The sequence below is a fragment of the Atractosteus spatula genome, chromosome 22 (assembly GCF_055471065.1).
Source record: "Atractosteus spatula isolate fAtrSpa1 chromosome 22, fAtrSpa1.hap1, whole genome shotgun sequence".
NCBI lineage: Eukaryota > Metazoa > Chordata > Actinopteri > Semionotiformes > Lepisosteidae > Atractosteus > Atractosteus spatula.
The window spans coordinates 17231355-17353250 of NC_142727.1; the positions used below are offsets into that span (position 1 = coordinate 17231355).

General features: G+C 49.3%; 4 protein-coding genes and 1 long non-coding RNA gene across 5 annotated transcripts; 1 reads left to right on the plus strand and 4 right to left on the minus strand.

Moving 5' to 3' along the window:
• Positions 1 to 49253: 49253 nt before the first annotated feature.
• Positions 49254 to 54461, minus strand: LOC148816905 (uncharacterized). Its single transcript, XR_016094728.1, has 3 exons — positions 54257 to 54461; positions 49564 to 50120; positions 49254 to 49444 (listed from the first exon to the last, which is right to left on the minus strand). It is a non-coding gene; the product is annotated as an uncharacterized LOC148816905 (long non-coding RNA).
• A 5292-nt stretch (positions 54462 to 59753) lies between these two features.
• On the plus strand, positions 59754 to 66078 carry tmem45b (transmembrane protein 45B). The gene is made up of 6 exons (XM_088940070.1): positions 59754 to 59941; positions 61160 to 61376; positions 63440 to 63652; positions 64424 to 64608; positions 65235 to 65380; positions 65659 to 66078. The coding sequence occupies exons 2-6, from the start codon at positions 61181 to 61183 to the stop codon at positions 65774 to 65776; spliced, it is 858 nt and encodes a 285-aa protein (XP_088796196.1). The 5' UTR covers positions 59754 to 59941; positions 61160 to 61180; the 3' UTR covers positions 65777 to 66078.
• A 2617-nt stretch (positions 66079 to 68695) lies between these two features.
• On the minus strand, positions 68696 to 90560 carry nfrkb (nuclear factor related to kappaB binding protein). Its single transcript, XM_088940114.1, has 26 exons — positions 90494 to 90560; positions 89287 to 89440; positions 88304 to 88505; positions 87244 to 87371; positions 86596 to 86773; positions 86394 to 86498; positions 86095 to 86168; positions 85885 to 85969; positions 85322 to 85523; positions 84753 to 84864; positions 84418 to 84544; positions 83550 to 83627; positions 83335 to 83414; positions 82758 to 82804; positions 82593 to 82653; positions 82270 to 82444; positions 81909 to 82015; positions 81499 to 81622; positions 75831 to 75910; positions 74769 to 74989; positions 74236 to 74509; positions 72281 to 72496; positions 71335 to 72108; positions 70943 to 71043; positions 70248 to 70383; positions 68696 to 69882 (listed from the first exon to the last, which is right to left on the minus strand). Exons 2-26 carry the CDS (start codon positions 89410 to 89412, stop codon positions 69757 to 69759), a joined length of 3939 nt encoding a protein of 1312 aa, XP_088796240.1. The 5' UTR covers positions 89413 to 89440; positions 90494 to 90560; the 3' UTR covers positions 68696 to 69756.
• Positions 90561 to 91934: 1374 nt separating this feature from the next.
• Positions 91935 to 99767, minus strand: LOC148816908 (lipase member H-like). Its single transcript, XM_088939349.1, has 10 exons — positions 99649 to 99767; positions 97824 to 98179; positions 97354 to 97462; positions 95897 to 95998; positions 95098 to 95205; positions 94672 to 94839; positions 94228 to 94320; positions 93315 to 93426; positions 92661 to 92843; positions 91935 to 92330 (listed from the first exon to the last, which is right to left on the minus strand). Exons 1-10 carry the CDS (start codon positions 99695 to 99697, stop codon positions 92219 to 92221), a joined length of 1392 nt encoding a protein of 463 aa, XP_088795475.1. The 5' UTR covers positions 99698 to 99767; the 3' UTR covers positions 91935 to 92218.
• Positions 99768 to 100179: 412 nt separating this feature from the next.
• Positions 100180 to 121618, minus strand: LOC148816909 (suppressor of tumorigenicity 14 protein homolog). The gene is made up of 19 exons (XM_088939351.1): positions 121082 to 121618; positions 112013 to 112172; positions 111734 to 111864; positions 111115 to 111185; positions 110405 to 110577; positions 109896 to 109931; positions 109576 to 109810; positions 108796 to 108938; positions 108606 to 108703; positions 108134 to 108246; positions 107506 to 107639; positions 106842 to 106946; positions 106136 to 106243; positions 105589 to 105702; positions 105387 to 105509; positions 104844 to 105027; positions 103571 to 103842; positions 102582 to 102718; positions 100180 to 102381 (listed from the first exon to the last, which is right to left on the minus strand). The coding sequence occupies exons 1-19, from the start codon at positions 121124 to 121126 to the stop codon at positions 102220 to 102222; spliced, it is 2544 nt and encodes an 847-aa protein (XP_088795477.1). The 5' UTR covers positions 121127 to 121618; the 3' UTR covers positions 100180 to 102219.
• Positions 121619 to 121896: the final 278 nt, after the last annotated feature.

The window sequence follows — 121896 nt, forward strand, 5'->3', positions numbered from 1 at the left end:
CTCCTGCAGATTGGGAATGGGTAAGGCAATTCGACACGAGCCCATTCCTCTTCCCACTGCCTACACTCCTATAACAAATAGTTTCAGGGTGTTCAAGTACAGGATAAAGAGATTACAGGTGTTCCCAATTGGCTGATGATACAACTCTCTCTCTGAGAAAGCGCACAGAGGTGGACAAAGCAATTAAGTGCGTTTACAAGTCATTTCCTCTGTATCTGGTCTTTCTTTACATATCAGAAAAGTGAATTGGTGGCTGTTGGAAAGTGTCTGCTCCCTATGTAATATCCATGTAAAAGATGTGATTAAATTTCTTGGTATTAAGATTTTCAAAAATCCAAAAAATGATGTGATTTGATGTTCTCTACCTTAGTAAAATACAAAAAATTTATTCATGGTTATTTGTCAAATACATGCAGAAGGAGGCCTAAATGCTTCAGGTTGCAGAGCATCTAATACTATTTTTAAGATATAACTGAAATAGAATTATTTACAAAAGTAAGCAAAGTATGTGGAGTATATTTTCCCTAATTTAATCTTTAAGGAAGTAGGGGGTATAGAGTTTTTACTTGAATGTAATTTGGATGCTGGGAACCCCCCCCCCCCCCAAACTTGCCAGCTTCCATGAAGAAGTTCTCCTCACGTGGTCTCTTATAGATAAACATACCTCCCATAGATACATCATCTAGAATACAGAGAAAAAATAAACCCGTGCTTTGAAAACTGGGTTTAAAATAAGTATAATCTGGGTGAACAAATTAACTGATTTGGATGATGGAATGTAGAATTAAGCAGATTTTGTGAATAGATATAATGTTTGTGTTAAGTCTGATAACAATACATCGTAACCAAGGCTACCCCTAGAGAGGTATCGATGCTTTTAAGAAACTGTAACAGTAGTCCATCAGAAACTATGGAAGAATTTACAACCTTTATTAGACTACAAGGAAACAGATTTAGTTACACTTGTACTAATAAATACTTAAGATCCCTCTTGCAATCTCACAATATCTTGTCAAACTATTTTGGAGCACCTCTTTGGGGAAACTAAATAACTGGGAAAAAAACATGACTATTGTCAAACAAATATTGTATGAAGGTTAAGGTTAAGGTGGCGTCATTACACAATTGTACATTGAATTGACCCGGTAAAGATACATAGTGTGCATAGATTTAAAAGTAATATAGATGATAACTGTCTTTTTCGAAGCAGCCCAGAAACCTTATGTTTGTTTTTGTTTTGTCCTGTTGTTAAAACACTCTGAACTGATCGGCACAATTGTGTAAAGAAGGTTTCTAATTCTGACATTTCCTGTAGACAAATTCATGTTATTTTACTGCTTAATACTGCTGAAACGAATATAAAATATCATTTATCATTGACTTAATCATTATACTTGCTCGTTATTATATGTATAAATAGCCTAAAGATAAGAAATAATAGAAAATAAAATAATTATACAGTATGTCGTAGTAGCAGATTGTACTTCTCGCCTAATTTATGTGGTCGACCAACACCACAATCACCATACAATCCGTCCGTTCTCATGCTCTGACTTTCAGGTTCGGCAGTGGAATGGATTCCAGGGCAAACTCGTTCTTGTTTGATTATCCTTGTGAAATCTCGCCCAATATAACAAGTAAGCTCATGCACTGAAATTATGCGCTTCCAAATTGAAGCGACTCGCATTTGAATAATTCAAAATACACACGAGGGAACGTCTCCAAACCATGTCTAAATATCACAACATGAAAGCTGTGCGTCCCTTATCTTTATTTGCCTGTATAATGTACTCCGGTGATCAGTAATGTAGTCTTGCGTGCATCGTAAAGGATTTCTATTATTGCACGATAAAGAAAGAAAGAAGAAAACACAATGAGGTCGAATTTATCAGCAGCGTGAGCCGACTCGCCGGTAAATACACTCTCCAGCGGTGTCTGGAGTTCACTAATAACGCAGTGCTTGACGAGCAGAGAGCGGAACCACACCGAGCTCAGCGACAGACCGGTACTTGTATTTGTATTGTATTCTTTGTTCTTGTTAATGCTTACTTTAAAAAATGTAAAAAAAACAATTCAAAAGTGACGCGTTGTTCTGACTTCCGGCGGCTTCCGCGTAGATCCGGCGTCCCACATTGACCCCAGCGCCGTGATCTTTTCATAAAACGTTTTCATAAACTTTTTTTCATAATTTCTCCTTAAGCTTCTGGAGAAGAGTATAGACTGTCGGCAGCAGAAAACCAGTGGATCGGCCTTCCACTGGATCCGGACTGACGGCAGCAGAAAACCCGGTGTGGATCAGCCTTCCACTGGATCCGGACTGACGGCAGCAGAAAACCCGGAGTGGATCAGCCTTCCACTGGATCCGGACTGTCGGCATAGGAAAATCCGGAGTGGATCAGCCTTCCACTGGATCCGGACTGACGGCAGCAGAAAACCCGGTGTGGATCAGCCTTGCACTGGATCCGGACTGACGGCAGCAGAAAACCCGGTGTGGATCAGCCTTCCACTGGATCCGGACTGACGGCAGCGGAAAACCCGGAGTGGATCAACCTTGCACTGGATCCGGACTGACGGCAGCAGAAAACCCGGAGTGGATCAGCCTTCCACTGGATCCGGACTGACGGCGGCAGAAAACCCGGAGTGGATCAACCTTCCACTGGATCCGGACTGTCGGCAGCAGAAAACCCGGAGTGGATCAGCCTTCCACTGACGGCAGTCATGCTCTGACTTTCAGGTTCGGCAGTGGAACCGTGTGAAATCTCGCCCAATATAACAGGTAGCTCATGCACTGAAATGATCGTTACTATCTCTTCATTACGATCTCATTTTCGAAGCCTTTTCTTTCCTTGGTAGAAGTAAGGCGCTTCCAAATGGAAAGAAGTCACATCTGAAACACATGAGGGCACGTCTCCAAACTATTTCTAAATGTCCCAACATGAAAGCTGTGCGTACCTTATCTTTATTTGCCTGTATAACGTACCCCGGTGATCTGTAATGTACTCTTGTGTGCACTGAACAGCATTTTTACTATTGCAATATAAATGTTAAAGAAGAGAAAACACAATAAGGTCGAATTAATCAACAACGTGAGGTGACTCGCGGGTAAAGTAACTCTCCAGCGACGTCTGGAGTTCAATAACTCTCTGCCCTGCAATGCGGTTTTCCAGGAGTCCGCAGTGCTTGACGAGCATAGAGCGGAACCACAGCATCCTGGGCCGCGGCTCCAGACCGATCTCAGCGACGGACCGGCTGTCGCGCAAATCACGCATCAGATCCGGATCCGTCGCAGTTAAGAGACGTCATAAGAGTGACGCACGGCGTGTCCAATCACCGCCGTTGGCTGGAAAGAGGCGGGACTTCCTCTTACTTTGGTTGAGTGACACCGCTCCTAGCCAGTCACCGCGGACTTCCGTGTTCTTCCACGGAAATACCGCCCTCGCCTTGAGTGACTCGGCTCTGAACCATTCAGCGCCGAGATTTCGGCAGGAGGCGGGACGGATACGGCTCTCGTCCAATCACAATTTCAATTCCGGGATTTTACTGAATTACGGCGGGCGGTGACACTTCCGAGAAATGTCCACTGGGTGGCGACAGAGATACACGAGTCCACGGAGGTGAGTCTCAAAGCGCTATCGGAAAGACCTGTTCTGCGGGAAAAGGAATCTTTGGTGCATTTATTTGTTAGGTGTAGGTTTGTGAAGCTGTTTTGGACGGATTTACAGAGTTTGATTTGCAGGCAGTTAAAGGTGTTTGTTAGATTGAAGGATTTTGACATTTTATTGTACTGTTTAGTAGAAAATTTGGAAAAAGAGCATTTATTTATAGTCAATTTATTAATCATTCTTGGTAATTTTCACATCCATAAATCCAAATGGTCTAATAATACTCCCCTTTTTAGTTCTTTTGAGGTGGAGCTGAAACACTATTTAAATTCTATTAAAAATGGGAGAAATAATAAAGCACGGAAAACATATGATATATGTAAAAAATACAATTTAATCATATAACTTACTTATTACCTCTGGCGGTTAACTGTTTATTTTTCTGTTTGTGTTTGTTCTCTTGTACCTAATTTGATCCTCTGATTGTATTTGTATTTGTAAATTCTTTACACATTTAATACAAAATTCTTTAAAAAAATACAAAAGACGCGAGTCGATGACGTCAAAATGTTGTCGCCCACAGGGCTTGTGGGTAATGTAGTCTCTGTAGTTCACCGGGCTGCCCTGCCCACGTGTTTCGCTGATTTCATTGAACGTTAGAATTAATTATATTCATACAATTTCAGCGTATTTATCGTGTCTTGTATTTCTATGTCTCTCTTATGTGTTCCCTTGTGTGTATGTTTTCTTTTATTTCATGTGTCTGCAGCGCTGGTTTATCGACCCGGCACGTAAAGCAAACCCACTGTCCTCGTGTTTCTTAGCTCCCCGTCTTGTTTGCAAACTAAAATGTAACTTTGACATTGGAAAAATCCCCTTGAAACTTGCCAGTTTTCATAAACAAGTACTTCTGACGTGGTCACTTATGTATAAACATAACTTTTCCCCACATAGATTTACTATCTGGAACAACAAATATATAAAAATTAGAAATAAAACCTTATTTTTTGAAAACTGGGTCAAGAATGATATAATTTGGATTAAACAATTAATCAAGGCTGATGATGAAATATATAGTTACACCGAGTTTGTTAATAGATACAATATTTCTATTACTTTGGATCAGTATTTTGCTGTAATTAATGCGATTCCTGGGGAAATATTAACTCTTTTAAGGAGTTGTAATAGTAGTCCTTTAGAAACATTGGAAGAATTTACAGCTCATATTAAACTACAAGGAAAGGATATTGTGAGTTGTGGATGTAATAACCAGTTTTTGAGATCCTTGTTAAAAAATGATAATTTACTTGCGACTACAATATATTGGAATTCCGCATTTGGAAAGCGCATTGATTGGAGAAAGATTTGGATGATGCCCAATAAATATTGTATAACCAATAAAATTAAGGAGGTTTCATATAAAATAATTCATCGAATTTACCCAGTTAAACCTCTTGTTACCCAACAATTTAAAATTAATATAGATGACAAATGTGTTTTTTGTGACAATAGCCCTGAAACTATTCAGCATTTGTTTTGGTTATGTCCCAGGGTAAAAATGTTCTGGACTAAGTTGCAGAATTATATAAAAGAAGAGACGAATATTGATATTTGTTTTGTTGAAAAAGATATTATGTTAAGTTTCAGCCTCAGTGAAAACAATATAAAAAATTATTTTGTAATAAATTTAATTATTATATTGGCTCGTTATCACATTCATAAAATGAAGTGGTCTGGGAAGTACTCTGTGTTTGAGTATTTTAAAATGGATGTAAGGGGGTATTTGCAGACTATTTCGAAATGCAAAAATATGAAAGCGGTGCGGACATTATTTTTATTTAATTTGTTTAATCTTTTTTCATAACTTGAATTGATGTAGTAGTATGTACCCTGACGATATTTTTGTTTGGAATTGTTATATGTACTCTTGTTTGTATTGTAATGTTTGTTCTTTTGTTAAGCATAAATAAAAAATTTAAAAAAAAGTCTTGTTTGCAAACTTTTCTCCTGTGTTTATTTTAATTTGGCAATAAAACGTGGTTGCCGTGGCAACGGGGCTGTAAAAGTTGTTGCGATCTGACCTCCAGGGGGTAAACAGCCGGCTTTTATAATCTAATCGGCGAGTCTCCGGTCGCGTCATGATCTGCATGTGGAGGTGAAAAGGTGAGAGACCGCGGCGCAGTGGGTGGCAGCGCTGGGACCCTGGGCCTGTTTCTCTCTGTGCGTGACAGCTCCTCAGCTGCAGCAGGAGTCCAAGTGTGCACAGATTTCTTGTTGGGTTTTGTTGTTTGAAGTTTCTGTTTGTATGGAGGAAGCAGTTGTGCCATCGCGTGGTCCGAGTTATAGCACGGGACGAGAGCTTCCGAGGAGCGCCTGCCTCCTGCCCGATTCGACGTCTAAAATCATCGCAGAACCAGAGGAGCCGAACAGGAATGCACGTCTCTTCCGGTGAGGAGCCTCTGACACAGCCCCAAGTACTGGGTGTGCAGAAAGAATCCTATTCTACAGTTTCGGTGTGAAATGGCCTCCAGTTCTTGTAACATGATGGGTTTCTCTGGACTGCAGTCCCAGTGCACTCCGCTTTGGATATGCGGTGGTGTTTTCTACAATGGAAAACCCTTTGTTTGTACAGAATGGAGATGGCAGTCTGCATGTTTTAATAATCTAATGTGATCATGTACTACAGCTTAAACACTGAGCCAGGTGACGTTTGATTCTAAAAGATTTCTATATCATTTCAGCGGCAGCCCGGCAGCTCCTCCTCCCCTCCAGCTGAGACTCTTCCCTCTCCAGAGGTGGGTTAGTGTTCTCAGCTCATCTTCTCTCACACAGCTGCGGGGCAGAAGCACTACTTCCACTGGGCAGAGAGCAGACGGGCAGTGGGAAGGGCAGCCCTGTGTTTGGGGATCAGGGCTGTCCCTGCTGAGGGATGCTTTCCGAGCCAAAGCAACTGGCTGGGTTATGAACTTTATGGTGTGATCCAAATAAGACATAAAAAGACAGAGAATGAGAAAGAAATAGTATTGCATGCATCTAATCAAAATAGTCTTTCAGACCAAAAAAATATTGAACAAAAACTTAGTTGCAACTCACACTGCACTACACTTTCTTCGAGGCTGACATTACCGATAGTTTGTGCCGTCTTCCTTTCAGTCTGCAGGGTGTGCATCTTTTTCCTCAGCTTCCTGCACGAGGAATCGGTTTCTCCTGCCCTGGTTTCACTCCTTTATATCTCACAATCTTCTGCAGCTCCCGGAGGCTGACATTTTTGCTGTTTCTGAAAAATTGCTGACTGGCTCATCAGCACAATTGCTGATTCAAAATCCTTTACTCACATGTTGCTTTAGCCTCTGTATCACAGAGATGTGTGCTTTTCTGGGTTGGATAGATCGATGGTGCTCAATGCGTGGTCTTTTAACTCCGGCTGGGTACGAGCACCTCACTCTCCACACGGCTTTCCGAGGCTCTGTCATCATGTGTGAGGATATTGTGTAGCTCGTGAAACAGTTCCCCCATTTGAGCCCTGGATTTACGGGGTACTTGAATACCTGAATCTTGCCGTCAGTCCTGATCACCTTGTTTTTGTTCTGCAAGGACAAGGCACCTCCCCAGCACTGAACACAAACCGATACTGGCGGGTTGATTGTGTTGTGGAAAAATGGGCTGTGGTGTGAGTTTGTGTCTGTGTGCCCTGTGGGGGTGAGGTATCCCCTGCAGCGCGAACAAACACGCAGACTCCACACAGACAGCATCCCCGGAATCAAACCCAGGGCCCCGGTGCTATGAGGCAGCGATGCTAACCACTGTGCCGCGGTGTTGCCCCCTTTGAAGATGTCTGACTTCTGTTTAATTTGAGGTCACAAGCTTATAAATGGTCTCACAACGTTTGTCTCATCTCAGGTTTCTCTGACCAGTCCCAAGGACCTGTAGTCACTGACAGCTTCTGCACTCTGACGGTTCATTTCAGTAGGCTGGAGGGATGGCGCAAGTATCCTCAAATCAGTGAGTATTGTTTTGCTCTTGTAACATGAACCATCAAAGAGAAGTCAACAGACCATTCCGTGAAACTGTTCAGAATGGCCCGTGGTGATTTTCTGGGTCCTTTAGTAAGCTGACCAGGACTGTGTCATCGACACACTTTGTGAGAAGTCAGTCTATGTGTTTGCTCTTGTAATCATTCGTGAACAAAGTGTGTAAGAGAGGGAGAAGATTCAGCCCTGGGGTGATCCAGTTTTCTATTTAACAACCTCAAACTGCAGGAGAGAAATGCTTCATTTCTAAGATGGAAATATAATCGGAAAGCATAATTAGCCATTTGTGTATATCATGTCAAAAATATATGTTTTCTATATAAAAAGAATTTAGTAGAGACATTTGCTTAATAAGGCAGTAGAATAAATGTTGGTGTGATGGTGCTCTCCAAAAAACTGATACAAATGGACAGAGAGACAAAGTGAGAAAGAAAATGTATAAATAACAGACTTATATGCAGAATACAATACAGTGCTATAAAGTACAGTACCCTAGAGTGAAGATGGAAATCATTCATTCTAGTGCAGAAGAAGTGAATCTGCTCTCAATGGTTTTCCTGTACAAATGGAAAACGTTGTGAATTCTACACAATTCACAGGAAACAAAATAAACAACTCATTCACTCACCTGCTGTCCGTGGGCGTCTCTGCTCAAATTTGATTTTTTTTCAAGAGCACCATGACCCAGAGCTCAGTAATCATTTCGCTACTGAAGATCATTCAGCTTTTAATGCTTTTCATTTTAACATCCTACTTGTTAATATTTCCTCTTAGATGAGAATATTCTCTTCGGCGTGTCTTTATTACTCTTCTCTTATTGCTCCTCTTGTCAGTAATCCGGTGTGAAAGCTCTCTCTGTCGGAATCAATGTCTTACCTCTCCGTCTTGTGTTTCAGGTCTCCTCTGGCTGCTGACCCTGCCGTCAGGATAGAACACATCCCGCACTGACCAGACTGCTGGGTTTACTGTACGTGACAATAAAGAGCTTGAGCAACACGTCTAATGTGATCTCTGTACGCTTCCCGGGGAGCAGAGATGATAAGGTCTGTGTCCGTTCCCGAGTCTTTGCTAGAGGCCTGTTTAGTCCGTCACTGAAATGATTTTAGATGCCTGTGAGTCGTGCCCCCTGAAAAATGAAATAGTGCAGCACAATGAGACTTCAAGCAAAGATCTCATTAGCCCCTTCTGTGAATCGGTGTCTCGCAAGAGATCTTCCATCTCTTTGAAAGTTTCACAGCTTCGACCTCTAGATTAGAAATGACACCAATTGCACATGGGTCCAGCAACGTTCTATATAGTGCACATCACCATCGGGATGAAAAGCAAAAATCCCCAGTGGGAGTCCAGTCTTTCCCTGCTACGCAAACTGCTTTTCGTTAGGTGAGGTCGCAAGTTCTGAAATTAGATTTTTTTTCAGGAGCACTGTGACCCAGAGCTCAATAATCATTTAGCTACTGAAGATCATTCAGTTTTTAATGCATTTCATTTTAACATCCTACTTGTTAGTATTTCCTCTTAGATGAGAATACTCTGGTACTTTTCCAACATGGGTCTTAATTGAGTGAGCTTTATTACAATAATTGAACAATACTATCACCTCCACATAACACTCATAGATTTTTCAAGGGGAGCTACGTTTCTTACATGTATCCTTTTGTAAGTTGATTCACAAAGCTTTCACCGCCTCCACTCCAATGAATCACTTTGTTTAGCAAGTGATCACGTGTAACAGTTTAATTTCTTCCTGCAAATAATGCCTTTTCCTTTTTCATCCCATTCAAGTCTCCGTCCTAGTTAAAGTCATTTTGATGTAGAACGACAGTGGTCCCGTTGAAAGGTTCAAGGTTTCACTGCGTTTGAGAGTGCAGATAAAGAAGATAATAGGAGAGGAAACTGGAAAAGCCGTGACTCTGTCATTCAATTCAATTCAATTTATTTTCATATAGCGCCTTTCACAACAAGGTTGCCCCAAGGCGCTTAACAATGCAAGTAAATATACATTTTGTGAATACAGAACTGAAGACAATGGAGGAAAGGAACCAAAGACTCCTCAGTAAGGAGAATAAAATCCTCTAGGGGTCCAAGGTCAACTGGCTGCCCAACCCCTTTGGGCATGCTAACATAAGATCATTAAAAAAACAAGAATAAATGAATGCGGGTATTAATCCATCCATCCATCACGTCGTCTGTATGTCAGTACCCCATGCAGGTCTCTGCAGACCAGCAGAATCCTCCTAAACGATAGCTGTATCCACGATGCCCCTCTGGGATCCATGGCACTGATGCAGCATTCAAGTCACATGGTGCCCAGCCCATGACAGACAGGCCTCTGAAACCATGCTGTGTACAGTATTTCTCCTCTGCAGCATCCCTGCGAGGCAGGACAGGTGCCTGACCTCTGAGAGCCTTGTAAGTAAGTAGAAGGATTTTGAAGTCCGCCCTGTACCTGATAGGAAGCCAATGAAGAGAGATAAGTATGGGGGTTATGTGGTCATACTTTCTGCTCCAAGTAACAATTCTAGCTGCTGCATTCTGTAACTATTCAAACTCTTTGCTGTGACAAATCTAACATAGTTTAGGCAGACAAAATGACCTTAAAAAGCCACGTGATTTTTGAGTAGTCTGTCTGTGTGTAGTAACAGTGGTTCACATTATTTCAGAACGTATACTCCCGTCTCTGTAACTTTCCTCAGTCAGCTAGTGAACATTCTGTATTTACACCACGAATGCGCTACCTTGTCTTGCGCGCGGTCACGCTGGCCGACCACAAGCACGGGCAGGAGCAGGGAAGACGAGGCCGCTCTGTAGTGCCCCTGTGGCTCCCCAGCAGAGGGGAGCACTTTGCTCAACAGCCCTGAGCCGAAGGACCCGGTAATAAAGCTGAAAATCTGGCCAGTCCCCCAGTCTCCCTGGGGCGCTGAAGAGTATTTCATCTGATGCTGAGGTTCCTGTAACTCAACACAAAATTGAACACGGCGAGTTATGAGTTTGTGAAGAAGTGACAGCGGTACAATGTCAACCAGGAGGTTAACCTGCAGGAAAGAATGAATTGAATCTCTGATATTCAAGCACGCAGTGTGACGTCCACTGTCTATTCAAATCTACTCTGCAAGTCTTACAATACTTTTTCATATACCGTCTCCCGGTTATTGTTTTGTGAGGGCTTGAACTGTTTCTCAGTAGAAATAAGCCCGATAACTCACTGCCTCAGGATGCACACTATCGTCGATGAAACCTGTGGTGTAAGCAAGCGAAAAGAGACAGATCCTTCTAAAACACAGAGGCCATCAGGAGGGCAGAAACGCTCTGCAACAGGTAGGAGCGGTGGAGCCGTGATTCCCCCGAGCCAGAGCCCTCGTCCTCCCTCGACAGCGAACTGAGCTCCAGCGACTGGAGCAGCTACCTGCCGTCGTGGGACCTCCTGCAGATTGGGAATGGGTAAGGCAATTCGACACGAGCCCATTCCTCTTCCCACTGCCTACACTCCTATAACAAATAGTTTCAGGGTGTTCAAGTACAGGATAAAGAGATTACAGGTGTTCCCAATTGGCTGATGATACAACTCTCTCTCTCTGAGAAAGCGCACAGAGGTGGACAAAGCAATTAAGTGCGTTTACAAGTCATTTCCTCTGTATCTGGTCTTTCTTTACATATCAGAAAAGTGAATTGGTGGCTGTTGGAAAGTGTCTGCTCCATATGTAATATCCATGTAAAAGATGTGATTAAATTTCTTGGTATTAAGATTTTCAAAAATCCAAAAAATGATGTGATTTGATGTTCTCTACCTTAGTAAAATACAAAAACTTTATTCATGGTTATTTGTCAAATACAGGCAGAAGGAGGCCTAAATGCTTCAGGTTGCAGAGCATCTAATACTATTTTTAAGATATAACTGATATAGAATTATTTACAAAAGTAAGCAAAGTATGTGGAGTATATTTTCCCTAATTTAATCTTTAAGGAAGTAGGGGGTATAGAGTTTTTACTTGAATGTAATTTGGATGCTGGGAACCCCCCCCCAAACTTGCCAGCTTCCATGAAGAAGTTCTCCTCACGTGGTCTCTTATAGAATAGATACATCATCTAGAATACAGAGAAAAAATAAACCCGTGCTTTGAAAACTGGGTTTAAAATAAGTATAATCTGGGTGAACAAATTAACTGATTTGGATGATGGAATGTAGAATTAAGCAGATTTTGTGAATAGATATAATGTTTGTGTTAAGTCTGATAACAATACATCGTAACCAAGGCTACCCCTAGAGAGGTATCGATGCTTTTAAGAAACTGTAACAGTAGTCCATCAGAAACTATGGAAGAATTTACAACCTTTATTAGACTACAAGGAAACAGATTTAGTTACACTTGTACTAATAAATACTTAAGATCCCTCTTGCAATCTCACAATATCTTGTCAAATTATTTTGGAGCACCTCTTTGGGGAAACTAAATAACTGGGAAAAAAACATGACTATTGTCAAACAAATATTGTATGAAGGTTAAGGTTAAGGTGGCATCATTACACAATTGTACATTGAATTGACCCGGTAAAGATACATAGTGTGCATAGATTTAAAAGTAATATAGATGATAACTGTCTTTTTCGAAGCAGCCCAGAAACCTTATGTTTGTTTTTGTTTTGTCCTGTTGTTAAAACACTCTGAACTGATCGGCACAATTGTGTAAAGAAGGTTTCTAATTCTGACATTTCCTGTAGACAAATTCATGTTATTTTACTGCTTAATACTGCTGAAACGAATATAAAATATCATTTATCATTGACTTAATCATTATACTTGCTCGTTATTATATGTATAAATAGCCTAAAGATAAGAAATAATAGAAAATAAAATAATTATACAGTATGTCGTAGTAGCAGATTGTACTTCTCGCCTAATTTATGTGGTCGACCAACACCACAATCACCATACAATCCGTCCGTTCTCATGCTCTGACTTTCAGGTTCGGCAGTGGAATGGATTCCAGGGCAAACTCGTTCTTGTTTGATTATCCGTGTGAAATCTCGCCCAATATAACAGATAAGCTCATGCACTGAAATTATGCGCTTCGAAATTGAAGCGACTCGTATTTGAATAATTCAAAATACACACGAGGGAACGTCTCCAAACCATGTCTAAATATCACAACATGAAAGCTGTGCGTACCTTATCTTTATTTGCCTGTATAATGTACTCCGGTGATCAGTAATGTAGTCTTGCGTGCATCGTAAAGGATTTCTATTATTGCACGATAAAGAAAGAAAGAAGAAAATACAATGAGGTCGAATTTATCAGCAGCGTGAGCCGACTGGCCGGTAAATACACTCTCCAGCGGTGTCTGGAGTTCACTAATAACGCAGTGCTTGACGAGCAGAGAGCGGAACCACACCGAGCTCAGCGACAGACCGGTACTTGTATTTGTATTGTATTCTTTGTTCTTGTTAATGCTTACTTTAAAAAATGTAAAAAAAACAATTCAAAAGTGACGCGTTGTTCTGACTTCCGGCTGCTTCCGCGTAGATCCGGTGTCCCACATTGACCCCAGCGCCGTGATCTTTTCATAAAACGTTTTCATAAACTTTTTTTCATAATTTCTCCTTAAGCTTCTGGAGAAGAGTATAGACTGTCGGCAGCAGAAAACCCGGAGTGGATCAGCCATCCACTGGATCCGGACTGACGGCAGCAGAAAACCCGGAGTGGATCAGCCTTCCACTGGATCCGGACTGACGGCAGCAGAAAACCCGGTGTGGATCAGCCTTCCACTGGATCCGGACTGACGGCAGCAGAAAACCCGGAGTGGATCAACCTTGCACTGGATCCGGACTGACGGCAGCAGAAAACCCGGAGTGGATCAGCCTTCCACTGGATCCGGACTGACGGCAGCAGAAAACCCGGAGTGGATCAACCTTGCACTGGATCCGGACTGTCGGTATGGGAAAACCCGGAGTGGATCAGCCTTCCACTGGATCCGGACTGACGGCAGCAGAAAACCCGGAGTGGATCAACCTTGCACTGGATCCGGACTGTCGGCAGCAGAAAACCCGGAGTGGATCAGCCTTCCACTGACGGCAGTCATGCTCTGACTTTCAGGTTCGGCAGTGGAACGGATTCCAGGGCAAACTCGTTCTTGTTTGATTATCCGTGTGAAATCTCGCCTAATATAACAGGTAAGCTCACGCACTGAAATGATCGTTACTATCTCTTCATTACGATCTCATTTTCGAAGCCTTTTCTTTCCTTGGTAGAAGTAAGGCGCTTCCAAATGGAAAGAAGTCACATCTGAAACACATGAGGGCACGTCTCCAAACTATTTCTAAATGTCCCAACATGAAAGCTGTGCGTACCTTATCTTTATCGGCCTGTATAATGTACCCCGGTGATCTGTAATGTACTCTTGTGTGCACTGAATAGCATTTTTACTCTTGCAATATAAATGTTAAAGAAGAGAAAACACAATAAGGTCGAATTAATCAACAACGTGAGGTGACTCGCCAGTAAAGTAACTCTCCAGCGACGTCTGGAGTTCAATAACTCTCTGCCCTGCAATGCGGTTTTCCAGGAGTCCGCAGTGCTTGACGAGCATAGAGCGGAACCACAGCATCCTGGGCCGCGGCTCCAGACCGATCTCAGCGACGGACCGGCTGTCGCGCAAATCACGCATCAGATCCGGATCCGTCGCAGTTAAGGGACGTCATAAGAGTGACGCACGGCGTGTCCAATCACCGCCGTTGGCTGGAAAGAGGCGGGACTTCCTCTTACTTTGGTTGAGTGACACCGCTCCTAGCCAGTCACCGCGGACTTCCGTGTTCTTCCACGGAAATACCGCCCTCGCCTTGAGTGACTCGGCTCTGAACCATTCAGCGCCGAGATTTCGGCAGGAGGCGGGACGGATACGGCTCTCGTCCAATCACAATTTCAATTCCGGGATTTTACTGAATTACGGCGGGCGGTGACACTTCCGAGAAATGTCCACTGGGTGGCGACAGAGATACACGAGTCCACGGAGGTGAGTCTCAAAGCGCTATCGGAAAGACCTGTTCTGCGGGAAAAGGAATCTTTGGTGCATTTATTTGTTAGGTGTAGGTTTGTGAAGCTGTTTTGGACGGATTTACAGAGTTTGATTTGCAGGCAGTTAAAGGTGTTTGTTAGATTGAAGGATTTTGACATTTTATTTAGTAGAAAATTGTTTAGTAGAAAATTAATTACTGTTTAAAAATTTAAAATTTACAGAAAATTTTTTACTGTTTAGTAGAAAATTTGGAAAAAGAGCATTTATTTATAGTCAATTTATTAATCATTCTTGGTAATTTTCACATCCATAAATCCAAATGGTCTAATAATACTCCCCTTTTTAGTTCTTTTGAGGTGGAGCTGAAACACTATTTAAATTCTATTAAAAATGGGAGAAATAATAAAGCACGGAAAACATATGATATATGTAAAAAATACAATTTAATCATATAACTTACTTATTACCTCTGGCGGTTAACTGTTTATTTTTCTGTTTGTGTTTGTTCTCTTGTACCTAATTTGATCCTCTGATTGTATTTGTATTTGTAAATTCTTTACACATTTAATACAAAATTCTTTAAAAAAATACAAAAGACGCGAGTCGATGACGTCAAAATGTTGTCGCCCACAGGGCTTGTGGGTAATGTAGTCTCTGTAGTTCACCGGGCTGCCCTGCCCACGTGTTTCGCTGATTTCATTGAACGTTAGAATTAATTATATTCATACAATTTCAGCGTATTTATCGTGTCTTGTATTTCTATGTCTCTCTTATGTGTTCCCTTGTGTGTATGTTTTCTTTTATTTCATGTGTCTGCAGCGCTGGTTTATCGACCCGGCACGTAAAGCAAACCCACTGTCCTCGTGTTTCTTAGCTCCCCGTCTTGTTTGCAAACTAAAATGTAACTTTGACATTGGAAAAATCCCCTTGAAACTTGCCAGTTTTCATAAACAAGTACTTCTGACGTGGTCACTTATGTATAAACATAACTTTTCCCCACATAGATTTACTATCTGGAACAACAAATATATAAAAATTAGAAATAAAACCTTATTTTTTGAAAACTGGGTCAAGAATGATATAATTTGGATTAAACAATTAATCAAGGCTGATGATGAAATATATAGTTACACCGAGTTTGTTAATAGATACAATATTTCTATTACTTTGGATCAGTATTTTGCTGTAATTAATGCGATTCCTGGGGAAATATTAACTCTTTTAAGGAGTTGTAATAGTAGTCCTTTAGAAACATTGGAAGAATTTACAGCTCATATTAAACTACAAGGAAAGGATATTGTGAGTTGTGGATGTAATAACCAGTTTTTGAGATCCTTGTTAAAAAATGATAATTTACTTGCGACTACAATATATTGGAATTCCGCATTTGGAAAGCGCATTGATTGGAGAAAGATTTGGATGATGCCCAATAAATATTGTATAACCAATAAAATTAAGGAGGTTTCATATAAAATAATTCATGGAATTTACCCAGTTAAAACTCTTGTTACCCAACAATTTAAAATTAATATAGATGACAAATGTGTTTTTTGTGACAATAGCCCTGAAACTATTCAGCATTTGTTTTGGTTATGTCCCAGGGTAAAAATGTTCTGGACTAAGTTGCAGAATTATATAAAAGAAGAGACGAATATTGATATTTGTTTTGTTGAAAAAGATATTATGTTAAGTTTCAGCCTCAGTGAAAACAATATAAAAAATTATTTTGTAATAAATTTAATTATTATATTGGCTCGTTATCACATTCATAAAATGAAGTGGTCTGGGAAGTACTCTGTGTTTGAGTATTTTAAAATGGATGTAAGGGGGTATTTGCAGACTATTTCGAAATGCAAAAATATGAAAGCGGTGCGGACATTATTTTTATTTAATTTGTTTAATCTTTTTTCATAACTTGAATTGATGTAGTAGTATGTACCCTGACGATATTTTTGTTTGGAATTGTTATATGTACTCTTGTTTGTATTGTAATGTTTGTTCTTTTGTTAAGCATAAATAAAAAATTTAAAAAAAAGTCTTGTTTGCAAACTTTTCTCCTGTGTTTATTTTAATTTGGCAATAAAACGTGGTTGCCGTGGCAACGGGGCTGTAAAAGTTGTTGCGATCTGACCTCCAGGGGGTAAACAGCCGGCTTTTATAATCTAATCGGCGAGTCTCCGGTCGCGTCATGATCTGCATGTGGAGGTGAAAAGGTGAGAGACCGCGGCGCAGTGGGTGGCAGCGCTGGGACCCTGGGCCTGTTTCTCTCTGTGCGTGACAGCTCCTCAGCTGCAGCAGGAGTCCAGGGGTGCACAGATTTCTTGTTGGGTTTCGTTGTTTGAAGTTTCTGTTTGTATGGAGGAAGCAGTTGTGCCATCGCGTGGTCCGAGTTATAGCACGGGACGAGAGCTTCCGAGGAGCGCCTGCCTCCTGCCCGATTCGACGTCTAAAATCATCGCAGAACCAGAGGAGCCGAACAGGAATGCACGTCTCTTCCGGTGAGGAGCCTCTGACACAGCCCCAAGTACTGGGTGTGCAGAAAGAATCCTATTCTACAGTTTCGGTGTGAAATGGCCTCCAGTTCTTGTAACATGATGGGTTTCTCTGGACTGCAGTCCCAGTGCACTCCGCTTTGGATATGCGGTGGTGTTTTCTACAATGGAAAACCCTTTGTTTGTACAGAATGGAGATGGCAGTCTGCATGTTTTAATAATCTAATGTGATCATGTACTACAGCTTAAACACTGAGCCAGGTGACGTTTGATTCTAAAAGATTTCTATATCATTTCAGCGGCAGCCCGGCAGCTCCTCCTCCCCTCCAGCTGAGACTCTTCCCTCTCCAGAGGTGGGTTAGTGTTCTCAGCTCATCTTCTCTCACACAGCTGCGGGGCAGAAGCACTACTTCCACTGGGCAGAGAGCAGACGGGCAGTGGGAAGGGCAGCCCTGTGTTTGGGGATCAGGGCTGTCCCTGCTGAGGGATGCTTTCCGAGCCAAAGCAACTGGCTGGGTTATGAACTTTATGGTGTGATCCAAATAAGACATAAAAAGACAGAGAATGAGAAAGAAATAGTATTGCATGCATCTAATCAAAATAGTCTTTCAGACCAAAAAAATATTGAACAAAAACTTAGTTGCAACTCACACTGCACTACACTTTCTTCGAGGCTGACATTACCGATAGTTTGTGCCGTCTTCCTTTCAGTCTGCAGGGTGTGCATCTTTTTCCTCAGCTTCCTGCACGAGGAATCGGTTTCTCCTGCCCTGGTTTCACTCCTTTATATCTCACAATCTTCTGCAGCTCCCGGAGGCTGACGTTTTTGCTGTTTCTGAAAAATTGCTGACTGGCTCATCAGCACAATTGCTGATTCAACTCACATGTTGCTTTAGCCTCTGTATCACAGAGATGTGTGCTTTTCTGGGTTGGATAGATCGATAGTGCTCAATGCGTGGTCTTTTAACTCCGGCTGGGTACGAGCACCTCACTCTCCACACGGCTTTCCGAGGCTCTGTCATCATGTGTGAGGATATTGTGTAGCTCGTGAAACAGTTCCCCCATTTGAGCCCTGGATTTACGGGGTACTTGAATACCTGAATCTTGCCGTCAGTCCTGATCACCTTGTTTTTGTTCTGCAAGGACAAGGCACCTCCCCAGCACTGAACACAAACCGATACTGGCGGGTTGATTGTGTTGTGGAAAAACGGGCTGTGGTGTGAGTTTGTGTCTGTGTGCCCTGTGGGGGTGAGGTATCCCCTGCAGCGCGAACAAACACGCAGACTCCACGCAGACAGCACCCCCGGAATCAAACCCAGGGCCCCGGTGCTATGAGGCAGCGATGGTAACCACTGTGCCGCGGTGTTGCCCCCTTTGAAGATGTCTGACTTCTGTTTAATTTGAGGTCACAAGCTTATAAATGGTCTCACAACGTTTGTCTCATCTCAGGTTTCTCTGACCAGTCCCAAGGACCTGTAGTCACTGACAGCTTCTGCACTCTGACGGTTCATTTCAGTAGGCTGGAGGGATGGCGCAAGTATCCTCAAATCAGTGAGTATTGTTTTGCTCTTGTAACATGAACCATCAAAGAGAAGTCAACAGACCATTCCGTGAAACTGTTCAGAATGGCCCGTGGTGATTTTCTGGGTCCTTTAGTAAGCTGACCAGGACTGTGTCATCGACACACTTTGTGAGAAGTCAGTCTATGTGTTTGCTCTTGTAATCATTCGTGAACAAAGTGTGTAAGAGAGGGAGAAGATTCAGCCCTGGGGTGATCCAGTTTTCTATTTAACAACCTCAAACTGCAGGAGAGAAATGCTTCATTTCTAAGATGGAAATATAATCGGAAAGCATAATTAGCCATTTGTGTATATCATGTCAAAAATATATGTTTTCTATATAAAAAGAATTTAGTAGAGACATTTGCTTAATAAGGCAGTAGAATAAATGTTGTTGTGATGCTGGTGTGATGGTGCTCTCCAAAAAACTGATACAAATGGACAGAGAGACAAAGTGAGAAAGAAAATGTATAAATAACAGACATATATGCAGAATACAATATAGTGCTATAAAGTACAGTACCCTAGAGTGAAGATGGAAATCATTCATTCTAGTGCAGAAGAAGTGAATCTGTTCTCAGTGGTTTTCCTGTACAAATGGAAAACATTGTGAATTCTACATAATTCACAGGAAACAAAATAAACAACTCATTCACTCACCTGCTGTCCGTGGGCGTCTCTGCTCAAATTTGATTTTTTTTCAAGAGCACCGTGACCCAGAGCTCAGTAATCATTTCGCTACTGAAGATCATTCAGTTTTTAATGCTTTTCATTTTAACATCCTACTTGTTAATATTTCCTCTTAGATGAGAATATTCTCTTCGGCGTGTCTTTATAACTCTTCTCTTATTGCTCCTCTTGTCAGTAATCCGGTGTGAAAGCTCTCTCTGTCGGAATCAATGTCTTACCTCTCCGTCTTGTGTTTCAGGTCTCCTCTGGCTGCTGACCCTGCCGTTAGGACAGAACACATCCCGCACTGACCAGACTGCTGGGCTTACTGTACGTGACAATAAAGAGCTTGAGCAACACGTCTAATGTGATCTCTGTACGCTTCCCGGGGAGCAGAGATGATAAGGTCTGTGTCCGTTCCCGAGTCTTTGCTAGAGGCCTGTTTAGTCCGTCACTGAAATGATTTTAGATGCCTGTGAGTCGTGCCCCCTGAAAAATGAAATAGTGCAGCACAATGAGACTTCAAGCAAAGATCTCATTAGCCCCTTCTGTGAATCGGTGTCTCGCAAGAGATCTTCCATCTCTTTGAAAGTTTCACAGCTTCGACCTCTAGATTAGAAATGACACCAATTGCACATGGGTCCAGCAACGTTCTATATAGTGCACATCACCATCGGGATGAAAAGCAAAAATCCCCAGTGGGAGTCCAGTCTTTCCCTGCTACGCAAACTGCTTTTCGTTAGGTGAGGTCGCAAGTTCTGAAATTAGATTTTTTTTCAGGAGCACTGTGACCCAGAGCTCAATAATCATTTAGCTACTGAAGATCATTCAGTTTTTAATGCATTTCATTTTAACATCCTACTTGTTAGTATTTCCTCTTAGATGAGAATACTCTGGTACTTTTCCAACATGGGTCTTAATTGAGTGAGCTTTATTACAATAATTGAACAATACTATCACCTCCACATAACACTCATAGATTTTTCAAGGGGAGCTACGTTTCTTACATGTATCCTTTTGTAAGTTGATTCACAAAGCTTTCACCGCCTCCACTCCAATGAATCACTTTGTTTAGCAAGTGATCACGTGTAACAGTTTAATTTCTTCCTGCAAATAATGCCTTTTCCTTTTTCATCCCATTCAAGTCTCCGTCCTAGTTAAAGTCATTTTGATGTAGAACGACAGTGGTCCCGTTGAAAGGTTCAAGGTTTCACTGCGTTTGAGAGTGCAGATAAAGAAGATAATAGGAGAGGAAACTGGAAAAGCCGTGACTCTGTCATTCAATTCAATTCAATTTATTTTCATATAGCGCCTTTCACAACAAGGTTGCCCCAAGGCGCTTAACAATGCAAGTAAATATACATTTTGTGAATACAGAACTGAAGACAATGGAGGAAAGGAACCAAAGACTCCTCAGTAAGGAGAATAAAATCCTCTAGGGGTCCAAGGTCAACTGGCTGCCCAACCCCTTTGGGCATGCTAACATAAGATCATTAAAAAAACAAGAATAAATGAATGCGGGTATTAATCCATCCATCCATCACGTCGTCTGTATGTCAGTACCCCATGCAGGTCTCTGCAGACCAGCAGAATCCTCCTAAACGATAGCTGTATCCACGATGCCCCTCTGGGATCCATGGCACTGATGCAGCATTCAAGTCACATGGTGCCCAGCCCATGACAGACAGGCCTCTGAAACCATGCTGTGTACAGTATTTCTCCTCTGCAGCATCCCTGCGAGGCAGGACAGGTGCCTGACCTCTGAGAGCCTTGTAAGTAAGTAGAAGGATTTTGAAGTCCGCCCTGTACCTGATAGGAAGCCAATGAAGAGAGATAAGTATGGGGGTTATGTGGTCATACTTTCTGCTCCAAGTAACAATTCTAGCTGCTGCATTCTGTAACTATTCAAACTCTTTGCTGTGACAAATCTAACATAGTTTAGGCAGACAAAATGACCTTAAAAAGCCACGTGATTTTTGAGTAGTCTGTCTGTGTGTAGTAACAGTGGTTCACATTATTTCAGAACGTATACTCCCGTCTCTGTAACTTTCCTCAGTCAGCTAGTGAACATTCTGTATTTACACCACGAATGCGCTACCTTGTCTTGCGCGCGGTCACGCTGGCCGACCACAAGCACGGGCAGGAGCAGGGAAGACGAGGCCGCTCTGTAGTGCCCCTGTGGCTCCCCAGCAGAGGGGAGCACTTTGCTCAACAGCCCTGAGCCGAAGGACCCGGTAATAAAGCTGAAAATCTGGCCAGTCCCCCAGTCTCCCTGGGGCGCTGAAGAGTATTTCATCTGATGCTGAGGTTCCTGTAACTCAACACAAAATTGAACACGGCGAGTTATGAGTTTGTGAAGAAGTGACAGCGGTACAATGTCAACCAGGAGGTTAACCTGCAGGAAAGAATGAATTGAATCTCTGATATTCAAGCACGCAGTGTGACGTCCACTGTCTATTCAAATCTACTCTGCAAGTCTTACAATACTTTTTCATATACCGTCTCCCGGTTATTGTTTTGTGAGGGCTTGAACTGTTTCTCAGTAGAAATAAGCCCGATAACTCACTGCCTCAGGATGCACACTATCGTCGATGAAACCTGTGGTGTAAGCAAGCGAAAAGAGACAGATCCTTCTAAAACACAGAGGCCATCAGGAGGGCAGAAACGCTCTGCAACAGGTAGGAGCGGTGGAGCCGTGATTCCCCCGAGCCAGAGCCCTCGTCCTCCCTCGACAGCGAACTGAGCTCCAGCGACTGGAGCAGCTACCTGCCGTCGTGGGACCTCCTGCAGATTGGGAATGGGTAAGGCAATTCGACACGAGCCCATTCCTCTTCCCACTGCCTACACTCCTATAACAAATAGTTTCAGGGTGTTCAAGTACAGGATAAAGAGATTACAGGTGTTCCCAATTGGCTGATGATACAACTCTCTCTCTCTGAGAAAGCGCACAGAGGTGGACAAAGCAATTAAGTGCGTTTACAAGTCATTTCCTCTGTATCTGGTCTTTCTTTACATATCAGAAAAGTGAATTGGTGGCTGTTGGAAAGTGTCTGCTCCATATGTAATATCCATGTAAAAGATGTGATTAAATTTCTTGGTATTAAGATTTTCAAAAATCCAAAAAATGATGTGATTTGATGTTCTCTACCTTAGTAAAATACAAAAACTTTATTCATGGTTATTTGTCAAATACAGGCAGAAGGAGGCCTAAATGCTTCAGGTTGCAGAGCATCTAATACTATTTTTAAGATATAACTGATATAGAATTATTTACAAAAGTAAGCAAAGTATGTGGAGTATATTTTCCCTAATTTAATCTTTAAGGAAGTAGGGGGTATAGAGTTTTTACTTGAATGTAATTTGGATGCTGGGAACCCCCCCCCAAACTTGCCAGCTTCCATGAAGAAGTTCTCCTCACGTGGTCTCTTATAGAATAGATACATCATCTAGAATACAGAGAAAAAATAAACCCGTGCTTTGAAAACTGGGTTTAAAATAAGTATAATCTGGGTGAACAAATTAACTGATTTGGATGATGGAATGTAGAATTAAGCAGATTTTGTGAATAGATATAATGTTTGTGTTAAGTCTGATAACAATACATCGTAACCAAGGCTACCCCTAGAGAGGTATCGATGCTTTTAAGAAACTGTAACAGTAGTCCATCAGAAACTATGGAAGAATTTACAACCTTTATTAGACTACAAGGAAACAGATTTAGTTACACTTGTACTAATAAATACTTAAGATCCCTCTTGCAATCTCACAATATCTTGTCAAATTATTTTGGAGCACCTCTTTGGGGAAACTAAATAACTGGGAAAAAAACATGACTATTGTCAAACAAATATTGTATGAAGGTTAAGGTTAAGGTGGCATCATTACACAATTGTACATTGAATTGACCCGGTAAAGATACATAGTGTGCATAGATTTAAAAGTAATATAGATGATAACTGTCTTTTTCGAAGCAGCCCAGAAACCTTATGTTTGTTTTTGTTTTGTCCTGTTGTTAAAACACTCTGAACTGATCGGCACAATTGTGTAAAGAAGGTTTCTAATTCTGACATTTCCTGTAAACAAATTCATGTTATTTTACTGCTTAATACTGCTGAAACGAATATAAAATATCATTTATCATTGACTTAATCATTATACTTGCTCGTTATTATATGTATAAATAGCCTAAAGATAAGAAATAATAGAAAATAAAATAATTATACAGTATGTCGTAGTAGCGGATTGTACTTCTCGCCTAATTTATGTGGTCGACCAACACCACAATCGCCATACAATCCGTCCGTTCTCATGCTCTGACTTTCAGGTTCGGCAGTGGAATGGAGTCCAGGGCAAACTCGTTCTTGTTTGATTATCCGTGTGAAATCTCGCCCAATATAACAAGTAAGCTCATGCACTGAAATTATGCGCTTCCAAATTGAAGCGACTCGCATTTGAATAATTCAAAATACACACGAGGGAACGTCTCCAAACCATGTCTAAATATCACAACATGAAAGCTGTGCGTCCCTTATCTTTATTTGCCTGTATAATGTACTCCGGTGATCAGTAATGTAGTCTTGCGTGCATCGTAAAGGATTTCTATTATTGCACGATAAAGAAAGAAGAAAACACAATGAGGTCGAATTTATCAGCAGCGTGAGCCGACTCGCCGGTAAATACACTCTCCAGCGGTGTCTGGAGTTCACTAATAACGCAGTGCTTGACGAGCAGAGAGCGGAACCACACCGAGCTCAGCGACAGACCGGTACTTGTATTTGTATTGTATTCTTTGTTCTTGTTAATGCTTACTTTAAAAAATGTAAAAAAAACAATTCAAAAGTGACGCGTTGTTCTGACTTCCGGCTGCTTCCGCGTAGATCCGGCGTCCCACATTGACCCCAGCGCCGTGATCTTTTCATAAAACGTTTTCATAAACTTTTTTTCATAATTTCTCCTTAAGCTTCTGGAGAAGAGTATAGACTGTCGGCAGCAGAAAACCCGGAGTGGATCGGCCTTCCACTGGATCCGGACTGACGGCAGCAGAAAACCCGGTGTGGATCAGCCTTCCACTGGATCCGGACTGACGGCAGCAGAAAACCCGGAGTGGATCAGCCTTCCACTGGATCCGGACTGTCGGCATAGGAAAATCCGGAGTGGATCAGCCTTCCACTGGATCCGGACTGACGGCAGCAGAAAACCCGGTGTGGATCAGCCTTGCACTGGATCCGGACTGACGGCAGCAGAAAACCCGGTGTGGATCAGCCTTCCACTGGATCCGGACTGACGGCAGCGGAAAACCCGGAGTGGATCAACCTTGCACTGGATCCGGACTGACGGCAGCAGAAAACCCGGAGTGGATCAGCCTTCCACTGGATCCGGACTGACGGCAGCAGAAAACCCGGAGTGGATCAACCTTCCACTGGATCCGGACTGTCGGCAGCAGAAAACCCGGAGTGGATCAGCCTTCCACTGACGGCAGTCATGCTCTGACTTTCAGGTTCGGCAGTGGAACGGATTCCAGGGCAAACTCGTTCTTGTTTGATTATCCGTGTGAAATCTCGCCCAATATAACAGGTAGCTCATGCACTGAAATGATCGTTACTATCTCTTCATTACGATCTCATTTTCGAAGCCTTTTCTTTCCTTGGTAGAAGTAAGGCGCTTCCAAATGGAAAGAAGTCACATCTGAAACACATGAGGGCACGTCTCCAAACTATTTCTAAATGTCCCAACATGAAAGCTGTGCGTACCTTATCTTTATTTGCCTGTATAACGTACCCCGGTGATCTGTAATGTACTCTTGTGTGCACTGAATAGCATTTTTACTCTTGCAATATAAATGTTAAAGAAGAGAAAACACAATAAGGTCGAATTAATCAACAACGTGAGGTGACTCGCCAGTAAAGTAACTCTCCAGCGACGTCTGGAGTTCAATAACTCTCTGCCCTGCAATGCGGTTTTCCAGGAGTCCGCAGTGCTTGACGAGCATAGAGCGGAACCACAGCATCCTGGGCCGCGGCTCCAGACCGATCTCAGCGACGGACCGGCTGTCGCGCAAATCACGCATCAGATCCGGATCCGTCGCAGTTAAGAGACGTCATAAGAGTGACGCACGGCGTGTCCAATCACCGCCGTTGGCTGGAAAGAGGCGGGACTTCCTCTTACTTTGGTTGAGTGACACCACTCCTAGCCAGTCACCGCGGAGTTCCGTGTTCTTCCACGGAAATACCGCCCTCACCTTGAGTGACTCGGCTCTGAACCATTCAGCGCCGAGATTTCGGCAGGAGGCGGGACGGATACGGCTCTCGTCCAATCACAATTTCAATTCCTGGACTTTACTGAATTACGGCGGGCGGTGACACTTCCGAGAAATGCCCACTGGGCGGCGACAGAGATACACGAGTCTATGGAGGTGAGTCTTAAAGCGCTCATTAATCTGAAACCTGATTACACAAACCTCTTATTTTATCTCACTCTTAACGTCACGTACGTGGCCTTCATCGTGTTCTCTGTCTTTCGTTGCTCTGTTAATTCATTCGATGTAGTTTTTGTTTTGTTGTACTGCAGTGTCTCTACGTGCACGTCCCCTTAACCGGTGTATTTGAGTCTTTGACTTGTAATCAAACTTAAAGAAACGAGCCGCAGGTGTTTCAGGACTCAGAGCCCCTTCCTGGGCTCTATGGACGGGTCATGTGTCGCTCACAGCTCTGCAGTCACCGTGTCGTGACGTGTTACAGCACCTTACTGTGCACCGGAGACGCGTTAAAGGGAGAAGGCGACGCGCTGCAGTGAAATTGATCCTTATTATTAATAACAGATGCTGCAGGTGTTGATTCTTAGTGACACCAGTCGGACCGAGGGGCTGGCGGAAAAGAGTGACGTCACCCCTGACTGGCGGCCGGCAGACTCGTGCTGATGACGTCTGAAGGACGTCGCCCATGGCCTTATGGGAAATGTAGTTATTCGTTAGCTATTCTGCTTGTATATTGTTGTAGTAGTAGTAGCAGTAGTAATAATAAGTTAAAAACGTGTTATCTATATTACGAACTTTCAAAATATTCCATAATGTTACATTTCAATCCCATTGTAAATAATAAAAAATAAAGTTTGTAATTGACTTAATTACTATACTGCCGCGTTCTTATATACACGAAGTGAAATGGTCTGGGAAGAATCCTACTTTTAAGCATTTTAAAATAGATGTAAAGGCATATTTGCAGGTTTCGAAATGTAGAAATATGAAAGCGTTGCGGTCTTTGTCTTTATTTACTCTGTACTTTTTTCATAATGTCTACTAAAGCTTTTGGAGCAAAGAGTGTCAGCAGAGTAAAACCCGGACTGGATCAGACTCTTGTTATACGGAGATTGAAAATCAATATAGATGATAACTGTGACCTTTCTGAAAGCAGCTCTGAAACCTAACAACATTTATTTTGGTTAAGTTGTGGAATACATCCCAGCAAGCAACAAGGCAGCAGGCGGGGTACATACTCGCACCAGGGGCCCTTTTCTCCTACACATTTCTCATAAAAATCAGAATGAAAAATAAAAATCGGTATTCCTTAATCTCCAATAAGGAGTATTTTAAACTGCACAGTGAGCATGCCATCCTTTCCATTTAAGCGTATTGCTTTACATTAGGCGAAGCTGTAGGGCGAGTGGGACATTTTGTTGATCGATCAGTGGAAAACTCTTTGAAACTGCAATTTGAACACTTATGTGCTACTGGCGCCACCTGGTGGACACATAGCAAAATGACACCTTTTCAGAGATCGGTCTTTTAATTTAGAGGATCTTTTCAGTTCAGTTCAATCTGTGTAGCGCTTTTTACAATGGGCATTGTCGCAAAGCAGATTCACAGATTCCCGGGCCTGAACCCCCAGTGAGCAAGCCTGAGGCGACAGCGGCGAGGAAAAACTCCCCCCACCGGGTCGAATTAGAATGAGCACATGTGAGAGTCGTCTGTGTTCTACTACATGGTGGGAAAAGCACAGTCATGCGTGGTGATCTCCAACCGTGTCCCGAACGTTCAGCTGGTTTCCTTCAGTTGAGATTTCTCTGGAGGGGGCTTTGTGGAGGACTCTGGATTCTGGACCTGGGCTCCCAAACCGTCCAGCTCAGGATGGGTGGGTAGAGAAGAGATCAAGTGTTAGCGAATGGCAATGAAAACAGAAATTGGTACTTTGCATGTCCTGTATTTATCTGAAAGCTTGAAAACTATTCATCTTTAATAGTTAATTTGCCTAATACATTCATCTCCAAATAATACCCCTAGATTAGATGTATCCTTGTATTCAGACAAGTGATCTTTCCAAGCCCGATAATGTACATTGAGGCGAGAAAGACGCCACCTGTGTTCCAGAAAGAGAGAGTGCGAGTTTTTAGAGAAGGTGTCGAAGGTAGATAAGAGAGAGCTTTTAAACAAATGCAGAGGAACCCAGAGGACCAGAGGTGGAGAAACAAGATAAGGAGGATAGAACAGAACTCGTGAAGCTGATCTGATCAACTGAGCGCCAGTTGTGAAAACTGACATTAAATCTCATGACTTAAGAGAACAGCTAAATAGACAGAGAGGCCTAGTTCAAGGCAAGAGAAGTGAGAGACAAGCGAGTCAGTAATTAAATCTAGGGTGTGTCCTTTGTAATGCGTTGGGCTAAGAACAAACTGGGTTAGATCAAAGCATCCCAGCAGAGCTAGAAAATCCTTGTTAAATTGGAAGACTGTGAGTCAATATGTCAATTATAGTGACCAAAAATAAGGATCCTCTTAACTCTGAGACATAAAAAGTGAAAACTCACCTAGAAGAGCTTCTTGAGGCTTGGGGGTTCTATAAAAAACAGCAATGATGTTACAGTAGGGGACAGAGACATTTAAAACAAAACCCTGAAAAGAAAAGGGCAGAGGTGCAGTAACAGGACTTAAGCTGTACAGGAGATTATAAACAACAGTAACGCTCCCACCTCAGCCTGTGAGACGAGGGAGGTCAAACTAGCCATTACCCTGGGAGGGACTAATGACTGAAGGTGCCTGAACACTTGTCTCTTGCTCTCCAATCTTCCTGAACATGACTTTTCATCCCGCTGACAAGTTCACAGGAGTGTGCTGACTGAAATCATGTTTAAATCGCAAATGTTTTACTCTAATTGCAGTTTGTTGATTTGTGTGAGGGTGTCCTTTAGTTTGAGTTGCATGAGACTCTCCAGCAGGTCACTGATCGCTCTGATCTAGAGCTGTGTGTCCAGGAGGCTCCTGTATCCACTGCCCCTCCCACAAGCTCCTCCATCAGCTCCTCTCTGTCAGGCTGCCCTGAGAGAGGACTGGCCACAGTGTGGCGCCTCTGCAGGCTTCCAGAACAGGACCTGCGGACACTGACTGTCTGATGAGCTGTTTAGCCTGGGGGGGTCTTCACATGGGATTGAGTTGTATAAAAGGGTGTGTCAGAGCCTCAAGAAGGAGTAGTAGTAGGTTACTGTTTGGTGACTGTTTAGCTCATTAGATTATTCTCTTTGGTTAAAGCCTTTTGGTTTCATGTTTCATGTTTCTTTTGTTAAAGCTTGTAAACTTATCTCTTCTTGTGCTTTTGTTCAAAGGTTTCAGCATTTCCAGAGCCAGGCTCTTCCCTGACTGATAGCAGCAGTGGGACAGTGCCTGTAGTGGTCATGTGAAGTACTGTTCTGGAGAGGCTGCAGCCTGGAGCCCTGCGACTGGACAGCTGACCCACAGGGCTCAGGAGAGGGAGCCGGGCCTGAAGCAGAGAGCCAGCAGTGCCTGTGTCTGAGAGGTAGCAGACAGGAGCCCAGCAGGTGAGTGTGGGGCTGTGGCCCAGTCACCCTGGTGCTGGTGTGACTGGTGTGGGGGTCTTTCTAAGCCAGGACCCAGCTGGTGTAGAGCTCCTGGTGCTGGTGCTCTAGACAGGACTGGTTCTAGCCACTATAGAGAAGATCTGCTGCCCGCGTCTCTAGAGGGAGGGAGAGCTGCTGACCTTCCCGCTGCCTCGACTCTGATCCCTGTCTGCAGCCGTCTCACGACCAACACTTGTGTAATTCCTGTGCAGCTCCTACAGCCTGCTCTCCGATCACCTGGGCTCTTCAGCTGCTGTTCTTCATCAGACTGCTGCTTCTTTCACCCATTTCCTCAAGAAACCGTCTGGGCAGAAATGTGAGTATGTCAGAATTAACATCACTGGTTAATTCTGAGCTTCTTGAAGTGTGTGAAGAGAAAGACATTGGAAAGCAAGGTGATATCTGACACTTTGACAGGACAGGATTGATTGACAGGGTCAAATTATTGTGGAAAAATAAAATTTGCTTCATAATTGTGATTTGTATAAGGTATAGTAAATGTGTTTGAAGTCTTTCCACTCCCTTTTCCAAGAGAAAGATAGGTATGTGTTTGTGGCAGGGGGTTGGCATTTAGACTCCTTGACCTTCACAACCTCTAGCTCAGACTTTGTGGAAACCAACTGGTTATTTTACTGCAGTTTGTAGTTGGAGATGCACAGATTAAAATTTCAGATCATCTCTTCTTCAGGCAGGTGTGGAGAAGGACATCAGAAAGCAAGATGATTCCTGACTTGCTAGTGCAGAGCTCAGATCGGTCTGAACAAAACTGTTTGCTGATTGCAACAACAATAAATACTGTATATATACAAGAGTACGTACTGTATAACATCATCAGGGGTCCATAATACAGTTGCATTTTACAATAAAGGGTTAAATAAGGGAAATAAAGAATGCACAGCTTTCATGTTCTTACACTTAGGAATAGTCTGGAGGTATGTCCTTATGTCTGTTTTAAATTGTTCAAATGTGGGTCTCCTTGCAAGCCATTTTTCAATGGGATGAAAAAGTAACATTACAATTATGTCTCTGAAAGAAAAGTTAATATTAGAATCCTTCCTTATATACTTTTGCACATCCACCCAGAATGCTTCTATAACTGTACATAACCAATACAAATGTGGTAAAGTTCCTGAGTTGCTTTTGCAAAAGACATAGCTTTTATCATCTATATTCATTTAAAGCTATGCATAACAAGTGTCATTAAGGTGAATTTGAAATACAATTCTTTATGACCTCCTCAACCTTGTACAACATTTGCTTGGCATCATCCGTATTTTATTCCAGTCAATTAGTTTCCCAAACGATGTTTTCGAAACTAGTTTAATTGACAAGATATTGTCAACTTGCAAAAGGGATTTTAAATATTTATTGCAACTATAACTCTATACATCGTGTCCTTGTAGTCTAATACAGGCTGTAAATTCTTCCAAAGTTTCTGATGGACTATTATCACAATTTCTTGAAACATAGTGAAAATATTTCCTCATAAACATCCATTGTTTTACCCATTGCAATTTTTAACCCAGTTTTAAAAGCACAATGTTTTATTTCAAAACTCTATATCTCTATTATTCCAGATGGTATACCTGAGGGGAATGATTATATATAAGAGTCCATATATAAGGAGTATTTGTTTATGGAAGCAGCAATGTTTCAGGGGGATCTTTCCAGCATCAAAATTACATTGAAGTAAAAACTCTGTATCACTTACTTCTTGAGAAATGTAATTAGATCATATATATCACAGATCTACAAAATAGTATAAGTTGTTCTAAAGTCTAAAACCTTAAAGCCTCCTTCTGCCTGTGTTTGACAGATCATTATCTTTTCTAAGGTAATGGGTTTATTCCTCCAAATCAACTTTAAAACTTTAGAGTCAGCCTTCCTACTAATTGAAAGTCAATACTTCATGTTCAGTACAGACCCTATTAACCAATTTAATAAGCATATTATTCCATCCTTTATAAACCATGAAGCAGAAAAAAACATTTTCCTGGCAAGAACTACTGTCATAATTATCCGTCTCCTTAAATGATTAATTTTACTGCTTATAGTTTTAGCGCTGAAATACGGCCTTAAAATTGCAATCTCTGCAGTATGATGAGAACCGAGCATCACTTCCCCATCGATTATCCCAGAAGCTAAAATCAGAAGAATGTGCATGTGTCTCTTTTAAAACAGTCAAATCTGCACTTGATGACTTGCAATATAAAAAAAACTTTGCTTTTGTCAAATGACTAATTCCCCCAACATTTATCCAAGAAGTGATATAGACATCTGAATCAAACTCTCCCTGTTCCTGCAGGGTGGGGTCTCCGTGATGTCATCACCACCCAGTCTCACCTGCGCCAGGAGCTGAGTCCCATACCTGCGCAGTGGAGACGCCCTCAGACAGCAGGTGAGCTCATTATCGCTGGAATTGTTAACTTTATTTAGTAGTTATCTGTGGAATTCTGTACAATCCACGCTTGTCTTCCTTTCTTACCAATTTTTGTTTTCCTTTGAGTGACAAATTCAATACAGATAAGGTTATTATTTTTTATGGTAGAATTGCACAATGATCAACTTCTTATGAGTGACTTCTAGTGATCTGCACAAGTATTCACATCCACACATTTTTTCACGCGTTTGTCTGCGTTTGTGGTCATGACACGTTCAGATAAAGCCTTATTTTTAGACTCAATTGCACATTGCGCTGTGCAAATCTGGTAGACCTGTTCACTCAGGCTGATCACAGTAACTGCTGCCAAATGTTGATCCTCCAAGGTCTGACTTGTGTACTGAGTCCATTTCAATTTGAGTGCAAAGATGGAACTCCTCCCTTGATATACATTGGAGTTCAGTTTGATTATTGCAACAATATATAAAAGTTTTCATTTCAAAAGAGAACAGTGTTCTTAGTGGAGCGTTGACTCTTCATGTGCCCCAGAGAAAGTGTTAAACCAGCATCACACCTTCCTCCAGCTCTCCATAAACTACTTGAGAAAGAAATCTGTCCGTTTACAGATTCGTACCTCCCACACTCTCCCCAGAATTCACCGCCACAACAACACTAAACTTTTGTACTTCTTTAAATTGACTTTGAAATTGAATTGTTGAACTGTTGCCTTTTATTCTCTGCTGTATAGCAATCTGTAACTGTATGTGGTGGGAAATTCTTCACAGGACAGAGCAGGAGACAGTATTTACAGATTCAGCCTATATTGAACCCAATACACACAGTACCACAGCACAGGACAGACAAGCTGACAAGAGTTTTATACAGTAGACTCATGTGTCTTTTGTGACAGATCAGTTCATTTCAAACTCAGGTTTACTTCCTGTTGTTTGAAATTGATCCCACTTTCTCTTGGTATCTTTGTTAGGATAGATCAGTTGCTGTTTTTACAAAATCTGTTCTTACCATACTTTAACAGACCTTGAGGTAGTTTTGTGCCCAATACAGTGCTGTATAATCTTCCAGGAACTATTCCATACTATATACTGTATTCTGTATTAAGTACAAATACTGTAGCCTTGGGAATGTGTTGATATGTGTCCACTTCACTGACCAGCTGAAACACAGGGCTGTACTTGGTCTGATCAGTGGCAGCTGCTGTGCACAGCTGGTCAGACAAGACTGAAGGAATCCAAGAGAAATAAAATGAAAAACAGAAATGTAAAGTAATTAAAACAATTGCTAGCGCCATTAATTATTCTTGGTTTTATCTGCACTAATTTATCACAATGTCGAAATAATCAATCAGCCTCTTCAGGCTCCTGTTCAGTCTCAAGATGTCCATGGTTATGCTATAAACACTTTATTATCTATAACAGGGTACTTTTCAGTAAAAGAAAACTCAAAACATTTTTTTTTCAATACTAGTGAAAGCATTCCAGACTCTGCACAGTGTTGTACACAGAGACCTGACTGCAGTACCTGATGCCACTGCTGTCCCTCACCTTCAGAACCAGCTGTGAGTTTACGAGCACATAGTGTGTGACTTGACTGCAGATACAGTGTTATTCTCACAGGAGCAAGTGGACAAGATCACCTGCTGTTTTCTTGCTCTATTCATGCTAAAAGTTTAGAACGAGCTGCTGCTTTTCAATTAAATAACCATCTCATTGCACATAACCAAATCAGAGCCTTTTAGTGAGGCTTCAGACAATCACACAGCACAGAAACTGCCCTGTTAAAGGATAAGAATTGCTTTTTATTTACTATATAACACATTGGGAGGCTGCTTTCAAAGGCGTAATATAAAAATGTTTTCTTTTTACTACAGACTGAGAAATGCAGTAACTCCCAGACTCATCCTGAGCACTAATACTAAAACACCTAGAAGTCATCATGAACGCAGCTGAACCCCGAACCAGATTTCAATCATTCAGCAGTGTTCTGCACGGTGACAGTGCAGTCTCCCACAGGTTCAGTGTGCTCTTCTGCAGAGGCTTGTACTGAGCTCAAAACAAGCGATTCAGATCACTGGTGCACATGGAAGGGCTCAGCTTGAGCATCCAAATACAGATTCTAAATATTCCCATGAGAAAGTGTTCTCCCAACCTGTGGAACTGAGTGGGACAGGACACTGGAAGAGAGTGATTACTCTTGCCGGCGCTGTGTGCACAAACGCTAAGAGTCTCTGGTGGAAGAACAGGGGCCCTGGCTCTGTGGGCTGGAAAGATTCAAGACTCCTATATTTGCCATATACAACAAGTGTCGTGGAGTGCTTACTCGTTCAGCTGTACCCAGTAACATCAGAGAACAAAAATAGGCACAATGGACAATAAATTTAGACAATAGACATTATAATAGAGCCAAGACAGGACATAGTGCAGACAGTGCTCATATGTGCAGGTGCTAATTTGACTTGTTTAAGATGCGGACTGCTTAGGGGACAAAACTGTTTATGAATCTATTTGTCAGTGTTCTGACACTGTGATACCTCCTACCAAAACCCAGGGCTGAAAACAGGGTGAATTGGGTCCCGAAGTATAGCCAGAGCCCGGTTGTGGCAGCGGTCAAGATATATCTGGTCGACGGAGTGTAGCTCAGTCCCAGTGATTTTCTGCGCGGACCTCACAACCCTCTGTTCTGCTTTTCTGTCCTGTACTGTGGCTCCACCATACCACACCGTAATACCACCGGTCAGGACACTCTCAATGGTATTATGGTAAAAATTGGTGAGTGTTGTCTTTCTCATCCCCCACTTCCTTAACTGTCTCAGGAAGTGAAGGCGCTGGTGGGTTTCAGTGAGGATGGCAGCAGTGTTCTCTGGCCAGCTCAGCCTCTCAGTGATCTGGAGGCCAAGGAACCTGAAGGCGCTGAGAGTTTTGACTGGAGCCCCGTGAATGATGATGGGTGTTTTACATCCTCCATGCCTCCTGAAGTCCACTATAATCTCTGTTAAGTGTGAGGCTGTTGTTGTGGAATCACTCCACCAGCTCTGTTATCTGGCTCCTGTAGTTGGTTTCATCATTGTTGCCGATAAGACCGATTACTGTGGTGTCATCAGCAAACTTGGTGATGCGGTTGCATTAAATCTAGCCACACAGTCATGTGTAAACAGAGAATGCAGCCATGGGCTCAGGCAGCAGCAGCCCTGGGAGGCCCCTGTGTTGAGGATCAGAGGGGATGAGTCCAGAGGGAGAAGAGCTTCCTACTAAACCACCACCTCTAGCACTGTGCTCCCCAAAAATACCCAAAGAACCATGATTAATAGAAAACAGACTTTAATGACATCCTAGGAAGTTGTGACATCAGTTCCATTCACTTATACAGACTGAAGTGATTGACTAGCCTCCATTAGTAACTGATAGGGAGAATGAAAGCTATTTGTACATCAATCAGAAGCGTTCAGTAAAAACAACCAAAAACAAACTTTCTAGTGAAGAACAAGATTAAGTGAAATCAAAGCTCATTCAATTAACTTCCTTAGATAAAGACTTTACTACTAACTATAAAGAAACATTCAGATGGCTCAAGTTGGCAATTCTACCCCAAGAAGCAGCTGTACACAGTTATATCTAGTTCATACACACAGATAATATCTCAACGCTGCTGGAGAAGGACAGGGGCTTATGGTGAGGGAATCAGGAGTACATGAAAGGAGAATCCTTTATTTTGCACAGCACTCGACATCTTACACAGTGTTTGAGTAAAAGTATACAAAGCAACAGGGAGACAGGAAGAAACTAAAACAGATTGAACTCGTACACACTTTCTCACAACTCCTGTGGCTGCTGTTGTGGACAGTTCACTGCGTTGGTGGTCTTGACTGTAAAGGGCTGATGGAAATTAACTCTGTGGGAATAAGTGAGATTTAAGGAGACAGGAGAGGAGAAAAAGAATGGAAACAGATGGAGTTCAGGGGTTTCAGTTTGTAGTCACTTGGAAGATCAAGTAGAGACTGACAAGCAGTGTACCTGCAGCCTGCAGCAGTATATCTTTCATCTTCAGGAGGGCTTGAAGAAGGACACACAGATAAAGGAAATGACACTGGATCCAGAACAGTGAAAAAAATGGAAACAAAACATAAAACCTTTAAATATGTAGATGTTGGAGTGGGGAGCTGTATCGGTGTGTGTTGGCTGCAAAGGAACCAGGTGAATTTCACTGAAAAATAGACGGGATCACCTGAAAAAGACTCTACAGCAAAAATGTTTCTCCTTCATCTTTCAGCTTGAAATCCAGATTTACTTGTTTGAACAAGGAGGTAGAAGAGTCAGAGTGGGGACAAACCTGGAGTCCTGGATGCTGAGACTCAGGAGGAGGTTCGATCACGTCAATCCAGCCTCATCAGAGCAGGAGGAGACGAACTGTGTCAGAGGCAGCGCAGACAACAGGTACGGACCCGGGGTCACAGGCAGGGCGATGGGCTGAACAGTGAGAGAGAGACGGGGCAATTGGACAGAGGGAACGAGTGAGATTGATGGAGGAAGGGTCAGGAGACAGAGGCAGCTTCCAAGATGCCCCATCACAATCCTCCACGAGATCAGTGCTCTGAAAGTTACAGAGAGGGGAACAGGTGGAGCACAAGCAGTCTTGGGGACTTGGAAATTTAATATTTCTAAAGTCTCTAAAGCTCTCTAATATTTTGTGTTGATTCATTTTCAAACAAGTTTCAAGTATTCTGCCACAACGGGGCAGCAGTCTGAGCTCTGATTTAGTGATGGACAGCTCTTCCTCTGAGCTGAGATGTTGATCACATGTAGAAGAGTGAGGACTGGGGTAGTAGTGGGGTTAGGGAGTGGACATGCCATCAACATCTGAACCCAGAGGGAGTGCTTAAGACATGCGATACTCCTGTGGTTGTCAGAGTTCACTGTGAATCTTCGGCTTTTATTTGAAGAGATCTGGAACATTAGCGACAGAGGAAGAAGCATAGAAAGGTAAAATAATACATTGAGATAGAGGGAGAGGGACAAGACAGTTTGAAAGAGAACGTTTCAGGTTTAAAATCAATTGCTAGGCAGCAAAAAACATCCTTCAGTATTACTGAGACCACGAGTCCTTGTCGTGCTCCAGAGTGAGAGAGCTGGAGAGAAAATACCGAAACGTACCTCTCAGCTCGTACATGGTTCCGCTAGACTGCCCGGAGATGTGGTTTTGTGCGCGATATAGAGAGAAAGGAGTGAGGTCTGTTAGTCAGAGTTGAAGAGCAGGGTTTGCAGGACATGAGAGGGGCGGATATCTACAGGATTCGCCCATCAGTTTGAAGCACAGCCCGGTGAAATAAGAATAAGAAATACACAGACAGAAAATTCTCACAAAACAGTTCCAAACTATCGCGGGCACAATAATGTCATACAGGTGTCAATGCACGAAGCAGTCAAGCTTAAAACGCGTTTGCACACGATACTTACTGCCCTCTCTCGTGTCCGGCCCTCGCGCGTAAGGAGGAGAAACGGACGGGCCAGAATTTATAGGCCGTGGAGCCACAATGACCAATAAACAGGCGAGACGACATCAGTCGTGGCCCCTCCCACCCAATACCCTTTATTAATATTCAATATTTAGCGGCGATTTTACAATGAAACAAATGTGTAGTTCGTCCTCCCAACGCATGAGGGCGGTCCAACCCCACCCTCTGCGTCGAGGAGGCGGGACTGGGCGGCGTGACGTCAAGACTCCTGATTGGCTGAGGCTGCTCGTATTTAAATTAGCCCCGCCCCCGTGACGGCTTTTCCGGAAGTTCTGCCAAAATTAGGAGCAGAGCGTTTTGAATGGCGTTTTCTCGATTTGTATTGCTTTTTGGCTTACTTTTTTAGTGAGATCGTTATAACACCGTGCGGAATTGCTGCGGCGATATATCGGACCCCCTTGACTTTCAGCTCGTGAGTAAAAAGCGATTATTTTGTTGTTTGCGTTGGATCAGCAAGATGGCGACGGGAGCTAATTTGCATTTATTAAAATTAGAGGCCGATCGCTTGTATTTTAATGAACTAATTTGCATTTGTGTTGTTAATGTAATGTGGTTTTCGCTAGAATTGTGAATTGAGAATTTATTGTATATGCTAAACCAAAACGTTCACTTTACATACGTGAGTACAAAGTGATTTTTGTTGTTTGTGTTTTATTAGTAAGACGTCGGTGTTGACACCGTCATTTGCATTTAAATCTGCATATTATATGTTTATATTATAATCAGGCATCAGCTGCTTGTATAATAATGAGTTAATTATATGTATGTTGTTAAATTGAACTAATTTTAAAAGCAATTGTATTGGATGGTGTTTTTTCCAGATATATTTCGTGTTTACTTGTACCGAACAAATACCTAAAACTGCCTAAAACCGTTATACTGTTTATTTTTTGTTAGTAAGACGTCGGCGTTAAAACTCTTATTTGCATTTAAATTTGTATTAAAATTGTTCACAATTTTTTTCGATATGAACTGTATGTATTTGTTTTACTTTTTCAACCGGCAAAAAACGATTTAAAGTTTGATTTTGTAGGTTCTAAAATGTATGTTTACATTATACTGAATAAAAATCAAGTTCAAATTTCTTTTAATTCTTGATTATTTGTCTTTCTTGGATAAGTTGTTTTTAAAGAAACTATTTTGATGCCTTTTGCATCGCATTAATCTAAAATATTTAAATGTTTCAGAAATTTAAAACATTTAAGGGGTTGCTGATTAACTTTTTATTCTGTAGTTTACATTTCAAATTATGCTAAGTAATTATAATGAGTACATTGTTTATGTATGAGTTCATTAAAGGTCTTTAGCATTAAACAAAGCACTCCCAGGGCAGGGCTTGGAGACGGATATTTGTGATTGGACTTAATGTCTTGTCAATCTTAAAAACACACCCTTTTAGAACAGCGTCATAGTTGGGGGTGTGGTGTTTTGATTGACATGTCTTTCAACCAATCAGAATCGTGGAGTAAGACTTTAAAATCATAGTCCTAAGTCCTTCCCAATCAGATTGATTGTGGGGCGGGACATGGGCGTGGTTGTGGAATTTGACCAATCATTAGAGAGTAAAAATTGTGGGGTGGGCTTTAAGCCAAACATTTTGATTGGTCGGCATAACGTTGCATAAGTGACGCCCCTCATTAGTAATGCGCCACACCCCCTCATTAATAATGCGACATGCCCCTTGATAACCACGCCCCCTCATTAATATTCATGCGGTCGGTTCGTGTGCCTCCTTTTCTTCGGTTTTATGTTTGTGTTAAAATAATGTTACCAAGAAAACAAGACAGAACTCTGAATTCTTTATTAAGTGTTGCAGCATACAAATCAAAGACTGTTGGTTACAATGAGTTACAGCAAATACAGAGCGAGTTACAGAATCACAAGTAACCGCGTCCGTGGTGGCGATTTCCTTTCCAGCCGCAGCAGTCTGGTCGGTGTGGGATGGGTTCTGTGCGGGCGGCAGGGACAACAGCCAGGGGAGACCTGAAACACAAGAAAAACAGGTAAGTGACAGCGACAGCAGGCAGATGCAGTGAGGAGAGATAGGCAGAGGAGCACAGGGAGTCACTGGGCAGTACAGCGGACCTCGCTTTGCGGGACACGGGCTTGTCCTGCTGTCGGGAAAAGTGAAACTAAGGCTGTGTGCTTCTGACCTTCAAACTGTCTCCTTCATGTGACGGGTGATGCTTACGCTCTATTTGTGATGCAGGGGTAGAAGCCACACGACTTACGTTTTATTAATTTTAACATTCAGTCACCTCTAAGGGGTCAGTGAGTCTCTACAAGACGCCGTTTGTTCACATCGCGCTACAGCCACGCGGTTTGTTTGCGTGACCTGGGTTGTGGTTCTTATGATACAGATTTTAAAATATTTAGTTCTACGCGCACCAGCATTCTGCTGCCGGTTTTCAAGTTGGAAACTTTTGCTTCGTTTCAGGTCTGTCTCGGCTTTCTAAAACTAATGTTGCGCTTTAAGCAATGTGTATGAACCGGGGTCACACAAAGCGAGGTGTGGCTGCAGTGTACCGACATCACATCTGTCCCTGGACAGTGCGGGGCTACTGAGCACTGGCTCATACATGGGATCTAGGCTGGTGGAGAGGATTGGTTTTATAATAACCGAGCTCCAGCGAGCTACAGGGAAGGGGCTGTTCCTACTAATCAAGTGCTCCCGAGGACCAGATCTGGTTCTCAGTTTGCTCAAAGGCACAGAGACCTCAGCTACACAACAAATCACGTCAGCCCCCTGCATTGGTATATACGGCAGGACTCGCGCTGTCTACACACACTACCCCCCCACCCCAATGAGCCACAACTTTACAGTCAAGCAATTTTTAATTTGTGAGAAGGAGATGAATGCAGCCAGTAGAATACAGTTCTGGAATTGAATGCACACACTTGATCATATGCAAGTACAAACAGTTCAACTCTGCGCTTCAAACAGGAAAGACTGGGACACATGTGGTTGTAGATCCCTCTGAGGCAATAGCTGCCTGCAGTCTGGACACAATGAGCTCACTGTTCTCTGTGATCTGAGCCACTTTGCAGCTGCAGAGGTGTCTATTCCTGAGAGTTTAGGGCTTTGGTGTTCTTCACTATGTACACTGCTGCTGATTGTGATGTGGAGTGACTTCCTGGCTGAGGTGTTCCTGCTGAAGACAGGGAGGTGTTACAAAGCCCCAGACTTCAGCTCTCACCTTCAATAATCCAGAACATTGATACCGGAAAACATGCCTAAAATGGAGTTGCAGTCACACAATGTCAGATTAATTGTGCATGTCAGAATTCAGGATTAGTGCCAATTAATAAAAGTTCCCTTGGTGTAGTGAGAGAGTGCCTGTATAATATCTTGGTGTGGGGATTCACTACGGCTCACCCTAGAGATCAGTCAGATTCTGCGCACCTTGGCAATCTATAATCTCAGTCCCCTGTGAGCAATGAACAGTAGGAGTGGTGGCAAGTTTAACCTCATCCTCTGTTCTAACCTATTGGCACACCTTCACTCTACACACATTTCAGAGCACGAGTCAGTCAATGAGCACCTGTACTCCCGGTCTTCCCCAGAGATGAGGAATTACCGTTCTTGAGGTGCTCTTGCTTGAATAAGTACTTCAGCAAGTAACGATGCTCAACTGGATTGAAATCTGCAGACAGACTTGGACAGTTTCTATTTTCTCCTGCAGACCTCATTGGTTGCATTGATTAGCTATTTGGAGTTATTGTCATGCTGCATGGTGAATCACTCTCCAGCAAGTATGGAGGCATCTTCCTCTACATTTGAGACTGGTTCTGTCAACTACAGAAAGCATTCTGCTGCTGCCATCATGAGCAGCATTAATACAGATGAGTGAACCAGTTGGAGACACTCATGCATCCCCAGGCCATGACATTACCTCCACCAGGCTTCAGAATGTGCTCCGAGTACAGAGATGAAAGGTTCAAGTGTGCAGATAGAAAGGAGCTGCAGATGCTCCACAGAACAGCACCTCATCTGTGAGTCATGGCCTGGCCTGGGGAGATCATGAGGAGATTTCTGCACCTTTACGCCTCCATCAGCACTAATGTACTGGGTGTTGTGGATTCGGAGCCAAGATACTTCAGCAACACCTCAATGTCTTCTGCACTCCCCCCTGAGCTCAGATGTTGATCACATGTACAGGGTGAGGATTAGGATCAGAGGTGGTGTTAGTCAGACACCATACATGTCATCTACATCTCAACTTGGAGGATGCACATCAAATATTCAGGTGTTGTGGCATTCTGTCATAATTCATAATGCAACCAAGGAGGTCATCAGGAGCAGAACTGTGAAAAACCTTACAACGATCAAGTTAGCTTTCAGCTTTCAATCCAGTGGAGCAGAAAGAAATAACTGAAGTATGATCACCTGAAGATCAAAGTACTCAGTGGCAGCAGGTGTTTCTAGGTTGATTACTGAGGGAACTCAATGGGTCACAGACATTATTTACTTCAATATGCAGGACTGAAGACAGGATGTTTTTACTGGAATATGATCAAATGTGTGCACAGAACCCAAAAGTAAAATAATCCCTCAAATTACCATTGTGTTCAGTACATATTGCTTGACTGTAAAGCCTAAATTGACATCGCAATATTCATGCAGATGCGGGACACCTTTGAAATGAAACCCAGCATGATCTAGTGTTCCATTGTATCAATACACCTTGACAGGAGGGGTCTCAGTGAGGGGCAGTGGGATGAATTAATGTGATCTGTTCGCATGTTGTGCTGTTAGAATTAATGCTCTAGACCATGAAAAAGATTTGACTTTCTTTGGGTGTGAGGGCAGCTGAAGCTCTTAGTGAAATGCTTGTTCAGGCTGCAGTAAAAGCCTGCTTGTTTCAATGTGCTCAGTGTGGGAGAATTCCCCACTGAAAGGGACATTTATTCTGGCTGTGGAGTTCTCAACTGAAGAAGTCAGCTACAATTATCCTTAGCACTGTCACTACTGAGTCCTGGTGTCTGAATAATGTTCAGGCACTAACCACAGCATTCACTCGGTCCACATCTCCAGAAAACGGCTCCTTCCCCTGCGACAGTCGAGTTCACCCCAACACAAGCGCAGGAGAGCTGCTGTGTGGTTTGCATGCTTTCAGAAAGCAGGTGAGGGGCAGGAACCATTAACAGATCATCAAGAAAATTATAAACTGAAAATATTGAGCCTGGTTTAAGAAGTGCTGAGAATTAGCATCTTTACCTCAACACACCTTGACCTTGGTTAATGAGAACCTATTGCTTTCAGTCTCCGAGCCTCTTCAGACTCCTGTTCGGTCTCAAGGTGACTCCACAGCCAGAACCTTTTTCTCATCTCCTTCCCCAGTGTGGGATTGACTCTTGCTTGTTGCTGATCTCTATTTCCTGTGAGCAGCATTGCCTTGAGGTGGATAAAGAGCATGAGTGGGCAGTGTAGTGTCAGTGTGGGAGCCCATCCTGTCTCAGGGTATTGCACTGTGAAGGTGGGACCTTGATCTAGCTGTGCAGCCTCTCCAGTCCACTGCATTCCAGTTACTGAACACAAATCTGTTGAATTCATGATTTTAATAAATTTAGGACTGGGGAGCTGGTTGTGTTATATTACTGCAGTACAGTGCACTGGAAGGGCTGCAAATTGTGTAGCTCCACCTAAAAGCTTTTTACCAAGTAAGGTTTATCCTTGTACTTTCTGCACTCGGGCTGTTTGAAAACTCGCTGGTTAACAGCCGAGACGAGCAGCTCCGGGATCCGCCGCCCCTATTGGCCGAGTCTGAATGAGAAGGCAGGTGCGGTCAGTCTGCAATTAGACTTCAATCCGCGGCTCTTTAGCGGTTCCGACAGCCGGGTCGCCTCTTCTCCTTTAAATAGCGAGTTTGTAAACAAAGAAAGTTTCGAAAATTTACCGTTTCTCTGGACGGACACTTTCGGGCGCTTTTTTATCACGACGGTTCAAGAACACGGGGCTTTAAATGCGAATTATTTTGAAACTTACTTTGATGCAGCTGTTGGACGGGCGGACTCGTGGCTTCGAGTCTGCGGAGAGAAAATTGGTGTTAAAATTGAACCTACAGCTTTCATATTGATGTTTTTTACTCTTTTTTCGTTTTACCTGTATAATACGCTTTTTTCTCGTTTGTATTCTAGGCTTGTGCAGTATCCTGGCGAGGCTCTGGGCTGTAAACGGCGGCTGTCGGGTCCTTCTCGGCGTGGAGACCTGAGCGCAGACCCACCCGTGTACCGAGTGACCGGAGCTCCGCGGCGGATTCACAGGCGGGTCCGAGTCTCTTCTTCCTAGAGGCCGAGAGACCCGGTCAGGAAAGCGTAGCTTCAAGACCCGTTTAGGACTGAAAACCACTTTCACAGGGGCTTCGTCGCTTACCGGTATCGCCCACTCCCGGTCCCGGCGAGTCCAACGGTAGCGGGTCCTTGCGGTTCCGGTCGACGTGCAGCTGCGGGTCCGGCTGGGTTTTCATCCTCCGGAGCCGGTTTGCATGAAGACGCGCCGACCGCTCTGTACAGCCTCTAACTGGGGAAGCTCGTAGCTTGACTTACCGGTACCTGCCCGCAGGACCCTGGAGCCCAGCCGTGTGAGACCCGGTGTGAAGACTGAACCCCCCGGTGTGAGAGGAGAGAGAAACCGCTTACCTTGCTCTCGACACGCCGGCTGCTCCCGTCCTGCTGTAAAGGTTAAAGCGAGAGAGGTAAAACTTGCTATGAATGAATTTCTCCTTGAACAGCGTTGCTTATTCTGGCGAAACCTGCAAAAAAGGTTTAGTGCATGTATGAGAATTTCAAACGCTTTTTGTTTTTTCTTTTCCAGCAGCCGAGCAAAGCGCCTGTACCGGGAGAGCAGCGAGGTACCAGTCGCGGTCTCCCGGCCGGCCGGCAGCCAGACTCCCCCCCCACCGCGGCCGCGGCCCCCACCTCCCCTCCCTGGACCGGGACCCCAACCTGCAGGAGCTGGAGGACAGACCCGCCCCTATTTATAACGTGAACCCCCTGATGAGCGCGAAAAGGACGAAAAAGGTAGCTAATTAAGAGACACCTGGGACCGAGATGGGACTGCGGATACCGGTATACTCACACTGCTGTGTATTGTAATTGTTTCATTGCTTTATATCTTTATTTGCTGTAATAAACGGTTTAATTGTTAATTGGTTTGATTATTCTGACAGGGTTTGGGTGTGGGGGGCGGGGTACAGGGGTGTAGAGAGCCGTGAATCGGGTCCCCCTGTGAACAGCCACACCAAGCGGCTCGCAGCGCTCCAGCCTCCGGGCACTGTCGCTGTCGGGGAGCGGGGAGGCGCTGGCCTGCGGCCTAGACTGCAGCCTCCATCCCCGCCCTCGAGTAGAGAGCCGTGCCGGCCCGAGGACACTCGCAGCCCGGTAGGTGAAGGATGACGCTCCGAGCTACTGAGGGAACGCGTCCCGTCACCATGGTGACTGAAGGTAGGGGGTGTGGCTGTGCTGCAGGGCGGAGCTCAGTGTTAATAGTATCCAATCAGCGTGTGGAAGAGGTGGGGGTAACAACAGCCAATCGGAAGAACTCAAGTTCAGTTAGTGAGAAAAATATCAGCGGAGCCAGGCGGGTCTCGAACCCGGGGCTCTGGGGTGGAGATGGGGAAGAGTGGGGGTTTAAGCTGAGCGAGCTATACTTCCTGCCAAATCTGGAGTAACTCTGAGGTCATACTTATCTGGCAAAAATTCGCGAAACGAAAAAAAAAAAATAAAAAAATAAAAAAGTATCCCTCCTCCTCTTGCAATTCTAAAAGTAGTATCTCTGCTCATCTACTTTGTTGCGGGATTTTATAAAATGCTCGGGGATGTGCAGAGACACGCGGATTTGAACCCAGACTCTCACCTCCCATAGCCCAGCGCCCTTCAGGACGAGCTACAGTGCCGAGACACAACAACCCCCCCTCCAAACAGAAAAGCTTTAAAACTGCGATTCACTCCTCCTGCACTCAACAGGCCCCCTTCTGTAATAAAGACAACTCTGCTGGCTGAAAAGTATTTAATATTCATGATGTTCTTGCATAGTACAGGTACTTGGAGCCGCACTGAGTCCTGCTGTGATCCTGCACACTGTTCAGGGTGGGTGTCAGTCCTGCCTACTGCACAGGACTCTGCTTCACTGTGAACTGTGGTTCAGTGAGTCGCTGTGGCTCCCCCTCGTCTGCCTGTAGGTATATCTGACTCTGCTGTGTAGAACACAGTTAGACTTGTATTGCATGCGGATAATTAAGCTCTACTCTTCCAGTGTTCCCCATGAGATCCCCGTCCGTCAACAGGCACAGAGCTCATGTCAGAAGTTCCCCCGAAACTCTTCGATTTCAGCCACAGACACTGGAAAGAAAGCCTGAGTGTACAACAATAAAAAACAAGAGACTAAATGTTTGATTGGTAGTGTTTTATTACGTGGATCAACAGTACAGTATTTAAATGAAGTATCGGAATGAAGGAGCGAAGGAACAGCCGGCTGATATCGGTGTCCATTCCTGAGGCTGGTACAGATTCTCCAGAGGCCGGCCCTGAGAAAATACCCACAGCAGCGTAGGAGCAGCTCAGACAGAGGGATCAAAGAGCACAACACAGTTCACTACACCTGAGATCATCTACTGTCCAGCACAACACCTCCCACCACCATCACATGTCGAGTTAGCAATCGTAAGAATAAACAGAGAAAGAGACAACACAAACATAACATACAGCAAACTGAAGAGATCTAGAAGAGACTGAGTGTAAGATCTGTACAGGCATAATATACATAAACACCAAGTCAAAATCTATATTGTTTGTAAGTCCATTCAAGGACTAAGAAAATAAACATTAACGGTTTAACAACTAAATAATCAACACACAAGTCAACATGATATTTCTGTCTGCCTTCTAGACCTCTCATGTACACAGGACAGCATTAGAGAGAGACTTGAGCAAATCCAGCTGGTTACTGGTTAAACTAGACCAAACAAACACCTTTCCCCACCTCTTCAGCTGTCGATATAAAAACACCTGGATCATCTGCAGACACACTGACCCCTCCAGGACCTGGACTGGACAGCCCTCTCTTGCTCCTTCTTTTAAAGACGAGCTCTTCATCACCATCGTCTTCTGCAGGAAGGTTCACGATCACTGAAGCACAACGTGTCTGAAACAGAAATAAACTTCCCACAGCAACTCGTGCAACGTAGCGCCCTGAACACATTCCGATGAACAAGATACGAGGCAAACAAGTTCGCAGCGACGGCAGAAAAGGCCGCCCCAGACTTAAATAAAGACTGGCGGAACCGATTAAACATTTCTTTTTGCTAAAACACCATCCTTGGTTTTTAAACGAGCTGAAGCACAACAAGCTTAAAGTTCCCGCCCCCCTGACGGATCTTGCAGTTTATTGGGCAAACTGGGGCGAGTCAGCGCTGGGCTCGTTCCAGTGATCTGATTGGCTGTGGATCTCCCACTCATTAACATACGGCTTAGACCCCCGTCACATGATCCGGGTGTTCAATACCTCAGCAACCCTCACTCCAACACTGTGAAACCGCCTGTACTGTACGGTGTTCAAAAGGCGCAATTAAATCTTACTTAATTTCCATTCCTCTACTACACGAGTCTGCGGAGGGCGGTTTCACACTGTCGGAGTGAGGGTTGCTGAGGTATTGAACACCCGGATCATGTGACGGGGGTCTAAGCCGTATGTTAATGAGTGGGAGATCCACAGCCAATCAGATCACTGGAACGAGCCCAGCGCTGACTCGCCCCAGTTTGCCCAATAAACTGCAAGATCCGTCAGGGGGGCGGGAACTTTAAGCTTGTTGTGCTTCAGCTCGTTTAAAAACCAAGGATGGTGTTTTAGCAAAAAGAAAAGTTTAATCGGTTCCGCCAGTCTTTATTTAAGTCTGGGGCGGCCTTTTCTGCCGTCGCTGCGAACTTGTTTGCCTCGTATCTTGTTCATCGGAATGTGTTCAGGGCGCTACGTTGCACGAGTTGCTGTGGGAAGTTTATTTCTGTTTCAGACACGTTGTGCTTCAGTGATCGTGAACCTTCCTGCAGAAGACGATGGTGATGAAGAGCTCGTCTTTAAAAGAAGGAGCAAGAGAGGGCTGTCCAGTCCAGGTCCTGGAGGGGTCAGTGTGTCTGCAGATGATCCAGGTGTTTTTATATCGACAGCTGAAGAGGTGGGGAAAGGTGTTTGTTTGGTCTAGTTTAACCAGTAACCAGCTGGATTTGCTCCAGTCTCTCTCTAATGCTGTCCTGTGTACGTGAGAGGTCTAGAAGGCAGACAGAAATATCATGTTGACTTGTGTGTTGATTATTTAGTTGTTAAACCGTTAATAGTTATTTTCTTAGTCCTAGAATGGACTTACAAACAATATAGATTTTGACTTGGTGTTTATGTATATTATACCTGTACAGATCTTACACTCAGTCTCTTCTAGATCTCTTCAGTTTGCTGTATGTTATGTTTGTGTTGTCTCTTTCTCTGTTTATTCTTACGATTGCTAACTCGATATGTGATGGTGGTGGGAGGTGTTGTGCTGGACAGTAGATGATCTCAGGTGTAGTGAACTGTGTTGTGCTCTTTGATCCCTCTGTCTGAGCTGCTCCTACGCTGCTGTGGGTATTTTCTCAGGGCCAGCCTCTGGAGAATCTGTACCAGCCTCAGGAATGGACACCGATATCAGCCGGCTGTTCCTTCGCTCCTTCATTCCGATACTTCATTTAAATACTGTACTGTTGATCCACGTAATAAAACACTACCAATCAAACATTTAGTCTCTTGTTTTTTATTGTTGTACACTCAGGCTTTCTTTCCAGTGTCTGTGGCTGAAATCGAAGAGTTTCGGGGGAACTTCTGACATGAGCTCTGTGCCTGTTGACGGACGGGGATCTCATGGGGAACACTGGAAGAGTAGAGCTTAATTATCCGCATGCAATACAAGTCTAACTGTGTTCTACACAGCAGAGTCAGATATACCTACAGGCAGACGAGGGGGAGCCACAGCGACTCACTGAACCACAGTTCACAGTGAAGCAGAGTCCTGTGCAGTAGGCAGGACTGACACCCACCCTGAACAGTGTGCAGGATCACAGCAGTACCCAGTGCGGCTCCAAGTACCTGTACTATGCAAGAACATCATGAATATCAAATACTTTTCAGCCAGCAGAGTTGTCTTTATTACAGAAGGGGGCCTGTTGAGTGCAGGAGGAGTGAATCGCAGTTTTAAAGCTTTTTTTGTTTGGAGGGGGCGTTATTGAGTCTCGGCACTATGGCTCATCCTGTAGGATGCTGGGCTATGGGAGGTGAGAGTCTGGGTTCAAATCCGCGCGTCTCCGCACATCTCAAAACGTTTTATAAAATCCCGCAACAAAGTAGATGAGCAGAGATACTACTTTTAGAATTGCAAGAGGAGGAGGGATACTTTTTTATTTTTTTATTTTTTTTTTTCGTTTCGCGAATTTTTGCCAGATAAGTATGACCGCAGAGTTACTCCAGATTTGGCAGGAAGTATAGCTCGCTCAGCTAAACCCCGACTCTTCCCCATCTCCACCCCAAAGCCCCGGGTTCGAGACCCGCCTGGCTCCGCTGATATTTTTCTCACTAACTGAACTTGAGTTCTTCCGATTGGCTGTTGTTACCCCCACCTCTTCCACACGCTGATTGGATACTATTAACACTGAGCTCCGCCCTGCAGCACAGCCACACCCCCTACCTTCAGTCACCATGGTGACGGGACGCGTTCCCTCAGCCGCTCGGAGCGTCATCCTTCACCTACCGGGCTGCGAGTGTCCTCGGGCCGGCACGGCTCTCTACTCGAGGGCGGGGATGGAGGCTGCAGTCTAGGCCGCAGGCCAGCGCCTCCCGGCTCCCCGACAGTGACAGTGCCCGGAGGCTGGAGCGCTGCGAGCCGCTTGGTGTGGCTGTTTACAGGGGGACCCGATTGACGGCTCTCTACACCCCTGTACCCCGCCCCCCCCGCACCCAAACCCTGTCAGAATAATCAAACCAATTAACAATTAAACCGTTTATTACAGCAAATAAAGATATAAAGCAATGAAACAATTACAATACACAGCAGTGTGAGTATACCGGTATCCGCAGTCCCATCTCGGTCCCAGGTGTCTCTTAATTAGCTACCTTTTTCGTCCTTTTCGCGCTCATCAGGGGGTTCACGTTATAAATAGGGGCGGGTCTGTCCTCCAGCTCCTGCAGGTTGGGGTCCCGGTCCAGGGAGGGGAGGTGGGGGCCGCGGCCGCGGTGGGGGGGAGTCTGGCTGCCGGCCGGCCGGGAGACCGCGACTGGTACCTCGCTGCTCTCCCGGTACAGGCGCTTTGCTCGGCTGCTGGAAAAGAAAAAACAAAAAGCGTTTGAAATTCTCATACATGCACTAAACCTTTTTTGCAGGTTTCGCCAGAATAAGCAACGCTGTTCAAGGAGAAATTCATTCATAGCAAGTTTTACCTCTCTCGCTTTAACCTTTACAGCAGGACGGGAGCAGCCGGCGTGTCGAGAGCAAGGTAAGCGGTTTCTCTCTCCTCTCACACCGGGGGGTTCAGTCTTCACACCGGGTCTCACACGGCTGGGCTCCAGGGTCCTGCGGGCAGGTACCGGTAAGTCAAGCTACGAGCTTCCCCAGTTAGAGGCTGTACAGAGCGGTCGGCGCGTCTTCATGCAAACCGGCTCCGGAGGATGAAAACCCAGCCGGACCCGCAGCTGCACGTCGACCGGAACCACAAGGACCCGCTACCGTTGGACTCGCCGGGACCGGGAGTGGGCGATACCGGTAAGCGACGAAGCCCCTGTGAAAGTGGTTTTCAGTCCTAAACGGGTCTTGAAGCTGCGCTTTCCTGACCGGGTCTCTCGGCCTCTAGGAAGAAGAGACTCGGACCCGCCTGTGAATCCGCCGCGGAGCTCCGGTCACTCGGTATACGGGTGGGTCTGCGCTCAGGTCTCCACGCCGAGAAGGACCCGACAGCCGCCGTTTACAGCCCAGAGCCTCGCCAGGATACTGCACAAGCCTAGAATACAAACGAGAAAAAAGCGTATTATACAGGTAAAACGAAAAAAGAGTAAAAAACATCAATATGAAAGCTGTAGGTTCAATTTTAACACCAATTTTCTCTCCGCAGACTCGAAGCCACGAGTCCGCCCGTCCAACAGCTGCATCAAAGTAAGTTTCAAAATAATTCGCATTTAAAGCCCCGTGTTCTTGAACCGTCGTGATAAAAAAGCGCCCCGAAAGTGTCCGAGAGAAACGGTAAATTTTCGAAACTTTCTTTGTTTGCAAACTCGCTATTTAAAGGCGAAGAAGCGACCCGGCTGTCGGAACCGCTAAAGAGCCGCGGATTGAAGTCTAATTGCAGACTGACCGCACCTGCCTTCTCATTCAGACTCGGCCAATAGGGGCGGCGGATCCCGGAGCTGCTCGTCTCGGCTGTTAACCAGCGAGTTTTCAAACAGCCCGAGTGCAGAAAGTACAAGGATAAACCTTACTTGGTAAAAAGCTTTTAGGTGGAGCTACACAATTTGCAGCCCTTCCAGTGCACTGTACTGCAGTAATATAACACAACCAGCTCCCCAGTCCTAAATGTTATTAAAATCATGAATTCAACAGATTTGTGTTCAGTAACTGGAATGCAGTGGACTGGAGAGGCTGCACAGCTAGATCAAGGTCCCACCTTCACAGTGCAATACCCTGAGACAGGATAGGCTCCCACACTGACACTACACTGCCCACTCATGCTCTTTATCCACCTCAAGGCAATGCTGCTCACAGGAAATAGAGATCAGCAACAAGCAAGAGTCAATCCCACACTGGGGAAGGAGATGAGAAAAAGGTTCTGGCTGTGGAGTCACCTTGAGACCGAACAGGAGTCTGAAGAGGCTCGGAGACTGAAAACAATAGGTTCTCATTAACCAAGGTCAAGGTGTGTTGAGGTAAAGATTCTAATTCTCAGCACTTCTTAAACCAGGCTCAATATTTTCAGTTTATAATTTTCTTGATGATCTGTTAATGGTTCCTGCCCCTCACCTGCTTTCTGAAAGCATGCAAACCACACAGCAGCTCTCCTGCGGTTGTGTTGGGGTGAACTCGACTGTCGCAGGGGAAGGAGCCGTTTTCTGGAGATGTGGACCGAGTGAATGCTGTGGTTAGTGCGTGAACATTATTCAGACACCAGGACTCAGTAGTGACAGTGCTAAGGATAATTGTAGCTGACTTCTTCAGTTGAGAACTCCACAGCCAGAATAAATGTCCCTTTCAGTGGGGAATTCTCCCACACTGAGCACATTGAAACAAGCAGGCTTTTACTGCAGCCTGAACAAGCATTTCACTAAGAGCTTCAGCTGCCCTCACACCCAAAGAAAGTCAAATCTTTTTCATGGTCTAGAGCATTAATTCTAACAGCACAACATGCGAACAGATCACATTAATTCATCCCACTGCTCGTCACTGAGACCCCTCCTGTCAAGGTGTATTGATACAATGGAACACTAGATCATGCTGGGTTTCATTTCAAAGGTGTCCCGCATCTGCATGAATATTGCAATGTCAATTTAGGCTTTACAGTCAAGCAATATGTACTGAACACAATGGTAATTTGAGGGATTATTTTACTTTTGGATTCTGTGCACACATTTGATCATATTCCAGTAAAAACATCCTGTCTTCAGTCCTGCATATTGAAGTAAATAATGTCTGTGACCCATTGAGTTCACTCGGTAATCAACCTAGAAACTCCTGCTGCCACTGAGTACTTTGATCTTCAGGTGATCATACTTTAGTTATTTCTTTCTGTTCCACTGGATTGAAAGCTGAAAGCTAACTTGATCGTTGTAAGGTTTTTCACAGTTCTGCTCCTGATGACCTCCTTGGTTGCATTATGAATTATGACAGAATGCCACAACACCTGAATATTTGATGTGCATCCTCCAAGTTGAGATGTAGATGACATGTATGGTGTCTGACTAACACCACCTCTGATCCTAATCCTCACCCTGTACATGTGATCAACATCTGAGCTCAGGGGGGAGTGCAGAAGACATTGAGGTGTTGCTGAAGTATCTTGGCTCCGAATCCACAACACCCAGTACATTAGTGCTGATGGAGGTGTAAAGGTGCAGAAATCTCCTCATGATCTCCCCAGGCCAGGCCATGACTCACAGATGAGGTGCTGTTCTGTGGAGCATCTGCAGCTCCTTTCTGTCTGCACACTTGAACCTTTCATCTCTGTACTCGGAGCACATTCTGAAGCCTGGTGGAGGTAATGTCATGGCCTGGGGATGCATGAGTGTCTCCAACTGGTTCACTCATCTGTATTAATGCTGCTCATGATGGCAGCAGCAGAATGCTTTCTGTAGTTGACAGAACCACAGTCTCAAATGTAGGGGAAGATGCCTCCATACTTGCTGGAGAGTGATTCACCATGCAGCATGACAATAACTCCAAACAGCTAATCAATGCAACCAATGAGGTCTGCAGGAGAAAATAGAAACTGTCCAAGTCTGTCTGCAGATTTCAATCAAGTTGAGCATCGTTACTTGCTGAAGTACTTATTCAAGCAAGAGCACCTCAAGAACGGTAATTCCTCATCTCTGGGGAAGACCGGGAGTACAGGTGCTCATTGACTGACTCGTGCTCTGAAATGTGTGTAGAGTGAAGGTGTGCCAATAGGTTAGAACAGAGGATGAGGTTAAACTTGCCACCACTCCTACTGTTCATTGCTCACAGGGGACTGAGATTATAGATTGCCAAGGTGCGCAGAATCTGACTGATCTCTAGGGTGAGCTGTAGTGAATCCCCACACCAAGATATTATACAGGCACTCTCTCACTACACCAAGGGAACTTTTATTAATTGGCACTAATCCTGAATTCTGACATACACAATTAATCTGACATTGTGTGACTGCAACTCCATTTTAGGCATGTTTTCCGGTATCAATGTTCTGGATTATTGAAGGTGAGAGCTGAAGTCTGGGGCTTTGTAACACCTCCCTGTCTTCAGCAGGAACACCTCAGCCAGGAAGTCACTCCACATCACAATCAGCAGCAGTGTACATAGTGAAGAACACCAAAGCCCTAAACTCTCAGGAATAGACACCTCTGCAGCTGCAAAGTGGCTCAGATCACAGAGAACAGTGAGCTCATTGTGTCCAGACTGCAGGCAGCTATTGCCTCAGAGGGATCTACAACCACATGTGTCCCAGTCTTTCCTGTTTGAAGCGCAGGAGTTGAACTGTTTGTACTTGCATATGATCAAGTGTGTGCATTCAATTCCAGAACTGTATTCTACTGGCTACATTCATCTCCTTCTCACAAATAAAAATTGCTTGACTGTAAAGTTGTGGCTCATTGGGGTGGGGGGGTAGTGTGTGTAGACAGCGCGAGTCCTGCCGTATATACCAATGCAGGGGGCTGACGTGATTTGTTGTGTAGCTGAGGTCTCTGCGCCTTTGAGCAAACTGAGAACCAGATCTGGTCCTCGGGAGCACTTGATTAGTAGGAACAGCCCCTTCCCTGTAGCTCGCTGGAGCTCGGTTATTATAAAACCAATCCTCTCCACCAGCCTAGATCCCATGTATGAGCCAGTGCTCAGTAGCCCCGCACTGTCCCGGGACAGATGTGATGTCGGTACACTGCAGCCACACCTCGCTTTGTGTGACCCCGGTTCATACACATTGCTTAAAGCGCAACATTAGTTTTAGAAAGCCAAGACAGACCTGAAACGAAGCAAAAGTTTCCAACTTGAAAACCGGCAGCAGAATGCTGGTGTGCGTAGAACTAAATATTTTAAAATCTATATCATAAGAACCACAACCCAGGTCACGCAAACAAACCATGTCTCTGTAGCGCGATGTGAACAAACGGCGTCTTGTAGAGACTCACTGACCCCTTAGAGGTGACTGAATGTTAAAATTAATAAAACGTAAGTCGTGTGGCTTCTACCCCTGCATCACAAATAGAGCGTAAGCATCACCCGTCACATGAAGGAGACAGTTTGAAGGTCAGAAGCACACAGCCTTAGTTTCACTTTTCCCGACAGCAGGACGAGCCCGTGTCCCGCAAAGCGAGGTGTGCTGTACTGCCCAGTGACTCCCTGTGCTCCTCTGCCTGTCTCTCCTCACTGCATCTGCCTGCTGTCGCTGTCACTTACCTGTTTTTCTTGTGTTTCAGGTCTCCCCTGGCTGCTGTCCCTGCCGCCCGCACAGAACCCATCCCGCACCGACCAGACTGCTGTGGCTGGAAAGGAAATCACCACCACGGACGCGGTTACTTGTGATTCTGTAACTCGCTCTGTATTTGCTGTAACTCATTGTAACCAACAGTCTTTGATTTGTATGCTGCAACACTTAATAAAGAATTCAGAGTTCTGTCTTGTTTTCTTGGTAACATTATTTTAACACAAACATAAAACCGAAGAAAAGGAGGCACACGAACCGACCGCATGAATACTAATGAGGGGGCGTGGTTGTCAAGGGGCGTGTCGCATTATTAATGAGGGGGTGTGGTGCATTATTAATGAGGGGCGTCACTTATGCAACGTTATGCCGACCAATCAAAATGTTTGGCTTAAAGCCCACCCCCACAATTTTTACTCTCTAATGATTGGTCAAATTCCACAACCACGCCCATGTCCCGCCCCACAATCAATCTGATTGGGAAGGACTTAGGACTATGATTTTAAAGTCTTACTCCACGATTCTGATTGGTTGAAAGACATGTCAATCAAAACACCACACCCCCAACTATGACGCTGTTCTAAAAGGGTGTGTTTTTAAGATTGACAAGACATTAAGTCCAATCACAAATATCCGTCTCCAAGCCCTGCCCTGGGAGTGCTTTGTTTAATGCTAAAGACCTTTAATGAACTCATAAATAAACAATGTACTCATTATAATTACTTAGTATAATTTGAAATGTAAACTACAGAATAAAAAGTTAATCAGCAACCCCTTAAATGTTTTAAATTTCTGAAACATTTAAACATTTTAGATTAATGCGATGCAAAAGGCATCAAAATAGTTTCTTTAAAAACAACTTATCCAAGAAAGACAAATAATCAAGAATTAAAAGAAATTTGAACTTGATTTTTATTCAGTATAATGTAAACATACATTTTAGAACCTACAAAATCAAACTTTAAATCATTTTTTGCCGGTTGAAAAAGTAAAACAAATACATACAGTTCATATCGAAAAAAATTGTGAACAATTTTAATACAAATTAAAATGCAAATAAGAGTTTTAACGCCGACGTCTTACTAACAAAAAATAAACAGTATAACAGTTTTAGGCAGTTTTAGGTATTTGTTCGGTACAAGTAAACACGAAATATATCTGGAAAAAACACCATCCAATACAATTGCTTTTAAAATTAGTTCAATTTAACAACATACATATAATTAACTCATTATTATACAAGTAGCTGATGCCTGATTATAATATAAACATATAATATGCAGATTTAAATGCAAATGACGGTGTCAACACCGACGTTTTACTAATAAAACACAACAAAAATCACTTTGTACTCACGTATGTAAAGTGAACGTTTTGGTTTAGCATATACAATAAATTCTCAATTCACAATTCTAGCGAAAACCACATTACATTAACAACACAAATGCAAATTAGCTCATTAAAATACAAGCGATCGGCCTCTAATTTTAATAAATGCAAATTAGCTCCCGTCGCCATCTTGCTGATCCAACGCAAACAACAAAATAATCGCTTTTTACTCACGAGCTGAAAGTCAAGGGGGTCCGATATATCGCCGCAGCAATTCCGCACGGTGTTATAACGATCCCACTAAAAAAGTAAGCCAAAAAGCAATACAAACCGAGAAAACGCCATTCAAAACGCTCTGCTCCTAATTTTGGCAGAACTTCCGGAAAAGCCGTCACGGGGGCGGGGCTAATTTAAATACGAGCAGCCTCAGCCAATCAGGAGTCTTGACGTCACGCCGCCCAGTCCCGCCTCCTCGACGCAGAGGGTGGGGTTGGACCGCCCTCATGCGTTGGGAGGACGAACTACACATTTGTTTCATTGTAAAATCGCCGCTAAATATTGAATATTAATAAAGGGTATTGGGTGGGAGGGGCCACGACTGATGTCGTCTCGCCTGTTTATTGGTCATTGTGGCTCCACGGCCTATAAATTCTGGCCCGTCCGTTTCTCCTCCTTACGCGCGAGGGCCGGACACGAGAGAGGGCAGTAAGTATCGTGTGCAAACGCGTTTTAAGCTTGACTGCTTCGTGCATTGACACCTGTATGACATTATTGTGCCCGCGATAGTCTGGAACTGTTTTGTGAGAATGTTCTCTGTCTGTGTATTTCTTATTCTTATTTCACCGGGCTGTGCTTCAAACTGATGGGCGAATCCTGTAGATATTCGCCCCTCTCATGTCCTGCAAACCCTGCTCTTCAACTCTGACTAACAGACCTCACTCCTTTCTCTCTATATCGCGCACAAAACCACATCTCCGGGCAGTCTAGCGGAACCATGTACGAGCTGAGAGGTACGTTTCGGTATTTTCTCTCCAGCTCTCTCACTCTGGAGCACGACAAGGACTCGTGGTCTCAGTAATACTGAAGGATGTTTTTTGCTGCCTAGCAATTGATTTTAAACCTGAAACGTTCTCTTTCAAACTGTCTTGTCCCTCTCCCTCTATCTCAATGTATTATTTTACCTTTCTATGCTTCTTCCTCTGTCGCTAATGTTCCAGATCTCTTCAAATAAAAGCTGAAGATTCACAGTGAACTCTGACAACCACAGGAGTATCGCGTGTCTTAAGCACTCCCTCTGGGTTCAGATGTTGATGGCATGTCCACTCCCTAACCCCACTACTACCCCAGTCCTCACTCTTCTACATGTGATCAACATCTCAGCTCAGAGGAAGAGCTGTCCATCACTAAATCAGAGCTCAGACTGCTGCCCCGTTGTGGCAGAATACTTGAAACTTGTTTGAAAATGAATCAACACAAAATATTAGAGAGCTTTAGAGACTTTAGAAATATTAAATTTCCAAGTCCCCAAGACTGCTTGTGCTCCACCTGTTCCCCTCTCTGTAACTTTCAGGGCACTGATCTCGTGGAGGATTGTGATGAGGCATCTTGGAAGCTGCCTCTGTCTCCTGACCCTTCCTCCATCAATCTCACTCGTTCCCTCTGTCCGATTGCCCCCGTCTCTCTCTCACTGTTCAGCCGATCGCCCTGCCTGTGACCCCGGGTCCGTACCTGTTGTCTGCGCTGCCTCTGACACAGTTCGTCTCCTCCTGCTCTGATGAGGCTGGATTGACGTGATCGAACCTCCTCCTGAGTCTCAGCATCCAGGACTCCAGGTTTGTCCCCACTCTGACTCTTCTACCTCCTTGTTCAAACAAGTAAATCTGGATTTCAAGCTGAAAGATGAAGGAGAAACATTTTTGCTGTAGAGTCTTTTTCAGGTGATCCTGTCTATTTTTCAGTGAAATTCACCTGGTTCCTTTGCAGCCAACACACACCGATACAGCTCCCCACTCCAACATCTACATATTTAAAGGTTTTATGTTTTATGTTTTATGTTTCCATTTTTTTCACTGTTCTGGATCCAGTGTCATTTCCTTTATCTGTGTGTCCTTCTTCAAGCCCTCCTGAAGATGAAAGATATACTGCTGCAGGCTGCAGGTACACTGCTTGTCAGTCTCTACTTGATCTTCCAAATGACTACAAACTGAAACCCCTGAACTCCATCTGTTTCCATTCTTTTTCTCCTCTCCTGTCTCCTTAAATCTCACTTATTCCCACAGAGTTAATTTCCATCAGCCCTTTACAGTCAAGACCACCAACGCAGTGAACTGTCCACAACAGCAGCCACAGGAGTTGTGAGAAAGTGTGTACGAGTTCAATCTGTTTTAGTTTCTTCCTGTCTCCCTGTTGCTTTGTATACTTTTACTCAAACACTGTGTAAGATGTCGAGTGCTGTGCAAAATAAAGGATTCTCCTTTCATATACTCCTGATTCCCACACCATGAGCCCCTGTCCTTCTCCAGCAGCGTTGAGATATTATCTGTGTGTATGAACTAGATATAACTGTGTACAGCTGCTTCTTGGGGTAGAATTGTCAACTTGATACATTTTGAGTGTTTCTTTATAGTTAGTAGTAAAGTCTTTATCTAAGGAAGTTAATTGAATGAGCTTTGATTTCACTTAATTTTGTTCTTCACTAGAAAGTTTGTTTTTGGTTGTTTTTACTGAACGCTTCTGATTGATGTACAAATAGCTTTCATTCTCCCTATCAGTTACTAATGGAGGCTAGTCAATCACTTCAGTCTGTATAAGTGAATGGAACTGATGTCACAACTTCCTAAGATGTCATTAAAGTCTGTTTTCTATTAATCACGATTCTGCTGTGAGTTTTTCAAAGGTTCTGATCTTTTGGGTATTTTTTAACAGATTTCTAGATCTCATCCTGGCTTTCAGTGTCATATCTGAGTAATGTTTAATTCTGACTTGAAATTAATTCTCAGTTAATGGTAGCTGATGAATTTATACTCTCATTTTGAGAACTATTGTCCTTGATTATTGTGAATGTCTGTTTATGCGCTTGTATTCCACCTTCCACCAGAGACTCTTAGTGTTTGTGCACACAGCGCCGGCAAGAGTAATCACTCTCTTCCAGTGTCCTGCCCCACTCAGTTCCACAGGCTGGGAGAACACTTTCTCATGGGAATATTTGGAATCTGTATTTGGATGCTCAAGCTGAGCCCTTCCATGTGCACCAGTGATCTGAATCGCTTGTTTTGAGCTCAGTACAAGCCTCTGCAGAAGAGCACACTGAACCTGTGGGAGACTGCACTGTCACCGTGCAGCATCACTGCTGAATGATTGAAATCTGGTTCGGGGTTCAGCTGCGTTCATGACGAGTTCTCGGTGTTTTAGTATTAGTGCTCAGGATGAGGAGGGGAGTAACCGCGTGCCGCTTCACTGTGCGCGAGTGAGTTCTCTGCGCGCCCAAGAGCATCGCGCGGGGGCGCTGTGGGTTCGAGACCCGCACAAGACGGGAAACAAGGGATGAAGGAAAAAAGTGTAAAACCACCACAACACGAACACACGGCGTAGCCACGCTGGAGCAATTCTCGTTTCCAACTAGAGTCACTGTCCTGTTTATTCCCGCTACCGGTGTTTATTACTACTTTATGCTGGATTCACGTACATCTCTATCATGTATACAATTCTGTAAGAACAGCTGAAAGCGAAGATTTCTCTTTTGTTCAGAACGGTACCATCATGATAACATAAAAGATAACGCACCGTATACTTGCTGACTATGTTGGAAAACACGTCGAGCTGCGAGTAGGTTAATAACAAATCCGTGTTTGTCTAGTAGTGTACCCCCGCTCGGTATAGCCTCTCTTAATTTGTCAATATATACGAACTATTATTTACAATACGTGAGGAGTCTAAATGGGAGCCTAATTGGGATTGTGCTCGGGGCAGGCTCGTATGCGGTGCAATCGCCTGTATGGATCAGGCAAGGCTGAGAATCATCATCCTCATCGACAGTGCGCACGAAGCAGAGAGCGCGCCCCCCCCCGTCAGGGCGCACGAAGCAGAGAGCGCGCCCCCCCCCCGTCAGGGCGCACGAAGCAGAGAGCGCGCCCCCCCCCGTCAGGGCGCACAGGTGGGTCCGGGCTGGAGGGCGCGCGCTGGGCAGGTGAGCAGGTGAGCAGGGCAGGCGCGAGGCGGAGCCAGCGGGCGCACCGCGCGAGGCGCTCAGTCCGCCGCAGCCCGCAGCCCGCAGCCCCGCACACCCCCTGTCCCAGGCTCGGACACCGAGGGATCGCCGCTCTGAAAATCAGGTCGGTCACGTTTTCGTTTGTAAATGATAGTGATTCACATTTTTCTCACCTTAATCTTCGTTTTCTACCTTTTTAACATTAAAGGCGAGACAAGAAAAAATAATGGTGTTAAAAAACTGACTGCACGTTTTCTTTAACCTTGTGTCCATGAACTGCAGGTTCGGGGCCAGAAAGTGCGAAAACCTTTTTTGAAAAGTGATTGGGAAGCCAGTGGTGGTGTCTCGACTACATTCTCTGGCGTAAATTTGACAAGGTTTTCTTCAACCTTCAGAAAACCCATAGAGCTCCAGGAACAACACAAAATGACTTTAGAAAACTTTGGTGGCCAGATTCCCCAAAGCCTGCTTTGCGCCGGGCCCCTCAGGGAGCTCTGTTTGTCGCGCTGTTGTGATGGCGACCACAGCCCCGAGGAGCCCCGTGAACACCTGCCCGACAGAGCCGCGGTGCAAAGTCTGCTGTCCGACTGATAGCGGCTCTGTGCCTCTCAGACCGATTCCTCCCTACCGCAGGCACAGCATGTACGAGCGTTTCTGTAGCGCAGAGATCTCCTCCTCTGCTAATAATCATAATAATCATAATAATAATAACAACTGCTTCCCGATGCGCGGGAGAAGGGGAAGCATTCTGTTCGGGATCAGTGACAGTTTGTGTGTTGTTACCCGAATATTCTGGGAATTCAAACCGCAGTAAAATTAGGAGCATTTTTACTGTTCAGGAAGTCGGTGAACATTTACGCTTGGCCGGTGCCAGCCTGTTTATTAGTGTTTCCAAAGCAATGATATACTAACATTTACAGCAATAACATGTTATTGTTTCAGAGAGCCACTCTCTGTCCCTCAGCCTGGGACAGGAGAGCACACACTGGGCTGCAGCTCTACGGCAGTTTCCTCTCCCAGTAGGACTGTAGGTGTGGGAATATTGTAATTAGATTAATTAGATTAGGGATGAATGCTTGTCTAATCAAGGTGTATTTATTAAAGTGCACCTGTGTCTCCTCTTCTCCCTACTGGCTGTGGGGGCACAGCCTGTTCTCTTTGGGCACAGACCTGGCTGTCCAGTGTCTGTGTCCAGGCTGTCTGTCTGTGTCCAGTCTCTGTGTCCAGTCTCTGTGTCCAGGCTGTGGTGCCTGTGCCTGTTCCTTGCCAGGCTCTATTGCTCAGTGCTCCCCAGAGAACAGCCTCTCCTGCTCCAACAGCGGTTCCTACCTCTCCTCCACAGGGACTCCCAGCTGGGGGCAGGATGGCCAACTTCAAGGGGCACGCCCTGCCCGGCAGCTTCTTCCTGGCGTTCGGCCTCTGGTGGTCAGTCAAGTACCCCCTGCGGCACTGCTACAGCAGGAGGGGCGGGCGGCCGGGGGGACGCACCAAAACGCCTCTGGCCTTCTCCCGGATGGATCTGATAGAGGGGGCCGTCAAGGTCTTCTTCGCCTTCGTGGGTGAGTCTCGGGGCCCCGGACGGGGCCCAGGGTGGACCTGCAGTGGACAGAGTACCGAGAGGTACTGCGCTCAGCCTCCGAAGGCTCTGGACTTCGTTTCAAGGAAATCTGCAAAATTAGTACAACGAAAGCAAGTGAAGCAGGAAGGTGCCAGTGTATTTAAACGAGCAGGTGAAGGTTTATTCCATGCTGTGGTGTCACACCTGAGGAAGGCTCCATGTAGCCGAAACGTTGTGTCTCTTTTCTTTTCCTTTCGGCATGGAATAAACATTCCCTGTTCCTCTGCAGGCGACGCATGCTGACGCAGCTCCCTATGTGTATTTAAGGGCCAACTGACTTAACGACGTCATTGCTTCACTCCCAGCAGGAAGTGGTCAGAGAGGCTTTGCTGTGTGCTTGTCAGTCCGTGCTGCTGTTCTGACTGCAGACTGGAGCCGCTCCAGCTCCCAGCAGCGGTCAGAGGCATAAATAATCACCGCCGAGCCCTCCACGACCACAACACCACACACACACAGAGCAATCCAAGACCTTCTGACCCCAGCAATCATCCCAGCAGCAACCCTCTTCTTATTTAAGAACATTGCTGCCATCAGCGCCACTGGATTCCAGTGTCCCAGCGAGCAAGCTGGTCTGGATGGCGTGTGCCTGCCAGTGTCATACACTGTTGGATGAGAACGGGCCTCTTAAACCTCTGTGCCCAAAGCCAAACATTAGAGTAAACCGGTCCAGTCCCGTGCCGAGTTCAGTGTTGTGCAATCAGGGAGACTGCTGCCTGGGTGATCTTCGTACAGCACAAGTCGTGACAAAGCCGTTCCAGTTGCCTTACAGAACGCGTATGCTGTACAAAAGGTACAATGAAACGAGGCATCGTGAAGTACAGGTTTATCAAAAATAAAAATATGGGTCTCAAAGCCAGGCTATATGATCTAACCACCTGTGAAAGAATCAGCTCCTGGGTGTGTGTGTGTGAAACGTGATCACTGACAGGGGCCAGGTCAGCTCAGTGGAATGTCACTCTGCAGCGCAGAACCAGACGCTCAGGCCCCGAGTCAGCACACCAACCTGCCTTCCTTGTTTACATTTCTAGATGTTGCCCTGCCTCCCTTTAAACATGTCTGTAACCAGCAGGCCTTCTTAATGCAAGCGCAAGAGAATCCCGCAGGAAGCCCTGCTGCTCAGTGCCTCACAGCTCTCGGGTCCTGGGTCTGAGTTCAGACCGGGCCACGTTCCGCGTGGAGCCTGCGTGCGCTCACTGTGTGGTTGTGACAATGCCATGCCACGATCCACAAAATTCACAGCCCTAGTCAGCTTGTCACCTCCATTTCTGTGTTGTGGTGGCCTGTGGCTGTGGTGGACAGAACCCCTCTGCTCTTCTAGACGTTTCGGTGGTCCCCTCCTACGACACTAGGAAGGTCCGTTCACAAAGTCATTACGGTGCCTCTTCCACTATTCAGCTCAACTCTTCAATTACCAGTCAATGTTAAGTAGACCAGAACAGTAACTCCATGTCATTCTAATTAAAAATAATAATATTCCAAACTTCCCTTGTATACAAAGGGACCTTGGTACATTACTCTTATACCCAGTCGCCATCTTCATTTTAATAAGTACTGATCCCCTTTTCTACTATTCGACCCTAGTTACTAGAACATGCCACCCCTTTCATTCTGTGTTGAAAAATCATTCATTACCTTCACTCAGAAATCACCCTTCATATCTGATACTGGCTGATCCTGTCTGGCAAGGAACGCAGCTTTCTGAGTTAATCAAAAACCACTTTTTCGTCAGCAGTCGGTTGGACTCTCTCAACTCTCAGTCGGTTGGCACACACCTGTCTGCTGATGTTAGAGCCCAGTTGCATCCAGGACCTCACCTGGGCTGACTAGACCCCTACACTCACCTGCCAGGTGCGCTGGTGGGTCACTGTCTCACAGGAAGTCAGGTTGTCGAGAGGAGGGATGCCTGCCAGGTGCGCTGGTGGGTCACTGTCTCACAGGAAGTCAGGCTGTCGAGAGGAGGGAGGCCTGCTGCTGGTGGTGACTCTGCTGCCTTCTCCCCCCCAGGGATCATGGCCGAGCAGTTCGTGCCGGACGGCCCCCACGCCCGCCTCTATAACCGTGAGGACCACGCCTGGGTGAAGCTGATGAACTGGCAGCACAGCACCATGTACCTCTTCTACGGCGTCTCGGGCATCGCCGACCTCCTGACCGCCTCCCCGCTGCCCACCCCGCCGGGCCTGGACCGGCTGGCCCTGTCCCTCGCGCTCTTCGTGGAAGGTGGGTCCGCTTGCTCGCTCGGCCCCCCGGCCCCCCAGGGTCTTCAGGGTCATCAAGCTGCTGCGCCGGCTCCCATGATTGCAGGGAGACGCAACGGATCTGTTCTCACTCGCTGGTCGGGACCAGCGAGAGGCTCAGCCTGTGAGAGCGCCACCGCAGAGCGCAGCTCGGACCCCGAGAGTCGGGCATTGCTGTTCACGTCAGTTTGCCACTGGCCTGACGATTGTGATTATTATTATTGGTGTTTTTCACAGCTGAGTGTCTTGCTGGAGCAATCTGAGTGGCGTAGGGAGTGCCCCACCTGGGACTTGAACCCCCCACCTTCCAGCTCTGAGGTGGGGACCCTGCCTGCCGTGCCTTGGGGGATCCCTGAGCGCTGGCGGGGTCCGACTGTCTGTGGGCTCCGGGGGGGCTCGGCGTCTCCTGTGCAGAGTGACAGGCGACAGCGTTAAAAGACCAATCCCCAAGGAGATTTTCAAACCGAAAAGAAACATCGCTTACAAATACTTAAAAAAGTTAAAAAATAAAAGCTCCAGAAGTGCCCTGCCTGCCCTCTCGGGGTCAGGGGGACTGATGGAGGAGCTTTACACCCCGATGCCTCTGGCTTCTGTCCCATTAGAGCTGGGCTCAGGTCAGAGTCAGGTTTTTCCAGCTGGGTCAGACGGAGTGCTAGCGGCTCCTGACTGGTTTTTTGTCGGGGCGCTGTACAGATGAGCAGTGTGTGCACCCGTTAGCGTAACTGCCCCCCCTCCCCTTTCCCTCCTGCCCCAGGCTTCCTGTTCTACTTCCACTTGCACGGCCGCACCCCGCTGGACGTGCACGTGCACTCCCTCCTGCTGGTGGCCGTGTTCGGGGGGGCGGCCAGCACCTTCCTGGAGGTCTTCCTGAGGGACAGCGCCGTGCTGCAGCTCTTCCGGGCCAGCCTGGCCATCCTGCAGGGCACCTGGTTCTGGCAGGTACCCCACCGACGCGCCGGTCCACCCGCACACACCCTGGCCCCGCAGGCTCCGAGCCGGGGCCTCTTGCGAAGGGGCCCCTCCGCCCCCCGGCGATGGACGTGCCGCACAGAAGGAGCGAAGCGCAGCTGAATTATCTGACCGCACGTTTCCTGTGCTCTGTCACTCTCACACATCGTAAGTCAGGGGTTAGCTTGCGGTCTGAGAGGAGGGCTGGGGGTTGGGTCAGGCGAGGAAGGACACTGATCACGACCGACCGGGCCGCACAGCACCGCTAAAGAATCCGCCCAGGATATTCGCCCTCATCAGGCAGCGGAGGGGTTAGGGTCAGCAGGGTGAGTCCAGAGAGGGTCCGATACTGCGCTTAAAAGACATTTTCATTTATCTTGCAAAACGGAGCTCGAGGGCCTGTCTGTCACCAGGATAATAATATTTAAAGCAAAAAAAAGGTGTCCTATTTCTCACGTTGACAAGACAACACTGATTGGGATGCTGTATTTTTTTTAATTAAGCAAAATGACAGCTCTAGACCCTGAAGTGCTGTGTGTATCTACACTAAAGATAAGCCAGGGGAGAAGCTGGCTTATAGTGCAGGGAGGGTTTTGACGCCACGTCTGTGTCTGCAGATCGGGTTCGTGCTGTACCCTCCTGGAGGCGGCGAGCAGTGGGACGAAAAGGACCACAACAACATCATGTTCATCACCATGTGCTACTGCTGGCACTACGCCGCCGCCCTTCTGGTCATTGCGGGGAATTACACAGCAGTCTGGTGGTGAGTGGCCACAACACGAGGAGGGGGGGGAGGGTTTCCCTGGAATGAGCAGTTTGGAAAATAATAATATTGTCGACGGGGAAAGTATTCGTACCCTGGGTACAAAGCCTATAAAGGCAGTATAACCACTGGCATTCTCCTGGAGCAGGCTGAGCCAGGTACCACCCTCCAGGGTACAACTGCAGTGTTCCAGGTGGGATTCGAACCCACAACCTCCCAGTGACTAACCTAGAGCTCTGACCACTCTCTGTCTCCTCTGCCCCCCTGGCTGTGCTCAGCTGTGTGCGGAGGCGAGCCGCGAGAGAGGGAGAAGACATGGAGATCAGGCTGCTGAAGACCAGCTCTTCTGACACCAGCTCTCACAAGGCCCTACTCCAGGAGTCCGAAGAGGAGTAGACAGATGGACAATCTGGCAGACCCCCAGGACTGGAGTCTCTGCCCGGGATCCCCTGGTTTGTACTGGGCAGCCTGGGAAAACACAACCTGCAGACGACACGGCACTGCCCTCACCAGCAGCCCTGACCACCAGGTAGCCAGTCCCCCCTCTTCCAGGATGGGCCAAATGCACTAATTCAGAGTTTTTCTCCAGCTTTTCAGACTGCTGAGAATTTGTGTCTTTCTTTTATTTTTAAAAGGACAACTTTAAGATTTCTTCATTTATTTTTAATTTTACAATAAAATCTAACTGCTGTCCACACTATCTGTGTCTGCGTGGATTAGTGTGCAGTCTGACTGCGACTTTACAGGACATGTGAAGCAAGTGGAGCTGAAACCTTTAACCCAGTGGGCAAGTTTATTCCCGAAAAGATGGATCTTCTATCTAGAGGTCCCGCACTGAGCTTTCAAATCAGAGGTTTAGAAATCACAAATCAATTCCTGGATATCCCAGAAAAACTATTGCTCCATTTTCAAAAGGAATTTTGGATTTGTAGGAGACACTACAAATCCCAGCAGCTATCTGCAACGCTGCAAATGAACCTGGGGCCTCACTGCTAAAGTAAAGAAACAGTGTCCTAAAACTGAGCCAGAGGGCAGTGAGATTTAGACACAGAGGCCTGGGGCACGTCCTGTCATTACTGAGGGACACAGCAGTGTGCTCAGTGGTCAGTGAGGCGCCGAGCTCCTCCTCTCCGCAGAGTACAAGACTGAATAGGCAGCCTGCGCCGGTCACAAGAGAGCAAGGTTGCTTTCACGTGGCACAAAGAAGCACAGCAGTCGGACGGATATGAAAGTATGGCCTGGGAAACGCAGTTCGAGCTTCATGATTTCTAACCTGTGGGAAGTGGGCCGGGAGGGGCTGGCCAGCTGCAGGGGGTGCTGTCGGAGCTCGCAGTCGGCCACGTGAGGGCGCAGCGCCAGCAGGGCTCCGGAGACGCGGGGCTCTGGGGAACGGACAGAGAGCCCAGGGCGGCGGGCCAGCCAGATCGGCAGGGTAGGTGATGCCCACGAAGACACACCTGTGGAGTAACCGGGCCGAGCACTCAGGGTACCTGCTCTCAGCTCTGACAGCGCGACACAGCTTCGTCCCAACCTCAGCTTTCCCAGGAGGTCCTGACCAGGCTCACACCTACTGAGCTCCAGTGAGTTGGCATTTGTGAATTACAGGGCGACATAACAGAAAAAGTAGATGAAATATTTACATTTCCATTAATCCATAAACTCCAATTATGAAACTGAATTAATTATCAGTCAGTCTACGGAAGAGCCAGTTAAGGGTAGACTCCAGAGCGCTGGAAGCAGTAAAGAAAACCCTTACTGTGAGTGAAGGTGTGATCAGGGTATCACTGTCTGCACCCTACGGCTCTTCTTTACGATGAGACTGTCTCTTACAGCCTGAACAGAACAGCACGAATCCATGTGTACAAGCCACGCCACACACTCGCAAAAAAACCTCGTAAGTGACGGGCTGACAACAAAAAGGAAATCATAAGCAACTGCAGGTTTTACAGGAGGTCTGCTAGTTCCTTGTGATGCTGGAACTCACCCCTCTGACATGCTATGGGATGAGACTGACCGATATCCAGACACACCCTAAAGGGTAGGATATTCTGACACGAAAAACAAACCATAGCACTACAGATTGAACATCGCATTTCTGAGGTGCCTGAGCCATCTTCTCCCTGTCGACTCCCATGTCTGGGGGATCGGAGGTGGTTCAGAAAGGGGAGGTGCGCCGCAGGACGCGAGAACACGCCGTACCGTACGCACCAGGAAGCACAGCTGCAATCTCGGGACGACTGGGAGCCCAGATGGGAGCAAACCCAGGTCACACAGCACAGCCGGCGTCACGGTTGATATTTAACCAAAACCCCCTGCAGTCAAATGCAACCCTTTCAGCCCTTTTAAAACATTTAAGGTGTGACTCTACATGACAACCAGCTCAAAGATCACTCTCAAAGGCCTCATAAAAACATACGTTGTGCAAACAATACCAATCATAAAACTGCAAAAGCCAGGTGGAAGGAATCTAACAGCAATCTGGGTGTGGACTAGATTCCTCCAGTTTCTATGACATTTGAGCATGACCTCTGAGATTCATTATATAACAAAATACTGTGGAACTGAGGCACATTCAGAAATTCCTGTTTCGTGAAGAGTATGTCCACCAGATGTCTATAAAGTCCTTCTGTTTTCCCATTTGAGGGAAGACCGTTCTCGTTCTTTTGCCTGAAACAAACTACACCAATAAAAGAAGACAACCAATGAACTGCTTCTGCGTTTTCCAGGAAACGTCAGTTATACTACAAGAACTATGCTGAATCACAGAAGCCGTGTGACATATTAATATATTTGCATACACATTACGGGCTGTGACTGCATCCCTGCGTGCACAGAGCAGGAACGCTAGGAGGTACACTAGCCACTGGGCAGGGGGCCATCATGTGTCCCAACAGTGAGGCTCTGGGCACTAGTGTCTGTCTCCTGACTCTGATGTGACATCAAGCATATGTACAATACTTAACCAACCACTAACCGTATTGATCTTCTCTGATCAATAACTGTGATACAGAGTCCATACATAGAAACAACTGTGTTGTCTTTGCAATACAGCAGAACCATTTGCTTTCTAGGTGTGCTCGGTGCATATTTATCTCTATTCTGAACCACACAGAAATCTGACAGAACTCGTATTCCTCACATGCAGGACTTTTAGACGTGGAGGTCAGGTATTAGAAAGGAACTTTGTTACAGCGAGACTTCACGCAGTATCCCGTACAGTTAGATCAACCACAGGCAGAGTGACGATACCGAAAGTGGGGGTGCCTAATTAACACGACCCGACAAAACACCCAACATTTTAGGAGCAAACTGACGTACATGTCACAAGTGCTCATTTTATTTTGCCAATGCTTCTAATGTCAAAGTGAGCAATGCGGGGCACAGTTACAGGTACATTCTTTACTGCACTAGCAACAGGTGATGCACATCGGTACAGTCTGTTCAACACAAAGCCTTTGGGCGAGGACCCGACAACATCCAGCCAGGACGCCACTCTTTCCACACAGAAACATTCAAAACCAAAAATCAGCTTTCGAAACACAAGCAAACAGGCACAAAGCCCTCTCTGGCTCACACCAGCACACCAAGGAGGAAACGGCACATCTTCCACCCCTGGACACGGAAGCTGTAGTTAAAAAAAGATTGACAGAAAAAAAGACAGAGAACCAATTTACTTTCTGTTCATAAACTTTCAAAAAACAACACGAACAGAAAAAATGAGGCAGCTACCTACATGCTTGCAAAGAAACGTTCTGAGATGAGTCTTAGGTTAAAAAAAAAGTTTTTGCATCTTTGTGATGCAAAAATCCTTGTGTTCAGTTGCTAAATCAGGAATAAACGACTCACAGGACAATCCAAAAGGATTTACAAATAGGTCTCCCGCTGCACAGCATTTTGGTCCATTTCAGGACTTTCAAGCCGCAGGCTCCTGTGTGAGCTGCACTAATGGCTTGCAATCACCCCCTGCAGACGCTCTCCCCCTGCGTCAACCCGGTTTTGCACGGCTGCAACATCTAAATAACCTAAAACACGAGCCTTGTCGATCCTGATTCTCTTAAGCTGCTCTTCAAAACGTGGTTCTCATGACTGGAACCAGGGAGAAAACTAAACAAGTTCACACGTCGCAAGGGCTTGGCTACTCGGCACTCCCTCGTCCAAGCTGCTAGCTCAAGAAGACGGCTTCCTCGTGAAATGGAGCGAGCCCATGGCACGGCGAATCGACACAGTCCCATGAACACTGAAGCGGGTAAATCATCGCTCTGTCCAGGCGGGGGAGAACAGAGATCTGGAGGAGAGGGTCTTTCTTTTCTGCGCTTCGGAGGAAACAGCGAAGCGGCCGCTCCATGCGAGTCGGAACCTGGGGAGGCCGGCCGGGGTCACTGGGGGTCGGGCGTCGGCTTCGGGGAGGGGGCGGGGGTCACCACGACGGTGGAGACGGGCTTGGGCGAGCCGGCGGCGGTGCGCTGCTGCAGCTGCTGGGCCGGCACCGTCTGGATCCGGACCTGACGGGAGAGAGCAAGCAAAGAGCACGGGCTGAGCCGGGCCTGAGGCTGACGGACCGAGACCCAGAGGGACCCAGAGGGTCCAGACCACGCACGCTCCTGGGACCGCTTTCAGACTGAGATTTCTGTTGCGTACTCTGACACGAGCACCGAACGGGACAGGTAAAACAAACAGTCCACTACATTACTGAACAAAATGTCTAGCAGAGCCGGTCAACATGACATCAGAGTGTCGAGGCGAAACGCGACGACTCTCCAGACTGCTCGGTCCTACTCGTCACGCCGAGCAGTGAGGCGTCTCCCCTGCGGCGCAGCCCGGCGGCGGGCCGGCAGGCTCTGGGACAAGCGGCGGCTCGGGGGCTGACCTGGGCGGCCTGGCCCTGCTGCTGCAGCTGCTGGAGCTGCTGCGCCGTGACGAAGCTGACGGGCTTGTTCCCCGCGATCAGCTTGGTCCCCGCGGGCATGGTGGTCAGGATGATGTTCCGGCCCAGGCCGCTGATGCTGCAGACGAACAGGACGGCCGTCAGCCGCGAGAGGGACACACATGGACAGACACCTCCTCAGGCACATTTTACACACACCCCCCAGAATCCTTCAGACGCATTGGTACAGCGTGCACTAACAGCTGGATTTACAAACACAAGGAGGACGGCCATGAATGCAAAACAAGAAAGCCCCTGTCCCGTGTTCAGCGGCGCCTTCCTGCCCAAGCGATTGGACACCCGCGCTTTTACTGGAGCTGATGCGACTCTACCCTATGCGCCTTTACTCTCCCTCTGTTCACGCCTCAGGCCTGCTGACCAGATTTACTGTGTCTGCTCTACAACAGCCTAGCCCCGGTCAGTTGGGGCACACGCCAGCTGTCCAGGCGCAGAGCGGGCATGTGGGCTCTCTCGAGCTCTCTGCTCGACCAGACCCTGGCAGCGAGGCAGCAGGCCAGACGCCCAGAGGCTTCGACGGCGAAGCCCGGGACGGCCAGGTGGCCGAGACGTCAGGCAGAGGGCACGCCGGGCTGTGAGAAGGGGCACCGAGCGGGCGCCGCCGGCAGCGCGGGACTGACTTGGTGCCGATGCTCCCCTTCAGGATGGGCGCGGTCACCATGCTCTTGCGCGGCTGACTCAGGACGGACAGCGGGACGGTGATGCGAGCCGGCAGCTTCCCCTGAGAGACGGAGAGACGGGAAGTCATGAAACACCTTTGTGAACAGCCTTCAGTAGCCCAGGGGGCGACACTGCTCAGTGACATGGAGGGGAGGCAATGAAAGGAAGGTGGATGTTAGGATCCCGTTAAAAGTGAGACATCTGTAATGCCTCCCCTCACCCCTCTCCCCAGGCTCTGCACCCCCGAGGCGCAGCTCGACCTGGCCAGGGGACAGAAACCGCTTCACCTGCTGAAGGAAGGAGGCAGCGTGGAGCCGCCCCAGGGCTCGGCCTCTCCCCCAGCCGCACTTACCGGCTGCGTGCTGGACACCACGGTGGCGCTGACGGGCACCTGGCGGACAGTGGCCGTCCCCGTGCCCAGGGACAGGGGTGCGCCCGTCACGGCCGAGCCCACGGTCACCCCCTTGGCCCCCGCCACGGCCCCGGTGGCGATGGTGACGGTGGCGGCGCCCGAGGAGACGGCCGGCGCGGGCTTGGCGCCGGCGGCGGAGGTGGCGACAGCGATGGCCTGCCCGGGCTTCTGCGGGATGACGCCCAGGCCGGGCATGATGCGGATGGTGGCGGCTGGCTTGGAGTCCGAGGAGGAGATGGCCGACAGGCTCTTGGCCTTCTGCTCCGCCATGCTGACGGCCAGTGCTGGCATCAGCCGGATGGCCGTGTCTCCGGCGGCTTTCATCTCCGGGTGCACTTTCACCAGGGTGGTGGCGCCCCCCGGGGCCACGGTGGGGGCGCTGCAGGTTTTGATGGCTGGCGAGTCTGCGGAGGAGGAGGAGGTGGAGGAGGAGGAGGCAGGCGTGACGTGCAGCGTGGCAGAGATGCTCTTGCCCCCGGCCGCGGCCGCGTTCAGCACGTCGGGCGTGAGCTTGACGGTGGCCATGGGGGACTTGGTGAGGGTGGCCATCATGTCCGGCGTGATGCGCAGCACCGTCTGGCCCTTGGCGTCCGTGGTGATGGAGGAGGGGGGCAGCCGCAGCACGTCCTTGCCCTGGATGCGCAGGTTGGTGGCCGTCAGCGGGATGCCGGCGCCGGGCTGGGACTTCACGCCCAGCTGCCCTGTGATCGCCACCTGTGAGCCGCGGCAGAGAGACAGGAAGAGTGCTTCAGAGGAAGAGCTCCCCCTGCAGAGCCAAGCAGCAGATTCCACTCGTTCCGAGTCGTCAGGATGGGCGCAGCAACGCAAAGCAATGCTGACTATACGACGGCACCACACCACGGGGGAGCAACGCGCCGATGCCCACCTGCTTGATGATGTTCTGCCCGGTGACGCTCTGCAGCAGCGTGGTGGCCGCGGGCGCTGAGGCAGCAGGGCTCCCTGGGGGACCCCCCGCCGCAGGCTTGGCCACTGTGACGGTAGAAGCCAGTCCGGCGACAGTGAGGCCAGCCTGACCGCGGGGTGCCTGCACCTGCACTGGACTGCTGCCGGACTGCGTCCTGAGGGGCACCGTCACCACGGTCTGCTCCCGGAGGGGGGGGGGGGGCATCAGGGAGACAGGGGGAGGGGACAGAGGCACAGGGGTAGGGCATCAGGGTGACAGGGGCAGAATAAGTGAGGGAGGAAGAGGGACAGAGGAAAAAGGCAAGAGATTATGAGGGGCCTTCACATTTTGGGGGTTTACATTATAAAATGGTTTAGATTACATTATAAAATTCCATGTATGCATTGGTTTTATTAGGAAAACACTTGACAAACTGGGAAATTTTATGGGAAGAATCAGTTAAACCAGTGAACAATAAAAAAAACAAACCCAAAAACAATAACCCAATCAAACAAGAACAAAAACACAACTCTTAAACTCAAAACAAGGCTTGTGAGGAACTGCAGGAATGAAAGGCAAGTTCTGCAGGTTCTGGTAGTGTCACCTGGCAAACCTTAGTTTGAATAACAAATAAGGTGAAACGGAAATAGAGGTGTGATTGAGATTTGACACCCTGTGATACGATGGTGGTGAAACCACGTCAGCCTGTTCTGTTATTGACACCTCTTCCTGGTTTAACCTGGAAAGAGAATGGTGTTCCTTTCAACAGACATAACAATGGGCAACATCAAGGCTAGAAACAAACATGCAGAGATACACACTGCATCTATGAATGGGCGGCACAGCGACGCAGTGGTCAGCATTGCTGCCTCGCAGCGCTGGGGCCCTGGGGCCCTGGGTTCAGCTCCTGGAGTGCTCTCTTGTTCTCCCCGTATTCACCTGGGTTTCCTCCCAAGTCCAAAGCTGTACTGGTCGGTCAGCTGCCTTGTGGAAGACCTGACCCTGGTGTGAGTGTGTGTCTGTGTCTGTGTGTGCCCTGTGATGGACTGTCCGGTCCAGCGTCTATTCTGACTTGTGCCAGGCTCTGGGATAGGCCCCTTTGATCCTGAATGGGATAAATCGATTAGAAAATGGATGGGTGGATATTGATACTGAAAAGAATTTTTACAGTGTTGAGAGAAATCTTAGAAGCCGCTTTCTCATCTATTTTAGACCTAAAAATGTAATTAGTTGTAAATTCCTTCTTTTATTTATTCAGCTTATTTAAAGATGAAGATAACGAGGTTAAAGACATAACATAAAGGCATGACTGGAGTATTTCATCAACAAGATGATCCATCAGTAAATGTCCTCGTGTGAATAAGTTTGTGAACTAAGCCAAACCCAGCCCTTGTTTACCCAATTATTAAACCGCCTGATTTCACGACCCTTCGCTGTGTAAGCTTACAGTTTCACAGATTTGTTTCTACTTCAGACACGAGGGAGTCTAACAAGAACTGAACTAGTAAAGCCCTTGTGGCTGGTTATAAGAAGACCAGTTTCGATTATACAGGGGTGCCGTGGCAAGAAAACGCCACTCCCATACATTTCCTTTCACAGGTCTGACAAAAGCTAATTTAGCCTCTTTCACAACAGTAACCTTAAGAGCACATCAAAGGGCTTTCTTTAATGGCACAGAACTGAACAAACAGAGCTGGGCAGCAACGTATAAAGTGAGCAAAATACACTACGTGCTCGTCGGCTCCCTGACTTGTCTTTGATATTAACACAGACGCGTGGACATGAAGCCCTCATTACAGGCGCATCTCAAACTCCTCCTCAGCACTTTCGTTTGCAGACGCCCGGCGGCTGCCCACACCGCCCACACGCTTCGGGAAGCGGATGGACTTTCACTCGGAGACGGCAGAAGAGAAACCCGGTGCGCGGCGGGCACTCACCTGGGCGAGACCCTTGGTGTGCGCCACCGAGACGGGCAGCCGGAGCGGGTGCTGCGCCGGGTGCACCAGCGCCGCCTGCTGGGCCCCGGGGGAGCCGGGCAGGCCAGGCTGAGCGGCGACCACGCGCACCTGGGGCAGGGCGCCCGCGCCGGCGTGGGCCACCACCCGAGCAGCCGGCGGCGGGGCGGCGGGCTGGGGGCCCTGCGAGGCCGGCTGGCTGGCCGACAGGAGGGTGCCCAGCTGGGGCATGGAAGGCGGGGACACCAGGAGGACGCTGCAGGAGGGAGACGGGGACAGGGGCGACCGTCAGCTGTGCAGTGATCTGCATTGGGCTTTTAAGTCGTATGTTATTGAACCCGGCGGCTGCGTCAGCACGCGTGGGCTGCAGAGGAACGAGTACAGCTTTATTCCATCCGAAAGGAGAAGAAAAGAAAAACAACTAGAGCTCTTTTTCACAGCGAGCTCTCTACAGCTGGATAAGCACCGGGGAAAAAAAAAACTGAATGAAAATGCAAGCAGGAACGAAAGCCGACCTTGGGCTGGGTTTGACTGTGTCCGGGCCGGGCCCAGACTTCGTGGGGGTGCTGGAAGAGGGCAGCGAGGGCGATCTGGGGGTGCCCGGGAGGACTGGGCTGGGAGTAGTAGGTGTTGGGGGCAGGGAGGTCGCAGGCACGGCCGCAGGCTCCAAGCCGATGATCTGGCCAGGCTCTCCCACTCCGGGGGTCTTCAATCCGGCCTCCTTAGCGCTCGCTTTCTGTAACACAGCACACATCTCGCTCGCTGGCACGCCCATCGCCCCTCACCACAGTCAGGATTCAAGGAGCACAGCACACAACCCCTCACTCTGCTGTACGCAGGCTGGCATCTTGCCTTTTTACGCACCAAACAATACCTCATTCTTTCACTTAACATGGCTCCGTAACGCAGCAGGGTCTCGACATCTGCGAATTTAACAAGCGGGAATTCCCTTATTGGCTATTCAGTCTGGCCGACGGGCTCTTTCAAATTAGCAGCACATCAGATGAGGATCGTGAGACCAGTCTAGTGTGAGCGAGTCTCTCCCTGCCCCTTCTGTGCTGTGACAGGCTCTTTCCACTTCAGAGAGGGAAAGCGCAGGTATCTGCTGGACGCAGAGGAGGGATTCATGTTGTCTATCGGAGCTGAGTACTACAAGTCTGTGATTACTGTTGTTTTAGTTGATCAACTTTATTTTCATTAACGTAAAGCCAGTGCATTAGCACTTTAATCATCACGCAAGGGAGGAATGCTTGTGTCTGTTTTAGCCATACAGACTGTATACTGCAGTATACATTATGCAACGGTAAAGGGGTGGACAAGTCCAGGCCCTCCTGCGATTAATTGCAAACTACTGTGTTTTCTAGTAAGATGTCCAGTATTATAATGGACAATACTGCTGAATGACATCTTACTATACTGAACTGTAGTCCAGTGCATTCAACTGAACTATATAATTAGGCACTTAATTAAGTTCACTTTCCTACTGCACACTGTAATGAACTGAATGCACAGTACCACTGCACGGTGTGCCCTACGCTGCCCTCTCCTGTACTGTGGATACACAGGCCGTCACTCACGAGCTTGGGTGCTGGTTTGGGCTTCTGCTGCAGAGCCTTCTTGGCCTTCGCCGCTGCCGCCTGGGCCTGGTGGATCCGCTCTGGGGGGAAAGACACAGGGGTCAGAGACGCCATCAGCTGTCACCCCCCTCGGAAGCACTCCGGGACACCCAGGCATCCCAGACGAGCACCCAGGGCAGGCCGAGATGGACACCCCTCTCCGCTGACGTCATCCGGAGGCCCAGATTGTTTCTTTAGCACATCTTTGTCTCACACGGCTCTTTTTAAACCCCGGATTTCGAGACTTTGATGTTTTAGGTATCTGGAAGACACTGAACTTCCTTCCATATGGAAAAGAGCACTGTCTATTTCAAAGAAAACTGCGGATGTGTGCTGTGAGCTCTGCTGTGTGTGTATTAGTGTGCTGTGAGCTCTGCTGTGTGTGTATTAGTGTGCTGTGAGCTCTGCTGTGTGTGTATTAGTGTGCTGTGAGCTCTGCTGTGTGTGTATTAGTGTGCTGTGAGCTCTGCTGTGTGTGTATTAGTGTGCTGTGAGCTCTGCTGTGTGTGTATTAGTGTGCTGTGAGCTCTGCTGTGTGTGTATTAGTGTGCTGTGAGCTCTGCTGTGTGTGTATTAGTGTGCTGTGAGCTCTGCTGTGTGTGTATTAGTGTGCTGTGAGCTCTGCTGTGTGTGTATTAGTGTGCTGTGAGCTCTGCTGTGTGTGTGTATTAGTGTGCTGTGAGCTCTGCTGTGTGTGTATTAGTGTGCTGTGAGCTCTGCTGTGTGTGTATTAGTGTGCTGTGAGCTCTGCTGTGTGTGTATTAGTGTGCTGTGAGCTCTGCTGTGTGTGTATTAGTGTGCTGTGAGCTCTGCTGTGTGTGTGTATTAGTGTGCTGTGAGCTCTGCTGTGTGTGTATTAGTGTGCTGTGAGCTCTGCTGTGTGTGTATTAGTGTGCTGTGAGCTCTGCTGTGTGTGAATTAGTGTGCTGTGAGCTCTGCTGTGTGTGTATTAGTGTGCTGTGAGCTCTGCTGTGTGTGTATTAGTGTGCTGTGAGCTCTGCTGTGTGTGTGTTAGTGTGCTGTGAGCTCTGCTGTGTGTGTATTAGTGTGCTGTGAGCTCTGCTGTGTGTGTATTAGTGTGCTGTGAGCTCTGCTGTGTGTGTATTAGTGTGCTGTGAGCTCTGCTGTGTGTGTATTAGTGTGCTGTGAGCTCTGCTGTGTGTGTGAATTAGTGTGCTGTGAGCTCTGCTGTGTGTGAATTAGTGTGCTGTGAGCTCTGCTGTGTGTGTATTAGTGTGCTGTGAGCTCTGCTGTGTGTGTGTATTAGTGTGCTGTGAGCTCTGCTGTGTGTGTGAATTAGTGTGCTGTGAGCTCTGCTGTGTGTGTATTAGTGTGCTGTGAGCTCTGCTGTGTGTGTGTATTAGTGTGCTGTGAGCTCTGCTGTGTGTGTATTAGTGTGCTGTGAGCTCTGCTGTGTGTGTATTAGTGTGCTGTGAGCTCTGCTGTGTGTGTATTAGTGTGCTGTGAGCTCTGCTGTGTGTGAATTAGTGTGCTGTGAGCTCTGCTGTGTGTGTATTAGTGTGCTGTGAGCTCTGCTGTGTGTGTATTAGTGTGCTGTGAGCTCTGCTGTGTGTGTATTAGTGTGCTGTGAGCTCTGCTGTGTGTGTATTAGTGTGCTGTGAGCTCTGCTGTGTGTGTATTAGTGTGCTGTGAGCTCTGCTGTGTGTGTGTATTAGTGTGCTGTGAGCTCTGCTGTGTGTGTATTAGTGTGCTGTGAGCTCTGCTGTGTGTGTATTAGTGTGCTGTGAGCTCTGCTGTGTGTGTATTAGTGTGCTGTGAGCTCTGCTGTGTGTGTATTAGTGTGCTGTGAGCTCTGCTGTGTGTGTATTAGTGTGCTGTGAGCTCTGCTGTGTGTGTATTAGTGTGCTGTGAGCTCTGCTGTGTGTGTGTATTAGTGTGCTGTGAGCTCTGCTGTGTGTGTATTAGTGTGCTGTGAGCTCTGCTGTGTGTGTATTAGTGTGCTGTGAGCTCTGCTGTGTGTGTATTAGTGTGCTGTGAGCTCTGCTGTGTGTGTATTAGTGTGCTGTGAGCTCTGCTGTGTGTGTGTATTAGTGTGCTGTGAGCTCTGCTGTGTGTGTATTAGTGTGCTGTGAGCTCTGCTGTGTGTGTATTAGTGTGCTGTGAGCTCTGCTGTGTGTGAATTAGTGTGCTGTGAGCTCTGCTGTGTGTGTATTAGTGTGCTGTGAGCTCTGCTGTGTGTGTATTAGTGTGCTGTGAGCTCTGCTGTGTGTGTGTTAGTGTGCTGTGAGCTCTGCTGTGTGTGTATTAGTGTGCTGTGAGCTCTGCTGTGTGTGTATTAGTGTGCTGTGAGCTCTGCTGTGTGTGTATTAGTGTGCTGTGAGCTCTGCTGTGTGTGTATTAGTGTGCTGTGAGCTCTGCTGTGTGTGTGAATTAGTGTGCTGTGAGCTCTGCTGTGTGTGAATTAGTGTGCTGTGAGCTCTGCTGTGTGTGTATTAGTGTGCTGTGAGCTCTGCTGTGTGTGTGTATTAGTGTGCTGTGAGCTCTGCTGTGTGTGTGAATTAGTGTGCTGTGAGCTCTGCTGTGTGTGTATTAGTGTGCTGTGAGCTCTGCTGTGTGTGTGTATTAGTGTGCTGTGAGCTCTGCTGTGTGTGTATTAGTGTGCTGTGAGCTCTGCTGTGTGTGTATTAGTGTGCTGTGAGCTCTGCTGTGTGTGTATTAGTGTGCTGTGAGCTCTGCTGTGTGTGAATTAGTGTGCTGTGAGCTCTGCTGTGTGTGTATTAGTGTGCTGTGAGCTCTGCTGTGTGTGTATTAGTGTGCTGTGAGCTCTGCTGTGTGTGTATTAGTGTGCTGTGAGCTCTGCTGTGTGTGTATTAGTGTGCTGTGAGCTCTGCTGTGTGTGTATTAGTGTGCTGTGAGCTCTGCTGTGTGTGTGTATTAGTGTGCTGTGAGCTCTGCTGTGTGTGTATTAGTGTGCTGTGAGCTCTGCTGTGTGTGTATTAGTGTGCTGTGAGCTCTGCTGTGTGTGTATTAGTGTGCTGTGAGCTCTGCTGTGTGTGTATTAGTGTGCTGTGAGCTCTGCTGTGTGTGTATTAGTGTGCTGTGAGCTCTGCTGTGTGTGTATTAGTGTGCTGTGAGCTCTGCTGTGTGTGTATTAGTGTGCTGTGAGCTCTGCTGTGTGTGAATTAGTGTGCTGTGAGCTCTGCTGTGTGTGTATTAGTGTGCTGTGAGCTCTGCTGTGTGTGTATTAGTGTGCTGTGAGCTCTGCTGTGTGTGTATTAGTGTGCTGTGAGCTCTGCTGTGTGTGTATTAGTGTGCTGTGAGCTCTGCTGTGTGTGTATTAGTGTGCTGTGAGCTCTGCTGTGTGTGTATTAGTGTGCTGTGAGCTCTGCTGTGTGTGTATTAGTGTGCTGTGAGCTCTGCTGTGTGTGTATTAGTGTGCTGTGAGCTCTGCTGTGTGTGTATTAGTGTGCTGTGAGCTCTGCTGTGTGTGTATTAGTGTGCTGTGAGCTCTGCTGTGTGTGTATTAGTGTGCTGTGAGCTCTGCTGTGTGTGTATTAGTGTGCTGTGAGCTCTGCTGTGTGTGAATTAGTGTGCTGTGAGCTCTGCTGTGTGTGTATTAGTGTGCTGTGAGCTCTGCTGTGTGTGTATTAGTGTGCTGTGAGCTCTGCTGTGTGTGTATTAGTGTGCTGTGAGCTCTGCTGTGTGTGTATTAGTGTGCTGTGAGCTCTGCTGTGTGTGTATTAGTGTGCTGTGAGCTCTGCTGTGTGTGTGTATTAGTGTGCTGTGAGCTCTGCTGTGTGTGTATTAGTGTGCTGTGAGCTCTGCTGTGTGTGTATTAGTGTGCTGTGAGCTCTGCTGTGTGTGTATTAGTGTGCTGTGAGCTCTGCTGTGTGTGTGAATTAGTGTGCTGTGAGCTCTGCTGTGTGTGTATTAGTGTGCTGTGAGCTCTGCTGTGTGTGTATTAGTGTGCTGTGAGCTCTGCTGTGTGTGTGTATTAGTGTGCTGTGAGCTCTGCTGTGTGTGTATTAGTGTGCTGTGAGCTCTGCTGTGTGTGTATTAGTGTGCTGTGAGCTCTGCTGTGTGTGTGTATTAGTGTGCTGTGAGCTCTGCTGTGTGTGTATTAGTGTGCTGTGAGCTCTGCTGTGTGTGTATTAGTGTGCTGTGAGCTCTGCTGTGTGTGTGAATTAGTGTGCTGTGAGCTCTGCTGTGTGTGAATTAGTGTGCTGTGAGCTCTGCTGTGTGTGTATTAGTGTGCTGTGAGCTCTGCTGTGTGTGAATTAGTGTGCTGTGAGCTCTGCTGTGTGTGAATTAGTGTGCTGTGAGCTCTGCTGTGTGTGTATTAGTGTGCTGTGAGCTCTGCTGTGTGTGTATTAGTGTGCTGTGAGCTCTGCTGTGTGTGTATTAGTGTGCTGTGAGCTCTGCTGTGTGTGTGTATTAGTGTGCTGTGAGCTCTGCTGTGTGTGTGAATTAGTGTGCTGTGAGCTCTGCTGTGTGTGTATTAGTGTGCTGTGAGCTCTGCTGTGTGTGTATTAGTGTGCTGTGAGCTCTGCTGTGTGTGAATTAGTGTGCTGTGAGCTCTGCTGTGTGTGTATTAGTGTGCTGTGAGCTCTGCTGTGTGTGTGAATTAGTGTGCTGTGAGCTCTGCTGTGTGTGTATTAGTGTGCTGTGAGCTCTGCTGTGTGTGTATTAGTGTGCTGTGAGCTCTGCTGTGTGTGTGAATTAGTGTGCTGTGAGCTCTGCTGTGTGTGTATTAGTGTGCTGTGAGCTCTGCTGTGTGTGTATTAGTGTGCTGTGAGCTCTGCTGTGTGTGTGAATTAGTGTGCTGTGAGCTCTGCTGTGTGTGTATTAGTGTGCTGTGAGCTCTGCTGTGTGTGTGTATTAGTGTGCTGTGAGCTCTGCTGTGTGTGTATTAGTGTGCTGTGAGCTCTGCTGTGTGTGTATTAGTGTGCTGTGAGCTCTGCTGTGTGTGTATTAGTGTGCTGTGAGCTCTGCTGTGTGTGTATTAGTGTGCTGTGAGCTCTGCTGTGTGTGTATTAGTGTGCTGTGAGCTCTGCTGTGTGTGTGAATTAGTGTGCTGTGAGCTCTGCTGTGTGTGAATTAGTGTGCTGTGAGCTCTGCTGTGTGTGTATTAGTGTGCTGTGAGCTCTGCTGTGTGTGTGAATTAGTGTGCTGTGAGCTCTGCTGTGTGTGTATTAGTGTGCTGTGAGCTCTGCTGTGTGTGTATTAGTGTGCTGTGAGCTCTGCTGTGTGTGTGAATTAGTGTGCTGTGAGCTCTGCTGTGTGTGTATTAGTGTGCTGTGAGCTCTGCTGTGTGTGTATTAGTGTGCTGTGAGCTCTGCTGTGTGTGTGTATTAGTGTGCTGTGAGCTCTGCTGTGTGTGTATTAGTGTGCTGTGAGCTCTGCTGTGTGTGAATTAGTGTGCTGTGAGCTCTGCTGTGTGTGAATTAGTGTGCTGTGAGCTCTGCTGTGTGTGTATTAGTGTGCTGTGAGCTCTGCTGTGTGTGTATTAGTGTGCTGTGAGCTCTGCTGTGTGTGTGAATTAGTGTGCTGTGAGCTCTGCTGTGTGTGTGTGTTAGTGTGCTGTGAGCTCTGCTGTGTGTGTGTATTAGTGTGCTGTGAGCTCTGCTGTGTGTGAATTGGTGTATTAGGCGAGACACTCTCTACTGACCGAACTCCTCCTGGCTGCGGTCTCGGTGCAGGTAGATCCACAGCTTGCGTCCAATGTCGTACTTCACACAGGGGTCCTTCTCGTAGTGCAGCCGGTCCAGAGCCCCGCTCACCACTGTGTTCACCTGCACACGAGCATGAGGGCACTGAGCAAACCTCTCACTGCCTGTGAGACCGACACGCACATGCTGACTGATCTAAGCGATTCATCACACAAACTGTCTGACCCAAAACACAAACAAATTTACAGATCTAGCTCTCTCACCGAGCATTACAAGACGTGTACGCCGACAGATCTAGCGCGCACGCGCTGACTGACTTTCCCTGCATGTCTTCCAGCCGGTCAGTCACAACCTTGGCGTGTCGGCGAATCGACTCCCACTGACCTGCCAGTGTACCTGCGGGACGTACCTGTGCGCTGGTGACATCGGGGGCAAGGAACTGGGAGTCCTTGAGCAGCTCACAGATCTCGGCTCGTGTCCCCTCGCCATTGGGCAGCCGGGCCGCGGCGTCACGCACTGGGGTCAGGGGGTGGAGAGACATCAGAGAACCTCTCTGTCACACACCCCAAACGTTACAACTCCCGCTCACTGTCAGTGCTGCCGCACAACTTAGACCAAGTGATTTAATTCAAGGTGGACAGGACAGATAAAAGAGCCTAGACAGACCGGCACGTGGAAGGTTTATATCACTTTCTGTAGCACACGAGAACAAAACTCCCACTCCTCACGGGCATCGTCCGCTGATGACCTCCCCCTGAGCCCCGTCTTACCGAGTGAGAGGATGGTGACGTAGGCCGGCCGGTCGGAGCGCAGCAGGGAATGCTCCCGCGCCTTGTTGAGGGACGTCTCCTTGTCGAACACCCCCTTCACCGGCCCCACCACGGACTCGAACCCGTGCATCCGGAACGTGAAGGCCCTGTGCGGCTGGTCGTAGCGCTGCTGCTCCTGGGGGGGGGGAGACACGGGCCCAGACTGAGCTCACGCCACAGCCGAGGGGCAGCCACAGCCCTGCCAGCTGCCCCACCTCGCCCCTGACCTCACGCCCTCGCTCACCGCCGCACCGGTCTGACCGCGCACATGGGCCCCTGCTCACCTGCTCCTGGAACACCTGCCTCTCCTCGCCCGTGCTGGGCCTCACCACGTAGTCCGTCCACCTGCGGAGACCGGACAGGGAAACTCAGCCCAGAGTAAGACAGGAGCAGGAGAGGGGCAGGCGGCGCCGAGGGAGGGAGGAAACAGAGGAAGGAAGGGGACTCACACTCTTGGTGTGGGTGGGGTCATCTCTGCAGGCTCCTCGCTCTCCGGCTTCAACAGAAAGAAAGAGCAGACAAAATCAGAACTGAAGTGATGGGGACACTGGACTGTAAACAGGCGCCGTCCTTCAGATGAGACGTAAAGCCGAGGTCCTGACTCTCTGAGGTCATTAACAATCCCGGGGTGTTTCTCAAGAAGAGTAGAGGATGTTACCCCAGTGTCCTGGTCAGTGTCCCCCTGGCCTTTACCCATCATGGCCTCCTAATAAACCCCATCTATAACAATAATAGAACTCTTCTGCAGTTTATACAGACTCCAAAACTGATACTCCCACTGCACAGCAAATAATTGCTCCAAAAGAATATGCCTGGTCAGCAGCTACCAGCCGTGAGCTCATTATTAAAACTCCTCCCATTAACCAAGTAAAAGCCCTGAACTCCAATAATGACCCTGTTCTCGCACAGAAGCCCGTTACCCCAAGACCCTGGCAGAGGCCTGAAGGTTCAACTGGGACGAGGGCACTCAGGTGTGGGCCGGGTAGCCAGGGGGTGCAGTTCAGGGAAGTCCGTCTCTCCACGTACCTTGATGACCACCTGGTCCTTTGCCTCCAGCCACAGCTGACAGAGGGCATTCAGGTCCTTCTCGCAGTCCTGACTGGGGCCTGAGAGAGAAGAGCAAAATACCAGACCTATGCAACAGCTGGAGAATTCCACCAACACTTCACTGGAAATAAACTCTACACGTCAAATATCCACAGGAATATAGTTTGCAGGTGCCAGACAAGAGGAAGTCTTACTGATCCACTTCCAGTGCTGAGAGCGCTCTTGGAATTCCACTGAAGGAGAGAACCCAGCCGGCAGACACAGCACGCCCGCTGAGGAGAGACACAGAGGAGATCATGAGTGTGACACTTGTCCCTGTGTCCCTGGATCCGTCTCTCTCCCTCATTATCATCCACAGCTGAGGCAGCTCCCTGCTGATGACTGCCACATCCCACATCTCCCACATACTGTACACCACAAAGAGACAGGTCAGTGTGGGAGCAGAGCGGACTGAATAATAACAAGTTTTAGACATTAGAATTAGTTTTAGAAAGAGGACTGGTCCACAGCCGATTCCCATGTGTAAATCTCCAGTAATGGGGAGTAGGATTTTTTCTCTGAATTTACGTGTCGGCATGTCTTTCAGCGCGGGCAAGTTTCCTGAATAATATGCCTCTTAAAAAGATGGCCTCCTTTAAATGAATCATATCTTATTTGATACAGAAATAACAAATGAAAACTTTCACAGGATGACATTTTTATAAAGTTTCTGCTCTCTTGGTAAGGATGTGTTTTTTTGCATATGCAGTCCATTCTTGTTAAATGATAATAATGTTTACATTTGGACAACATCACTAACTGCACGAAAGGACTACGGTCTGGCTCACTGGTACACGCTGGACTGCGATGGACAATCCTGGTTTGTGTATCCATCTGCTCATTCCAGCCACTCACATCAACTCACACCCTTCTGCAAGCAGTCCGCCTCCCCATGCTTGCACACTGCCGTCACTTCATCTGAAAATGGTCCTCAAAAAGGACACTGTGTTACTAAGAGGGCAGGCTGCTCAAGGAGTCGCTCTAGATGTAACCGTCTGTGCACTGTGACACAGGCAGACTCACCCTTACTCTCTCCTGCCAAGAAGTGCAGCGCAGGCAACACCAGGTCAGACCAGCAGGGGGCACTGGAGAACCACGGATTGAGGGTGCTGGCAGGGGAGGCCTGCCACTGTTGCACCCTCTCCTCCAGCTGGAAGAGGGAACCAGAGACCATCAGTCACTCTGTACTGTACCACAGTACGGTCTCTCAGTAAAGTACAATCTCTAAATACAGTCAGTCTCTCAGTACCGAACCTCAGTAGAGTCAGTGTCTCAGTACAGTCTCTCGGTACAGTCAGTCTCTCAGTACCACAGGGTGGGCACGAGAGCAGCAGGGCGCTCTCCAGCGGTGATCCTACCGTGGCGATGCTGGCCTGCCCCTCCAGGCGCAGGATGTCCTCCAGCAGGGTGAAGAAGCAGGCGGTGATCTCCTCCACCTGTGCCGGGCTGCTGTGCACCTCCTCCACCGGCCTGCGGAGGGAGACCAGCAGACCGTGAGCGAGAGAGGTCATGATCTGGGACAACAGGCTTGGAGACAAAACTATAGTTATTTTATATACATTATATTATATCGGTGAGGGGCTTCGTGGGTGATCGGCACATGGATCTCTAATCATCTCAAGTGAGAGAGGTCATGATGAAAACATGGGAAGAAAGCTCACCGGCCCTCAGGTTCAGAGGATGAGCCCTGTTTTACCGAGCGCTTACTGTCAGCGTGAGGGCATGAAAACGTCCCCAGGGGACGTCCGGTACGGGACAGCTGCACGAGTGACTCCTGGGACAAGCACGGCGGCGCTGTCTCACACAGAGCGGCAGCGTGGGGACCCCAGAGGAGCAAGCCACGCGGGGCGACCCGAGGGAGAGCAGGACCAGGGAGGGGGCACACAGCGGGAGCCCCGGCACTGCGCGGGGAAGAGCGATGACTCACTCCTCCTTCACGCCAGCCAGGGGGGCAGCGGGGGGCTCCGGGGAGACGACGGCCACGGCGGCCACCGCAGCGACTGCCGGGGGGGCATCGGGGGGCCCCAGGGCATCAGATGGGTCCTCCGGCTCCATCTTGACCGGCCTCATCTTCTTCTTCCTCTTCTCCTCCCTCGCCTTCTTCTTGGGCACCCCGAGGTCGACCAGAGCTGCAGAGAGCACGACGCAACACGTCCTTTACCAGCCCGCGCACGGGTCAGCGATTTCCGTTTCATTTCAGACTCACCGAAATCGGCATTGAACACACACCCAACTGCACGTGGAAATGGCTTTAAATGATTTTAATTTAAAAATACTCAGGGGAATGATCGGTGCACTCTTAAAGCCCTTGCTTTGAATCTTAAAAATGTTTAATTAAAAAATACATTTAAACTGAGGTTTTACGTTAGGGGACCACCTTAAAAATTCAGCATTTTTTTCTAAAAAATTAAGAAGGCGTACAAGAAAAGAAAAACGATTTTACTAGAATTAAAACCTGAAGTCTCAGGCTCCAGGACCCGGGACACTCACCCATGATCGAGCCCTTCCGGCCCGCACTGACTCGTGACACGATGTCACTCAGGCTGAGGTCCGAGGTCAGCAGGTCCGGGCGATCCTGCACGCAAACAGAGCAGAGGCTCTGGAGCAGGTGTGTGCGAGCCACCTGTTCCAGGTGTGTGTGTGTGTGACTGTGAGCACCAGCGTGGCAGCAGGCCTGGCTAGCCGCCTCGGCAGACTCACAGGCTGGTGCCTCCTCTTCTCGCGGTGCCGCCTCAGCATGGCCCGCAGGTCCTTCTCCGTCAGCTCGGGCTTGTCTGGGGAGACAAACGACACACCGCCCATCCAGGCCTCCAAACGCGGAAATGTTTGCACTTACAGCCCCTTCGCGCGTGCCCGAGGAAAAAAAGACAGCGGGAAAAATGGCAAGCACAGAAGAAAAAGATCTTACACGCCGCAGAGGCGTGACCAGGACCGGACAACAGAGCCCAGTGTGAGCAGACAGACGGAGAGGGAGGGCCCGAGAGGGGCCCCGCTCTGACCTGCGGTCTTCATGTCCTGCGTGAAGAGGCTGGGCAGCACCCTGAGGGCCACGGGCTGGCTGGGAGAGGGCGGCAGCAGGGAGGCCGGCAGCCACGAGCCCAGGTCTGCGCAGACAGACAGAGGGACAGAGGGGGAGGTGAAGCTGCAGGTCGGCCCGGCCCCGGAGCGCGTCGCGTCCGCAGCGCGGGGGCGGGGGCTCACCGTCGTCGTCCGAGGACACGCCGCCGTCTCCGCACTCGCTCTTCACCTCCCGCAGGATCCGCAGCACCCGCCTCCGGGCGCGGCGCTCCCGCTCCTCGCCGCGCGCCGAGGGCGACGGCCGCCGCCGCCGCTTCAGGGCCAGGTCCGGACCGCCGCGGCGGGCCCGCTCCAGCAGCTCCTGAGCGCGGCGCAGAAACAACAAACACGCGGGCCGTCAGGGAAGGGCGCGCTCTCCGACAGCTTCCCGATGGATAAACGGACTGAGGGGAAGGAAGCAGGGACCCCGACTCGCATCTCCAGATAGGGGACCTGGGCAGAGCCGGGAGAGCCGGGTGTGCCTGCAAGCCTGCAGTGAGGTCTGTCTACTGAGGGGCCTGACACGGTTAGGGTTGGGGTTGGGGTTAGGGTTAGCACTGGGCAGCAGCGAGGAACAGGGGGTCACAGGTTCCATTTCCAGGCGGGACGCTCCTGTTGCAGCCCTGGACAAGGTACTGCGCCTCTCAACTGCCCGACTGTGCAAAGGATCCACGCCGTTGTGAGTGAAGCTGGGCCTGTGCGCTGACCTCTCTGGTGAAATGAAGGATGAGGTGTGTACATGTGGGCCGTAACCGAGGCAGAGCCACTGCAGTGCCGCACGGAGAACAGTACCTTCCTGGAGACGAGGATCTGCTTGAGCAGCCGGTGGTAATGCTGCTGCTGGGAGTAGAGGCAGCGCTTCCTCTGCGACTTGGCCACCAGCTGCCTGTACTTCACCACCTCCGGGTTAAAGTAGCCATCTGGGAAGCACAGGGTGAGGGCGTCAGTGCGCGTTCGCAGACCTGCCCAGACCTCCCCGCGCTTCTGAGAGACACGCCCCGACGGCGGGAGTATGCTCACTAATTATTCCTCCGCTGTGAGCTGCCACTCCAGGTGTGCAGCGCAGACAATTTGTAACGGAACGTTATAACTAGAGGGTTTACAGGTCTTTTTGAAGGAACCTTTGTTTTATTTTGCGTAGCTCTGGAACAGCAATAACATCTAAATATTTCTCCTCTGGGGGAAATGTACTTATTCTTTTGAAATGGAATACAATTGGGATATTCCTCTTATTTCAAATGAAAACATTTCCAACATGTGGACTCTGATATGAAGAATTTGTAGCTGTCTTGTCTGGAATCTCTGTATTTTTGCCATGACGAGTTTTAATGCCCATGGAGACTGTGGAAATGTCAGTTCTCCCATCTCAGTGACAGGTGGGTTTTTCCCGTATGCATAGTCTTTAGAGTAGCCTGCCCCCCGCCACCCTAAAGAAAAAGTCTCAAAATGTCAGACCTGAGCTACAGTATGTGGTGCACAAGACCAATCATGACCACAGCGTCCCGTGTAACAACCCGAAACCATTTAATCCTCTAAATGTCACAGCTCTAAATGGAAATTCCGCACGTCCACCACACTACATTAGCAAACATTAGCATCTCCTGTCCCAGGGGTACCAGGGTGCCACAGCCCCACACCTGTTAGAACACCTGACAAATTAAACCTGATGACCTTTCTGAAGACCCTGTGGATCTGTCCCACACACCTGCACTGCAAAGGCCCCCCTTTCCCTCTTCGGCTCTCTCCCTCCCTTTTAATCCCACTTCCTCTCGGACTGCACAGGCGTTCCTCTGCCCACCCTTCGCGTGCCCTCAGACTCCGGGGGGTGGTGCGGGGGCCGGGAGAGGCTCACCTCGGAAGAGCTTCTGGGCGAGATGCAAGGGGTTTCCGAAGCGGAAGTTCTGGTTGCCGAAGAGGTCGGCGAGCACGCCGTCCTGCAGGGCAGCGTTGTCCTCGGGGAAGTGCGGCAGGAGCTGGCGCAGCCGCTGCCGCTGGGCGTCCGTCAGCACGTGGTGCCAGGTGCTGTCGCTCACAACGGAGAAGAAGATCTCTGGCTGGACATCAGAAACGGGAACAGGTCACGGGCTGCAAGAGCACCCCACGGCCCGCTCCCCACCCCACACCCCACTATCTCCCATACGTTAAACCTGTGAGTTGCCTTCTATCGTCGGTTAAAGCTCGTAGAAATCCTCAAGACATAACTAAACAAACAGTCCAACAGATCAGGGCTCTTCTGTTCCGCCTCTGCTGGGCAGAAGGCCTGCAGGATGAATCATCAACAGCACAAGACCTGGACTTCGAAGAGGGCCAACCTGAGGCAAGGCAATCCTCCTGGACACTGGACGTGAAGGAGACAGAGCCAGCTGGAACACTGCCCTCGAGGGGAGCAGAGCTCGGCAGCCCTGTTGCAGGTATGTGAGCACAACAGAAGACCAGGGATGGAGGGTGAGAGTGTTCACTGCAGGGCGTTAGTTTGCATGATTACAGTTACAGTACAGCATCACCCATCGTCACATTTTCAGCAGGGATTTTCTAGCACTACAGAAGACCATCCACATACTCACAACTGGTGAGATCAGTGGATTCTACAATGACAAAACATGGTCAGCCTTGTGTATTCTATGTATGTTATAAAAGTTTAAGTCTCCTCTTAGCGGTCATTTGCTGATACTCAATCAAGTTTAGTTTTCCATTCTACACGTCCGTGAGCCCTGGTCTAATTCCAGCTGCTACTTTTCTCTGTGTAACTATGAATTCTTGGGGAGACGTCCCTCTCTCCATCCATTTTCCTCCTTTTTCCTCCCTTCCTGGAAACCTCAGCAGCACAAAACTCACGTCCTCCAGCAGGTCCTCTGGGAGACTGACGCGGGTGTTTCCCAGCATGCACTCCTCCATGATGCGCCCGTCGCCGCCCTGCCCCGAGTCCAACGGGTCTGTGAGCATGTGATCCAGCGCGTCCATTCTGCAGGCACCGCCTGAAGCACGCTGCCTACCGGACACACACAAGCACAGCCACTGCTTAACACATTTGATCACTTAGTTAAAACGATCCAATTAACCAGCTGCATTTGGATTCACACTGATTTATTCCTGTACACCATTAATGGACACCACTACCACCTGAGCAGCAGTCCTGCAGTCCTACAGTTCACACCTTTCAGCTAGGCCAGGGTCATAACCAAATGCACGTGTGATCTGGGTTCTTATCCAGATGAAAGAGCTCAATAAAGTTAAACCAAGAGGATGAATGAAATACAGCCCTTGTGCTGCCGAGAGAGCAGCACAATAATTAAATCTCACTATTACCATTCAATAAATCTACAGAAAACAAGATGACATAAAAGAAGAATATTACAAAAATAAAATTAAGATCACTTCGGTAAGTACCTCAGTTAAAACGCTTGGAAAACACTACAGCAACATAATCTATATTAATTTAATGTTTTGCTACAAGAGCTATCTGTCCTCACAGTATTATAGCCTGTATTTACACATAAATAGATGCTTGTGCGTGTTATTATAAGAATGTCTAAAACCAACTATTAATTATGTGAGACTTAAATCAGGTGTTACTACGATGTACACGAGTACATTTAGAACCACAAATGTGTAGGATTCATTATAGTATTAAATTCAGAGTACATGCTACCTTAAAAATACTCAAATCCAGCTGGGTAAACAGTACCACATCAGCATCAACGCTGCTAATGATATCATAAAGCGAAAAAATGAATATATTCCACTACGTTACGATTGTGACAGTACAGTTATTTCTAAACAAACAGCACTGGAAAGACAATTAATCTTTGCATTTCGTTATTTAATAATCCGGTGTAGTCATTAGTGTATTTCTGTATTTGAAGGTCCGTATGAGCCAGTTTGTCAACTGTGCTTTTCCAGTCTGCCCTCGTTACCTTTTTCAAATATTGTTCCCTCCCTGACAAAATCACCCTCCTACCCCGAATGTTTTCACACATAACTAATACAAATGTAAATCACGTTAAATACGAAAAAAATAATAAGTAAAGTTTGCTTTGATTACCTTTTGTCTTGCAAACGAAAACACAAAAACAGACACACCAAGGAGAGGCGGAACGAAAACAGAGACGGACTTCCGTTCCGTCAGAGAACTTTGTCCCCTGGATGAAAACACTTTCTATTTTCAGTCCGGCCTGATGTACGGGCCAGGGAAGATTGGATTTGCAAACGGCTGCAGTGTATGAGGCGGCTTGTTTGGACCAGGTGGCGGCTTCCTCTCCCTCCACTGAAAATTTTTAACTTGATTTCAAAGTATATTTACGTAGGAAACTGTGCTGCAGATCAGAGGTGCAGCCTTTTCAATAAAGTTAAAACAAGGTCCCACCTGCTTTTAATAAGTACAAATCTTATGACACTACTCAGAATATGAAGGAGTGCCTTAACTCTAGGGCTTTAAAATTCCAGCTGAGGATGCTTAATTCTCGGATAGATAAACTGGATTCAGCGCTTCCACAGGCCTCTAATTTACTTCTTGTTAGTCCAGGGTAGCAGGCAAGCCCTCCTGCCTGTAGCAATCCCTGTACTGTATAGTGTGTAGTGTAAACACTGTATAGACCCAGACAATGAAATTGCTATTATCACTCAGTATGTAGTTTATTTAGAGGTAACATTATAAGTCATAAATATTAGAAGCACTATGAGCTGGTGATGGAACAATGCTGGCACTATGAACACACTGTTATCACTGTCAACCCCTTGAATCTCCAGGGACAGATTTTCCACTCTGCATGCTCCGTGCAGTTAATCCTGGGGGCGCAGTGGAGTAGGATTGTCCTGCTGTACAAGCAGGGCTCACGTCTTACAGGGGCTCTGTTATTCAAAAGATTGCCCTGAATCTCATGGGAACAACTTTCAACCCTGGGCACAGTGAGAAAATTCTGTTTCAAAGTGCTGCACATTTTGCAGACAATTTGCAGACACCTTTTTTATGCAAATGTGGTTTATTTTTTAGATTTGGAAAACATTTAGCAATTTTCATTATGAACCCACTCAATTTGAAAACATTAATTATGTCTTGAGGTTTCAGCCTTCCTTGTACTGGTTGCCTGCTGGGACAGACTCCTGCTCCCCATGACCCTATATTGTTTAAGTGGTTAGAAAATGGAAGAATAGGTGTTTCAGCTTACAGCAATAACCACAGCTACACCCACACATGCTCCTCTGAGCCAACTACCCATCAAGAAATTCACCCTTTGACTTGCTGCAGGTCCCACAGCATCTGACAGGAGAGTTAGTGCTGATTGGAGGAGCTGCACATCTCTCAGTGACATCACTGCAAGCCTGCGGGCTCCTGGGAGGTTGTTGAAGTGGCCAATTAACATCTCCCACCTTCCCTTTTCCCTTTTTAGCTCCTTTAAGTGTGGGAATCATTCAGGAGAGTTTATTGTCATCATTAACAAGAAGCACATCATCATATGAAAGAAGGGACGACAGTCTAATGTGAAATTACACATGAGATTTATTTTGTCCATGGATTCTATAAACAAAGTATGCACCGAATGTCATTTACTTATTCAAAAGTAAATTTAGACAGTTCTCACGTACAGGTTTAATAATGTAATGAATAATGTAATTAATCAATCATTAAGAAATGCCTTTCCAAGTTCTAAATTGCCATGTTAGCAATGAAGGCAGATATGAGCTTTTTAAAGTACTGTAGATTCTGTATATTGAAGCCCAGATGTGTCCTAAATTACAGAACGTCCAGAGGTCTGCGCCCTACAGGCCCTCACTGCTCTTCCTCCTCTTCTTCTTCCTCTCCCGTTGCCACCTCCTTGGTGAGCCGCACCTCCACCGTATGCCCCTCTGTTGCCCTCACGTCATAGGCGTAGTAGGAGACCCTGTGGGAGAGACCGGATTGGCTACAGCAGGGCTACTGACCGCTGACCAGGCAGCAGCCTCTCTGCCACTGACACATCAGATATGAGTGTTTTAGTCTTCAAAGAGTTAAATCTCAGATCATCACAGCTGATGGTAGCAGTGTGTGTGGGGCTGACCAGGACTGATCACGGCCTCACTGTGTCTCTGTGGAGAGTCAGGACTGATCACTGTGTCTCTGTGGAGAGTCAGGACTGATAGCTGTGTCTCTGTGGAGAGTCAGGACCGATCACGGCCTCACTGTGTCTCTGTGGAGAGTCAGGACCGATCACGGCCTCACTGTGTGCCCTTACCCCCTGTCCCGCGGCAGCCTGGTGAGCAGCAGCTGGCTGAGATGGACGATCCTCTTCCTCCACTGCAGGTACAGATTGCGGCGGGTGTAGAACTCCAGCAGCAGGTGGCTGAAGTCGCCGTCACGGTTCGCCGACACCATGAACCTGTACACCTTCCCCGGCTGGAACCTTACTGGAGCTGAGCTGGAGGCAAGCCACACGGGGACGAGACAGCCATTTTATTGTACGTTATTGAGAGCCTTCCTGTCATACAATCGTCAAACACTGAACACTTTCACCTTCCAGGATGTGCAGATCAAATTCCTCAGCTGGAGATGAAAGAGACTCGGTTGCTTGAGCTAATCCAAGCTGAAGGAGGTTCTCTCGAATGCAGAAGATCGTAAAAGGGATTCATTTCAACTCTCAGAATTTTCACTAGCTTCAATTTTATCAAAGCCTTTAATCTCGAGACGCCCCAGTGTGCTCAGTGTGTAAGAATTAGAGGGGACACTGGTGGGCTGCTTGGGCTGCGTCGTGTTTTTCGAGTGACCTGACCCCTGACCTCGCGTCTGCCTGCCACACGGCTTTACCTCGGGGCGCCCAGCTCCAGCTCACTGACTCCGGTGGCTGCCTGGAAACGGTGCAGGCTCCCTCTGGTTTTCAGGGATCACTCACCCCGAGAGCAGCAGAGGTGAGGTCTCCACACCCCCGCCCCTCAGCTGGATGAAGAGGTACGCTCTCAGCGGCGTGACGCCCCCGACCTGGAACTCCAGCAGGAAAGGGGTGACTAGGACAGAGGGAGAGAGAGCTGGAGGGTCAGTCCTCAAAAGGCGTCAGCTGACATCACTCGAGCAGAGTGTCATCGGATCATCAGACCATGTCGCCCCACCACCAGTCTATAACTAACCCATCCATTCTTTCACACTCTAGAGTGTTGCATGGTAAATCTTGCCCCATGTCAGTTCTCTCTCCTGGACTTACGCTACGCTGTACTGCAATCAAGTACAAACTGAAGGGATGGCAGGTCCAGGAAAGATGGCAGCTCTGGCCTGAACTACATTTCCCAGAAAGCTGTGTGTGTGTGTGGGGGGGGGGGGGTCGCCCCAATAACCTCAGTCACCTGACCTGTTGCTAGACGGCAGTTGGTCAGGTGACAGTTTAAAACCCAGGAAGCAGAAGGTTTCAAGAGGGCAGAAGAGGAGAAGCAAGAGAGGAGAGTGGTCCAGCAACCCTGTAAAGGCCTAGTTAGGGACAGTTAGAGGTTTAGTCAGTAGCTCAGTCGAAGAAGAGCTGCTGTATGCTTTTGTTTGCAGTTCCAATGGGTTTGATTTTGTGCCTGCTGTTAAATAAAGAGCACAAGTTGTTAGGTACCTTACATCTGCTGTTGTGTCTCATTTCTGGGGACCCTTATTAAAAGAGTGCTTACTACAGCACCCTAACCCCTGGGTGTGTCCTAAAATGAGCAGCTTTCCAGTTGTTGTGTTTAAATATGTATTTGATCTTGTACTGTGTGTCTGAAGTAGCCTGATCCTTGTGATCGGTTATCAATTACTCTGCCCTGTTGGTGGGCTGGGAGGGAGTGGCTCACCGCAGAAGGGCGGGGCAGAGGTGACGTCCAATAGCGCGGTGAGCTGCTGAAACGGGACCGGGCGCTCAGCGGCAACCCAGCTGGTGTTGTAGCCTGACAGAGAGGGGGACAGGAAGCATTAGTGTCATTCCTTCTATCGCAGGAAGTCAGGACATTATCAAGCAAAACACTGATGGTGTGGTACTGAGGAACTGTGAAACAGTCTCATGATATCAAGGATTCAGTGACAGATACCTTGGTCTCAGTGTCATGATGTTTCAGTGTGTCCGTGTCAGTATGTTGGTGTCAGTGTGGCACAGTTTCAATGTCAGGAGCCGAGTTTCTCCCTGTCTCGGTGTGTCAGGAGCTGAGGTTCTCTCTGTCTCGATGTGTCAGGAGCTGAGGTTCTCTCTGTCTCGATGTGTTAGTGGTCAGTCCTCTCGGCGTCAGTGCTGTCTCTCTCACCCAGCTGTGGGCAGGCGTTCAGGCCCGCCGTGTGGCAGTGTGTGCACTGGCCTCTCTCGAAGCCGTGGCGCGAGAGGCAGGGGAAGGCGAAGAGAGGGCAGTGGGAGCGGATGGAGCTGGTGAAGATCTGGTGAGCCCTCCAGTGGCTGCACAGCACGTACCTCTCCCCTGAAACGAGACACAGCACAGGCCTGACCCAGCTCCCTCTGGACCACCTGGCCAGGAGCGGAGGGCCCCCGCCGCACACCCGCTGTCTCGGTGCAGTCGGCGTACAGAGCGGTGGACGGACGTGGACGAAGTGGACAGGGAGGAGCGCAGCTGCGAGTCCTGCATGACCCCCGAAGCCGGGGTGGGGAGGGGCTGAGAACAGGCCCCGGAGCTCAGATTTCGGGGCTCCCAGTGCTCCCGGGTGACGGAAACACTCACGGTCCAGGAGGCCGGGGGGGCAGCCGGGCAGCTGGTGGCCCTTGCCGATGTAGAAGTCCACGTGGCCCAGGGGCCGTGCGGAGCCCAGGGCCACCACCGGCTCGTTGGCTGGAAAACAAAGGGCAGCAGGCGTGAGCGTACTGGAGCAGCTCCGCCAGCACGCGGCTGTCTCCCTCTGGCTCCTGCTGTGACAGGCGGGGAGACAGACACTTTATTGTCCACTACTGTGGAAATCCGTCTTTGGCTTCCCCCAGGGAAGTACAAAACACACAAGCAACACACAAGAGTCGCATAAAATCACATGAAATCACCACAACAGTATCTGATACACAAATAAACAGGAAGTGGTGGGACATTTACACAGCTTCACTGAGCACATTGCAGGGGGGACAAAAGACTTCTCATGAATGTTTGTATTTGAACTGGGTTCCCTGTACCGTCGCCCTGATGGGAGTGCTGTGACTTGAGAGAGGGTTGGGAGTGTGGGGGCAGCTGTGACTCTCCTCGCCGTCCTGAGAACTGTATTATGATATAAATCGCAGAGCTGGGGCTGCTGTTTCCCAGTTAAAGGAAGGGCTGGGAGGTGTGCTCTATTTCTGCTCTTCTGTGTTTCTCTCTCTCCCCCACCTCTTCAGCGCAAGTGAAGAGACGGCTGCAGGCCCTTCCGAGGAAAGTCTCCCTGTCCTCCTGGCTTGTTTTTACACGTCAGCTGGTCAGCGAGCCCCTTCCACCACACAGCAGACACGTTTCTTACTCAGCCTGTTTCTCCGCTTCACACCTCCGAGAGCAAGGGACTCACGTCTGAAGTTGGTGTGAATAACATCCACGAACTGAGCGTCAGACCAGTCCAGCCCGACGCTGGGGCCAGCCTCTGTGAACTCGGGTCCAAATGGGTCCAGTCCTGGGAATAAAACCAGAAGCAGGCGGCTCAATTTCCTACCCTGCAGATCTCTCATTCACTGGGCTCTCACACACATACACACGCGTTTACTGCATAAACAATCGCATTTTGTTCATCATGAAATTCATCATGCAGGCCACTAAAACCTGTCAGACATTGGAGCTCCTGTCTGGGAGCAGTGTCTGACGATCCTCTTGGATCAGGGAATTCTCCACACTTTTCCCAGAAGAAGTAATTGTTCTGTGCATTTGGAAGAAAGGGGAGACAGCTCTTTCTGGTGGGTGAATGCAAGTGCACTGCTGTGGTGTGCTGGGTTGACTGAGGTTGGAGTAAATGCATCGCAACAAGGATAATATCGAGTGAGGCGCCATGAGAATAAAAACTGCGAAGGTATTAAAATATTAAGTTCTGAAGATCTTGTTTGATCCTTCTTGATGCTTTTGAACTTGTATGAAACCCACGAAATTAGTATTCTATTTTCAATGCCAAAAGACACCTAATTTGGAAATTCGTGACTTCCCAGAAGACTTAACACTGAATTGTTATGGTCGCATTACAGTGCTAACCAATTCATCGTACCTTTAATTGCAAGAATGGTCTGCTAATAAAAGCGTCGAATACATACTTTGGATGTATTTGAGCTCTGTAAACGTCGTTCACTTAAAAATACTGCAGGGCATTTAGAGGCGATATGAACAGTTATCTGTAAACACCCGCATCTATCCGTCAATATTATCTTAATGTTATTCATGCATTCCAGACGTGTCATTTGTTTACGGGAGAAATGTTAGGTCTCTGCGTGCTCAGCTCCTGCAGGTGGAGCAGTATCGAGCCGCTACAAGCAAACGCGAGCACTGCCGCACTGCTCGGGGAGCCGGGCTGTACCCCTCAAGACCCAAGACGCCTGTAGCATCTCATGTGTCTTACTGGTGTCGGGACTGCTCTGGCCATCTACAGGCGGCTTTTAGAAAGACGTAGATATGTGCATTTGTTTCGCCATGTTGGCTAATAAACCAGAAACTGGCGCTAGAGAGCTGTAAGAGCGTCTGACGACAACGACAGCCAATTAGGCTACAGCTACGCATGCCCCGCCCCCTACATTTACATCACTTTCTTATTGGTCACGAAAGATACAGCGAGCCAATAGCAAACCACAAACGATGAAAAAAGCAAACAAGTAACATTAAAAAGCAAATCATGTAACGCAAACAAGAGAAATAAAATCTGAAATTTCTTTGGTCTGATTGGGTAGGCCTGGGATCCATCAGGGTGGGCCTGGGCCCATGGCTCCGCCCCTGCAAACCAATTTTGGATCTGATCTCCTCTCCGGTGTGTCCGGGAGGCTCTGTCCTTACCCGTAATCCTCCCCAGACAGCCTCGCAGGGCAGCCCCAGCATTCCCTGCGATGTGAGCGCCGACTCCGAAGCCAATCAGATGGATCGTCTCAGCTGAGGAACCACGGGCCTGGAGAAGAGACCCACCATCAGCCAGCCCTGCCCCTGAGACGCACCCGCCTCCCACGTCTCCCAGGCAGAGAAAATTGTCGAAGCCAAACAAGACTCCCGTCAGCCCTGTGCTGAATACTGTCTCTTCTCACCTAAAATGAAGAACGTGACCCTTCTGAGTGACTATTCCTAGTTACTGATCTAAGGCACGTGTACACAGTCCTTTAAAATGCCAGACCTTTAAAATAAGATGAAGAGGCTTCAAAAACACTGCTTGATTGCATGTCCAGGTTCCCCTGCAGGTGCTGATGGAGACGTGGCCACACCCTGCTCGCCTGCCCTCCCACACGGCCCCCCGCGAACGCAGCGTCCCGACTCACCAGCAGCGCCCGGATCAGACAGGCCAGCTTCCTGCCCGCCTGCCTGGCGGTGGGCACCAGGCCGCGCCCGCGAGGAGACAGCCAGTCCACGGCCAGGACGTTGAGCCGCTGGGCGGAGAGCAGCTCCAGGGCCAGCCGCCCCACCCACTGGGGCCGCACCTGGGGGGGCCGCCGGCCGTGCACGATCAGCACGCTGGGGAGACGGGGGTCCCAGGGGTACGCCCCGAGCCCCCCTGGTGCCGTCATGTTGAGGGGGCGCCCGCAGGGGCCGCCCTCAGCCGTGAACCCCAGCACTCTCGCCTCCAGGGCGGGTGGGGCCACGGAGAGGAAGTCGGGGCATTGTGACGCCCTGGTGCCTGTTGGGGTTAAAGGTCAGGGTCAGGCTTCCGTCACAGTCACAGTCCTTCAGGCTACAGACCACCTGCACATCCTCAAGGAGTCGCCCAACGCCACCGGCTAGACTCCCTTCCCCAAGCTGAGAGTGTCCCATGGGGCTGCCGCTCAGCCACAAGAACAATCACAGCAAAGGAAACAAACAGCGCTTGTGCCTTTTAAAAAAAACAGAGTAGTATTTCATTGAACAATTTCGGGTACAAGGTTAGTTGGGTAACCTAGGATAACTAGTCCCGCAGAAACGCGTGGGACCCCATCAGTAAGAAAATACTGATAGGCACTAGCTGTAAACCCAAAAACACAACAGACACAACAGGAGGAAAGGCTTCTGGGGGCCAGGCTAGCTCCCTGCCGTAGTCTGGCTAACAACTAAGCAAAGAAAAACCTGGAACAAATCCAAAACATGAAGAAAAAGGAGTAAAATACAGAGAAATCTAGAGCACAACCAAAACGCAGTCTCACGCGAGGGCTTTTTCAAGACTCCGGGTGTTGCCCCTCAGGGCTCTGTAGATCTCTCCGGGATCTCGCTCAAGACCTCATCGATCAGCTGGAGCTCCAGAGCAGATATTACTCAGACTTGACCTCCAGCACACAGAGGGCAGAGGGCAGAGCAGGGTGCGCCCCCGGCAGGGGGGCTGAAGTCACACGACAGTTTGAGTCACTCAGAGAGGGCTCCGTGCTGCAGGGCACTCTGGAGCTCACACTGCAGACAGGCCCGGAAAATCCCCTTCGAGGCTGTCCTGCAGGAATCGCTGCTTAGGGTTGAAGCTACCCCCCTGGTAAATCATTGATTGAGGCAGGTATAACACTTGAAACACTGAGCACTCCTGATTCAGACGCACCTGAACTCTGGGTACCAACATAGTTAACGCACCGCCTCTGGACACCCACAATTTACCAGACTCCATTGAGACCCAACGAGACTCTGGGCACCCACAGATCAGACCCAGCCAGACCTTTACTATGCCCGATTCTTGCCTGCTGTCATTCCTAGTGAACTGCAAGCCGGGCTGCCTCTGATGTCCTGGTCCAATTGCCAGTCACGAGTGGCTCACGTAGCTCAAGCCTTCCCTGAAGCATGTGATACCATGTTACTATGACTGGATTCTGATTTTATCTTGCCTTTCTGAGGCAACCGAAACACTTCATGAAGTAATATCTTTAGACAATACCACTGTAAAACCATGTGGCACAGCTAGCAAGTATGTACAAAACAACATGCTTTTAAGCATTTTTGCATTATCATCAGGGATGTAGAATCCCTAGGAAAAAAACATGCACTTGTCATTTTCCATAGACTTGTCATCCATTCCAATTCCGATATCAGCTCCCGAAGGTGTTACAATGATCAGCACAGCTGCATCACCACACCTGACCGCAGACCTTGCCAGTCATGGCCGATAGCCCACACGTCTTTCAGAGGAGACCGTACCTGCGAAAGGTCCAGGGAGAAAGCAGAACAGCCACAGCGTCCGAAACATGCTCCTCTCCGCTCAGGCGCTAGCCGCTCACTCCCTCCTGTCTCCCCACGCACAGGAGAGCAGCAGAGCAGCTGCGATAGCGGGGGACCAGGCTGATAGGCTCTTCTGCAGAAGGGCGAACCGGCTTATCACCCACATCAAGCACTCGGCATGCAAATCTGCCCAGAATGTCTCTTTGTGCGCTGTTGACCTTTTTACAGCTCTTATCGGCCTCCTGTTTTTCTTTGAGAAGCAAATTAACTGGATAACACGTTTTCTACTTGAAGAATCTGCTCGTGTCCATTTCTCCCCCAGTTCGAGTACGTGCAGATGCCCTGGTTTCGGCTGGATGGCCTGACCGGCTGCTCTCGCCAGGAGCTGTTCGCTTGAATAATAAAACGACTCCGGGGGTGAAAGGTGTAGTTCTGGGGTACGCACAGAGCGGAACTTAACTGCTGTTCCTCAAAAACCTCTGCAGCACTCGAACAAGAAAAAAAAACGTATTTGTCATTCAGTTCATTTTTATTTTACAGATTAAAACAACACCGACAGCAGAGTCACAAACATCTTTGGCAGCATTGTCTTTAACAAGGCACGAAGTGGGAATGCCAACTGTCCCCGCAGAGGGACAGAGGAGGGATTCCTGGCGTTCACACTGATCCCAGAACGGCCGTCCCGGTCCAAGCCCTGTATAACAAAGACGACGACGGTGTGGATAATGACATCACGGTGAGGGTGTCACTGCAATAATGTCACTGTGATGATGTCACAGCCACGCCAGTGACAGTGACATCAGGTGCAGCATGCTCCTCGCCTGGAAAGCAGCCCCGGGGGAAAGCACACGCCCGTCCCACTGCCCTGGAGCCTCTTAGTGGGGGACACAGCACCTGCTCCCCACGGCACTGGGACCGAGGCGCAGCGAAAATGCCACTGGGACAGGAGACCGCTTCAGGCTTTCCTGCACTAAGACTGGACGCATTTCTGATCCTAACACCCATCCTAATAAGAAACACAGACTTACACATATCGCCATCTTAGTCCTAACCCATACAGGAAAGAGTAAATTCAGACACGCAGGGATAAAAGTAACGAACCATCTCTACTAATCTGACAGTTTTGTTTGAAAGTGCAACATCCGTATACGCCCCCGATATTGTGCATGCACACAGTTTACAGGCATCGACACAGGTAGTCAGTTAGATCAGCGCCGCCAGATCGGCTCCAAGCACAGTGCGAGTGTCTGTCCCTTTACACCCCCTCCGCTTTCCCAAGGCACCCCACCCCGGTGCTGGAGACCCCCAGGCCAGCAGGTCACCACCTTCTGAAGACCTGGAGGCGTTTGGCCCTGATCAGGGATGATCGGCTACACTGCGTGGCGACCGTCTCGCTGTGCTCTTCCCTTTGCTGAACGCGAGATCCTAGAGCTCCACTAGAAACACCCCGCGACCTGTTCACATCAGGGCCACTCCCACAGCACCCACTCCCCCCCCTTTTCTCGGGGGGACGACTGCATTCTTCAGAAAGAAGAACGACCAACGGTCTTTTCCAAACCGCATCAGCCGAATCGCTGGGATTTCCCTTTGGACTCCTGCAGCCGTCATCATGGCTCCCTGCTCCTGCTCGGGAAAGGCTCGGCTGCAGGAGTGCTCCCAGCGGAGATTAGCTGGAGAGCCAGACGATAAGAGCGATTAGATCCACCGCTCCGAAACCACGGGGGAGGAGGAAATAACTCGGACGACTCGCTTTCCCGAAAGTGAGACACTTGAAATCAAACCCTTGACACCTAAACGCCCCCCCCCCTTGCAGACGGACTCCCCGGAGATCCCCACCTCTCTTCCCAAGAACCTCCCCAAGCCCCCCAAGGCGTCCAGCCTGTCAGAGCAGGGGGTCTCGCCCCCACGAGGGCCTGCTGGCACCTTCACTGCTCAAAGCGACCATGAGCTCCCCCCTGCAGTGGTCTGGGCGGGACCGGCGCCAAACAGAGAAGGAGAAGGAAAACCACTGAAAAACCAACAATTTATTCGCACCTGTGCCACCGTTAATCTCCTACGGCTGCAAAACGTGCCGGCTCCGACGGATATTTACAACGCTGGAAAACAAAAAAATTAAAAACAACAAACGAACGCACAACGAAGAGAAATCCCTGAATGATGGGAGCGGGGCAGGGCCCACGTGACACTCGGACCAGGGGCCGCAGCCCGAGCAGGAGACCGGAGCTCAGGAGCCTCACTGCCGATCCGCACACGAGAGCAGGTCAGTCCAGCGATACCTCCGGCCCGGGGTCGTTTCCTCTGTCCAGGCAGCTCGACGACAAGGCCGGCTCGGGCCCCAGACGGGGGTCCCCCGACAACACCGTTATACAAGCTAATCGCGAATACAGCACTGTGGTTAAAAAGGCCAAGCGGAAATATGAGATTTATTTACATCCTTTTAAATTCATAAGTGGTAGAGCTTCCCCTCGCAACAACAAATAAAATAAAATAAAACCAGTTTAAAAAAAGTTCTTCACAGCCAGGCCCCGGCGCCCAGCGGGTCCCGGGCCCTCACACGCCAGTGTTCTGCTTGATCCAGCCGCGGTACTGCGTGACCCGCGTGTACACGCCCGGCTTGTTCCTGCGGGCGCAGCCGTCGCCCCAGCTCACCACGCCCGCCAGGAACAGGCGCCCGTTGGTCTCCGTGCTGGACAGCGGGCCGCCCGAGTCCCCCTGCGCGGAGAGAGAGGAGGAGGTGAGGAGACACAGAGGCGGGGACAGACCGCAAGAGTGATGTACACTGCCCTGGGACAACAGCCTGGACACGGAGACAGACTGCGTCCGGGGGCTGTTTTGCTCTGCTGTCCGTCACCCTGGTCAGACACTCGGCCTGTAGTTTTTAGGGCGCCCGTCGCGGGACGGGGCCCCCGTACCTGGCAGGCGTCGACTCCCCCACTCAGGACCCCCGCGCATATCATCCTGGAGGTGATCTGGCCCGACATCAGCTGGTTGCACACCGTGTCGTTGATGATCCGCACCTCCGCCTTCTGCAGCACCGAGGCCACGGTTCCTGTGGGGGCGGAGCGGTCAGCACAGCGGGCAGAGACACGGGCCCGGGGTCAGGTTGTTTGCCTCACAGACACACAGACAGCCCGGCTCTGGGAAGGGCTGCAGGGGATCTGTTCTGGCCCCTCCAGCCCACGGGCTGCTGCTGCCATTCTCCCGACACTCCCGTCCAGAGAGCAGGGCTGCAGGAAAACCCTGTTCCTGTTTCTTGTGCCGATCTGAGCAGCTCAACAGAGCAGAGTCTCTGTGCTCGCGGCCTGGTGGTTGTGGGTTCAGATCCCACTGAGACCTGGAGTTTGTTTTGCCAGCAGCCATATCTCCCAGCTGGCCGCCCACTGGAGCCCAGCAGTGAGAGCCTGGCCAGTACCTGGAGGGGAGACTCCTGGGAGAGCTGAGGCTGCTGCTGGGAGAGGTGTCAGTGGAGCCAGCAGGGGGCACTCACCCTGGGGCCTGTGTGGGTCCTAATGCCCCAGTACAGTGAGGGGGACACTAGACTGTAAAAAGGCGCCGTCCTTCAGATGAGACGTAAAACTATTAACAATCCCGGGGTGTTTCTCGAGAAGAGAAGGGGTGTTACCCCAGTGTCCTGGCCAAACCTCCCCCTGGTCTTTACCCATCATGGCCTCCTAATACCCCCCGTCTCTGAACTGGCCTCATCACTCTGCTCTCCTCCCCACTGAGAGCTGGTGTGTGGGGAGCGGACTGGAGCATCATCCAGGTGGGGGTACACACTGGTGGGGGTGGAGGGGATCCCCGTGACCTGTAAAGAGCTCTGAGTGGAGGGTCCAGAGAAGCGCTATAGAACTGTAGGGAGTGATTATTATTAATGAGCCCCAGCACCCCGTTAGACACTCACCTCCCTCGCGGGTGGCCCCCCAGCCCGTGATCCAGACGGTCTTGCCCGCGGGGAAGACGTACGAGGAGGTGGGCAGGCAGATGGGCTTGATCTCCTTGCTGAGCGTGACCGGGCTCTCCAGCTCCATGAGCGCGATGTCGTTGTCATAGGTGTACGTGTTGTAGTAGGGGTGAGTGATGACGCGCTTGAGCTTCTTCGTCACCGTGGACGTGCCCGGCTTGCCCTGGGTGTGCAGCCCCAGGACGGCTTCCCAGGTCGAGGGCTGGGAGAACCTGGGGGGGGAAACAGGGGTCAGGGGTCGTCGCCCAGGACAGCCGACATCATTCAGACAAAAGCGAAAGACTCCCGCTACAGAGGGACTCGCTTGCGGTACCCTGAGACCTGGATTTAAGAGCACAGGGGCGAGCCTGCAGCGCACGTCAGCCTGTGAATGAGTCACTCCTGCGAGAGGGTGTAACACGAGTGTGTCAAGAGCTGGAGCCGCTGGGAAAAGTGTGATGGAGAGCAATAAGCCAGGAAAAGCAGTGTGGAAAAGTGTGGAAAAGCAGCAAGTGCAGACGGCCCTATACTGAGCTCGCCTGGTAGGACTGGGGCCTGTCAGGCTGTCCTACTCGATGTTGTGATTGCCAGAGACACTGTGCTTATGAAGCCAGCTGCCCTGCTCAGCTGCATCACTGAGCCCTGACATCAGGCACACGGGGAGATCCAGCCCTGCTGCACATAAACTGGACCCACTGGAAATCTGTTTCCATGGGGAACTCGAGCAGGAGGTACGGAGCCCAGTATCCATGAAGGCATCGAGGGAAGACCTCAGAGGTATTAGTGCCTCCTGCTGGGAACTTCTGTTCATTATGGTCCTCCTCGGATATGCGGCAAGATGTCAGCTGTCAGACTATGGCCGGGGGCTCAAGGAATGGCCTGCTATCTGAGACGCTGGGAAAGCAGTGGTAAATCACACTGACGGGGCTCATTCTAAGAAAAAAAGCCAGGGATAAAACACCACTAAACTTCACACGCAAGAAGGGGGTCTTTGTAGACCTGTCAGGTGTATGAAGGGTGAATATTGTTTATGACGCCCTTGGTCTTGGAGTGACATTCCAGACCACTGCTGACGTGCTCCGGGGTGGAAGACTGGAACTATCAGGATGATGTTTTTCATTTTCACTAAGTTACACTACGAGTTACATTCGACTCATCTTAAAAATTCAACAGTGTGAACGGTCCCGGTGCATTCGATTTCCTGGGGCTTAAGAATGAAGTAAGGCGTCCTCACTTGATCTTGAGGTCGTCCTGGACGCAGTGGGCGGCGGTGACCAGCCAGCTGCTGGAGATGACCGAGGCGCCGCACACGTGGCCCATGCCCTTCACCTGCAGGCTGACCTGCCAGGGCCACTCGCCCTCCACGGAGTCCTGCCCCCCCACGATGCGGGACGTCTTGTAGGGCCGCACGCCGCAGTCTGCACACAACCACAACGACACCGTCAAGGTAGCGCCACAGCCGCCTGACCGCCGCCCCCTCGCGGTCCCGCGTGACCGTGCCGCCTGGGAGCCCGGGAGTCCACACTGGTGTGAAGCCCCGCTGCGCGCGTGTGCACCCCCAGCCGAAATATTCCTCGCTGACCCCAGGGGTCTCGCTGGCTATTAAAACCGTATCTGTGAAATCTACAGCGTCCCCCAGCTCTGCTCCCAGGCAACCCCGATCCTGGGAGTTCAGGGGGGGCCATACACCAGTGAGCGGCGGAGCGGCAGAGTGCCCGGGCGGGGGTCCCCTGGAGCAGGGCGCCAGCGACCGGCCGCTGGAGAGAACGGGCCTCACCGCAGTCCACCTCGTCCGAGCCGTCGGCGCAGTCCTTCTCCCCGTCGCACTCGGGGTTCAGCTTGGTGATGCACACCTGGTTCTTGCACAGGTAGGTGAACTCGGAGCACTGGACCTGCACGCCTGGGGGAGCAGAGGCAGGGCGGTGAACCAACAGAACCAACCGAAAACAGCGGCGGCGCGTCGGGAACGCCTTCCTTACTTTTGTCGCACTCCGACTCGTCGGTCCCGTCCCCGCAGTCGTCGGAGCCGTCGCACTTCTTCTTCTCTGAGATGCACTTCCCGTTCCGACACTTGATCTCCCCGGATTTGCACTCTGCGGGCGGAGAGGACGGAGGGCAGTGAGCTCACGCTGGGCTCCACCCTGCTCCTCCTGTGTCTGATCCCCAACCCTAGTGCTGCACCCCGTCTTCAGTCTCTCTCCCCCTGTACCCCCTCTTCCGCCATTCCTTCTGCGTCCCCCCTTAGCAGTCTCGGCCTCCGATCCCTCTCCCCCCGGATCGGAGCACTAGAGTCCGCGAGTCCCGGCTCCGCAGGTCTCTCTCACTCTCCCTCCAGAAAGGTAAAAGTTGCTCGGAAGCTTCGCCTGCACTGCTTATAGATGCGTCCCCTCCCGCCTCCCTGTCGCTGGGGGTGCAGGGGAGGCACCTGCCATTGTTTATATCTCTCAAGGCCGGCGTCAGAGGGTACGCCCCGGAGGGCAGGTCACCACGCCCCGGGGTGGGGGGCACGCTCTGCAGAAGGCTTACCACACGCGGCCTCGTCGCTGTTGTCCCCGCAGTCGTTGACCCCGTCACACATCCAGAACTTGGGCTTGCACAGCGAGTTCTTACACTGGATCTGGTCCTTCTCACAGGCTGGGCAGACACAGGGAGGAAGACAACGGCAGTGAGGAAGCATCGGGGACCGGCTCTCAGTCCTGCTGGTCCTGGTCCGGACCGGCCCGGCCCGGTCTCTGCTGAACGCGCCTGTTACTGCAGGACTGACACCACTCACGAATCCCACCTGACTTTAAAGAGCCGAAAGCAAATGATAAAATAGCCCTTGAATAGCTGAAGAGCTGAGGTCAGGCAGCCTGGGATTAAGAACCGCAGCACAAGCCGGACGACACTGGGGTGTCCAGGAGCCGTGCTCGGACACGTCCACGCCGTTCGCTTTCAGTGGACCCGTCCAGCAGAGCCTCTCCAGCCGTCTCTCCTGGTTTCTGATCCAGCCAGGCGCTAATCTCAATTTTCTAATTCGGGACATTTTAAAATGACAATGAAATCGGAGCAGCAGGAAAGCGCAGGAGAGTGCCGACCAGCTGACCTCACCCACTCTGCACCCGGGCTCCGTCAGCCACACCTGCAACTCAGATCTCAACGTTCGCTCCAGGCCAGCTCCCTGACTGGCCAGAGGAGGGGCCGATTGTGCACGTGCGATGGCGCCGAGAGCGCGGAGCGAGTCGGGACTCACTGCACTTGAGCTCGTCGCTGTGGTCCCCGCAGTCGTTCCACCCGTCACACCGCAGGGCCTGGGCGACGCAGCGCGTGTTCCCGCACTGGAACTTCCCCGGGCACGCTGCCAGAGAGAGGGCAGGCGACAGGTCAGGACAGAGCCCACCGCTCTCGAACCGAGACCGACAGAGCTCACGGGCAGCACCGGGGACACAGCAGGGACAACGAACACGACCTTCACGGGCATTTACAGCGCAAACGAGGAGCGAGTGAGTGAAGATGAGAGGGGACGGAGAAGAAATGGAGAAAAAGACATGAGACACAGAATCCTGGCGCAGAGCAGGGCTCAGTGTATCCCAGGGTGTCTGAGTGCTGCACCGATCTGCAGGCTTGGGCTTTGAAATGGCCGTGGGCTGGGCGGCCCTCCCTGACGTAATCTCCTCCAGAGGCCCCGACAAGGGCCAACAAGGGCACAGCGGCTTTTCTCCGAGCCTGCAAGGCTGGGAGCGTAACGCAGATGAGCCCAGCTGAACCTCGAGGGGCACCCGGGAGAGCTCAGCGTTACCGGTGGGAGCCGGCAGCAGGAGCAGAGCAGAGCTGCAGAGGCAGCCCTCATCTCTGCCCCGCAGATGGGCTGGTAAGCGAGGCGCTTTGCGATTGGGGCAAGAGGTCAAGAGACTCACGGTCAGTGGGATCGAAGGCCTCGTACTGCGCTGAGAAGCCCCGGTCCACCCAGGAGTTGTCGGAGAAGAACGTGACTTTTATGGTGTTGGACTGGCTGGACACCACTGTGTTGGGCGGTTTCTCTCCACAGAGCCTGGCTCACACACAGAGAGAGAGAGAGGGAGACAGCGTCAGAGAGGACAGGCCATCACAACCACCCAGCGGTCAGGAGGCCCTCACATCACCCAGAACCAACCCAGTTTAACCAGTGCTGACCAAAGTGCCGCCAGGAGACATGCGTATTACCTGTGGCCATAATATAGCAAGAATTTAACCAAGAACAACCATAACTTTCTCTAACCAGAGAGCATTAACAAAGAAAGAGACAACATTAAAGACAGCCGTGAGAGGTGTGTGGTCAAGAGCACTCATCTCCCGAGAAGGGAAAACCAGAGTGGGGAACACAGAGCGAAAAGGAAGGGCCCAGGTGGGAAGCAGACGATAGTTATGCCATCCAGACACCAGCGCCACCTTCAGGTCACCATGTGGAAAGTCAATCAACACCCCAGGAACTCTGCCTGGAGCGACCAGAGCCTCCTTCACTGTGCCCCCCTGCCCGCCCCCCAGCCTCGCGCCCCGGCTGCTCACTTCTCCGTGTTCACCAGCATGTAGTCTTTCAGGCACCTGCTGGGCGCCATCGAGCCCGGCTCGGTCAGCAGGAACTTCGAGAAGCGCACCTTGACGTACTTCCCAGTGGGGACCTGCGAGAGCGAGAGACGGGGCGTCAGGTCTCAGAGGGGCCCCAGGAGACAGAAATAACAGGCCTATGTCCTGAGAGGCTCAGAATGTCACTACAGAGGCAAACCAAACCTTCTCTGCCTGACCCGGCACTGGTTTCTACCGAGCCCCTTGACGGACCAGACCCCCGGCGAGATGTGACCCCCCGACCCCTTGCCCATGATCTCATCAGTCAACTGACTGACCAGGTGGCCCTGCCCACACGTGACGGAGGCCTGGAGGACCTCTGGCGGCCGGTCAGCTGACCCCAGGCCGCGCCTCCTCGCCGCTGGCCTGCCACAGCGGTGCTCCACACCCCCCCGGCGGTCCCAGCTCCGCTCACCTGGATGTCCCAGGTGCAGGTGGTCTGCGGGGCGTAGTAGGACGGGAAGTTGGGCGAAGTGAAGGTGCCGCTGCTTCCTGTGAGCTGACCTCCGCACGCTGGGAGACACAATCAAGCCGGGGTTACTCGCTTGCGCGCAGACGCGGGGCCGCGGCGGGGACAGGGGCAGGAGGAGAGGAGACGTGGCTACCTTGGCTGCTCTTGGGGACCTGCCTGAACTCTGCCTTGAAGCCCGGGAAGTTTCTCAAGCCATTGGTGACCAGCGTGACGAGCATCACGTTCCCCGAGGAGATGAAGCTCAGCGGGTCGTTGGGGGAGTAGCTGCCACACTTCCTGTCCAACCAGAAAACAGCACGGAGTTCGCTCAGTTTTTCCAGGCTAGGTTTCAAAGGTTCGAGCACAAGGCCAAAGGACAGGATGGTCACTAATACAGAAATCTGCCTGTTCTGAGAGCATCACGAGTTCTGTGACCCCACACTGGAAGAGCAGTGCTGACTGGAGGAGAGGCGCGTCAATCACACACAGCCTGTAGGTCTGCAAGCACCTGCTTGGAGAATCCTAGTTACAGACCCAGGCTCGAGCCCGCGATTCCTAGATCGAACAGGTGTTCTCGGAGCTCAGCTCAACCTCGAACACATCTTAGAAAATAGACCAAAGTAGCACCATCGACCTCGTCATGAATCTCTGTGAACCTCATCAGAGCTCCTGGCTGCAGGAAAAGAGGTCGACACTGGGAGCTGTGCGAAGCCGGGGGGGATCTCCTCGGACTCTGCCACCCCAGGACCGGAGTCGCGCACCTTTCGCACACAGACGGAGCTGCGCCGGCGCCAAACGGGCTCAGAGGGCCCGAAACAACCCATCGACTGGGACAGAGCCAGAGAGGAAAGGAGGGACCAGCAGGCAAGAGGAAGCCCGAGTTCTAGGGCGCAGTCGGACAGAATCCGGGGGGGGAGGGGGCGCGGGCACTCACTCGGACATGGCACGGCTCTCCAGGGGCACCAGCGAGTCGTACAGCTTGACGAAGTCGTTGCCGCAGTCGCTCTCCAGGCTGAAGGTGAGGAAGTCCAGCGTGATGACGTGGCCGGGGTCGGCGCGCAGCTGCCACTCGCAGTGGGTGTTGGGGGGGTAGGGGGAGTCCGGGAAGCCGGGGGACTGCAGGGTGTGCGTCTGGCCGGGCCGGGAGTGCAGGCTGTGCCGGCAGAGTGCTGGAGAGGGCGGAGAGAGAGCCCGTCAGGGTGGGGGCAGGGAAATCGAAGGGGTCTTGAAAGAGAGAAAAGCTGGTGGCCTTACTTCTGGTCGCGCCCCGCGCCATTCGAGGGTCCACGGCTGAAACACAGAACACAAGAGCCGCGTGAGCGACGGACGAGACCCCCTGCTCGGGCCGAGGGCTGAGCTTCACAACAGCGCACGCGTCTTTACACAAAGGCTTGTGGGGGTCTGGAACAAGCTGCAGGCCCATGTTGTTGAGGCTGACATCCTGTCTTTCAGGAAACGGGAGGAAGAGATCCTCAGGGTAATCAGCTACCGTTTAATGGGCTAAATGAGCCAAGAAGCCTCATCATAATCATCATGGCGGCCGCTCACTAGCAATCGTCATGCAAATGTGGTCAAATACTTCACAATAACAACCAGCTCACATGAGAAACAGGACTGAATCTGAAGGTTATCTGATACAGAATAATACAGAACTCCTCTCATTCTTACGAGCACAGTACTCAGGACGTTCTGACTCCATTCTGGAACACTTATTCGATGCATTAGCGGTTAATAGCTCTGTGCCAGAAGCGGTCCCCACACACCTCCGGAAGTCACGCTGTCCACCGTCAGGGAGCTGACCCGTCGGCGGGCGCCCAGGCCGCGCTGCAGTTTTGCCACCACCGTCTCCATGCTGCCCACGGCCCTGTCCACTGCCTCCACCAGCTCCGCGGGCACGCTGAACTCCGACAGGTAGTAGGCGATGACGCTGCCCTCGCTGGAGACCGGAAGACAGGGCTGTGTTCACAGAGCCTTTCATTCCGAAAGAGAAAACCTACAACTGCTCTCTCCCTCTCCGTCCGCCCCCCGGCAATCCGAGACAGGAGCTGAGCGCCTCTCCCTGTCCGAGACTGCTTGGCCAGCGCCTGGACATCGAAGTCCAACACCACTCTCTTTCTTCCCTCTTGTTTTTTTACTTTGCACGTGTGGTGTAGGTTATGCAGACAACAGATACTGACTGCTGCTTCAAAATGTCTTGACTGCTGAGTTCCAAGCTGTGCAAGAGTCTGCACACTTCTGCAAGACACTTGGAGAGCAAGCAGGCCAATGTATCTGCTTAGAAACAGGAATATAAATGTCTGTTTTCAGCCTGCTTAGGGTTTTACTGCAGAAGACAGGTCCGTCCCGACAAAGCAATGCAGTCAGTGTGAGCTGCACGAATGAACACCTCACCGCTCCTGCCTCCCAGCGCATAAGAAACACTCCCGTGCAGACACGCACACGCACACGCACACGCACACGCACACGCACACACCTGAAGGCTTCGACTGTGGACGCCACGTGGTGCTTCGACAGCTCGGGGGTTTTGGAGTAGATGAGCCTCAGCTGCAGGGAAAGGAAAGATTCATGAATGAAAGATTAAAGATTAATCCGAGCCGCCCGGACGTTTGGGGCCGGTGTCATCCCGTCAGACAGAATCTGGAGGCACTGGCTGATTTACTGAGACCCACAAAACCTGCTGGAACTGGGGGATCCCCGGAAAGAGGGGCTCGTCCCGTTGGAGGGGGGGGCCCCAAAACCTTCTCTGGGAGGGAGAGCAGGTCCCCAGCTGGCAAAGCACTTGGGGCGCGATATCAGCACAGTCGGAGGCAAGAAGATTATACCTGGACCAAGGCGCTACGGATCGGAGAACTGCCCTTTGCCCAACAACAGCATCCGACATTCCCAGAACTGTGGAAGCCACTGGGCAACCAGAAATCCCACCTGTGGTGGGGGTCTGGAAGGGGTTCGGGGGTCTGGAAGAAGCCGATGCCCTGACAGCTGGATGAGACCCCTGGATCAGTCACCTAGTACCTACAGAGCAGGCTGGACAGGCCGAATCACCCCTCTCGCCAGGGACCGGCCTGCTGCTCCTGGGGTGGACCCTCACTCACCTCCTCCACAACCTTGTCCGCCAGCGCCATGAACTCTGTGCTGTTCGGGTCCTCATAGGCGTCGATAAAAACCTGATTCGTGATGCGCAGTGAGCCGCTGTACATCTTCCGGACAATCACTTCCTTCCGAACTGGACAATTGGAAAGAGTCAAGGATTTTAAATGCACGTATTACACCTGTATTATGAAGAGCAGGAGGAGATCAGGCAGACAGGAGGAGAGATGAAGAGGAGGATCAGGGAGCAGCGATGAAGAGGAAGCACACAGGTGAAGACTCACAGTGGAAGTGCCAGACCAGCAGGCCAATCATGAGCGCGACAACAGCTGCAAAGACAACGATGGCCACCACCGCCATCTTCCTCCCCGGCCCCCTCCCCTTCTCCACCTTCTTGGCGTCCGAGGCCGGGAGGAACTGCAGCGAGGCGTCCCAGTCGCAGTCCTGCGGGGGACGGAGAGAGAGAGAATCAGCACCCGTCCCCCCAGAGGGCTTCACCAGGTCTGCGGCGCAGCCCGGGTCATGGGGACTGATGGTCCCGCCGAAAAAACATTTCCAAACACAGGAACGGGCTCCCTGGGATTAAAATGAGGTTATTCAGTTCTTAACTGTGACAAAGCCAGCGTTCGCTACAGATTCCCCCCGGCTGGCAGGGGCTACTGACGAACAGGTGCGAACGGACAGACAAGACGGGCAGGTAGATGTTCAGAACTACTGGCCAGGTCTGCAGAACAGCGGCCATCTCACAGCTGGGGTACCCCTCCTCCTTGTGTGACCCCAGGAGCCCTCAATCACATGAACTGCAGCTGCGTCATTGCTCGCCTGAGACCCTGAAGGTAAGGACTGAAGAGACTCAGCTCCTTTCACCTGCCTCCGAGTGGACCAGTGGAGCCCTTCCCCAGAGCCGAGCGCAGTGTTCACCAGGAGCTCACTCCTGTAGCAGCCTGACACTCCAGCTGAACCCTGACACACACCTGCAGCCTGCGGACCGCTGCCCGAGTGAGAACAGAGACCAGACCCTTAACTAGAGGAAACCCTGTGACTGATAAGGAGGCAGAGAGATAGAGGGTGACAGATCATACATATATATATTCAAAGACAGACAAAGGTGGTGATAAGAAGGCCAAGAACGCACCAAACAACTTTTTATGTGCATTTAATACAAACACCAAACACTCGAACACAATTCACTATCTTTCAGACACATTAACGGCTGAACCTTGTGACACTGCAAGTCAAGAGCGATTCTCCTGTGGTCACTGGTGCATTTCAAGGATGGATCGCTGGCAATCAAATAAGGGCAGCATAACATTCACTTTTAAACTGAAAAGATTATCACGTGTGAAACTCCATGCTTGTTCTGGAGTTGATGCTTTTGTCCTTGATGCTCATTATAACAAGCTGTAGGGCTATCTTTTTAGTGGCTAGACGAAGAGATATTTAGCTGCGTGTTTTCCTCACTGTAGCATAATTTCTCCTCTATAAAGCAAAGAAAATCTAACATACCACATGAGAGCTTCATTGTCTCAATCGGTACCGTGTGGTTTCGGGAATTTCCGCATTTTAGTGTAGAAGTAGGAGGATTAGCAAGCACTGTAAAAGGAAGAACTTGTCTATCTGCAGGGGTGTGGGACCCAGCCATGTGGTTACTGTTCAGAAACTGCTGGATGAGATTCCAGGATCAATTAACTACCAGCTCCAGTTGTATGCAAACGTCGGGGCCCCCCTGCTCAAATTGCATGTTTCACTGAATCTGTAGGAAGTTACTGTAAAGACGTTAACACAACCTCTTCAGCGTACACACACTTAACCATGACGCGTTTACATTTAAATACGTACATTTAAAGTTTAGCCAATTTGTGTCTGCGCCAGCTCTGGGAAAACAGAAGACTGGGACAAAAGAAGGGGTGTTGAGGAAAAAGAAAGAAATCGGGAAGGGTGACGAGACCAGGGAGAGAAAGATCCTGGAATGAGTGACCTGCTCACTCCCCCAGCGGGCCGGGGCCCCCCTCCTGCTCGAAACCCTTTGTTGCTCAAGAGCAGAGATCAGGGAGAGGGACAGACGCGCAAGCATGCGGTCCAACCGGTTTCCCAAATGAAAGCACAAACAGCAGGCAGCCGGCTGGGCTCGTGTGTTAACACACCGGCACACCCTCGGCCTGTTCGACACGGCCGGCCTGCACGCAGAGGAGCACCTCGGCTCCGCGGACTGCAGCAGCGCACCACAGCCCCGCGCTGTCGGACAGTTTCACTTCTGACGCTGCCTGGTCTTCTCTCCCGGGGGCTCTAACACCACGCCCGCCAGCTGTACGACGTACTGAAAGCAAAACTCCGCAGCGCCATTTCTGTGCTGCGTGATTGAGGGGGACGCCAGTGTAACCTAATAATCTACATAACGTATAATAATACACAAATAAATACCAAATCTATACAATTGGATATATAGTATACGGTTGGCCACGGTTTTTACGGATATTTTTAATCTTTCGCTTTTACAATCTTCCGATCCCGTGTGTTTTAAGAAAACTACCATTATTCTAGTGCCAAAGAAAAATACTGCGACCTGTTTTAATGATTACAGACGGGTGGCGCTCACATCCACCATAACGAAATGCTTTGAAAGGCTGGTGTTGGGGCTCATTAACACAATGCTACCTGAGCGCTTAGACCCCCTGCAGGCGTAACAGGTCCACTGAGGACGGTACTTCCCCGGCTCCTCACACTGCCCTGGCTCATTTGGATGATAAAGACACACACATCAGAATGCTATTCACTCATTACAGCTCCGCATTTAACACAATAGTTCCTTCCAGACTGGTCAGGAAGATGAATGACCTGGGCATCAACACCTCTCTGTGCAGGTGGATTGTGGATTTCCTGACTGGCAGACCACAGACTGTGAGGATAGATGGGACGCTTTCTTCCATGCTGACCATCAGTACAGGTGACCCCCAGGGCTGTGCGCTTAGCCCCCTGCTGTTCTCTTTGTTTACCCACAACTGCGTGGCCACACACAGCTCCAATCACATCTACAAATATGCTGATGACACTGCCATCATTGGCCGAATCACTGCTAATGATGAGACAGCCTGCAGGGATGAGGTCAGGAACCTGGTGGAATGGTGACAATAACCTCTCCCTCAATGTCCGCAAGACCAAAGTGCTGGTCATTGATTTTAGAAAGCAAGGTGAGGACCACACCCCTCTTCACATCAATGGGGTGGCTGTAGAGACGATTAGCAGCTTCGAGTGCCTGGGTACCTTCGTTACTAGTGATTTAATGTGGTCCCAGCATGTAACTGGAGCTACAAAGAAGGTACAAAAGCACCTTCACTTCCTCAGACAGTTGAACAAATTTGGACAGTCTTCAGCCGTCCTCACCACATGTGACAGGTGCGCTGCTGAGAGTGGCTCACGTGTGGGGTGACAGTGTGGTTCGGCAGCAGCTCGCTGTCTGACCGGAACGCGTTACAGGGGGCGATCAGGTCAGCCCAGCCCATCACTGGAGTACAGCTCCCCTCTGTTTCAGACATTTTTACAACTCGCTGCCTCAGGAAGGATGGGAGTATCGCGAAGGACACCCGTCATCCTGGCTCCTCACTGTTCTCCCCCCTGCCCTCTGGTCAGCGCTATAGGAGCATGAAGGCACGAACCCCCAGACTCAGAGACAGCTTCTTCCCACAGGGTGTCACATGACTGAACTCCACCCCGACCACTGGCTCACACTGAGGTTTTTTTCAGCTGTATGTTATTTAACTCATTGTTGCTGCTTCTGTTCTGTGTTGATGTTTTGTGGCATTTCCCTAATGTCTTTGTATTGGAGCATACATGCAAATAAGCATTTCGTTGCACTTGTGCAGATGACAATAAAGTGAACTATTGCTTCACCAACACCACTTCAGTTTTCAGAAGACAACTCCAGAGCAAGAGCAGGCCGAGCCCATCCATAAGCCAGGACAGATACAGCCACATTAAAGCTCAGAGGAAGCAATATGAACAGGGCTACAACTAATGTGCCCACTAACAATACTGAGCACTGTTGTATTAATGAGAAACACACCAAGGAAGAGGACTTATCTGGGGTGACTATGAGCCCTGAGCATGAGCATTTGCATTAAGCCTTCAGTAATACTCAAGGCCTTCCACAGTATCACACATATTTGGTCAAGCTGTACTGCAGCAAAAGCAGAGCTTTCTGCTTACCAGAGCAGCATTGTGAGGGCACTGAGAGCTTCCAGCTGCATATGATGGGTGTTTTGATTGTGAAGCTTGTTTTTATTCTGTGTCTAGAGAAGACCTTTATCAAGGTCTGGCAGGGAGTGCAGGATCTTTACAGAGACCCCATTTAAGGACAATAAGCCGCCACCTTAAAGAATAGTTAAGAAACTCCATCTCCCACAATGCAACGCATGCGCAACACAATTCCGCATGTCTATAGGTATGTTGCTGTGCCAGTGGGAAGTGACATTTTTCTTGTGTTGCAGACTGTGGCAAGCCCTCGGGCTATTGCTTTGAGCGTGTCAGCGCAGGTCTGAGGAATCCACGCAGCCACTCCGACTCCAGTATACCCAGGCCTGCAGCTCGTCTTCGCCAACAGGAGGAAAACTACTTCGAACTAGCACAGACTGGGCCACTCTGGAACGCCCACACTGCGTGTACCTGCATGCGTCTGCTCAAACATGGCTGAGGAAGGATCATCAGAAGCAATCAAACCTGCTCCGCTCAGCTCCTCCAGGCAACTCCACGATTTGAAAGGCTCTTGGGGCACCTGCTTCAGCAACGACAACGACGGACAGCTTGTTCCAGCGCTCCCTTTCCAGGACCGAAGAGATTTAGTCACCGTAACGAGCCGGGACGACTCTGGTCAGTGTGCCACGGGCTCCTTTCAGGGCAGAACGATTCTTTCATTGCAAAGGGGCGGCCAAAAATGGGAAACATCAGGAGAAGTTGATCCCGGAGGCTCAGCTAGTCTGGGCCTGGTCAGTATGGGGCAGGGAGACCTCTGAGGGACTCCACTGGTGTTGTCAGACCAGCAGGTGGCGATCTGTCCTCTAGACCTGGATTTTCAAACCCAGGGACACTGTGCTGTAGGAGAGCCACCGCCTTTGAAATTTTAAAAGGAGACATTAAACCAAGATCCTGACTCTGTTTGGTCGTTCGAGGTCTCCTGGCACTGATCGTATGGGCAGGGGTGTCCAGACCAGTGTCCTGACTCGTTCCCATTCTAGACCCGAATTGTCTGGCTTCTTAATCCGACTGGCGAGTGGTTTCCCACTCCTGACCCGTTCCAGAGCAGGGTACACACAGCTCACATCTCCCGGCCGGGCCTCCAGGGCCCCCCAGCCCCGAGCGGGAGACTGTCCGTTTCACAGACCAGGCCCAGCAAGCGCACGGATTGCATCTGGGCGGAGAGGATCCAGATCGGCGCGTCACCGGGACCGCCCAGCCAGAGCCGGTCTCCAGAGAATCCCACAAGCTCTCCCCCCCCAACCCCCGGGACGCAGGAACGCCTCTGCAATCGCTGTGCCTGAAAAAGGATTCCCTCCATCAGAACCACGGCGTCCCGGTTCCGGCCGGCCGCAGCTCAGTGGAGTCCCAGCTGTGCGATCCCGGCAGGTGTGAGAATTCCGGCATCAGGCTCATTCCTTTGGGGAAGAATGTCTAAACCGTGAGCAGGTTTGCGGTGCAGCAGAAAAGTGCATCTCGGTTTCCGGGCAGCCAGGTCGGCCTGCGTCTAGTCTGGGAGGACCTTATTAATCTGAAAAATATCGTTTCCACGGGTACGGCGCCAGTAAGAGTGCTCTGCCTTGGCATCTGCTGGCTCCGCGCCCGAGCGCCTCTCAGCACAGACGCCCAGTCCCACATCCACGCCGCGGCCCCCCGGCAGCCTCCCAGCCCTCGCCCCCGGCAGCACCACAGCCCCGCCCCGTCTTCACAGCCTGCCGGAGAGGGGAATGGCTTCCTTCCAGATCACAGGGAGGGAGAACCGGTCCAGCAGGATCTCGCTGACAGAGCTGCCAGGCCCGAGGAGCAGAGACCGACAGGACAGTGCGGAGCTTCTGCGGGGCCCAGGGCCTCCGGCGCCCGGTCCGCGTCCCCGAGAGGCACAAGTCCAGCTCACCGGGCTGGAGAAAGGAGGAAACCTGCCCTGCGTCCACGGTGTCGAGGAGAGATCCGTGAAGCCCCTCGGTGTGCCCAGCTTCACACCTGGAAGGTCACTGGCGAAAGTGGCAGTCAAAGACCAGGATGATGAAACACGCGGCCCAGAGACACGGGGGGCCCAGGCAGCGGGCACGAGGGGGTACGCCCGGGACAGGCTGTTCAGACTGCTCACGTAAAAACCCCGGGCAGTAGGGACCTCTGGGTGAAAAAGTCAGCCCACTGATTCGGGAGGCATTGCCAGCACGAGCAGCTCACTTCAGGTCCTGCCACAACAGTCCCATGGGGCCGAGCTCTGGGCTGACTCAGGCTCGGCCGCCTGGCTGTAGACCCGCCTGTCTAGCTGCGCGACCCCCAGTCTTCTCGTGTCAGCTGACCCTCAGGGGCCAGTGGACACAGCGCTGAGCCCACGGTCCTGGGGCGGGTCACTCCACCGCCGCGCACCGCGGGTCAGCGGGCAGGCCGCGGGAACGGGCTCGGGGCCACGCAGGGCGCAGAATAGCGCCACACAGCCACGCCGGGCCAGAGCCGTCGGCCGCAAAGCGCAGAAAGGGCAGAAACCCCGAGGTGCCCCAGGGCGGGACCCTCCAGGCTGCGACAGGAGAGCACCAGCCCTCCAGGTCCCTCCAGGGTGAGAGGAGGAGCAGCCCCCCTGTCTGCGTGGTCCTGACACCCATAACGGAGAAGAGGAACCCGCAGCAGCAGTGCTGCACGACCCACAGAGCTACCATCTGCCTGCTGCTTCTCCATTTACCCAGGTGTGTGGAGATGTGTGGGGGGTTAGGGGGTGTGGGGGAGATGTGGAGGGGTGTGGGGGAGGTTGTGTGAAGGTGTGTGGGGGTGTGTGGGGGTGTTGAGGTGTGGGGGTGTTGTGAAGGTGTTGAGGTGTGGTAGGGGTGTGGGGGGGGTTGTGTGAAGGTGTGTAGGGGTGTTGAGGTGTGGGGGTGTTGTGAAGGTGTTGAGGTGTGGTAGGGGTGTGGAGGTGTTGTGAAGGTGCTGTGGGATTGTGGAGGGGTGTGATAGTGTTGAGGTGTGGAGGTGTTGAGGTGTGGTAGGGGTGTGGAGGTGTTGTGAAGGTGCTGTGGGGGTGTGGAGGGGTGTGATAGTGTTGAGGTGTGGAGGTGTTGAGGTGTAGGTGTGTTGAGGTGTAGGTGTGTTGAGGTGTGGTAGGGGTGTGGGGGTGTTGTGAAAGTGCTGTGGGGGTGTGGAGGGGTGTGATAGTGTTGAGGTGTGGAGGTGTTGAGGTGTAGGTGTGTTGAGGTGTGGTAGGGGTGTGGAGGTGTTGTGAAGGTGCTGTGGGGGTGTGGAGGGGTGTGATAGTGTTGAGGTGTGGAGGTGTTGAGGTGTAGGTGTGTGGAGGTGTGGTAGGGGTGTGGAGGTGTGGGGGTGTTGTGAAGGTGTTGAGGTGTGGTAGGGGTGTGGAGGTGTTGTGAAGGTGCTGTGGGGGTGTGGAGGGGTGTGATAGTGTTGAGGTGTGGAGGTGTTGAGGTGTAGGTGTGTGGAGGTGTGGTAGGGGTGTGGAGGTGTTGTGAAGGTGCTGTGGGGGTGTGGAGGGGTGTGATAGTGTTGAGGTGTGGAGGTGTTGAGGTGTAGGTGTGTGGAGGTGTGGTAGGGGTGTGGAGGTGTTGTGAAGGTGCTGTGGGGGTGTGGAGAGGGTGTTGAGGTGTAGGTGTGTTGAGGTGTGGAGAGGGTGTTGAGGTGTTGTGGGGGTGTGGGAGGGGTGACAAAACAGGCCACACAGAGAAATGGGGTTCACACCCCTTCTTTCAAACCCTACATGTGCCTTTACCCTCCTGCCCCCCGTTTTCACCTGACCGTAACCCCGAAACAAACATTCGGGACAGGAGCTCTTGACCCGCTGCCCCTGCGGCAGGCAAGTGAGCCTGAGAGACTCCCCTCGGCCCACACAGCGGCACTGCCTCCCCCGTCACGGGCGACTGCTGAAGCAGGGGGGTAAGTACCCAGTCTGCTGAGGCGCCGAACACCGAAGCAGGGCGAGCAGGACGCGCCGATGGCAACAACCAGAGCCGGGTCCCGGGCTGGCTGGGCACGTGTACTGCAGGAGGGGGAGGGGTCCAGGTTAATGATTTGGCATTTTACCGAACGGAGGGAAACAACAGCTTTAAAGCGCTCCGCCTTCACGGAGAATAACAGCCCTGCAGACCCCGAGCTGAAATCAAGGTGCCTGAGAGCTGGGCCAACAAGGCGTCATGAACAGGGACTTGACGATTCAGACACAGTGACACCTCAGGTCTCCACGCCCCAGAGTGGATAACCCTACAGTACAGGCCTTGTCTGAAAGACGTAGACTGTGAAAGGCCATCAAAACTGGACTTTAACCTTACTAATATACTCCAGCGTTGAGCGTATCCATTCCAGGGCGCGCACACACTCAAGCCAGGGCCAACTTTCCCACAGGCCCATCGCACCCACCAGCATGTCTCCGGGCAGTGGGAGGAAACCCGTGGGGAGAACATGCAGACTCCACACAGACAGACCCCCGGAGCTGAACCCAGGGCCCCAGCGGTCCTGACCCCGGGGCCACCCTGCCCGACACCCTCTCCGTTTCCGTGCTCCTCCACAGGAAATGACGGTGGTCCCCTCGACGTTTGCTGTGTTACTGAACGCCGTCTTGGGGGCTCTCCCCAGCGAGCTCGACCCTCTCCTGGGGTGCCCTACAGCGGCTCCTTCGTACCCCGCACGATTCGCCCCTTTTCTCGGAAACACGGCCGCGCTCTCTGGCCTCGGCGGCAACTGCGACCAACCCCCGCCTCCCACTGGGCGAGAACAACACACTCCTTGTTCTGCGGAGGTACATTACATGTCGGAAGACAATGCTCAGTGAGCCCTAGTATGGCATTACTGTAAGCTAATACTTAACCATCAGTTCAGCGCGATAATACCCTGCCGTCTGCGACTGTGAGTGCTTAACAGCGCGGTGCACTACACACAAGTCACAGTGTAGTACCTGTTGGGCTGCCGTGTCAGAACAGCGGTACAGTACACTCGTCAGGCTGGAGACCGATACTGCGGGGCTACAGAAACAGGAACTAGTCTTCAGAGGAGCAGAAACTGCGCGTAAAGAAACTGAGGTCTGTGCCAGCGGGCGGCAGGACGGGTCCGAACCCCGGGCGGGTCCGAAGCCGAGAAAAACCGCAACCAAGGGCAAATCGACAGGAAGTTCATCATCTTACCCCCGACTTCGGGTTGTAGCGCATCCCGGAGTCCAGGGGGTCCATCGCGTCTTCGGGTAAAGCCGCTCGGGGGACACCAATCACAACACCTTTGGCTCCTTTTCCCCTTTGCTGCCTCCGAGAAAATGTCTTTCCCCGCTCCCTCCTGCTGCGAGCGGCCCGGCGAGCCCTTGGTTTGGGGCGGGAGAGCTGGTGGGACCGACTCTCCGCGGGGACCCCCGACCTCCGCGGCGCGGACCGGCGGGGAGGGGGGGGAGGGATGGCGCAGGCCTAGGGAGGGGTCCCCTTCCAGACACCGGACACCCCAGCAGAAAGGACTCCCCTCGTGGGGCTTCACCGTGGGGCGCCCGAGCTCCACAAACAAAAAGACAAAAACGAAAAGAGAAACCAGCGAGTAAGACGCGAAGGTGCGACAGTCCGAGGGTTAAAAACACTGCAGGTCCGAGGAGAGTCGTCGCCCTGTGCGGTGGAGGAGCGCGCAGTCTTCCGCCCTGGGCTCAGGTTACTGCAGGTGTCCCCGCCTCTCCCAGCACTCCTGAACCTGCAGCTTCCTGTGAGCAGGTGAGGCGGCGGGGGTGGTACTGAAGTTGCAGCGACCCCCCTGTCGCACGCATAAGATGACGCACAACACCAAGCACAAAACAAAGAAGGCGCAAACGCCGCGGGCGCCACGTATGTGTGAAACCCGGAATCCGAGCCTGTGGTTCCTCGGATTCACAGCGCCGTCTGCTCGGAGGCGCTCATTTTATTTTGGCCGGGCTTTTCTGCAGCTTTCCTCCGCCCGCTAAGCCCAGCCGCGGCGCGGTGGACTGCTC

Coding starts and splice junctions, on each gene's coding strand:
- LOC148816908 (XM_088939349.1), bottom strand. CDS start 99,697: ATGTTTCGGACGCTGTGGCTGTTCTGCTTTCTCCCTGGACCTTTCGCA. Junction 97,463..97,823: donor GTCTGATCCGGGCGCTGCTG/GTGAGTCGGGAC, acceptor TCTCTTCTCCAG/GCCCGTGGTTCCTCAGCTGA. Junction 92,844..93,314: donor TCACCTCTGCTGCTCTCGGG/GTGAGTGATCCC, acceptor GCTTGCCTCCAG/CTCAGCTCCAGTAAGGTTCC.
- LOC148816909 (XM_088939351.1), bottom strand. CDS start 121,126: ATGGACCCCCTGGACTCCGGGATGCGCTACAACCCGAAGTCGGGG. Junction 111,186..111,733: donor CGGACAAGGTTGTGGAGGAG/GTGAGTGAGGGT, acceptor CTTTCCCTGCAG/CTGAGGCTCATCTACTCCAA. Junction 108,247..108,605: donor CCTGCACCTGGGACATCCAG/GTGAGCGGAGCT, acceptor TCGCTCTCGCAG/GTCCCCACTGGGAAGTACGT.
- tmem45b (XM_088940070.1), top strand. CDS start 61,181: ATGGCCAACTTCAAGGGGCACGCCCTGCCCGGCAGCTTCTTCCTGGCG. Junction 63,653..64,423: donor CCTCGCGCTCTTCGTGGAAG/GTGGGTCCGCTT, acceptor CTCCTGCCCCAG/GCTTCCTGTTCTACTTCCAC. Junction 64,609..65,234: donor AGGGCACCTGGTTCTGGCAG/GTACCCCACCGA, acceptor CTGTGTCTGCAG/ATCGGGTTCGTGCTGTACCC.
- nfrkb (XM_088940114.1), bottom strand. CDS start 89,412: ATGGACGCGCTGGATCACATGCTCACAGACCCGTTGGACTCGGGGCAG. Junction 86,499..86,595: donor CGTGTCCTCGGACGACGACG/GTGAGCCCCCGC, acceptor CTGTCTGCGCAG/ACCTGGGCTCGTGGCTGCCG. Junction 82,445..82,592: donor GGCAGGTGTTCCAGGAGCAG/GTGAGCAGGGGC, acceptor CCCCCCCCCCAG/GAGCAGCAGCGCTACGACCA.